This window comes from Tasmannia lanceolata, unplaced genomic scaffold (genome assembly GCF_043159265.1).
Source record: "Tasmannia lanceolata isolate RefF3 unplaced genomic scaffold, GAP_Taslan_0.1 ptg000006l, whole genome shotgun sequence".
Taxonomy (NCBI): domain Eukaryota; kingdom Viridiplantae; phylum Streptophyta; class Magnoliopsida; order Canellales; family Winteraceae; genus Tasmannia; species Tasmannia lanceolata.
The window spans coordinates 23,692,695-23,836,873 of NW_027518683.1; the positions used below are offsets into that span (position 1 = coordinate 23,692,695).

General features: G+C 39.0%; 4 protein-coding genes across 7 annotated transcripts; 3 read left to right on the top strand and 1 right to left on the bottom strand.

Annotated features, from left to right (window-relative positions):
* Positions 1-12,641: 12,641 nt before the first annotated feature.
* On the top strand, positions 12,642-39,745 carry LOC143878518 (elicitor-responsive protein 1-like). Its single transcript, XM_077380794.1, has 5 exons — positions 12,642-12,798; positions 13,190-13,255; positions 38,476-38,614; positions 38,733-38,868; positions 39,482-39,745. Exons 1-5 carry the CDS (start codon positions 12,732-12,734, stop codon positions 39,533-39,535), a joined length of 462 nt encoding a protein of 153 aa, XP_077236909.1. The 5' UTR covers positions 12,642-12,731; the 3' UTR covers positions 39,536-39,745.
* Positions 39,746-40,493: 748 nt separating this feature from the next.
* SCL30 (SC35-like splicing factor 30) lies at positions 40,494-49,704 on the top strand. Of its 3 annotated transcripts, XM_077382910.1 has the most exons (10): positions 40,651-40,684; positions 43,275-43,370; positions 44,422-44,574; positions 44,725-44,802; positions 46,032-46,196; positions 46,321-46,361; positions 48,052-48,136; positions 48,246-48,434; positions 49,206-49,328; positions 49,423-49,704. In XM_077382910.1, exons 3-9 carry the CDS (start codon positions 44,429-44,431, stop codon positions 49,321-49,323), a joined length of 822 nt encoding a protein of 273 aa, XP_077239025.1. In that variant the 5' UTR covers positions 40,651-40,684; positions 43,275-43,370; positions 44,422-44,428; the 3' UTR covers positions 49,324-49,328; positions 49,423-49,704. The 3 variants fall into 3 exon arrangements, with proteins under 3 accessions (XP_077239022.1, XP_077239024.1, XP_077239025.1); XM_077382907.1 differs by lacking the exons at positions 40,651-40,684; positions 43,275-43,370 and adding an exon at positions 40,494-40,648; XM_077382909.1 differs by lacking the exon at positions 43,275-43,370 and having other exon boundaries at positions 40,541-40,684.
* A 15,037-nt stretch (positions 49,705-64,741) lies between these two features.
* LOC143880137 (receptor-like cytoplasmic kinase 176) lies at positions 64,742-69,353 on the bottom strand. Of its 2 annotated transcripts, none has more exons than XM_077382906.1 (7): positions 69,059-69,353; positions 68,758-68,848; positions 67,538-67,863; positions 67,057-67,192; positions 66,741-66,883; positions 66,427-66,550; positions 64,742-65,752 (listed from the first exon to the last, which is right to left on the bottom strand). In XM_077382906.1, the coding sequence occupies exons 2-7, from the start codon at positions 68,819-68,821 to the stop codon at positions 65,223-65,225; spliced, it is 1,323 nt and encodes a 440-aa protein (XP_077239021.1). In that variant the 5' UTR covers positions 68,822-68,848; positions 69,059-69,353; the 3' UTR covers positions 64,742-65,222. The 2 variants fall into 2 exon arrangements, with proteins under 2 accessions (XP_077239021.1, XP_077239020.1); XM_077382905.1 differs by having other exon boundaries at positions 69,056-69,353.
* A 68,875-nt stretch (positions 69,354-138,228) lies between these two features.
* LOC143878853 (hyccin) lies at positions 138,229-139,143 on the top strand (the record flags this gene model as incomplete). The annotated part of the gene is made up of 1 exon (XM_077381071.1): positions 138,229-139,143. A coding segment is annotated over one exon (915 nt), but the record flags the coding sequence as incomplete, so codon positions are not given.
* Positions 139,144-144,179: the final 5,036 nt, after the last annotated feature.

Sequence of the window (144,179 nt, forward strand, 5' to 3'; positions counted from 1 at the left end):
GGACGGAGGCGTAAAACTCCTAGCTAGGACTCATTCCTAACTCTAACACAAACAAATAAAACACACAACAAACAAACAACGAACAAGGGAGCAACTCCTGACTCAAAAAACTCTCTAACTAGGACAACCTCCTAACTCTAGAGGAAGATCCTTTCGAAAAAATAATATTTTAAAAGATTTTTGTAATTTTGAAAGATTTAAAATGCTTATTTTTAAAGGTTTGGCTGGACTTGGGATGTGGATCCCAAGCTGCACTACGTACCCTGTTGAAAGAGATCAAGCCAATGTAGTTCGGAACAGATTTCCTAACTACTCCTAATGACTCAAGATTTTTGAGATTTTTGGTTTTTCAGACGTTTTTGTTGTTTTTAAGTGTTTTTGACTCAACGGGGACAAATCCTATCATCATAAGGGGAGGACAGACTCCTGATATCCCGCAAAGGTTGGACAGCATCCTATGCTTTGCGGGGGAAAAGAACAGAAACACAGCTCTGCAAGGGTTGGACAGCATCCTATACCTTGCAAGAGTGGATAGAAAAACACACGATTTGATGAAGGGTTGGATAGAATCCTAATCCCTATGATGATAGGACTGACTCCCGAAAGAAAGACAGACTCTCTAGCTAAGGACAGACTCCTAGGCTAAGGACTGACTCTGAAAATAGGATTCTAAGAAGGAGGTGCTAATGAGACAAAGCCTGTCTCCTAAAAGAAAATGAGATAAAGAAGGGTGCTAGTGAGACTATCAAGCTAAGATAAAGCTCACAAGTAACAAGGAAAAAGAGACCTTGCGCATATTTAGCAAAGGTAAAAACACCCAGCCGGGCCGGACAGCTACCTAGCCCTAGGGTGCAACAAATGTGCAACCCAATACCCATAAGGGTAAGGGGTATGTTGCCAAGCCGAGTAGGATGTTCTCCCAAAACCAAATGATGCACAAAGAGGAGGTTTAGCAAGAAAATGAGACTGGGTAAGTCTCTTAGACACAGAGGTAAGATAAAGAAAAATGCTAACAAAGAAAAAGAGACCTTGTGCGTATTTGGCAAAGGTAAAACACCCAGCCGGGCCGGACAGCTACCTAGCCCTAGGGTGCAACAAATGTGCAACCCAATACCCATAAGGGTCGGGGTATGATGCCAAGCCGAGTAAGGTGTTCTCCCAAAACCAAAAGACGCACAAAGAGGAGGTCTAGCAAGAAAATGAGACTGGATAAGTCTCTTTAGACATAGAGGTAGGATAAAGAAAAATGTTAGCAAGACTGGGCAAGTCTCATAAGCACAAGGATGGTCTCCAAGAGAGGTGCTGACGAGACATGGCATGTCTCCTAAAGGTGAACCCACTAATGAGACAAAGCTTGTCTCTAAAGGGTATAACTTTTCTTACATGAGACATAGCCTGTCTCTCTAAATTGAGGCTCTAAATGACAAAGTTTTAAGGGTATCTCAAAAGACTGGGCACGTCTTAAAAAAACAAACGAGGGGAGGGCTACTCGGACTAAGAGAGTCCCCTAAGGATGGGCTTAGGCTAGCGCCTTCATCGCCCTACAACGAGAGGGAATTCTAATATCTAAAGAATTTTAACAGAAATCCATAAGACTGTGTTAGTCTATCAAAAAGAGAAGAAAATGCTACCAGATAATCGTAAATTTTATTCTAAAAATAAATCAAGTGTTAAGCAAAGAAGAATATACAATTTAATAGCAATCATAAAATGATAAATAACATTAATTAGTCCAGACCAGCCGCTGGATAGCCTAATAAAGTAAAAACAATATCAAACACTTCAAAACCAACCACAAACCCCAATACGGGGACTCCAATGAAATCAGATGATGCCAAAGTAATCATCTGATATCAAATACACATGATAATATTTCTAATCCCGCCTTGAGATCAGACAGTACTCATGTCGATACTATCGAATAGAGTAGTCATCTGATCTCCTTCTTCCTATTAACAATTTATTTAAATAAAATAGGAATGAGTATAAGAAGCTTTGAGATAATCACACCTGAATAATCCATTTATCTTCAGAATCTAACTCAAAACTATAAGATGAAAGAGAAATATTAAATTTCCAACAGATTATAGAAACACATTAAATGATATTTACATCACCCTAAAAGATGGGCTTGGGATAACTCCTTCATCGCCCTTGCAATGAAAGGACAAATTCTAAAGGTTTCTAAAAACTATGCAAGTTTATAGAAAGAAAAGAAGAAAGAAGGGGAGACTATCACGATCGGGTAAATCCCTCTAAAGATGGGCTTGGGCTAGCGCCTTCATCGCCCTTGCAATGAACAGGGCTTGCTAATGTCTAAGAGATGTTATGGGGCTACACATATCAAAAAGGGTTGCCATTACCAAACGGAGGTGAGGGCTGCCATTATCAAAGGTGTAAAGGCTACTAGCACCAAGGGTATAGGGGCTACTGATATCAATGTGAAGGGGTGGTGATAATTGACTCATATTTGGTGGAAATAGGAAATCAGGTTGGAGTTTTATTAGAACAAGTGGAAGGTTAACTTGGGAATTCTATGCTATTTATACACAGTGAGATGCAATGTCCATGTTGCATATATTATGGTAATTAATTTCTTTTTAAACAAAAATGAACAGGAACACCTTCTCCATGACCGCTTGTATATTTAGACTAAGAACCGAGCCCCAATATACTTAAAGACAAAAATAATACATCTTATCCCTGGCCCAAAAATCACGCCAATTGGACAATCCTAATATGAAGTTATAAACAAAAAGGAGTAACAGAATCAAGCTTAAATATTAAGCTTTATACTCAAAAATTTTCAGAACTTCTATAATCTCAACTAAAATAAAGCCCTAGCTACAAATTTCACATCATTCCTTAATTTTTATACGAAATAATCAAGCATCCAAACCACTAACAAGATGCCTCTTATAGATAGAGATATATAACCAAAACTTTAACTACATGATATTTTTTTTTGAGCCACACAAAATCACAGACAGATCATGTTAAAAATTAAAGGTTCAATGCTAAAATCAAAGCATGTAGCTTGTCAAGAGCAAGATCAGGTGGCTAAAAAAAAAACAAATAATCATCACTTCTTTTCTTAAATCAAGCAAGCAAGATATAAAAATTTTAACAGTCTTTCCAAATAAAACCTGAGAAATCGAGCCACACAAAGTCATCCTACCACTCAATCCCACAAAAAAAAAAAATTAATCGAACAATTATTCATTTTCTTCTTATGATGTCAATGGAAATGACGAAACTTCAGCTTAATAGATCAATAAATTCACAAATAATAAACAGAATAAATTTGGATGAAAAGTAAACAAATTTCAAAAATTCAGTTCTTAGATCCAAAGCGATTTAGAGTGAAATTTTTTTTCTTTTAGATAATAATGAATCTAAAAAAAAATATGCTTAAAGAAAGCTTAACAAAAATCACAGATCTAATGAAAAACAAATGAAATTGAAACATCTACTTACCTCAGACAAGCCTTCGATCAAAACCTGTAAACTTTAAGCTCCCTTTCACTTCTCTTTTTTTTTTTACTTGTAACTTTTCACTTATTGAGACCTTTTCTTCAACCAGCTTCAAAACTTCTTCAAGTTCCGTCGGTAGGAAATGATCGAAATCGAATGAGGATCGAACCGAAGAAGGAGGAGTTAGCTAGGGTTTCAGCAAAATCCCTTTTCTCTCTCCCTCGATCCCTCTTTTTTCAATAAAAACTAGCCTCTCTCTCTCTCCCTAATCTCTTAGATCTCTCACAGATATCTCTCTTCTCTGCAAAAATCTGGAGTTTCAAGGTTCAGAACAGAAAGGATGTGAATCTAGGGTTTAGAAGACTAGATCTAAGGTTTATGACTTCGGATTTTAGAAAAATTTAGGGTTTCAAGCACGTGCTTGTGATTTGAGGTCAAAGAACAGAGAAAACAAGAAAAACAAAGTGTAGAAAAGCTTGCTGACTACAAAAATGGCAGAAATTTTGCCAGAATCTCACCAGCGATTGGTCGGAGAAGATAAGAAGAGGATTGATCTAAAAAAAATGGGGATAAAACTTATCAAGAAGAGAAACAACTGCTAATATCTTTGAATAGGAGACTCCGGCAAAGATTTCAACGAAGATCCCGACAATTTTCACCGGAGAAGACGATCGGAGAACGAGATCCAGTTTCTCACTCACCCTTTCTCACTCTTTCTCTCTCCAGCGAAAAAAAAATTTTTTTTTTTCTTTAAGAGAAACTTAAATTCGTATTTAAAGAAAATTTTGAGTGATGATATTGGCACTACCATTGATAAGCGCACAAATGTGCGACCCTGACCGGATGATTCACCCCCTACTGCTTGATAACTGCACTAACTCCGCTTGTCTTTTTCGAATTTTCTTAGTAGATTTTTCTGAAATTTTGCCGAGACAATTCTGAGATCCTAAGGCTTCTGAAAATGTATTCATGGGTATTTGGGGTCTTTGGATAACTTGATATTTTCCTAAAATACAAGGTTTTTAGGGTAAAATGAAAAACCTAGTGGGCCACCCCCTATTTACACTACACACACCCTCTCAGCCCGATTGCTGGGCAAACGAGTCCCGATCTCGATGAAATTCTGCAAGGGGTTAGAAGAGATCCTAATCCAACCTAGGGCGAAGTTTGGGACCCTAATGCTGAGATTTGGTTGGGTTATTCATTTTCACAGAGAGGTTTAGGGCCCGGTCAAAATGGGGTGTCTACAGCTGGTCAGTCAGAAGTACTATGGGGTGGGCCTGGAAGTAGGGGCGGAGTTTCAGGGCGGCGCTGACTACTGCGATGGCGAATTTCTCTATGTTTAAGTACCGGACCTCCGCACCATGGAGAGTCTTGCTCACATAGTACAACGGGTGTTCCTTCTTGTCGCTTTGTTTGGCCAATACCGCACTTACCGCCGTAGGGCTGATGGCCAGATACAAAAATAGTTCTTCCCCCGGCTCAGGTTTGGCGAGTACGGGCGGTATCTGAAGGTACTGTTTCAAGGCGTCGAAGGCTTCTTGGCAGACCGGGGTCCATTCGAATTCTCGTATGTTTTTTAGCTGTTTGAAGAAGGGCTGACATTTCTCCGCCGACTTGGGCATGAAACGGCCGAGGGCTGTGATACGTCCTGCGAGCCTCTGCACCTCTACCGCTGTTGTCGGGGGCTCCATGTCCAGGATGGCCTGGATTTTTTCGGGGTTGGCCTCGATGCCTCTCTGGCTGACCATGAACCCTAAGAACTTTCCGGAAGTCACCCCGAAGGCGCATTTTGCGAGGTTTAGCTTCATCCGGGCCCGTCGCAGGGTGTCAAAGGTTTCTTGAAGGTCGGAGATGTGTTTGGAGGCTTCCAAGCTTTTTACCAGCATGTCGTCAACATACACCTCCACGTTCCTTCCGATTTGCTCCCGAAATAGCTTGTTTACAGGTCTGCGATCGCGCGGTCGGTAGAGGGCCTCCGCGGGGTCTGCAATCACAAACAAAGGGGGTCAGGAGGTCTAGGGTGGGTCCCGGACGACCACTTCAACACCCAAGTCAGATCCTTCGACCAATCAATATAAAGGACAGCGAGAAGAGGAGGGGGTTCGATCAGGTTTACCAAGACCAAGGCACGGGTTCTTTTCTGGGTGTGCGGATGAGTGGGTTGAAGGGGACTAACAGGGAGAGTGGGATTAAGCTCCTAGTCTCCTCTGTTGTTGCCTCGCCTCTTTTTCCGGTTGTTATGCGGGAGCTGAGAGAAAATGATGTCTTTCAAAAAACGTGGATCCTCTCTTCTTCCCTTCCCTCCCTTTTAAAGGGAGGCGCGCGAACCTTTTCATCATTATGGAGAGAAAACCTTCCTTTTGCAGGATTGGGCCGTTCTCCTGCTCCGCCGGCGCGAGTGGCTTCGCCGGATATTTCCTTCCATAACTTGTGATGATGAGGCCTGGACGACTAGAGAGCGACACGCGTCGTGATTGTATGGTCTTGCCATTTCCCAACGCCTTTCTTTATGATGGTTAGGCTTTATTGGTGCATGGACGACACGTGGTGAGATCTGAGAGCAACGCCGTATTTATGTCCCATCAGGAAGATAATGAATTGATTACAATTACTAAAAAAAGGAGAAATTTTGTACTATGGAAAAGGAATGGTTTAAATGTCACCTTTATAATGTTTTGTTTTTTATTTCTAAATTGTAAATGCCATGTTGGAATTTAATTGGCACGTAGATCTGAGAGAGAAAGGGGGGTGCTGCCACCTTGCGACGTGCCACAACTCTAGAGACAAATATTTTAGGAAATGGAAGAGATATATGTTGAGAGGATTGAGAAATATTTAATGGGAAATCTTAAATGCTTTAAAATTGCCTTAAAAGTAGCGATGCAATATTTAATACCTCAAAAATAGGCGTTTAAACTCCTCAGAAAGCAACAACTTGCGATTTTAGAAACCTTTGTTACTTGCGATTTTGGAGAGGGGCTGACTCGTGGCACCACCACGGCTGAGAGGATTCCGCTTTATATATATATATATATATATATATATATATATATAGAGGAAAGTGAAGCTACACCGCCGGTGTAGCTAACTTAGCTACACCGCCGGTGTAGTTAACTTAGCTACACCGCCGGTGTAGCTAACTTAGCTACACCGCCGGCTTAAAATACAATGGGCCCACATTGTTTTGGTGATCCAAACCATTCATTTGATTGGCCCTCACATAGATAGGGTGTCCACCAAAAATCAGCTCCATAGGATCATCCCAACCCTACGATTTGTGGATGAGGAAAGTGAAGCTACACCGCCGGTGTAGCTAACTTAGCTACACCGACGGCTTAAAACACAATGGGCCCACATTGTTTTGGTGATCCAAACCATTCATTTGATTGGCCCTCACATAGATAGGGTGTCCACCAAAAATCAGCTCCATAGGATCATCCCAACCCTTCACACTGTGGAGGCAAAAATGGACAAATTTGTGAAGGTTTTTACATGTTCATTTTTGCCTCCACAAATCGTAGGGTTGGGATGATCCTATGGAGCTGATTTTTGGTGGACACCCTATCTATGTGAGGGCCAATCAAATGAATGGTTTGGATCATCAAAACAATGTGGGCCCATTGTATTTTAAGCCGGCGGTGTAGCTTCACTTTCCTCTCTCTCTCTCTCTCTCTCTCTCTCTCTCTATATATATATATATATATATATATATATATATAAAGGAAACTGTTGGTGTGCTTAAGCTCACAAAGCTTATGGTGCGCTTAAGCGCCTAATCACATGGGGGCCCACTTTGTTATGATGATCCAAAGCATTCATTTGAAAGGGCCTTACATAGATGGGGGGTGTACCAAAAATCAGCTCCATAGAATCATCCTAATCCATCCATTTGTGGAGGTCAAAATGAACAGACCATGTTTGTCCACAAATCTGCCCATTTTTGCCCTCCACAAATGGAGAGTTAGGATGATCCTATGGAGCTGATTTTTGGTACACCCTCTATCTACGATAGGGCCTTGCAAATGAATGGTTTGGATAACCACAGAAAATGTGGGACCCATGTGATTGGGCGCTTATAAGCTTGGTGAGCTTAAGCGCACCAACAGTTTCATCATATATATATATATATATATAGGATTTGATTAATGAACTTTTGCCCTTCGATTAGAGATGACTAAGGCTCATATTTCTCTAATAGGAAGATGATATTTTCACCCCCTCTGGAGTACGCATTCGCCTCCTTATAACGTGAATAGTGGGCAACTTTAACGCTTTTTGACGTCAAATCACGTTAAAAGGGGGGCGAATGCATGTTGCTATGGGGAGAGGAATATCATCGTCCATTTTGTTTTTTATCAAAATAAGGAGAATGACCATGATTTGTGCTCCCATTTTAGGGTTAGGGCTCGAGGGGAGACGATGGAAGACGTAATGGAGAGAGAGAGAGAGAGAGAGAGAGAGAGAGAGAGAGAGAGAGAGAGAGAGAGAGGTAAGCTGAGGTTAGGCGGACCCCTACCAGAATACCAGAATATTAATATAAGAAAGATGATACAGTGAAGAGACAAGACCATATCCCAATCCTTGAAACAATATTCCTCCCCTCTGATGGATAAAAATCCCCTCCCCCCAACGTTATTCGTTAGATCTTAAAGGCAAAGAAAAGCGTTAAAGGGGGTGAATTTATCTTCAAGCAGTGAACCACTCTCACAGAAACCGTTAAAGGGGGGGATTTTATCCGTTCAATTGGATGGTGTAAGTTTTTGCTTTCAGGCAATTACTGGGAGGAAATTGGTTCATTCATCAGTCTTGGCCTTAGATCATGGTAAATAGAAGGTTGTTCCATGAATTGATACTACCATACCTAGTCCTTTGAAGAAAGGAACCAAGAAGGTGGTAACTCGAGCGTTATGGGACTTGTATAATGTTTTTGTATGTACTCAACTCAACTCAGCTAAGCCTTTGTCCCACACTAGTTGGAGTCGGCTAATAAATGCTTTAGAAAATTTTCATGAAGAAGGTGAAAGATTCTACCCAGCTCCAATGACTAAGTCTAATACTGATACTAGTTGGGTTCATCTGCATGGATCATTTTTGTATGTCAAAGTCCATAATGATCATTATTTTTTTAGGGAAATGCTATGATTGGTGGACAAGGACACGGGTGTCGTGTGTCAACACGGACACAGCCAACTGCCGAAATTTAGAAATGGGGACACGGCCAAAATAGAAAGTATATATATATATATATATATATATATATATAGAGGAAAATGATTGTACGCTCGAGTGCCCCAATAACATGGGTCCCACATTTTTTGTGGTGATCCAAAGCATTCATTTGCAAGGCCCTATCATAGATAGGGTGTGTACCAAAAATCGGCTCCATTGAATCATCCTAACCCCTCCAAAAGTAGAGGGCAAAAATGAGCAGATTTGTGGTCTGTCCATTTTGCCCTCCACAAATGGATGGGTTAGGATGGTCCTATGGAGCTGAGTTTTAGTACACACCCTATCTATGATAGGGCCTTTCAAATGAATGCTTTGGATCATCCTAACAAAGTGGGCCTATATGTGATTGGACACTCGAGCGTACCATAAGCGGTACGCTGGAGCGTACAATACTTTTCTTCTTCTCTCTCTCTCTCTCTCTCTTTATATATATATAAAGAGAAAACGGTTTCTACACACAAGTGTAGATAAGTTATCTACACACTAGCTTAAAATACAGTGGAGGCCCACATTGTTTGAGTGATCCAAAACATTCATTTGATTGGCCCTCACATACACATAGATAAGGTGTCCACAAAAAATCATCTCCATAGGATCATCCTAACCCTTCGAACCATAGAGGCAAAAAATGGACAGATTTGTGAAGGTTTTATACACGTCCAATTTACCTCCACAAATCGTTGGGTTGGGATGATCCTATGGAGCTGATTTTTTATGGACACCCTATCTATGTGAGGGCTAATCAAATGAATGGTTTGGATCACCCAAAAAATATGCCCTCCACTGTATTTTAAGCTAGTGTGTAGATAACTTATCTACACTTGTGTGTAGGAACCGTTTTCCCATATATAAAATACAACAATAAATATTAGTCAAAGAAGAGCTAATTAAATGAGTTTATAATAAGAGAATAGTTAATAATACAAGGGGTAAACACAATATGCAATAATAAAACGGAATGCACACTTGACAAGGCACAAAAGTGTGTCCACACACCCACATTAAGTCTAACACTTGTAGCAGTACATCGAAAAATGTCCAAAGGAGTGTCGACACGGGTGGACACGCGTGTCAGCAATATATTCGAAGTATCCGCTAAATCATAGGAGAGATGTTATGAGCACTCCCGTATTTTGATGGTCGCACTCCTCACTTTATTAAAAAGTACGGTATGGCCGGCTCCATAGGATGATCCAAACTGTCCATTAGATGGGCCATAGCCTCAATAGGTTGTGCCCCAAAATCATTTCCATAGGTTATGATTTTTGGGGCACAACCTATTGAGGCTGTGGCCCATCTAATGGACAATTTGGGTCATCCTATGGTGCCGGCCATATCATACTTTTTAATAAAGTAAGGACTGCGACCATCAAAATAGGGAAGTGCTGATAACATTTCGCTTTTTTTTAGGCTTTTCTCATGTTTAGGTTTCTCAATAGACCATATGCTCTTGACAGTATTCTAAATTCGGGAATAATGCCATGAAGGTTGATTCTCTTGTTTAGCAGTGATTGAAACCCACGAGTGACGAGCCTTGTCACATCCCTTCCCGAGTTGGTTTGACATTGGTTGGGTAGAAACTCTGCCTTTGGCTAGTCTTTTGGGGGCTCTTTGGATATCAATATTTTTAAATCTTGGATTTCCACAAAACCCTGGATGGGAGACGAGAGAAGAAGGAGACCATCCCGTTGTTTTCTGATTTTTCGCCCCTCTTTTCGTCGAGCGAGAATAGGAGATCGTCCCGTGTTTCCAGGTTTTAGAAATCTTGGGATGGGCTAAGATTTCTAAAACTTGGATTTCTTATTTAAAGTCCAGGATATTGGATTTTAAAATCCAGAATTTTACACCGCTTTCAAACTAAAACCTGGATTCTAAAATCCACGTATCCAAACAGCCCCTTGAGCATGATTGCTAATCAAAATGGTTTTCTCAATGGTCAAGGCTTTGTTCTTGAACCTGGAGGTCGGAGGTTCAATCTAAGCTTACCTACCAAAAAAAAAGTTTTCAAATTAATGGTACATTTCTTGCCACCTCTTGTTTTCCTTTGCTAGTGTGGCTTTCTTCTAATTGCATTAATTTATGCTCTGATGAGATTCAAAATTAGGTTTAAATTGACTTAGCTTGATTGTTATTGCGGGCCTAATAAAGACTTCACCTTGTTATTGCGGGCCTAATAAAGACTTCACCTTGTGTTTGGCGTACCGTTTGAAATAGCGTTTAAAACGCCGTTTTCCAAAACAGCATTTTGGTTCAAAACGGCGTTTTAAACGGCAAACAGATGTATAGTGTGTTTGGTTGCAAATGCCCCAAAACGGAGTTTTAGTGGTCAAATGACCAAAAAGGGCATTATTTGGTGGCCTCAATGTAACTCAACTACTCTCTCATTAGGCCCAATATTCAAAGGTCATTAGGATCTCATTCAAACACTTTTAAAATTAAATATCATTGCCAAAAAAATAAATGGCTATACCTTTGGGGTTCTTCTCCTTCTTCTCAACAACCGGATTTGACGGACGAGTGGAGGTGCTGAGGCAGTGAGGGGTGAGAGGGTTTGCAATTTTGCAAAGTAGATGAAGAAAGTAAGAAACTAGGGTTTCTTTTAATTCTTTTGTCTTTAGAAAATCAAAATTAAGAGATCATATAATGATATTAGCAGCCCCTTGTTTTGAATTAAATATTAACAATTTAACAAATTTGTGTCCTCAAGAATGATATTAACACCCCCACTTTTTTGGTATTTGACGTAACGCATAAAATCGCGCGAATATACGTAAAAATGGGTTTTGGTGAGGGCAAACATGTAAAAACCGACAGCCCAAAAACTCCGTTCAAAACGGCGTTTTGCAAACGGACCCCCCCTCCGTTTGCAAAACACCGTTTTGAGGGTTCAAAACGGCGTTTCAAACGGTGGCTGCGCACCCAAACACTCCCAGACGGCCGTTTAGCTCCAAAACGGTATTTCAAACGCCAAACGGTGTTTTAAACGGTACACCAAACACGCACTTAATATATTAATCTTCGTTTAGGGATTCTCCATGAAAGTTAAACAACTAAGTTCTGAAGGCCTTTATTTTACAAATGGGATGTTTAGCATGTGATCAGGATCACACGGGTCACGTCACGATAGTCTACAAGATCAATGATCACAATTATACATGGATGACTTGAAATTTCTCAACTTAAAGTTGAAAAGCAGAATCCTAACCAATTGAGTTAGAGGGTCAACGTCAACCATATAGATAAGCCCAAAAAACCAAAAAAAAAGACCCATTTGGTATGATGTCACTTTTATCATCAACGCTCAAATCCAATTTTTGTTTCCTAAATCAATACCACTGATGTTTAGGGGTGCAACCTGGGTCGTGCTCAACCCGAACCGATGGGTTCAACCCGATTTTGGCTCGGTTTGGGTTGATTTTTTCTTGAGTTGGGTTGGGTTAGGGTTGGAAAAAGACAACCCGATTTAATTTCGGGTTATGTTAGTGTTGAGGACTTGCCAACCCGACCAAACCCAAACCTGACCTCCTTCCTCTAATTTTTTCATGATTTTCTTAGGTTTGCATTTTTTCCTTGTATTTTTCCTTAAGCCGAACCCAACCCGACACGATTTGGAGGTGGGGTTGGGTTAGGGTTGACCATCCTCAACCCGAGGCTCGGGTTGGGTTAGGGTTGGCCTCAACCCGACCCGAGTTGCACCCCTTGGTACATTTTATTTACAATTTGAAATCCCATGACTCAAGGGAATGAGAGTCAATCAAGTAGAAAATTGGGAACGGAAGGAACAAGATTTATGGTTGCCCTTTGGATCAACAGATTTGAACAGGCAGAAGTGGGGTCAAATAATGGTGTCTTCTAGAAGTAGCATACAAATAACCATTGTTTTTTTACCTACCAAAAAAAAGTAATGTCGACGGATACTATGTCACGAAATTTAGTCTCATAATATAAGTCTGAAGGTTTGATGAGTCTTGGAATTTCAGCTTCTTTGTTTTTAGAGAGAGAGAGAGAGAGAGAGAGAGAGAGAGATGCCGAGCGGAATCTTAGAGGTGCTTCTGGTTGATGCAAGAGGATTAAGAAGCACTGATTCCTGGAGTAATTTTTCCCTCCCTTTTCTTTTTCCTTTCCTCAGTTTCACCTTCTTTTCTTTCTCTTACAATTTTTTTTCTTCCTTTGGGTCTGATCTAAAGGGCTCTTTCCTTGATGTTCTTTCCTTAAAATAATTTTTGAGAAATTTATCTTGGGACAAATGATATTATTTGGTTAATTTAGAGGTGTATGATCATAAATTGAAGCTCTAAATTGAAATTGAATAGGGTTTGTGAAAAAAGGTAGGAAATTTTAGAAATGGTTTTCATTTTCAAACTTTTCCAAAAAATTATCACAGTGGCCATCTATGTTTTCTTTTAGATTTCTTCACCTACTATGCGTCCATGCTTGTTGATTTGTAACTCTCTTCATTTGATTTTCAAAAAAAATTGGGCAGATAAGATGGATCCGTACGTGTTGATTCAGTACAAAAGCCATGAGCGAAAGAGCAGCGTCGCCCGAGGTGAGTCTGTTACATTTAGGGTATTTTCGTCATTAAACGATATAAAAAATGGAATTGGACACTTGTACCCTTAGTTTTGGTAAACTGCACCCCTCTATTGTTTTCAACTCTTAAGACTCGGTCAAACTCATTGGCTGTCATTCGTAGAACCGACGTGCTTGACTTTGTACGGCATTTCTACGAAAGCTTGGGAACTTGGACCCCTATTAATTGCTCTGTTTGGTTGCCTATTTTGGGGGGATTGTTGGAGTTTCAAATGCTCGAGATCTTCCAAAGATCTCCCAAAAGCATGTTTGGTTGCCACTTAGAACTTTGACCACGAGACAATTTCTAGATATCATTATTACATTTTATCCTATGTGGCGCCTACGTGGCGGAGATGTTCCCCCCTAATTTTCTCCTCAAATTTCAGCATTTTGATGAAATTTGAGGAGAAGATCTCAAGAAGTTCTTGTCTTATTATCTTTTCTCTCTTTCCCTCTCTTCCCTTTCTCTCTCTTCCACCCTCCATTTTGGTAATGGCACCCCTATATCTCGCTAATCTTCTCATGGATTGCCGTGCAACCAAACAAACCCGATCAATCTTCCACTGTTCTTCTCCCAATCTAATCTTCTTGTCTTCTTCCTTCTCCTAATCCCCCACCCAACTTCCAGCAACCAAACAGAGCATAAGGACGATGATAAATTCACACCCCTTGCAGGATGATTCGCACCCTTTGTAACGTGAATTGTGGCAGACTTGAACGCTTTTGAATTTTGACGTGTAGTAGGGGTGTGAATTATCCTATAGAAGGTGCGAATTTACCAGCACCCCCATTTTTAACATGCTTTTAGAATAGTGCTCCCACAAGGCCACAACAAAGGAGCGTGGATATCATATTTTTTTATCCGGCCTTTGTGTATTAAATGTGATGAAAAGTCGAGAACATTGAATGCACTTTGAGGATTTAAACCCAATGGGCACCCTTTCATCCCTCTTTTACAAGGCCAGACTTCAGTTTAGAACACCTCTTAGAACAAGATTCATTGTGCCTCGTTCGGGTCCCACATGCTCATGCGTGTGAGCACATGGATCTAGCCCCCTGCCCAAAGGAATACAATTTTGTAAAACAGGGGCAATGTTTGGCAACCATGAATTTTTTTCCCATAGCATGTTAGTTTATCAGGGAAGATATTTGAGAGGACATGAATGGGGACTCCCCATTCATGTCCTCTCAAATAGGGGTGCAACTCGGGTCGGGTTCAACCCGAAAAAAGTGGGCTCGGGTTGGGTATCTTTTAGGCAGGGTTTTAAATTTCGACCGAAATCCGAAATTTCGGGTTTCGGTTGAGACAGATACAAAATTTCGATCGAAAGTTTGTTTTCCCCAAAATTTTAGGTCGAAATTTAAGGTATATCACCAAAAAATCTGTTTTTTATTCATTATTTAATGTTATCTAGATATTTCAGCCGAATTACCAAAATTTCACCAAAATTTTGTACGGAATTAAATATTCTGTTAATTGATTTGGATAGATTTCGTCCGAAATTTCGGTTTCAGTGAGGACCGAAACGCATTCCGAAACGGAAATTTAAAACCTTGCTTTTAGGTCGGGTTCGGGTTTTGGGTTGAGTTTTCCTACCTTGATTTGAGTTCAGGTCGGGTTAAGGTTGAGGGCTCGGGCAACCCGACCCGGGTGAAACTAGACATTTTTTTAGTTTTTAGTTTGCACATTTAAAACTTAAAAACCAGAGTTGGGTGGTTGGAACTCGGTTCGGTTCGGGTTCAATTTGAGTAAATGGTTCCTCAGGTTGGGTTCGGGTTGGCCTCATCCCGGCCAAACCCAACCCAAGTTGCACCCGGGGGAGGACAAACTGTGACAAAGACTTGGGAAAAAACAAATCATACTATCAGTGGAGTTATTTTCCCCTATTTTCAGCATTTTCTCGCCCCTCTACTTACACAGTCCCTCTTGGGTTTCTTCCTCAACCACCATTAGGTGAGCAAATATTCAATGGAATGGCCTAAATGACTACTAAAAACAATTGCCCTATGGAACTAGAAAAGGATTAACGTTGGGTTACTTTATAGTATCTACTATAGCCGAGTTGAAAAATCAACAAATAAGTAAAGGAGGGACTTCACATTTGGGGGTAGTAGAGAGGGAAGAAAGGAGATTGGACACATGGAAGAGAAATTTGGTTTCTCTATGGGGAGAATAACATTAATCAATGTGGTCCAAGCAAATATCCCCATATACCAGCTATCGGCGTTTAAATGCCTCAACAGAATTGAACAAATTCAAAGGAACTTTTTTATGGGGAGGGGCAGATGAAAAGGAGAAGATGCACCTAGTATCTCGGGAAGAGGTATGCAAACCAATTAAGGCTGGAGGGTTAGGTATAAGAAGAGTAAAAGACACAAATTTGGCACTATTAAAGAGTGGCTTTGGAGACGGGTGGAGACAAAGGGAAGTTACACTATGGAGGGACATTTTAACTAAGAAGAGTAAAAATTTAATGAAGGGATCAGATATAGAGTTTACTGAGGGGAGAGGATAAAGTTTTGGCATCACAAGTGGTGTGGAGGTGCTCCTTTGATGGAAACGTTTCCAGATTTGTTTGAGGTGGTGGAGAATCAAGACGCTTGGGTAAATGAGTGTTTTAAGCATAGTACACTAGGGTTAAGGTGGAGGATTTGTTTTAGAAGGAACATGTGTGGACCCCGATCCGGGACGGGCGTGGAGGACGGGCCCCCGCGCGAGTCTCTCTAGATCGTCCACGTGAAGGAGAGCCCCACCAAGGAACTCTCGAAAGAGTGCCCCTCACAGCATGAGCGGCGATGTAAAGTGAGATACCTCTCGATTCGGGGACTAGCTCAGATTCGAGGCGTACCTTAAACAAAGAAGAGTCGTCATCCAAGGAAGTGGGCCCTGGATCCCATGCTGTGCTCTGTTGCAACGGATAACCAGAGATATAAAATAGGGTTCGTGCCTGATGACGAATGGGGAAGGGATTAGGCGCCCCCAATTCGCCCAAGTGCTAGCACCTGGTCTCTTATGCCATTTATTATTAATTTTGAAGAGTTTTGGGCGAAAATCATGCGAAATGGGAACGGATATCTCCGAGATAACGTCTAGCTAATCATGCATGTCTCGGAGATGAATAAGAAGCACACACAAAAGAAATGAAAGATATGTCGCCTAAGAATAGCTAGGTTATGAGTGCCATGCCTAATTGGTGTCTAAGTTCTGGTGGACAAGCACATGCATGTTACAGCTAAAGGTATAAGATCTGTACATAAAAATAAGAAAACACAGCAAAACACACAACACAACACGACTCGACACACGACCCGACACGACAAACCCTAGACTCTAATGCAATACTTGACTCGGACCAGGATGGCCATCCATCCTAGCTGCACTACGTATCCCGGCCTCGGGAAGAATCAGAGCCAACGTAGTTCGGTGTCCTATGCTAAACTACGATGCCTAAAACTCTAGGACCGCTATCCTAGACTCGATCCACTAGACTCGACTGATGTTTAAAGCTTTTTGTGCGATTGCTTAAATTCAAGTGGATTGTAATTTTTAGGACTCTATATGCCCTAACTAATGCAAGTTGATTAGCCTTAAGCTAATGCAGGTGGGCCCTATATCCTATGTGTATCTAGGCTGTGCATTCTAAGGAAAACCATGGGTTGACTATATGCTTCCTAGTCTAGCCATCGGTTCGACTAAATGTCTAACCGATTGACTTGAGGCCTCCTAACTCTAGGGACACTCACACGACAGGACACACCATATCAATACAAATCAGGACCGACTCCTAACTCTAAAACACCCTAAATATCTAGGACAGACTCCTAACTCTAGGGGAAGATCTTTTTTGAAAAGGTTTTGAAGTTTTTTTGTATTCTTTTAGAATATTTGAAGTTATGAAAAATGGTGAAAGTTGTGAGAAATATTTACAAAAAATGGTGACTGAAAATGGTGAAAGGGTGTAAAAATGGTGTCTAAAAATGGTGACTGAACTCAGGGTGCCAGCAGCACGCCTGAGCTGCCTACGTACCCCTCAGCTAGGGATCAAGCCATCCGTAGTTCGGACCAGAATTCCTAACTACTCTGCACATGACTCAAGATTTTTTGAAATTTTGATTTTTAAAATGTTTTTGGATTTTGAATTGTTTTTTAGATGTTTTTGAATTTTCAAGTGTTTTTTGGAATGTTTTTGTTGTTTTCAAGTATTTTTGAAATGTTTTTATTGTTTTTTGACACCAGAGAATAAAATCCTATCATCATAAGGGTAGGGAGACTTCTGGAATCCCGCAAAGGTTGGACATCATCCTATACTTTGCGGGGGAACGAACAGGAAAATAACTCGGCAAGGGTTGGACAGCATCCTATACCTTGCAGGAGCGGGTAAAGATCACAACTTGATGGGAGGATGGACAGAATCCTAACCCCTATGATGACAGGAAAAATTCCTGGACTGACTGAAGGACTGACTCCTGTGCTGAAGACTGTTATAATTACTATTTATAATTACTATACAAGATTACTATTCAAAAATACTATTCATAATTACTATTTATAGGTACTATTCAAAACTACTATTCATAATTACTATTTATAAGTACTATTCAAAACTACTATTCATAATTACTATTTATAAGTACTATTCAAAACTACTATTCATAGTAGGACCCGCTGATGTGGGACCCGCTGTGGGACCCGCTGATGTGTGACCTGCTGTGGGACCCGCCGATGTGGGACCCATTGATGTGGGACCCGCTGTGGGACCCACTGATGTGGGACCCGCTGTGGGACCCGCTGTTGTGGGACCCGCTGTGGGACCTACTGATGTGGGACCCGCTGTGGGACCCGCTGTGGGACCCGCTGATGTGGGACCCGCTGTGGGACCCGCGGATGTGGGACCCGCAGATGTGGGACCCTCTGTGGGACCCGCTTTGGGACCCGCTGTGGGACCCGCGGATGTGGGACCCGCTGTGGGACCCGTGTAGTGCAAAGAATGAATAATTAAAAAATAAAAAAAAATGAACTTACGCCACAAGAGATCCAGGAAGGTGTTGACAGAGTCGTGCTTGTGTGGGGCCCGCTGATGTGGGACCCGCTGGAGGTGGGGCCCGCTGGAGGTGGGGTGGAGGAGATGTGGATGCCGGTGGAGCTCCGGTGGTTGGTTGGGAGGATGTCGGAGAAGGTGGCCGGAATCCGGTTGGGTTGCCGGAGGAGAAGAGGTGGTGGTCTGTGGTGGATGGAGGGTCGGATGATGGTGGTGGTGATCGGTGGATGGCCGGTCGGAAATGGGTTTGGCCTCGCCGGATTCCGGCTGGGTTGCCGGAGGAGAAGACTCTCTCTCTCTCTCTCTCTCCCTCTCTCTCTCTACAGATCTCTCCTCTCTCTCTCTCTCTCCCCTCTGCAGATCTCTCTCTCTCTCTCTCTCCTCTTTCTCTTTTTTTTTTTTTTTTTTCTCTGGTTTTCCTCTCCCTCTGGTTTTTTTCTTCTCTCCCTCTTTTTTTTTTTTTTCCCTGGTTTTCGGTTTCTCCTCGCGAGAGAGAAAACAATCATGAGTCATCATGAGTTTTTTTTTTTCTTTTTTTTTTTTTTTTTTTCGTCAAATGGGAGGTGTGGGGTCAAGAAAAGAGAAAAAGGGGGGACAATGATGATGGGTTTTTATTTTATATTATATATATATATATATATATATATAAAAGAAACCGACGATTCGCTTCTCTCTCTCTAAAAAACGGATTTTTTTTTTATTTTTTATTTTATTTTATAAAAACAGGGTGGTGATATTGGCACTACCAATATTGATGGGCGCACTATTGGCGGAAAAATTGATGGGCGCACCATCCAATCGTGTCTTATTCGAAATCTGCTCTGCACCGTTCCAGGATAATTCACCCCCCTTTTCTGGTTTACACTACGGTCCTTTCTCTGCTCGTTCGCTAGGCAAACGTACTCGGATTTTGACGAAATTTTGCGGGGACCTAGCTGGGGCCCAAAGCTAGCCTAGGGTTAAGTTTGGGACCCTAGATCATTGATCTGATGGGGTTTTGCACAAAATTGGAAGGTTTAGGGCACGGTCAAAATGGGGTGTCTACAGATGCCCCTCTTTGGCAGAGCGTGCTTGTCGCGCGAATGTCAAAGCTGAACAGACAACACATTTTGACTGGCCCAAAATCAGAGGTTTTTTTTTTTTTTTTTTTTTTGGACTTTTGAAAATGATACTAACAAAGATAACATGGTGAAATAGCCTTTCACCGGACTCTGACTCTACAAACGCTGGTGAGATAGCCTCTCTTGAACTCGTAACTCAATAATGGATGTATGGATGAGATAGCCTCTCTTGCAGAACCTTAAAAGATTGATTTGGCTGCGAGAGAGCCGGGAAAGATATTGGCATGGTTGCGATTGAACCAGAAGCCTAGAATTGACTTGATTGCGAATGAGTCGGAAGGTCAAAAATTTGCTTGGTTGCGAGCGAACCGAGAAGCGAAGGGTTGACTTGACTGCAAAGGAGCAAAAATCAGGGATACTGGCCGAGTTGCGAATGAACTATGAGACCGAATAATTGTCTTGGTTGCGAATGAACCAGAAAGTCAGGGATTGACTCGACTGCGAATGAGTCAGAGTTAGGGAGATTAGCTTGATTGCGAATGAGTCAAAGGAACGGGAACTGGCTTGGTTGCGAACGAACTGAAGCGAACGAACCGAAAAGCAAAGGGTTTGACTTGACTGCGAGGGAGCCAGAGTCAATGATACTGGCCTAGTTGCGAATGAACTAGAAAGTGAGGGGTCGACTCGACTGCGAATGAGTCAGAGTCAGGGAGATTAGCTTGATTGCGAATGAATCAAGAAATCAGCAAGAAACTTGGCAGCGAATGAGCCGAAAAGTCTAAGATTTTAGCTTGGTTGCGAATGAACCAAAAGGATGGAATTTGATTTGAGCTGTGAATGAGTTAAGAATTGAAAGATTGACTCGACTGCGAAGGAGTCGAAGTCAGGGAGATTATCTTGATTGCGAATGAATCAAGAAATCAGCGAGAACTTGGCAGCGAATGTGCCGAAGAGTCCGAGATTTTGACCCGGTTGCGAATGAACCAAAAGGCCGGAATGATGACTTGGTTGCGAACGAACTGAAGTCAAAGAGATTAATTTGACTGCGAACGAGTCAAGAGTTTAGAAAACAGGCCTGACTGCGAATGAGTCGGAAACCTAAGATTTTGACCCTGTTGCGAATGAACCAAAAGGTCGAGGATACGAGCTAGACTGCGAATGAGCCAAAACTCAAAGGATTGACCTGGTTGCGAATGAACCGAAAGGTCGAAGATATGCAAACCTGAATTGGGATCTGAGAAGATAGCATCTTGGCAGATGAACAGGGCGGAATGATTAGACAGTTATCATGATCAAACCTATGACCTGGTTGCGAATGAACCGAAAGGCCGAGGATATGAGCGAGACTGCGAATGAGTCAAAACTCAAGGATTGACCTGGTTGCGAATGAACCGAAAGGTCGAAGATATGCAAACCTGAATTTGGATCTGAGAAGATAGCATCTTGGCAGATGATCAGGGCGGAATGATTAGACAGTTATCATGATCAAACCTATGACCTGGTTGCGAATGAACCGAAAGGTCGAGGATATGAGCGAGACTGCGAATGAGTCAAAACTCAAGGATTGACCTGGTTGCGAATGAACCGAAAGGTCGAAGATATGCAAACCTGAATTTGGATCTGAGAAGATAGCATCTTGGCAGATGATCAGGGCGGAATGATTAGACAGCTATCATGATCAAACCTAAATTGGGATCTGGGAAGATAGCATCTTGACAGATCAACATGGTGGAATGATTAGACAGCTATCATGATCAAACCTAAATTGGGATCTGAGAAGATAGCATCTTGACAGATCAACATGGTGGAATGATTAGACAGCTATCATGATCAAACCTAAATTGGGATCTGGGAAGATAGCATCTTGACAGATCAACACGGCGGAATGATTAGACAGCTATCATGATCAAACCTAAATTGGGATCTGGGAAGATAGCATCTTGACAGATCAACATGGCGGAATGATTAGACATCTATCATGATCAAACCTAAATTGGGATCTGGGAAGATAGCATCTTGACAGATCAACATGGCGGAATGATTAGACAGCTATCATGATCAAACCACTCTAAGAATCAAGAACACGAAACTCAAGGAGGAACAATTTTGATTCAAGAAATCGAGATTTCGATCGATTCCATTACATGATTGATTGTCTCTTGCCGAGAACGTTAGGAGTGTGCGATCTCTGCTGAGAACCAGACACAGGTAACTTGCTGAGGTTTTGAGTATTGACCATTTTTCTAATTTTGCCAGGGATTGAAGGCTGCGCGAGCAAATTCTAGACTCTGCTTGGGAAACTGATTTTCTGGGGAAGTTGACCTTTCAGAGAGTGCACTCGTCTGAGAAGTTTGAAGTTTGGCTCGAGATATACTCGTACATCTCTTATCTCAACTTACTGAAAACATTGGCACTGATTGCCTTTTGTGCTTGATATCTTTTATGACGCAAGTCATAAAAGATGCCCCTAGTATATTGTGTTTCCATGACAGGAGTTTTAAGGAGGCAGGGCAATGATGGTTGAAGAAAATATGCTTCGTTTCATGAAGGCTCGAGGATGCAAAGTTCTTTTGTATGGAGAGAATAGGACAATAACCATGAAGGCTGAGTCTGGAAATCTCTTCTTTCGCATGGCTCACTTTTGGAGGCTTAAGGTCTCGGGTAGGTTTGAACAAGATGTCTCCCGCCCCTTCTGATACCTAAACCAGGATTTACTCTGAATTTTCTTCGCAATTTGGAGGACACGCTCCCATTCTTCTAGCACCCGACAGTTTGGACTTTGCAAGGAAAGGGAACACAAATATGAAGGAGGAATAGATTTCCAAGGACTCGGTCAAAGAAGATTCTTGTTGTTCGGAGGACTCGACTCGCTTTCGACTCACTCTTGGATCTGATGTGTTATTTTTCAAGGGTATGGCTTAGCCACTCTTAGAGTATTTCGAAGACCGTGTCAAGAGGCACTATTCTCCTTTTTCGGTGTTTATGTCATGATTATTATCCCTTTCGGATTGCTCGGTTTCAATGCCCCTAGTTTAGATGAATGTTAAAGTAAGCTTGCTGGCACTACTTGGACTCCAAGATTTTACCCTGGTTGAAGACTGTTTCTCCACCTCAATGATTCGCTTTTTCGTTGGAAGTCATTGCCATTGACCAGATTGCCTTGTCAGGTTTTCAATCTGGCGGACCGCTTGCCCTAACTTTTGCCTGGTTCGCCCTTTCGGGTTTTCAATCCAGCGGGCTCGATACCCTAACTTTTGCCTAAGCTGAATTTTCAGTTGTCAACTTAGCGGGTGAATGACCCTAAATTTTGCCTAGACCGCCCTCCTGGGTTTTCAGCCTAGCGGGTCTTCAGACTCCATCGTTTTTTTTTTCTTCTTCTTTTTTTACTTTGAACCTCTGCTTGTTCACCAGAAGGACTTTCTAGGCGGGCTTGGGTTCAAAAGGGTTAGATATCGGAAGTTCAAACGATTTGGATCGAATCTGGTCTGGCCAGACTACCTACGTACCCCAAAAATGGAAGATCAGATCCGCGTAGTTCGCTTTGGGTTTAACAAAGAATGGTTTAGCTTTTTAGCTTCAAAAGTTTGAAAAGGGGATGATTTAGCTTTTATCCCCAAGGATTTGACCGAACCTGAGTTGATCAGGTTGCCTACGTACCCCCGAAGAGTTGGGGATCAGGTCCGCGTAGTTCGGGTGCATAAAATGCCCCTGGTTTATAATGTGGTTGGAAGAAATATTTGGTTTTAAAACATTGGCTCAAAAGGCTCACAAAAGGATTTTTTTTTTTTTTTTAAACGTTGGGATTTTGGCTATAAAGGTTCAAACGTCCAATGATGGCCTCCTGGTGTTTTGACATGCAAGCTTTTTGAAGAATAAGGTTCGACGACTTTGAATGTTTTCATCGAGGAGTCTGGCGGTATTTGCAAGCAAGACTTCAACCACGGTGCCCCATTTGAACTTGTGCGATTCTCGAATATCGTGAATTTATGCTCCAGGTTATGCAGCTCTCGATAGTCTCCAAATGTTGGAGACAACTTTGATATTCAATCTATCTCATAGACTCCATCACTTGGGTCTTTGATTTTTCTAAGGAGTTGTCTTAGGGACACATTCCCTTCTCTTTTCCCAGGCTCTTGTTTCTTCTAGATGTACTCTTTCTTTTGGACATAAGAATTGTCCCAACTATATGAATATAATGACTTGAAATCCCACCAAGATGTACAACTCGAATGTTCTTCTTGTGGATCAAGTTCTATGAATACAACTTCGCATCTGAACCTTCTCTCAATGTTCTCATCAACTTCACTTGATGTCTGATGTTTCCTTCTTTTGAATTTTGCTTTACAACTGATATCTAAAGCCGATGGAGTCTGGCTTTGCACAGGGCGTTCGCCCGGTTTATCCTTATAGGATCAAACAAGACTACCTCAAACCCTTATAAACAGGTTTATCAAATCCTCGCTCTCCTCAGAAGATAAAATTTTGCCAATCCATCTTTCCCGAGTTTCGGATTTCAATACCACTATCAACGGCTTTGATTTCTTCTTTGAGTGACTATGCTCGACGCTCTTCCTCCTGTTTGACCATGTTTCAGATCTCGAGGGGAATTTCGTCTGCATTCTCACCCGAGAAGGGTGTCTTTAGTTATTTTAAACATTAGATCCAAGAGTGAATCATAAAACATTGAAGACATTGAAATCAAACTTTATTGAATTGAAAACTTTCAAGTACATCAATAGTTCTCAACACGCCTCAGTGGGCTCTTCATCAGACTTGACAAGAAAATAAAACACCGACTCTAAATGAAAAAGACTGACAAACAGGACACCCCCTTCTTTTCTTTTCTTTTTTTGACATTGACACTATGACTCACCAACTTTCAACACAAGAGTTGGTATACACTCGATAGAAGTTAAATCTTGAAACATGACATTTGGAACACCTTACTTGAAACATGACACTTGGACGCGGACAAGGACTAGGCACTGAAGTTCAGAAGTACACGTCTTCCTCCATGATGTTGTCGGCTAGTGGTTTCGGTCCTGGTATAGGAATCTCGGAAGAGGCGGTCCCATGCAGTTCTGTCGACCTGGCCCAAACTGCCCTTGAAAACCTGCTGGTGGCATCATGCTCTCTGCCCTGACATTCTTCGGAGGCTCACATTCTGACATTTTTTCTTTCCCTTTCGGTTCATCCCTCTGCTTTGATGCAGCATAAACAGAGGTGGTGGAACCTTTGAAGGGTTGAATAGGTCTAACCGGTGCATAATTCATGAAAGCACAGAGTTCAGGAAGAAGGGAAGAGTCTCCATCTATCTCGTCCTGAATTTTGTGTTTCAATGCCAGGCACTTTTCTGTTGTATGACCAATACCTCTATGGTACTCGCAATACTGATCTCTTCTCCAGTGCTTGGGGAGTGGGTTAGGAATAAGCTTCGGATCTAAAAGTGTCAAACGACCTTCGCTGACCCATTTCTTCATGATAACTTCCTGAGAACATGGTAGCTGAGCGCATTCTCTCCTCAGTCTCTGACCCATCCTCTCTTCCACTTCTATGATTGGCTTCTTAAAAGGTTGACGATAAGGTTCAACATTCTGAACTTCACTGGGAACAAATACAGGCTTCGTCCCACTATGCAAATCAACGTATCTGTCAAGAATTAAACTCTGAACTGATGTTTCTTCTGTCATAGTACCCATATCGGCAAACTGCTTAGGAGCTGAATCACATCCGGTAGACAGATATCGTATCTGAGTTTTCATCTCCCTCACTTCTTCAGTTAACATGGCCATCTGACCAAAGAGTTTAACCATCCAGTTTTCCATTCGGATAAGGGCCGACCTTTCAAAAGATTCCTCCATTAGTCGAAGGCTTGATGGAACAGGTGGCATTTCTGAGATAGGACGAATAAGGGATGCAGGATCCAATAATGGTTCATCTGTAGAGATAGCTCCTACCATCGGTAAAGGGCCAACTGATCTTTGCACTGGTTTTTTGGTAGCCCCGGGTTCTCCAACAACTACCTTACCATCCTTGATAAGTTTTAGGATCTTATGCTTCAAGGCTTGGCAACTGTTGGTTGAATGTCCATGAACTCGATGATACTCACAGAAGTCTTGTTCATAAAAGTTGCTAGGAAGAGGATTTGGAGGAGAAGAAGGTTCAGGAAGTTCAAGTTTACCCACTTCGACCAATCCTCTCAAAGCTTTTTCAAAATTCTTCGGCAATGGAGGAATCTCTTTACCTGGCTTCTGAATAGGCTTGTTTCTTTTCTGAGCCACCTTCTTGAAAGGTTGACGAGAGGTCTCCACATTACTGACTTCTTCAGCTGCCACCATAGTCCTCTTTCCGTCTCTAACATCAGTTGAGGTCCTTGTCTTTAGGCCTTTAGCCAGTGCATCCTCTACTTGGGTTCCCGTCTTGATGAGGTGATTGAAATCGAGAAAGTATTGGATAGCCATATGATGGTAATACGGTGGAGACAGATTTTTCACCACAATTTTAATTTGATCTTCATCGGGCAATCTGTGGGTCATCTGAGCAGCTTTTCTCCTCCATCTTCGGATGAAGGAAGTGAAAGTTTCATTATGCCCCTGTTTCAACATTTTCAGATCCCTTTTGGTTACCTCTATCCCTTCCTCCATGGAAAATTGATCCACAAACTTGTTAGCAATGTCTTCTAAGGTTCGGATCTCTTCAGACTTCAGACTCAAAAATCATTTCTTTGCAGTTCTGACTAGAGATCGAGGGAATACGAGGGCAATCTGCTCTGGAGAAAGTCCATGTTGCTGTAGAAGAGGAATGACAGATTTCAGATGACTGGTGGGGCATCCCGTCCCATCATACTTGTCAAGATCAGGTACTGTGAACTTAGGAGGAAGAACAACTCCCGGGACTATCATGAAGTCGGACATGCTCAACTTCTTAGGGCCTTGGAACTTCATGCTTTCCATTTCTCGGGTTAGCTTATCCAACCTATCTGTTATCGCTCTGCCCTCATTGGCTCTCTCCAGATGAGGGAGACAATTATCTTCTGCATACTGCTCATCCTCGACATCGTCTTCAACATTCAAAACAGCAAGCCTGGCCATTGCAGGAGGTGGGGGAGGTATAAGTGGAATTTGCCGGGGTACAAGTTCTTCAGAAGCAGAACCTCTATCACTTTTCAGACGGACTATCTCCTCACTCATACTATTCATCTGTTGGAGCATAGACTTCATCAACTCATTCATCTCGGCCAGAGTATTTCCAGATTCAGCCATAGGTTCTGGTGTGGGTTGAATAGAAATAGGTACTGCAAATGAGTGAGGTCAATAAGGTCAGACTCTCGCCATGGAATCGACAAACACTAGAGTTCAATATAGGGCAATCAAATGAAAATCCCATATACAAGCTGAGACAAAAGATGATACGAGTATATCCTCCCATGGATAAAATCCGGCAGCATAACATCTATGCAAGGAAATGTGGTAAGATAAGCACATAGAGTTTGTGAGCAAGTCTAAAGGATAATGACCAAACCCAAGGTATCTGAAAGAAAATCGGCAGCATGACAGCTATACTAGGAGGGTCTCAGCAACTAAACATGAAGAGTATGCCGTCATGGTCAAGATAAAGCAGGGCTCTCAGCAAGAACACACACTCCGGTAATGATGATGGCAAGATAGACTCATAATCGACATGCGGAGTGATCTGATGAGGATCGATCAAATGATCAGGCTTACGGAAAACAGATCATGACTAAAAGAGCCAAGAATCTGATGATAATCCACAGAATGGATAGATGGGGAAAAATTGATTAGATTAGAAGGAAACCTAACTAAGAAGCAAGCCCTAATCAAATAATAAATATATACATATATATACATCCTAACCAGGGGCACCAACCCTAGTCTAATCTAGCGCAGCCAAGAAAATCTTGACCCAGAAGTGTCTGTGAGTGTACTAGATAACGCGGCGGGTAACCACGGTGTGACTTACCCTTCTACACTACATGGGTAGGCTGACTTCTATCCTAGGCTTACATATGCTGGTCGCACATGTTCGTCTTATATGAGTACATATATATAGTGTCCTAGCAAGGGTTCCCTAATTTTGGTTCTAAAGGGAGAAACTAATATATATACATAATATAATGAAATAAAAGTAGGGCCCGGGCATTTCTGCAGGGTACTATGCTTATGACCATACCCTTGATGTATAACGCCAGCACACCCAGCATTATACAAAGTATGTTCATTGCTCATCGGCTGCTGTAGAACACCAGCACACCCAGTGTCTACGGCTGCAGCTCCGGCGCATAGCTCGGAAATAGATACAACGGTTCCCATCTGGTACGCGTCATATCTATTCCCTGAGGCCAATAATGAAAATGATGAAAGAAATAAAGAATATGACAATGTATGATGTGCGATGTGTGAATCCCTTGTTTTATTTACGCGCCTACTTGGTGCCCCTGGATTTCTAACGATAAAGTTCCCATTTAACTCGATTTTGGCCCAAATTTCCTCAAAATTAGTAACAATGGCATTTTTACAGAGTTAGGCAATGTTTCAAGAATTCCCCAGCAGAGTCGCCAAATCTGTGGACCCCGATCCGGGACGGGCGTGGAGGACGGGCCCCCGCGCGAGTCTCTCTAGATCGTCCACGTGAAGGAGAGCCCCACCAAGGAACTCTCGAAAGAGTGCCCCTCACAGCATGAGCGGCGATGTAAAGTGAGATACCTCTCGATTCGGGGACTAGCTCAGATTCGAGGCGTACCTTAAACAAAGAAGAGTCGCCATCCAAGGAAGTGGGCCCTGGATCCCATGCTGTGCTCTGTTGCAACGGATAACCAGAGATATAAAATAGGGTTCGTGCCTGATGACGAATGGGGAAGGGATTAGGCGCCCCCAATTCGCCCAAGTGCTAGCACCTGGTCTCTTATGCCATTTATTATTAATTTTGAAGAGTTTTGGGCGAAAATCATGCGAAATGGGAACGGATATCTCCGAGATAACGTCTAGCTAATCATGCATGTCTCGGAGATGAATAAGAAGCACACACAAAAGAAATGAAAGATATGTCGCCTAAGAATAGCTAGGTTATGAGTGCCATGCCTAATTGGTGTCTAAGTTCTGGTGGACAAGCACATGCATGTTACAGCTAAAGGTATAAGATCTGTACATAAAAATAAGAAAACACAGCAAAACACACAACACAACACGACTCGACACACGACCCGACACGACAAACCCTAGACTCTAATGCAATACTTGACTCGGACCAGGATGGCCATCCATCCTAGCTGCACTACGTATCCCGGCCTCGGGAAGAATCAGAGCCAACGTAGTTCGGTGTCCTATGCTAAACTACGATGCCTAAAACTCTAGGACCGCTATCCTAGACTCGATCCACTAGACTCGACTGATGTTTAAAGCTTTTTGTGCGATTGCTTAAATTCAAGTGGATTGTAATTTTTAGGACTCTATATGCCCTAACTAATGCAAGTTGATTAGCCTTAAGCTAATGCAGGTGGGCCCTATATCCTATGTGTATCTAGGCTGTGCATTCTAAGGAAAACCATGGGTTGACTATATGCTTCCTAGTCTAGCCATCGGTTCGACTAAATGTCTAACCGATTGACTTGAGGCCTCCTAACTCTAGGGACACTCACACGACAGGACACACCATATCAATACAAATCAGGACCGACTCCTAACTCTAAAACACCCTAAATATCTAGGACAGACTCCTAACTCTAGGGGAAGATCTTTTTTGAAAAGGTTTTGAAGTTTTTTTGTATTCTTTTAGAATATTTGAAGTTATGAAAAATGGTGAAAGTTGTGAGAAATATTTACAAAAAATGGTGACTGAAAATGGTGAAAGGGTGTAAAAATGGTGTCTAAAAATGGTGACTGAACTCAGGGTGCCAGCAGCACGCCTGAGCTGCCTACGTACCCCTCAGCTAGGGATCAAGCCATCCGTAGTTCGGACCAGAATTCCTAACTACTCTGCACATGACTCAAGATTTTTTGAAATTTTGATTTTTAAAATGTTTTTGGATTTTGAATTGTTTTTTAGATGTTTTTGAATTTTCAAGTGTTTTTTGGAATGTTTTTGTTGTTTTCAAGTATTTTTGAAATGTTTTTATTGTTTTTTGACACCAGAGAATAAAATCCTATCATCATAAGGGTAGGGAGACTTCTGGAATCCCGCAAAGGTTGGACATCATCCTATACTTTGCGGGGGAACGAACAGGAAAATAACTCGGCAAGGGTTGGACAGCATCCTATACCTTGCAGGAGCGGGTAAAGATCACAACTTGATGGGAGGATGGACAGAATCCTAACCCCTATGATGACAGGAAAAATTCCTGGACTGACTGAAGGACTGACTCCTGTGCTGAAGACTGTTATAATTACTATTTATAATTACTATACAAGATTACTATTCAAAAATACTATTCATAATTACTATTTATAGGTACTATTCAAAACTACTATTCATAATTACTATTTATAAGTACTATTCAAAACTACTATTCATAATTACTATTTATAAGTACTATTCAAAACTACTATTCATAGTAGGACCCGCTGATGTGGGACCCGCTGTGGGACCCGCTGATGTGTGACCTGCTGTGGGACCCGCCGATGTGGGACCCATTGATGTGGGACCCGCTGTGGGACCCACTGATGTGGGACCCGCTGTGGGACCCGCTGTTGTGGGACCCGCTGTTGTGGGACCTACTGATGTGGGACCCGCTGTGGGACCCGCTGTGGGACCCGCTGATGTGGGACCCGCTGTGGGACCCGCGGATGTGGGACCCGCAGATGTGGGACCCTCTGTGGGACCCGCTTTGGGACCCGCTGTGGGACCCGCGGATGTGGGACCCGCTGTGGGACCCGTGTAGTGCAAAGAATGAATAATTAAAAAATAAAAAAAAATGAACTTACGCCACAAGAGATCCAGGAAGGTGTTGACAGAGTCGTGCTTGTGTGGGGCCGCTGATGTGGGACCCGCTGGAGGTGGGGCCCGCTGGAGGTGGGGTGGAGGAGATGTGGATGCCGGTGGAGCTCCGGTGGTTGGTTGGGAGGATGTCGGAGAAGGTGGCCGGAATCCGGTTGGGTTGCCGGAGGAGAAGAGGTGGTGGTCTGTGGTGGATGGAGGGTCGGATGATGGTGGTGGTGATCGGTGGATGGCCGGTCGGAAATGGGTTTGGCCTCGCCGGATTCCGGCTGGGTTGCCGGAGGAGAAGACTCTCTCTCTCTCTCTCTCCCTCTCTCTCTCTCTCTACAGATCTCTCCTCTCTCTCTCTCTCTCCCCTCTGCAGATCTCTCTCTCTCTCTCTCCTCTTTCTCTTTTTTTTTTTTTTTTTTCTCTGGTTTTCCTCTCCCTCTGGTTTTTTTCTTCTCTCCCTCTTTTTTTTTTTTTTCCCTGGTTTTCGGTTTCTCCTCGCGAGAGAGAAAACAATCATGAGTCATCATGAGTTTTTTTTTTTCTTCTTTTTTTTTTTTTTTCGTCAAATGGGAGGTGTGGGGTCAAGAAAAGAGAAAAAGGGGGGACAATGATGATGGGTTTTTATTTTATATTATATATATATATATATATATATATATATATAAAAGAAACCGACGATTCGCTTCTCTCTCTCTAAAAAACGGATTTTTTTTTTATTTTTTATTTTATTTTATAAAAACAGGGTGGTGATATTGGCACTACCAATATTGATGGGCGCACTATTGGCGGAAAAATTGATGGGCGCACCATCCAATCGTGTCTTATTCGAAATCTGCTCTGCACCGTTCCAGGATAATTCACCCCCCTTTTCTGGTTTACACTACGGTCCTTTCTCTGCTCGTTCGCTAGGCAAACGTACTCGGATTTTGACGAAATTTTGCGGGGACCTAGCTGGGGCCCAAAGCTAGCCTAGGGTTAAGTTTGGGACCCTAGATCATTGATCTGATGGGGTTTTGCACAAAATTGGAAGGTTTAGGGCACGGTCAAAATGGGGTGTCTACAACATGTTTGGTAGGGAAATGGGTAGGGTGGCTAGTCTCATCTAGGAGCTAACGTCATGTTTTATAAAGAGATCAGCGAAGATAAAAGGGTTTGGATTTAGTGTTCATCAGGAATATTCAGTGTCAAATCTTTCTATAATTTACTTGCATCCAATCCCCCAGCTTCGCCAGTGGGTAAAGCATGGAAGATTCCAACACCTAATAGAGCTGAAGCCTTTGCATAGACACGGTTTAAGAAAAAATTCTCACCATTATAAAACGGTAAGGTATGCATGGAGCAAAGTTCCTTGTAGATTCAGAATATTTTGGGTTATCCCTTCTAACCTTTTGGAGCTTTTAGAAGAATGAACTTTGGGACCATGGCGGGGTAAAGGGAAGATTCTATGGAATATGATACTGCTAGCTATAATTAGGGTACTTTGGAAAGAGAGAAGTGCACAGGTGTTTAGTGGACTGGTGAAATCCCCACACTTTCTTTTCGTAAAGGTAAATTGCTCTCACAATCGCTTGGGCTAGAACCTTGTCGAGCTATCGATTTGTTTTAGCTCATGTCCTATTGATGTAGAACACTTTCAAGTTTATGTAAATTTCTTAGTAAGTTTGAATTTCTAATTTTAGATAAGTTAGATTCCTTATGTGATTATAATTCGTAGTATTTTAGTTGAGAGAAATTAGGAAACAAAATGCTCTATAAATATGGATGTATGTGTATATTGAAATCATATCTTGGATGGAATAAAATTTCAGGTTTATCTCTTCCTTGTGGATTTAAGGATTTCTTCTTTTTTCTCTTGTGGATTCGAGAGTTTCTATCAAGGAAGACAGTGTTCTTCTTCTATCGGGTTGAAGACGGTGTTTTTCTTCTACTAGGTTGGTATCAGAGCGAGGCTTTTCCTCAGATAGGACCCACTGGTGTCACCATAAAAGATCAGTTTTCCTGATCTTTATCCCTACCAACCATTCCTTGTTGCTGCCTTACTGTTGCACCACGAAAACTGCCAACCACCTTCATCAACCACCCACAGAAGGCAGGACTAGAAAGCTGTTTTTTTTTGTTTTCGATATTCCTAAAGAAGCTGCAAGACAATTCTAAAAAATTATCCTTTTCCCTCTCTTTTCCTTCTCTTTTCATGGATTTACAATTCATCCCGTCTTTCTATGGATATGGTAATTTCGAGCGCTAATATTTGAAATGGATCTATGCCATTAAAGATTGTTACGAGAAATACGGTCTGAGCAATGCTAAGATGATTAAGTGTGACAGAGCAACCGTAGGACTTCATGCCAAATCCTTCTTGATAAAGATGAAACGAGATGATATATATTGTAAAAATCACCTTTTAGTTATTGGTATGAAATTCGTGATCTCTTTATCAGAGGATTTGCACCGATTACTCATTAGGAGTCCTTAAAGATCCAAGCTTGATTGAAATGAGAGAAAGCCCGAAAGGCCAAGGACCGTGCCAAGAAGAAAGTTGCCTATCTTCTAATTCAAAAGGTATGGCAAATGTACATGGCCATATGAAAATTTAGGAGGTATCTCAGTTCCACAATCAAGAATCAGAGTTGGTGACGTCAAAAGATAGCTCGACTTAATTACTTGTGCACCAAGTATGCTCCCAAAGTCATTCAACGTGCCTGGAGAGCTCAATCACTCGACGGAGTGCCATGATGAAATTCTGAAGCTCACGAGCCAGAGATGTCAGATAGATATTTGCCCCACCTACGTAACTCCGTTGTTCATACCGAGCAAAGTGAATGATATGTTCTACCTCAGCTACACAGGATCAAAGAGTTTATTGAGTGCTTGATTTTAGTCGAATCAAGTTTCTTCTCCTGCCCACTCATGCTAGAGATTCGCACAAATCAATTTCACAACGGGTCTAAAGTTTAGCTTGTTCTCTCCATTTTTGTCCAAACTCGAGGTTTAGTTTTCTTTTAGGTGTAGTGGATTTGATGTAGGAAACTTTCAAATTTATGTAAATTTCTTATTAAGTTTGAATTTCTAATTTTAGATAAGCTAGAATCGTTATGGGATTAGTATAAGCGGTATTTTAGTTGTGAGAAACTAAGAAACAAAAAGCTCTCTAAATATAGATGTATGTGTATATTGAAATCATATCTTGGATGGAATAAAATTTCAGGTTTATCTCTTCCTTGTGGATTCAAGGATTTCTTCTTTTTATTCAACCGTTTCTATCAAAGAAGATGGTGTTCTTCTTCTACCGGGTTAATGACGGTGTTCTTCGCCTTTTCCACATGCTTCTGCCACGTCACCTATGGCAAGGTTGGTCAATTGTTTGTATTCTAGGGAGGAAAGGCCGGTTATTTCTTAGGTATGGGAGCCACCTAGTAGTGGAATGTTAAAGTTGAACTTTGACGGATCAAGTTTGAGTAACCCAGGACCATCATGGTAGGAGGTCTTCTAAGAGATAGGATGACAGCACTATTTGGGCATTTTCAGGCCCTATTGTGGTCACAGACTCCAATGAGGCCGAGATGAGGGCGGTGCACCAAGGGATAATGATGTTGGAGCAAGATTCTTTAGATAACGTTACAGTGGAGGGAGACTATTTAGTTGTGATTAAATGGTTAGAGGGTAGATCATCTTCTCCTTTGCGATTTGCTAGATAGATTGATGAAATATCTGATCAGGTGACGGGTTCCTCTATCACATATCATCATGTAAGGAGGTCGGCAAATACTAAGGCCGATGGATTAACAACATATGGTTTCTCTAGGGCGGATCTAGAAATCTTTAATTTTCTTCCCCCCTTGAGGTGTATCTTCCTTGCTTTGTTTTGGGTTCTTATGTAGCCTAAGATCATCTCGATTGTTGGGGTCTCCCCGTTTTCTTCTTTTATCATTAATATAACTCTTTGCCATTCAGAAAAAAAATTAAAAGACGGACTTTTTCATTGATTTCTAATAAAGCGACAACATGTATGTTTCATACAAAAGTAAATACTGTAGAGAGTCATCGTTGACTCTACACATGGCGTCGGAGGGACCAGGCCGATGCGGGCAAGTGTAGACAAGACATGGGCCGGTGCAGTGTAGTCCCACACATGGATTAATTTGGAAGTTTCTAAGTTTGTTTATGATTGTTAATTTAGTAGTTAGTTTAGTTTCTAAGTTTGGTAGTTCTAATTAGAAATAGGAAAGTATATAGTTTTTGTTTTCTTTTGGAAAGTGGTTATTAGAACATGTAAGTTAGCGGAGTTGGAGTAATATTAGGATTGTTTTTATAAAAGAGGCAAGGCATGAAAAGTGAATAGCTCCTTTGGGGTTCTTTATAAAAAGGCAATGCAAAAACGTTATGTAGTAGTGTTGAGAGCATGCAAGAGAAGAGAAGAAGGGTGGTGTACGGTTTAAACTTTTGATTATTATATTCAAGAGAATCTCTCTCTCTCTATCTCCTTTGTTATTTGCGTTTTGTGGGTTTTTGCTTCTTGCTTTGATCTTGATTTTCTATAAGCGGTATCAAAGACACCGGTCATGGACTGGCCTACGTAGCCGATCGAAGGTTGATCAATCTTCTCGGGATGAGATTCAACACGGGCTCAGGGATCAGACGTAGAAATTGTAGATCCAGGATTTGACTTCAAGTTTGCCACTTGTCCGATGCTCGATCAAGGAGATGGATTTCGCCAATTCTGTCAGTGGGTATGCGAAGCTGAACAACACAAATTATATTGGAAATCTTGCATAGAATCGTATCTTCGAGGGCAAGAATTGTAGGAGATAGTGAATGGTTCCAAACCAATTCTCTTAACGGAGGTGCCGAAACAACAGAGGTTTTGAGGAAGTGGAAGATCAAAACAGTAAAGCCATATTCATGTTGAAGGCTCTCATTCAAAAGAATTTTCTCAATTATATTTTGGAGACTAAGACTTCGAAAGAAGCATGGGATGTCTTTGCCACTATATTTTAAGAAACAAACGATGCAAGACTACATATGCTTGAAAACGAGATAGGTTCCATATCTCAAGGGAATATGATGGTTCAAGAATATTTCATGTAGGTGAAGAAGATTTTTTTAAAATATCGCAACTCGATGAAGAATCCAAGATTTTTGAGACCCAGATGCGGAGGATTATAATCTGATGATTGAAACCCGAGTATAATGGTTTCATTACGATAATCCATGGATGGTCGACTCAACCAACGTTAATTGAATTGGAGAGTCTCTTGTCAAATCAAGAGAGTTTAGGCAAGCATATGACTGGATTCAAATAAAGGAGAATGAGTTCTCTTGCTGGCTGAGAGATGAAGTTTCAGAATTCTAAGAATCAGAAAGGTAAGGCGAAGGCCAGATCAGATCAAAAACAAGAAAGTTCTGATCAAGGGAAAGCCTCAAGTGATCAGGTTTTGAGAAACAAACTCTGAACAAAGATGGACATGCTACAATTGTGATAAGATGGGCTACTTTGCTAGAGATTGTCGTGCACTAAAGAAGTAGAATGAGGAAGGTAACTCTGCAACATCTAAAGATCCCAAAAAGGATGAGAGCAATGAGTAGTTGAGTTCTCTTCTCTCCATTGCAGAAGAGCAAGCCAATGTGTGTGATGTTACTCTTATGGCTACAGAGTTGTAGATGTCGCTAGTTCAAAGGACACAAACAATGGTGATCGAACAGTTTATCCGGGATGTTTGAATCACGTGATAGATGTTTTGTTTTCAATGACTTTAGTGGAGGTGATGTAGAATCAACAAAACCTCAGGTGATGCCCAAACAAGAAAGCTCAAAAAGTCCAAAGCCTACTAATGTGACGTATGGAGAAACATCAAATGGTGAAGCCGGTATTACAGACCGACGACTTTGAAGAAGTTTGCAAAGGAGTTTGGCACTTTGGTGTGACCTGTAGAGAGTCAGCAATGGGGGGTGTTGAGAGTCATTGCCAACTCTACACACGGCGTCGAAGGGACCATGCCGATGCCGATGGGCGCGGAAGCGACGAGGGCCGGTGCTGGCCCACGAATGGATTAATTTAGAAGTTTCTAAGTTTTTTTAGGTTTGTTGATTTAGTAGTTAGTTTAGTTTCTAAGTTGGGTAGTTCTAATTAGAAATAGGAAAGCATATAGTCTTTGTTTTCTTTTAGAAAGTGGTTATTAGAATAGGTAAGTTAGTGAAGTTGGAGTAATATTAGGATTGTTTTTATAACGAGGCAAGGTGTGAAACATGAATAGCTCTTTTGGGTTTCTTTATAAAAAGGCAGTGCAGAACCGTTATGTAATATTGTTGAGATCATGGAAGAGAAGAGAAGGGTGGTGTGAATCTCACTCTCTCTCTCTCCCCTTTATGATTTGTGTTTTGTGGGTTTTTGCTTCTTGCTTTGATCTTGATTTTCTACAAATAAATGGGATAAAAACAAAACTTTTTTTAATATTTCCCTAGAATACACAGACCCCTCTTCAAAGCTTCAATTGAAATTCCATCTGGAGGGAAGGTCTATTTATAGACCAATATGAAAAGATTGGAGAGCAACCTTGAAAATTTAAAGTGTTATCCCCCAATTGCCCCAAACCAAGGTCTAAATAGAAACTTTAGCCATGATTCAAAATCTGATTAATGGCTGAAATTCAACCCTACAGTCAATTTTGCTTGCATCAGTGGATGGAAACATTGGCCTCTTCAATATCAATGCATGCAAATTTTGTCAAACTTTGAAAATTTATGTATGCCTTCATGGGATGGGCTAATCCCAAGGGCAAAAGCATTTCACACTTAAAATCTGCATCCGTTTATTAAAGGTTGGAGAATGGCAGTGATTTTTTATTGCTAATCAGGGTTAATGTCAGCTGATATCACCCAAATTCATCCCTTTTTACAAGTCTCATCCATGTAAAGTTACGTTAGAAATGGAATTAATTTCATTTATCTTCATCTTATTGGCCATTCTTGAGTGCAAAATTGTATTTTTCTTAGTTTTAAATGGGGGCCATTGGATCAGATATGATCAATTTTCTATATTTATGAGACAAGATGAGACTTAAAGCTTAAAAAAAGGTTTTCGTATTTTTTAATTTAAAGAAATTTCCACTTTTTATAAGATTCATTTATTTCTATTAGAAACCACTTAGGTCATTTTTGGCAACCATGAAAACTTATTCCATGAACTACTCATGGGCCCAAATCTGCGAGAGGCCGAGAAGAAGGGGGGGTGATGCTGGAGCATCACCTGGGGAAGTCTACATCAGCACTCTAGGTTCGCAGTGATGCAAAAGCTTTCCTTTCATGTGTATTAGCCACGTAGGCATTTCCATTATAGTCATTTAGATGTCTTTTATGTCCATTTTAGGCGTTTCCACTAGATAGGGGCAATTAGGTCATTTCGTGTTTGTAATTGGCTATAAAAAGGGGAGTGATAAATTGACTCCCCATGTGTCTTTCTCTCTCCTCTTGGTTAGAGAGAGAAAGAGGAGAGAGATAGACACATGGGGAGTCGATTTATCACTGCCCTATAAAAATTATCTTGAATTTCATTTTCAGCTTAGACTTTAGTTTTTGCACATTGAAATTTTGTAGAGATTCTCCTTGGGAGAAATTTGAGACAGAGCTTGGCTCTTTTCTTTATGTTTCATCTTTTCTCTTAGGATTATGGGATTTGTATCCTAATCTTTATTCCATATCTTCCATTTCTCAATTTCTTGTTGAATGCAAGAATGCCATCACATCAATTTTGCGCTTGATCCGACTGCGTCAATTGGGATCAAGAGCTTCCTCCTCAACCTTGCTCTACATCAGGGAGGGAGAGAATTGAGTGGGTTAGTGTAGAGCGCATAAAATATTTTTAAAACTAGTGATACAAGTTGCCTGTTTGAAATTGGTTTTTTGTTTTTCTGGTTTGCCAGGAGCTTCATATGCTCTCCTCACTCCCCACCTTCTCAAGCCTCTCCCTCTTCCACTCATCTCTCACAACTAACCCTACAAATAATCCATGGTATATTTTTTCATGCTTGTCAAGCATGGCCTTAGTTTAAATCTAAAACCATATATATGTATAAGCAGTGAACCATGTCTACCTAGTTGATTTGGGCAATTTTGTCCTCTAAACATAAAAAAATGATATAGGGCGCATGTTGATTCAGGGCAAGGTGTCAATCCCGTATGGAACGAGAGATTCAATTTCAGAGTGGAGTTCCCTGGAGCAGATGATCAATATAAGCTCACCCTCAAAATCATGGACAAGGACACCTTCTCCGCCGATGACTTTGTAGGCGAAGCCACGTAAGAACACAAATCGTTTATTACTTGGTAATAATATTCAAAATTGTTGTGTTTGTAATTGTTAATGATGATGATTATGATAATGTGGTTATTTCCATTTTAAAATGTGCATGAGCAGGATTTATGTGAAAGATGTTTTGGCATTGGGTGTGGAAAATGGAATGTCGGAGCTAAAACCTAGCAAGTACAGGATCATCCTTGCTGACCAAACTTACTGTGGAGAGATTCGAGTCGGCATCACTTTCACCCCAAAGGTATGCAAAATAGAGATTTTAGTAACAATAGAAGAATGACAAAGGTTGTTCAAACCATTATTTCAAAAAAAATCCCCATCGCTTGAGTTGACTTCCTTTTACCTTGGCCGAGTTCTTGCCTGAGCTCAGCATTGACACAGGTCGTTCAAACCATAATTTCAGAACTTCGTCACTTCATCGTTGACTCACTTGAGTTGATTTCCTTTTACTTTAGCCGAGTTCTTTCCTAAGTGCGCTCATTTTGCCCAAAAAGTCGATCACGACCCATATAACTTCCGAGTTATTAAAGTGTCAATCAAATACTCAGAAGCATTAATGAAGTATTCAATTGTGCCATGCAGAGTCGACTAGCATTTGCTTTGGTCACGTTTTGCCCCATATCGGCATTTTAAAATACTGGTTCAGGCTATTCATCTATTCATTTGATGGCCCTCACCAATTATGGTCCAATATAATTTTAGAACCTTTCCACAAGGGGCCACCAAATGAAAATTCTAGTTCACCAACTGAAAATTCTGTAGTAACGATAACTAGTAAATTTGACATCGTTTGCTAATACTATTATGACTGATTAAGTTCTCGGTTATTTTCTGCTCTTTGCCGGAATACCCAGGTAGAAGAGGGAGATGATCAAGACTATGGAGGTTGGCAACACAGCTCTTACTAAGAGCCCTGAATTTTGAAACCATTATTTGTATACATGGATAATGCTTGTATGTCACTTGTAATGTGTGAATCCAATGAGGTCTTTTCATTATGGAGATATTAGCCACATTGTATTTCGGTATGCGATAAAGGCAGCAGAAACAAAATGATGAATACAAGAGAATAAGATGTCTCTAATTTAATCAAATGGGTAGTTTTGATTTTACCTTTACCTTAAGGACAAGGTAAGGACAAGGTAAGAGCGTAGTAGATGGAGCTGATAACACATAGAAATATCACATGCGTTGTACAAATAGAAGCCACAGTTGGCCGGATGCCTGCCTCCATTGGCAAAACTTTTCTTTATTGGAGGTGGACAGAATGGCAATAAGCTCTATGCAGAAGAAACCATTTGTGTGTGTGTTTGAGAGAGAGAGAGAGAGAGAGAGAGAGAGAGAGAGAGAGAGAGAGAGAGAGAGAGTGAGTGAGGGTCATCTCATGTGGGTTTACTTCCTTTTACCAACGTTGGCACATTGCTTGAATTAGATTTGACAATATTTAATAATGAATTACAGATAGGGGACTGATATTTCCTCCCCCCCTTCTTATGGATAAAAATCCTCCCCCCCTTAACATTATCCGTTAAGTTTTAAAGGCAAGGAAAAACGTTACAGAGGGTGAATTTATCCTCTAGCAGCAGCGAACCATTCTCACAAAAACCGTTAAGGGGCGCCCTGGGGAGGGGGAAGGGGGGGGGGGGATGATAAATGAGCCCCTTTTTATCACTTTGGTCCGGGTTCACAAAATTGTTCACAAAATTGTGACCCGTAAAATTCTGGGTGACCCGGCCAGTACCCGGACCCATACGGGTTGGGTGAAACCTTCACCCACCTACCTGTTTGCCAGTTCTATTTGATGTTCTAGTTTTTGAACTAAAAGTTAGAATTGGGTAGAATTGGAATCAGATACTGATTCCAGCCCCTCATTCCGGCAATCCAAAAGCACTTGTTTTCTTCGAGGTGTGCAATCTATAAATAGAAAAACACATCTCTGTAGGGTTTTAAAGTGAGAAGGCAAAAAAAATAAAAAAATTCTCGCTCAATCTTATTCTCTTCTTCGTTATTTCTCTTGTACGGTAAGTTCGGAACCCTTTCGTTCTCTTCCACCCAAGGTTTGATCTTTCTCCTCTTTTTTACTTTTATGTTCTTTTCTTTCTATTTCTGTTACCAAACTCGAATTCCCTCAGAAACCCTAATCTGTTTTCCCTTCTATTAATGGTTTAGGGTTAGGGTTTATCCTTTTCTTTTCTTCTTCATGTGTCTAATTTCTTCCTCTTGGTTGCATCTCTGCATTTATTTAGGTTTCTTGAAGCCCTTTTTTTTTCAGATAAAGCCCTAGTTTGTATGTTATTGAAGCATTTATTGTTGCTTTTCTGAACAATCTTTTCCAATTACTTTCCATCACTCTCTCCACTGGATAAACCAAGAATTTCGGTTTCTTTTTCTTATTATTCTCGTCTTCTTTGATTTTAGAATGAAATGCTTGAAAAAAGGGTTCAATACTTCAATCACCTTAAGGGGTCGTTTGGATTCGCAGATTGTAGAATCTTGGATTACCTCCCTCTAAAATCCTGGATGGGGGTGGGGGGGGGGGGGGAACCGTCCGTAGTTTTCTGATTTCTCACCCTTCTTTCCGTCAAGTGAGAGAGCAGGAGATCGTCCCGTGTTTACAAGTTTTAGAAATCTCAAGATGGGGGAGAGATTTCTAAAACCTGGATTTCTTACTTAAAATCCAGGATAATGGATTGTAAAATCCAGAATTTTACACCGCTTTCAAACTAAAACCTGGATTGCCCCTAAGTGTGTTGAAAGATGTTTTTAACTTGGCCCTTTTCGTTTGAGATTGTGACAACCGATTGGGAGTCCTGAACCAATCGTTGGACTCAAAATTAAACATAATTTGAGTCCAATAATCACTTTAAGGTTTTCAATCGGTTGTCACAACCTCAAACCAACGGGGCCTTAGTTGCAATAAGTAGAATTAGACAGAACCAACAACTGATCAAGTGGTTGAGATTAAGGTGGGACCAGTTAAGTGTTAGAGAAGAGTGAGATTCTTGGAGTTTCAACACCTGGTTTGCTATTTCTTTGTTTCTCTGTTATGGTTTAGGGTTAGGGTTTATCCTTTTCTTTTGTTCTTCATGTTTCTTGTTTCTAATTTCTTCCTCTTGGTTGCATCTCTGCATTTATTTAGGTTTCTTGAAGCCTTTTTTTTTTTTTTTTTTTCAGTTGAAGCCCTAGTTTGTATGTTATTCAAGCATTTATTGTTGCTTTCTGAAAAATCTTTTTCAATTACTTTCCATCACTCTTTTCATTGGAAGAACCGAGAAATTCGGTTTCTTTTTCTTATTATTCTCGTCTTCTTTGATTTTTGAATGAAATGCTTGAAAAAAGGGCTCAATCACCTTAAGTGTGTTGAAAGATGCTTTTTCTTAGGCCCTGTTAGTTTTCTTGTGCCAGTTGCCAACTGATTGTGAGAACTAAACCAGTTATTAGACTCAAAATTAAACATAATTTTGAGTCCAATAATCACTTTAGGGCTTACAATCAGTTGTCACAATCTCAAACGAACCGGGCCTTAGGTGCATTATGTAGAATTAGACAGAACCAACAAATGATCAGGTGGGACCAGTTAAGTGTTAGAGAAGAGTGAGATTCTCGGAGTTTCAACACCTGGTTTGCTATTTCTTTTGCTTTCCTATGATGTTAAAAGCAAGGTTAAGCAAGGGTTGTGCCTCTTGCTCAATTGGTTGAGGCTTTGTTCTGCAAACTTGACGTCTGAGGTTCAATCCCGGCTTGCATACCAAAAAAAACAGGGTCAGGCAAATGTTGACCTCACAGATAAAATTATACATCACATGAAAGTATTCAACAGTCCATGAAGAATTAATGTCATTTCTTGCCCTAGAAAGATGATTTAGTAAATCATATTCATTGTTAGAAAAGATGTTTGCATTTGCTTTGTTGCAATGGTATTGGCAATAGCAAGTATTGGTCTACCGTATGCTAAAATATTTCGACTCTCGATAGATTTTATGCCTTCAGTCAATTCTGATGCTGTGGATTGCATCACAAGTCCCAAAGGAAGAGTCTGTTTTCCAAGAATTTTCTTGGTAGTCCTGTAACAATGGATGGTTTGTTGAATTAGTAGAATTTTGCAGGATTTGTATGAGTTTACCCTGATGCTAAAATAAACCAGGGAACTGATTCCTCAATATGAAACTTCTACGCCTTGATATCTGACGTGGGTGGACTTGCGGAAGTGCTGATAAAACGTTGTAGGATTTTTCAAGTGACTGGTTCAAGGAAATTCACTAAGCAAGAGGCTCAATTATATCTCAATTATCTTAGCCTTCAATGTGAATTGCAAGTGAAATGTGGTGCATGTACTATGAATAAATATCTATATACATTACATGTGAAATTTCAAATTTGGGATGTATTAAATTATCAGACATGTGTGATTGTGCTTGCCACTGGGTGTTCTTTTTTTATACCAAACCAAATTTAAAACCTTGCGTACAAGTGTTCTAGCCTTTTCATTTGGAGGTTTGTGAACTGGTACCATATTAATTGTGCAAATTATTTCATCTCAATGTAGTTGAACAGGAGCCATTAAAAAAATTATAGTTGAAGGGGATTCCATTGGCTCACATAATTATAATAATCTTATAGCCTACTTCTCTCTTCTTTGTTTTGAAGCACTTGGCAAGAGGTCCTTTGTAACATGATGCGTAAGTGGGAATAGAACTAATAGAAACTTAGCACCATATTTTCAAGCCTTTCACTTCTTTAAAGGTGCCACTCTCTGCAAACTCTCAAGCTGTCACACTTTTACTCATTTTGAAAATCAAGTTCGTCATTGTCCAAATGATATATACTTATTCCTGTCTATTTTTAAATTTTGCCTATTTATAATAAAGCAATCATTTTCATCACTGTCCACATGATATATTCATATTCCTGTCTATTTTTAAATTTTGTCCATTTTTAATAAAGCAAAGAAGAGAATAAATATTGTAAAACTTGTTATATACTTTTAAGAGTGATCTTATATTTAGAAGGACTAGCATTCAATATTTCAAACCACAGTAACACCCTGAGATGGTGATATACTGATTGTAAGCAATTAGAACACATAATGCATTACAACCAAGGGAATTACTTAAATATTCTTAAAGGAAATTTAGTGAATGCACTGGATCATTCCCCTCAATGAAATAACAAAACCTAAATATGAATCCTGTCAGAATGGCACAGATAGATCCCATGAAATTGTCCTCTCCATCCTATTTCTCTCTCTCCAGGCTTCCTCTTTACTGCCCGACTTCCAACCAGATACCAACTGCTTTATCTTTTCTATATCTTGATACTATCTTCTTGGAACTTGTTTGAAATTGCCAATAACCTTCTCTCTCCCCCTCTACTGATTGAGAAAGGAGTTACTTTCCCAAGACATAAGGCACCTTTCTATTGTTTTACAATTGGGACCCCCTTATGAGCTTATCCAATCTGTTCTTAAATATGGATGTTATATGGTTATTGCAAAGTCAGCGTATTGAGCACAGAACCCTGTTGTCCATTTTTGAAATCTTTCTCACTACATCGGGAGGTTGGTTATTTTAACAGAACTAATCAAAACCTGTGATTTTTGCACCGAAGCTCTTTTCGTCATGCCTCCCGCTAACTAATAGACATGGCATGTATATGATTTCAATGCCTATCTTCCATGCCTTTTATTCCTGTTTGGACTATTGTTTTTCATTGCTGTGCTCTTTGTTTGCTATTCTTTCCTCTAATCCATTTTATTTGAAAATCGCACATAACTTAAATGTCTGTATGCTTATAGTCCTATCATGAGGAGGTACAGTCCGCCCTACTATAGTCCTCCAAGGAGGGGATATGGTGGTAGAGGAAGAAGCCCCCCAAGAAGGGGATACGGTGGGCGCAGGGAGCCGAATAACGGGAGTCTTTTGGTTCGGAACATTCCCCTCAATTGCAGGTAACCGTGTGTAGAAAGTTGTGATAGCTAGGCTTCTTGCATACATTTTGGGGCAAAATATGCTTGTTTGGGTATGGAGTTTGCTCTAAGTTTCGTGCATCGTGTTCAGCATCTCCATGACTTTTACTGTTTCTTTCATCATAAATGCAGACCAGAGGATCTTCGAGTTCCCTTTGAAAGATTCGGACCAGTGAGAGATGTGTATCTACCAAAAGACTACCATTCAGGGTTAGTTTTCCTCGACTGTTCTAGTCACAGGGATTTGATGGATGCTCCAGCTTGTTTGAACTTTATACTGTACCATTTCATTCTACTTTTCTTATCCAGTATTCAATTTTCACTTTACCAATTTGCAGGTCTCTTTCTAAGTACAATTAATTGCTATATAACTTCTAGACGAAGTCTTAATTGCTATATAACTTCTAAAGAAAGTGTAGATAGTATTTCATCGATGGTTCAAACCTTATATATGCTTATTTCCAACATGGTGGTTAATGTGGCATCCTCCTTTTGTAAAACTGTTTCCTGCTTTCTCCTCAGGTACTTTGATCAGATGGGTAAATAGGAAAAGTTTTTTCTTGGAAAGGAATTGTTTCTTTCTAAGTACAATTATTTGCAATATAACTTCTAAAGAAAGTAATAATTGCTATATAACTTCTAATGAAAGTCTGGATAGTATTTAAGCAATAGTTCAAACCCTACATATATGTTATTTCCAACATGGAGGTTAATATGGCATCTTCCTTTTGTAAAACTGTCGCCTTCTGTTTCCTGCTTTCTCCTCAGGTTCTTTGATCAGATAGGTAAATAGGAAAAAAATTTCTAGGAAAGGAATTCTGCTTTTGCTATCACATCCATTGTTTTGATTTTATAGTGGGTTGATCTTTGAACTGGTTCTCAGGGGGTGTGTTGGTTTGAAGTTACAACAAGCCCCGCATTTGACGAAGGCCACTGTTAAGCATTGCCTAATTTATTGGTTCTTTCGATGGTATAGAGTCATGTTCAAGTGAAGAATATGAAGAGGAATTATGTAATTTATCTCTATAGAAGTTTATTGAGGAGAAGATAGTTGACCAATTGAAGTGGATTGCATTAGAAGATAAGTTTGGAGCAACGTTGAATTCAAGTGCTTCATATATTTACAAGCATGTGAAGAATTTGAAGTTTCATGCATTTTTTGAAGTCGCCGTACATAAGGGTTTTAGAAGAAAGGTCAGCCACTAATGCTTGGACTGCTAACTCCTTTTACATTAACCACACAATTTGTGGAAGTGCTTTAAAGCTGGTATGTAGGTCACATCAGGAGTTTAGGGAGGCATACTAAGTGATAATGATGCGATTAGTATGCCACTGTGGTTTGTGCCTGGCTCACGTTGCTTGACTTAAAATCATAATCAGTGCTATTGCTCTTCGATTGTACTTATCAATATAAGACTTTGATAATTTGTTCAATGCAGGGAACCTCGAGGATTTGCATTTGTGCAGTTTGTTGATCCTTATGATGCCTCAGAGGCCCAGTATCACATGAATGGGCAACTTTTTGGTGGGCGGGAGATAACTGTGGTTCTTGCTGCGGAGACCAGAAAAAGGCCCGAGGAGATGCGTACTAGAGCCAGAGTTAGGTGTGTTTACTATTTGTATTTCTCACCTCATTTCATTATGCTTGATGCTTTGAACTGACTTAAGGATGCCTTTTATATTTATTCCTCCAAATTTTACATTTTTATGATTATAATTTCTGTACAGAGGTCCTTCAGACTATGGACGACGACGTTCCTCTCAATATGGTAAATTCTCACTGAATTGTTTAGTGATTACATTTTTTCTGACTGTTACTTTGTAGCATTCTGGTTTCATCTGTTGTCACATGTTCTTTTCTTTTGTTTGATTTTTACTTGAGCATTTTGGTCAATCTTTTTAACATTTCCGTTCAAAAAAAAATATTAGTGTGAACATCTGATTTCATCAACGTCCTGGCATCCATTTAAAAAAAAAAAACTGTTTTCATCTTAAAAATAGATGTAAAAATTGATCTTTTTTCTTTCAACTTTTTTAGGACTAGTAAAAATGGACGTGCAGCCTCTCTCTCTCTCTCTCTCTCTCTATATATATATATATATATATATATATATATATATGAGAGAACGGTTCCTACACACATGTGTAGATAAGTTATCTACACACTAGCTTAAAATACAGTGGGGGCCACATTATTTGGGTGATCCAAACCATTCATTTTTAAGGCCCTCTCATAGATAGGGTGTCCACAAAAAATCAGATCCATAGGATCATCCTCACAATTCGAACTGTGGAGGCAAAAACTGGACTAATTTGTGAAGGTTTAAAGACATCCATTTTACCTCCACAAATCGTAGGGTTGGGTTGATCCTATGGATCTGATTTTTTGTAGACACCCTATCTATGTGAGGGCCATTAAAATGGATGGCTTGGATCACCCAAACAATGTGGGCCCCCATTGTATTTTAAGCTAGTGTGTAGAGAACTATCTACACATATGTGTAGGAACCGTTTTCTCATATGAGAGAACGGTTCCTACACACATGGTTTTCTCTCTCTCTCTCTCTATATATATAAAGTTTTATATCCACATAAAGGATGGATTGCAACTGTGAATGCTTGTAAAAATGTCTTTCCATGGTTTTCTTCCAAAGATGATAGCAAGCCATTTGCCTTAAATAATGATAAGTTAGTTATATTGAGGAGATTGACAACGGTTCTCATTTGCTTAATATGATCATATATATAACAGAGAGGGATTTCAAATGATAACAGGGTGTTTTAACCGTAGTATTTGTCTTAAATTTTAAATTTTAGTGGGGAAAGATCATCTTTATTCTTCCCTTCACTTCCCAAAAGTAACTCTCAAAGTTTTTAAGTCTCATATTTTATATTATTCTAAAAGTGAATGTTAACCACTCTTCGCTGCAAATGTATTCGATAAGATAGAAATGTACGTGGCATTTTTTTTATTAGAGAAATTAGACCTCAGCAGATCGGAGGGGCAGGAGCAGCTTATGGAGAAGATTTTCAAGGCACAGCCTATTTACTCCAGGGCCCAACAAATGAACTGTTTAGATCACCCAAACAATGCTGGGGGCACTGTTTTTGTTGGGCTGCATGTGAATGCACGGCTGGGCACCATATAAATTCTCTTTTATAAAGTCATTTGACATATTATAAATATGAAGTGTTCTTTATACCATTCTTTATACCATGTTTTCATAATGGGCTGTGATAAATTCACCCCCTTCTAGGATGAATTCACCCCGTATTTTTAAAAACAGACTGTACAGCCCACACCATAGGATGATCCAAACCTACTTGATCATTACTGTTTGGATCATCTACTAGAGTGAACCTGGCTTACTAATTTTGTGATCTGCTTTATCTGTGTATGTGAATGAAATGATTTGTACGGACTTTGCTTTGCAACATTCTAATTTTTGCTATATTTAGGACGCTCTCGCTCTCGTTCAGTATCTCGTTCACGCTCTCCTCGTTACCCTTCAAGTTCTAGAATTCGGCACCGGTCGAGGTCGAGGTAAGCTGTCAAGGCGCCTAAACTCCTGTTATTAAGTTATTTATATAGTTCAAAAAAATTAATAGGGAGAACCAGTGAAAAGAGGTGCCTTAACTTGATGATTTATCAGATCCTACTCTCCTGCTCCAAGACGGCGAGCTGACTACTCTGTTTCCCCTGGGAGAAAGGAAGCAGACCATCAGAGATCCTCAAGGGAACGTTCACAAGAACGAGATGATGGTCATAATCGCAGAAGATCATACTCTCCAGCAGGTTACAGTGACCCAAACCGGAATGAAGCTGGCAACGGGTATCGCGAGTAAGTTAAATATCCATTTCACGAGCACCTTGATCTTTCAATTTTAGCAATTCCTCTTTCTTCCCGAAAATACATATTCCTTGAAGAATGTGTGCTTTCCTGTGGTGATTGATATCATGTGATCATTGCTTTTGCCTACTCCCATTTGTTATTTGCCTCAGGGTTTGGTATTTTACAAGTGCTTGTATGCATGTGGAATCATCATAAACTAGAAAAGCAAAGGGACTGATTTGTGTCTAACAGTGAAGATGCATTTGAAGGAAGATAATTTCTCTTCTGCCGGAACTATTAGTCATTTTCTGTTTTTATATCCATTTCATTAGCTCTTTGATCTTTCATCCTTATCATCTCTGATATTATAGAAAATTAGATTTTTTTTCTTAAACCTTGTTTGCATGCTTATGGCAATTTAATTCTATATGTTCATGCTTTCGCATATTTCTGCTTGTTATTTTCCTTGTGGCTGGGTAGTAGCAAGTCCGTCTATGCATATTTCTGCTTGTTATTGTCTTGTGTCTGATATTGAGAAAAGGTTTTGAAGGATGAGATGCTACATTGTGTGTCCATATTTTGTTTTTAATGTGCCTAGCTCGCTCGGCCAGTCAACTCAGGCGACATTTCGTGTTTAAGATAGATCCATCCCCACTGTAAATTTAGATTTTTTCTATTCATCCTTTTGAGGGTAGGATGGAAACCTAAAAATTGACATGACGACCCGAGTTCCCATTTCTTTGGATACATGTACCATATTTACCTATGGTGTGATTGCAGAAGGGATACATTCGATGCTGAGGAACGCAGCAGTTGGAGATCGCCTGTTCGTGGCTCGAGATCACCATCTGGATCACGTTCGAGGTCTGTTGAATTGTCTCTCAGTCGTAGCAGATAACCGAGGCAAGATAATTCAACCATAGCCTTCATTTATTTATTTATTACTATCTAAAATTGTGTTTTTTCTGCCTTAACGCCGTCGTTTTGTATCTCGCAGCTGGGGAATATGTTTGCTGTGTGCTTTTGTGGTAAATGTAGAAGTAGGGAAGAACTTTGGTCAATTAGGTTATCTCAACCCTCACAAACATGTGGTCATTCACAGCTGCTTCTCTCCTGCTTGCAAGGACTACTTGAATACTGTTAGAAAATGGAGTAGACTTTTTTTCTGATTGAATACACTGTGTAGTTTACTATTATAATCATTTTCTCTCCCAAACTGATTAGCAAAATATCCTACCTACATGCGTGCCTAGATTAATAATATGTTTGTTGTCCAAAACTTTATCATGCTATTTACTTGAACCTTGTGATTTGTTGAAATTAGATTAGAGCTGAAAATGGGGTAAAACTAGATATATCCATTAAATGATTAGGAAGGATTGTGCTTTTTCAGACATAAATCCCCAACTCTTGCACACAAAATGGTGTGGGCTCATGATTAGAGTGATTTTTATAACACTGTTATATCATTATCCTTAGCGTTTTCAGAAGTCAAAGGGCTAGTCCATTCCTTGTTTACCCAACCTGAGATTTGTGTAAATATCTGGAGGGTTCGAATGCAATGCATTTTGTTGTTTGGATTTACAAGCTCAAAAGTCACCTCCCAAAGAAGAAAGTTTCCCTTCTGTCACTTACAAAAAGATTTAGTTACTTTCGTGGAGAAAGTCAATAATTAAAAACTATAGTTTCCTGCTTGTATACTGTGGATAAGCTCAACTTCTCATCACAGTTAACTTCTAAGGAGAATTGATCCCATCCCCCCTCTTTTCCTGGCCATTGAATTGCAACTGATTTCATATAATAAGCAATTGGTTGCAACGAATTCATCCCATCAACTCTCGAGGTGCAGATTTTCTAATAAAAACATATTATTGCGTTGATTCAAGTTTCTCTGAAGCAGAGGATTATAAAGGTAGGGAGGCTTTTTTAAGGTTTTTGAAGGTGGCATCGATATATTGTTTGGTCACATTTCTAGCCATTTCCGGGCGAGAAATAGAACCAGCATGAAGAACTGTTGTCCCTCTAGGGATAGGACTCGAGGAGGAAGAAAGCGCGACAGTGGTGGTTCCAGGCCAAGAGGTGGCAGATTTGTCGAAGTCATGTGGTTCAGGGAACTGACCTTGGGGGTCCGAACAGGAGGGTGACTTGGCTTTGGTTCATAATTGTGGTTTGCAGAGTTTTCAGAAGGTTGTGGAAGGCAAAAGCATAACCGTAGTCACAGGATTTGAAATAGATCCAGATTCATTAATTTTAGGAGGATAGCATGTTGGAAGTGCGTAAAATACTGGAGTTCGGCTGATGTAGAGGTCGAGAAGAGAGGTTGGGCTGTTCTTGCTGGTGTTCTGAAAAGGGGGAAAATTCTCTTTCGAGGCCTTTTGGTGTTTTGCTAAAGGTATTGGGCTGCTCGTTGATTAATCTTGTTAGTTGGAATAGCGTCTATGGCATTAAGATGCACCTTAGGTGGTGGGAGGTTCTTGGGCTTCCATCGGACGCCTGGTCTGGCGAGACCTTCGAAATAATCAGAGGTCATCTTGGGAGGGCAATGTCATCTGATCATTCGTCGATGGTTTTAAATTTCAGCCGAAATATTTCGTTTCGACTGAAATATTTCGGTTTCGGCTGCGACCAAAATGAAATTTACATGTAGTAGTTTCTTTACAAGATTTCTGCGGCGAAATTAATTTCACCGAAATTTCAGTTGGAATTTCGTTTTTAGCTTTTTTTACAAAATTTCCACCAAAATTGTAAATAGATCCATCGAAATTTAAGAAAAGTCCACCAAAATGTTATAATTCCCTCCGAAATTTATGAAATATTCACCGAAATAGCCAAAATTTCCACTGAAATCACCGAAATTTTAGACTTTTCAGCCGAAATTAAAAAGAAAAAAACGAAATCATAATCATATTTTTACATGATTTCGGCCGAAATTTAAGCCCAAAACCGAAACGTGGTGACCGAAACCGAAATTTAAAACCTTGCATTCGTCCCATATGGGACATGGTAAAGTTGCCACTTGTCTATGTGTGTGGATGACACAATTTTGTCCCGATAAAGTAATTATCGATCTGGAGCTTTTGACGGAATCACAGTCTGGATCGAGGCTAGAGCTGAGGCCCTTTCTGGAGTCCGCATCGAAGGCTGTTCGTCCAGCCGATGCTCAGTTGAGGAGGGCAACCCGTTAGGGTGCTTTCACCGTAGTCCTCCTGCAGCGATTGTCTCTGCTGGTGATGTGGTGGTTCCGGACCTTCCTGTCCGCCATTGGGACGTGCTACCCGGGGAGTTTCCAGTTGGTGTTTGAGCGACTGGAAGTACTGGTTGCAGGTAGGGAGGTGGAGTTCTGGGAGCAGGGCCTCTGGTTGCTCGCAGTCGACGATAGATGGTGATGTGTCATGATCAGACAACAGATGTGTTCGAGCCTGAGGTTTGTACCTGCAAGCCTAGGTGTTTCTCTTTCGATCCTGATGGCTTGGATTGGGATATAGTTTTGCTGGGGTTCTAATTACCTTTGAAAAAGCCATTAAAGGCAGTAGAGGTTAGGTCGCTGTCATTGACGGAGCATCGCCTGCAGCTGTGGGGGTTTCCTTGCTGATGATGAAACCTACATGTGTCGAGAGGCATTATCTGAATAGGGTCTACAGCTGGCCAATTAGAATTCACGATCAACAAGCTAGAGGTGGGCCTTGTTTTCTAAAAGCTCCCTTAGTTTTGAATTTTCAAATTGACAACTGGCGACCCAGCTCTCACACGAGTTGGAGAACCAGGCACCCCTCCCCCGAGTATGAGACATGTAGGTTGCTTGAAGCGGAAGACACTAGATGGACACCTGTTTTAGCCCGTAATGTGGCGCCAGCATTGGTATCATCAAAAAGCATCATTGTCATCTAGTGTCGCAGAAATTTCTCCTCTGACTCAGGTTTGAATAGTGCTAACTCTAGTGATTTGAGTAAATTACTGTAGATTTCTTTTGTCGCATGCAGGTGAGACACTGCAACTGGTGCTGACAGACAATGTGAACGAGGGGGCTTCGGTGACTCTTGTTATGATTCAAGCAAGGGACACAACTTTGGCTTCCCTGGTGTTAGGTCTAGTTATTTAACCTGATTCATTAGTTGTGAGACTACCAATGAGTTGGCAGCGACAGTCTTGGGCTAGATGAGCTGGCTATCGCACTGATAGTGAACGGATTGGTTAGGCCGCTCAATTTGGATTTAAATGGAGGTCGCCCTCTTGGATTTTAGTGGGATGGAAGAGAAAAATCCATCTCGGATCTGGTGGATAACCACATTATGGTGATGAGCAGCATTTTAGGGTTGTCTTTCGTCTCCCTGAAGAGGAGGCCATAATGTTTTTTTACAAAGCTGAGCTTAAAAACAAGAATGTGAAAGATCAGCTAGATTCGGCATGAAATGATAAGATCCAGGGGAACGCTTAGGGGGTTGGTTAAACTCCAATCAAATGTAAACTGCAAGTTCGCTTTTTGAAGAAACAGAAGCTGTAGGGCCCGATCAGGAGGCAACAATTGTTTGGGGGACTTGGTTCTCAACAAGAGGAATTCCAATGAAAACCCTTCGTTGGAATGTGAGGGGCTTGGGATCCGCATAAACGATTGCCCAAGTTAAGGAAAAGTTGAGAATTAATGGCACTCTGATCTTCTAGTCTCCAGGAAACTACAATAGCTGGTTGCAGCTATTCCCTGTTAGAGATTTGGTGTGCAATTCAAGGCTCTGCTTCTCTAGTTTGGATTCTAGTGATGCTGCTGGTGGCATTCTTGTTGCCTGGGATGGAGCCTAGGTAGAAGTTACAACTACAAGAGAGGCTGTCTGTTCTTTCACTGTGTTGGTGCGATTCAAGCTAAAAATGAAGGATCATTGTGGGTGTTTTCTAGTGTGTACTGCCCGTTCACTACTGGGGATCATAATATCTTTTGGGATGAGCTAGATGCTATCAGAGGTAGATGGCCTATGCTGTGGTGCATTAGGGGGATTTTAATGTTACCATATTCATAAAAAACTGATTACATTGCATCGGGAAGCGGAAGCGGGAAGTTGGGGTCAACTTGGGTTGGGTTGGGTTGAGCTTTTTCTAAAAAAGATATTTGAATCAACCCAAACCTGACCCGGCTTTTTGGTAAAAGCTCAATCTGAATTCCAAAAAATCGACCCGAGTTGCACCCCAGCGAGAAGTGAGGGCTCTTCGAAACGGAGAAAGTGGGAATCATGATTGGTCAGGGAAGCGACGGGAAAGCGTGAAGGGAAGCGCCAGGGAAATGAACAAGAAGCAAAAAAATAGTGAAAAATTATCGAAAATGTAAAAATAAAATAATTGTAAAAATTTAGTGACAAATAAAAATAAATTTTTTTGGAGAAACAATTAGAAATAAAATTTAATAATCTATTTTCCAATATTTGTAAGATTTAAACACATGTAAATTCAAGTTTTCAAGTAAAATAGCCAATCAAATATAACCACTGTAAACAAATCAAAGTTCTAACAAACGTTAACCATTAAACAAAATATCATAATAAAAGTTAGTGCAAAATTTTCTCAACTCTAAAATGGGCAATTAACTTATTAATCACTTAAATAATTAAATAATTAATCACTTAAATGAAGAAACTGACGTCGCTTTTCGTTTTAATTGAATATAACGATACATATGCATGAAAATGAAGTGTGATAAATGGATATGTTTTTTATTGAAATGTACAATTAATAATTTAAATAAAGTAACTAACTTATCTCATATATGAATTATGGAGAATAGCTTATGAACATATAATCTATAAATGTTATTTTTCATAAAAACACCTACACACTAAAATGAACATTAAAGTATTGAAGTGTTAAAATATTAATTTAGTATTTTAATTTAATTAATTACCGTCACAACTGAAATCAACTTCTTATTTTTCTTGTTTTTCTGATTCGTTTCTTCCACTCTTATTTTAATCAATCAATTAAGAGCAATTTAATCAATATTTAAAAAATAAAAAATTAAAGAAAATAGAGAATATGCGAAATAAATAGCTATGATTTAATACAAACTTAAAATTGAAAAAAACAAGATAGGATGAAATGAATAAAAAAAGGAAAAAACAGAAACAAATTCAGAAAAAAAATTAAAAAAATATAGAAAATACGCTTCCCAAAATTGAGAAGCGTGCTTCCCCAGTTTTTGGGAAGCATCACATTTACCGCTTTCTAAACACGATTCTCAGAAGCTCGCTTCCCACTTTCGTGGGGCAATTCCTGTAAGCTTGGGTTGCACCGGAATCTCCTCTAGCATGCTAGCCTTTTCTGAGTATGCTAACAGGTGTGCTCTGATTGTCAGCCTCTGTCAAGGGCAAATTTTATGTTGTCAAGAAGTTAAGTCGTAGTAGGCTTGATTGATTCCTGGTTTGCTAGTCTTGGTTGGATCGATTCCCAAACTTGTGCCAGATTGTTTTGCCTAATCCTATCTTTTTTTTTGGTTGGTAAACTTAATCCTATCTTTGATCAATGTCTGACTCTTCTAGATCTGAAGATTAGCATTTGAGGTCCTATTCCTTTTAGGTTTGAGCTTGCTTGCTTGGTTCTAGGAACCTAATATGACAGAGAAGCTGGCTAAGTGATGGTCTGAAGCTAAAACTTTCGGCCCAGCATATGGCAGAATAGGGGCAGAAATTGCAATACGTTGAGGCTGAACCCAGAAGGTGGTGTTGTGAAGAGGAGACGAATAGATTTTAAAAAAGTTGATTTGCTGAGTAAGGATTAAGGAGCTTGAAAATAACATAGACCATGGTGCTTCCTCTTAGCAAGAGGAGATCTAGATTGAGGCTCTAAAAGAAGTTTCAGGAAGACTTAATGTGGAGACAATGATCTATAGTGAGGTGGATTTAGTAGGGGGAAAAAACACTACATACTTCCATGGCATTGCTAGTGCGAGAAAGGGTAACAAGTTCCATTCTTTCTGACAAGTGAAGAAATAAGCGAGGATTAGAAGACAATTATTGAAGGAATTGTGTACTTTTATCGATCCTTGTACTCATCCGATGATTCAATCCTTTTCCAACTAGAGGGTCTTGCTTTCAGCATAGAAGACCCAGAGAGCAGCCGCTAGCTTGAAGAAAGGTTCAGTGAGGAAGAAATTAGTAGAAGTTTGTTCTCCATGAGCGGAGATAGTGCTTCGGGACTATATGGTTTTTGTTTGTCCTTTTTTTTTCCTGGAATATTGAGACTCAGCTGAATTTGATCTGATGGCCTTGTTCGACAAGTTCCATTGTAGCCCGCCTCTGGACGATAGTACAAATGGTACATTCATAGCCCTTATTTGAAAGAGAGACGATGCAGAAAGAGTGTTGGATTTTAAACACATCAGTTTGGACGTGATCATATGTAATAAACAAAGTGCTTGCGAATAGAGTAAAGAAGGCTATGGACGTGATCATATGTGATAAACAAAGTGCTTTCATTCAATGTAGGCGGATCATAGATGGATATCTTATTTCCAGTGAGTTAGTGGATCATTATTCCCAAAGAGGAAAGGGGTCCTATGCTTGGATATGGAGAAGACATGATAGAATTGAGAGGGGCTGTTTGGACTTCATTCTGGAGTGGATGGTTTCGGTGCCAAGGGGTGACCCTGATTATAAATTGTATCTCTTCACCATAGTTTTCTATTCTAGTCAATGGATCTTCGCATGACCTCTTTTAGAGCTCACCTGCAATCTCAGGATGATATTGTCAAGATTTCTCTTCTTCAGTTCGCAGATGATACTCTATTGTTTAGTAGTGCAGATGAAGAGAAGATAAAGAACCTCAAAGATGTCATTTGCTACTATGAAGTGACTACTGTCTACTTCAAGAAGTCCTTGATCATGGGGATTCACTTGAGTGAGGAAAAAGGGCAGGGTTTTGCCACTATCATTGCTTGTAGTGAGGACCAACCCAGTACTTGGGCCTCCCAATTATTGGTAGAACCTCCCATAAAGCTGTCTGGGATCCAGTTGTAAAAAAAATTGAGGGGAAAAGAGCACTCTGTCTTTGCAAGGTAGAATCACTCGTATCAAGTAGCGCTCACCAATTTGCCTCTGTATTTTATGTCATATGCAAGTGCCTTATGAGTATGGTTGATATGATAGAGCAATTGCAGCGTAACTTTCTTTGAGATGACTCGGTGGTGCAGGCCGAATATTGGGGAGGAGAGAAGGGGGTTCTTGAATTCCTGACGAGTTTCTTGAAAATGTTTAAAAATATAGAAGGCTATAGATTTGATAAAGAAGGGTTAAAGATTGATTCTCAGGGAAGAGATTGACAAATATTGTTTCTTAAATGATTGGGTGGCTAGGTAAAGGTGTTGGTGGAGAGAAGGATGTGAAAAAAGGGAAGGAAAAGAAAATAAACAAAGAAAACAAGAAATAAATTACCTGAAATCACTCTAGATTACCTTAAGGCATCTCACACCATTGGATTTTGGCATAACACCACGATCTAAGGCATCGCACCATTGGGTTGTGGCATCACAGCATGATCTAGGCGTTGCACCTTGATATAATCAAGAATCACTCAAATAAAATCCCTAAATAATACCCAAACAATTTCATGAAGTAGCCCCCTTACATTTTGACAGCCACAAGGTAACACCTTATTTTTTAAAATTTAGCCAACCCAAATTCTTAAATCCAATGTCATGAGTTCTTCGTGCCTATTCAATGGGCAGTACATTTGGGATCTACAAGGTTGAAAACAGTTGTGGCACCACCGAGAGATTTTTATATCATGGATGGACCTTAGCATGGGAAGGCTCGACCTTGTAACCAGATTCCTTTCATTTCCTTCCAAATTGTAGAAAGAAAAGATTTTCCCCAAAAGAAATTCCATTAAAAATGTTTTTCTTGCAATCCAAACCGGGCCTAAGGATTTCAGGGAATTTTTTTAGCAGAAATTCTTTTCTCGGTGTCTTTTTTCGTTTCCATGATTTAGAGGGAAATGATTTGGTTATGGGCTTATTTAGAGATTCTCATTATACATTGAAGGTCAATATACTAAACCTCATCAAGGTAGGAAATCAAAGACTTTCAACTCCACTCTAGAGGTGCCCTCCCAAGCTAGTCTGTCACTCGAGAAGATTAAAACAAAACAAGCAACAATAAAAAACAATAGCACTACTATACTAAACTTCATCAAGGAGGTAGGAAATCAAAGACTTTCAACTCCACTCTAGAGGTGCCCTCCCAAGCTAGTCTGTCACTATTAGCCGACAATTTCCTCCACTTTATCCAATGTCTCGTCAAATCTATCTTGAAAATCTAAAGGATGGGTTGTGTTTCCCTTCAACCCCTATAACGTCCAGAAAATCTTAGTATACCATCCCTATTCCTTGATATACCTCTCAACTCTCTATTTCATTAGTGTCTGTGATCCCTGTAAGGCGAGAGAATGCCCAAATTGTGGGTCCACTCTTATTTCTTGAAAGACCGCCTATTCCTGCTGGCCCGGGATTTTCCAAGCTTGAACCATCAAAGTTTAATTTGAAGAATCCGCTGCACGGAGGCTCTCAATCATGCATAATGAGCTGATACATTCGAAATGTTTTTCTGTTCCAAATTTTTTCATAAAATTTCTTGCAATCCAAAGAGGGCCTAAAGAAAATATTCTCTGATCAAATGCTTATGAATGTTCAATTGGACTTACGTGGCCTCAGGTCTTAGAGGTGGAGAGTGAGTGGCAAACATGCAAGAGCTGCATGTTTAAGGAATTACACATAGTTAGGTCATGCTTGGCAACCTTATATTTTTTTTTTTCATTGAATGTTTGATCACCATGTGGTGTGAGAGGCGTAGGGAGAGAAATTGAGGGGGCACGAGTGAGGAGAGGGTGCCAAGTGGCTGAAAATTAAGGAAAGAGCCAAGTCACTGAAAAAGAAGGGAAAAAAAATAAAAATAAAACTTTTCCGTTGTTATTTTCCTTATTTTTAGGTTGCTTCTCACCCTCTTCTTAATCCTGCCCCCTATGTTCTCTCCCCTCTCATCATCCTTGTCCCTCAATCCTGCCCCCTATGTTCTCTCCCCTCTCATCATCCTTGTCCCTCTCCCGTAACCTGATAAGCTTATATTCCTCGGAAAATATTTTAATGGCAGCCAAACATGACCCTAATGAACAAATGTCCTCGGAAATGATATATGTATTCCCATGCTAATATTGACTCTCTTTCTGCATGAGAAAAGTGTTTCTAAGCACGTGCTTAGGGAGCTCCCTAAGCCCTAAGCACAAGTGGCTTAAAAAGCCACTGATTGGTTTGTATGGTGGGTTCACCTCTGCAGGGTCCAAAAAAGCGACCAATCGGTGGCTTTTTAAGCCACTTGTGCTTAGGGAGCTCCCTACCCACGTGCTTAGAAACACTTTTCTCTTCTATAATACACTTTTTTAATTGGCTGTTAAATGTAGCAAAAAATGATAAGGGAAATGATTTCAGCACTACAATGTTTCAATATTTCCGCGGAAGCTTCTCGTCGTTTAGTATTTAAAGGGCTTGTGAGATCTGATATCATTTCCCAATTATAAATGACCAATAGTGTTGAAGAAAGGCTACTCACCTTGTTTTACACTTCTTTCATCGGTGGCAGAGTCTTCTGGGAATTGTAATTGCTTTTGACGGCTAGTTAAAACATGTAAAACAGGGCAAGTTTGTCCCATTGTCAAAACATGGTCGTGCCTAAATCACTCCCCATAGTAAATTGAAGGGTGTCATGATTGAAACAATGGAGTGTGGATATCTACCCTTTTCCACTCCCTGTAGAAATTATACCTCAAGGACTATTGATGCAAGGGGTTGATAACTATATTACAACCACAAATTCATGACTAATCTCAGGATTAAATAAATTGTTTTGCAAAAAGTTTCAAATTTTTTTTTTTTTCAGTTAAAAAATACATTAGAAAAAGTTCATCATTATTAGGAATCAATAATTTAGGTTTTTTTATGTGGATATCAATTTAATAACTTAGCACCTAATTTATTGCATGGTTTTAAATTTCGACCGAAATGGTGGAGACCGACACCGAAATGGTAATTTATTTCGGCCAAAATTTCGGTTTTTCCGAAATTTGACCTAAAAATCTGTTTTTTTTTTTTAATTAATTTAATATTTCACAGAAATTTCGACCGAAATTTAATAATGAATAAAATATTTGTTTCGAAACCGGTACCGAAACCGAAATTTTAAACCTTGATTTATTGTGCATAAATTTGAAGAGTTCTCTAAAATTAGGGCATACTCAAGAAATAACATATCTCTAAATAAAGCAAGTAAAACTATTGCTTGTAAGGCAAATACTGCAAGAAATGACAACCCTCTAAACATGAATTATATACAAAAAGGTCATAACATTGTTAGCTGTGAAAGAACACTATTTACCAAATAGCAAGTTCAAAATAATGCATTCAATGGAAGATCTCAGTCCCCCAAATAACTATAAATCTTAATTAAGATAATAAAAAATCAACAACAAACTTTCAGGTCTAGAAGGAAACAAACCTCAGATATTTTGAAGCCCTCCACACAAAGAAGAAAACTAGTAGTACAAAAAATAACCGCTTTAACCGCTTTGGCGCCGGCACATTTCCATGGCTGCTTACGTCTTAACCTTAGCTATATTATTTATCACGATGGTTACTATTCCGTCAAGAAATTCGTCGCTAAATAGTTATGGTGGGAAAAGAAAGCATGACGGTTATTCAATAACCATCTCTGTAAAAAGGTTATGTATTGGCGGTAACAATAAACCGGCGCCAATAAATATTAGTAATATTAAATGTATTTTTTGTATCTTCCGTGACGGTTGCTCAATAATTGTCCCCGTTAAAATTTACTTAGCGATGGTTAAAAATAAATTGTCGCTAAATAGAAACATATAGCGACGGTAAATTTAACTGTCGCAATTATTCTCTTATAGGCTGGTAATATTGCCACAGGAATATTACCACAGCCATAACTAGTTTTTCTTGTAGTGAAACATGAACTAGAGAAGAAAAATTTAACAAAAATTGATATTCTAGGTTTTGAAAATGGTGTTCCTTCATGGGAAATAAGATGCTCCGAAAAAGCCTCCTAGGCTATCTTGTAGCTGAAACATAGAAATTTTTAAAAAAAATTCAAAAATATTCTTCACTTAAGGTTATAAGTGTTGTTACTTAGCTTTGAGCACACACATTTGCAACTCATCATCTAGCACCATTTTATTGACAACAATTGCTTCACTATACTTTGAACCTCATTCAAATGCTTTGCAACGGAATCACCTTTAAACTTCAGGTTCAGAAGTCTTTTAATTAGAAAAGCTTTGTTGTCGGCTTTCTCTAATAAAGAGACTCTAGCTTCTTCTGAAGAGAGCAGGTGATTTATTAGACACATGGTGGAATACCCTCCCATCTAACCATTGCCTAATATGTCCATAGCCTTTCTATTTAAGTTATTCCAACATCTGTCGGACATGTCAAATGGCTTGTCCTCATTATCTTTGACAAGTTTATAAAAATCCTTACAATAAAGAATATCCTCCATTTTTTGTTTCCAAATCATCCAATTTGACCCATTAAACTTGATCATGGTTCCCGTAGAACCCGTATTTCAATCCACACAAGGCAATTACGATCCCAAACAACCAAAGCTCTTGCTCGTACGACTTTTGTCGAGAAAAACCAATGAAATTTCTGGAGCAAGTCTACGCGTGAATTAATGGTCCAGCTACCAAAGTTTATCAAAGGATGCAATCACCAAGTGCTAGGATTTAACCAAGAGAGAGATCACATATGAGATCACCAATGATTTACGTGGAAAACCCTCAAATAAGGAAGGAATAACACTGGGCAAATCTAATGAAAATCTGATACAGTCCTTGATAGGGATTGCTCGTCAGAAGAACAAGGTGAAGAGAAAACAGATGGAAAAAGAAAACAGAGTATGAAACTGAGAGAAAGAAAGAGGAAGAAAGAACTTTTTTATTCAACATCATGCCTCGTACAGTGTAGTTCTGCTCTATTTAAAGACTTTTGTTACCTGATGGTTACAACTACTTCTTGATCCTAACTAACTAATATTCCTTTTCAGTTGATCCTAACTAACTAATACTTGCTTATTACAATTAAGGACTGATGTAATCCTGCAGCCAACGAGGTCTTTGTTTCAATCTGATTCCTCTGCGTTTGTCCCCTGATTCGACATAAACTTCTGAGTCTGAGTCTTCTTCCTCGTCCTTAGCATTCTGACTGACTTCTGGCTCTGCTTCTGTCTGATTGCTATCATTGCCCTCCCCCCCCCCATGAAAATTTACCTTGTCCTCAAGGTGCAAATATGGATAATCTGATTGTAATGTAGACACATTTTCCCAGGAAGTGTCTTCAGGTAAGAGCCCTGTCCACTGAACTAGAACTTGTTGTACTGGTTTAGCATGTTGGAACACCACCCTGCTGTCTAGAATCGCTAATGGGGAAATGATAGGCTGATTGTTAAAATTCTGCGCAGGCAAGGAACAAATGGATGGTGGAGTAGGTCCATAAAAAGGCTTGAGTTGTGAAATGTGAAAAACAGGATGGATTCGGCTATCATCAGGTAGCTTTAATCTATAAGCAACTTTCCCAACTTCAGCTAAAATCTCATAAGGACCATAAAATTTCTTGAAATAATTTCTGAGAGGTTCTATTAGCAACCGATTGTTGACGGTATGGTTGAAGTTTGAGCAAAACCCAATCGCCGATGTCAAAATGTTTGTCTACTCTTTTATGATCTGCCATACATTTCATTCGGGCTTTTGCCTGACTCAAATTAGTTTTAAGAAGAGATAAAAGAACATCCTGTTGCCGTAACTCAGTGTCAACTGCTTCAATAGAAGAAGTACCAGCAATGTAAGTTGGTATTGCTGGGGGAGGAAGCCCATATAACTGCTTCAAAAGGTGTCATTTGAATAGCACTGTGAAAAGAAGTGTTGTAAGAATATTCTACCCACAACAAATACACCTGCCAATGCTTCGGATTCTCTTGTGAAAAAGCTCATAAATATTGTTCAATACACCGATTTAATACCTCGGATTGGCCATTAGTTTGTGGATGATACGCAGAAGAACGATGGATTTGGGTAGACCATGCAGTTTAATCACCATTTCCGTAAATAGTTTGGCGACCTTGACTGCATTAAAATTAGATGGTACGGCTCCCAAATGAGCATATTTGGACAATCTGTCGATTACCACCAGTATAGTAGTAAAACCATTCGAATTCGGCAACCCCGTAATGAAATCCATCGTCACATCTTCCCAAATTAAATTCGGTACAGGCAAAGGTTGTAATAACCCTGATGGAGGAGCCGTAGAATATTTTGTTTGTTGACAAATCAAATAATTTTTGACAAATTCTTTAACATCAGTTTTTAATTTGAACCAAAAAAAACTGGCAGAGACTTTTTTTAATGGTTCATAACACACCAAGATGTCCAGCTTGAGGTGTACTATGAAATTCATAAAGAATGTTGAATCGTAGAGAAGAATCAGAGGCGATGAATATCCTACGAGTGTAAAAAAGAAGACCATTTCTTATAACAAACTCTGGTGCAGCCAACCCCTTACTAACTTGATTATGCTTCTCTAATAATTCAAGGTTAGTGGCATTTTCCAGTTGAAGCTGAGCTGGGATGTCAAATACTGGGCACGATTTTTGCCATCTGAAACAACTCAGGATGAACTGAGTCTGAAATCGGAAACACTTCTTCTACTCTGGATAACGCATCAGCAGCTTGATTATCTTTACCAGCTTTATACTCGATAGAAAAGTTGTACCGAAGTAACTCGTACAAATATTGTTGTTGCTCTGGTGTCTGGACAACCTGGGCCATCAGATTTTTCAAACTACGGTGGTCCGTATAAATGGTGAAACTCCTTCCAAGTAAATATTGCTGCCATTTTTTTACAGCTTCCTTAATAGCAAACAGTTCTTTGACATAAGCCAAAGCGAGCGACATAGTGTGAGACATTTTCTTACTGAAATAGGCGATTGGATGCTTGTTTTGCATTTTAACAGCACCAATAGCAATACTTGAAGCATCTGTTTCCAGAATAAAAGGCTGAGAGAAATCTGGTACTGCCAACACTGGTAATGTCGAACAAACCGACGATAATACCCTGTAAGCCCAAGAAATCCTCTCAATTGCTTCAAATTTGTAGGTGCTGGCCAGTCTTGGACTGCTTGGATTTTAGTCGGATCTGGTTGCACACCCTCACATGATACTAAATGACCCAAATATTCAATTTTGGATTGGCAAAAATGTCATTTACTCAATTTAGCAAACAGATGGTTAGTAGACAGACTTTGCAAAACAGAACTTAAATGTACAGCATGTTCTTCTATGGAATGACTGTAAACCAGTATATCATAAAAAAAAAAAAAACACAACGACAAATCATCTTAGATGAGGCTTGAAGATCATGTTCATGGTGCTTTGGAACGTAGAGGGTGCATTTGTTTAGACCAAATGGCATAACTAAAAACTCGTAATGTCTCTCATGAGTCCCAAATGCAGTCTTAGCACAATCCTCTGTTTTCATTCGTATTTGATGGTACCCTGACCTGAGATCCACTTTAGAAAATACTATGGCGCCATGTAACTCATTCATGAGTTCATCTATAGTCGGAATTGGAAACCTGTCTTTCACCGTTATTGAATTAAAGCCCTGTAATCCACACAGAATCGCCACGTACTATCTTTCTTCTTGACTAACAGAACAGGGGATGAATAGAACAAGGGTTACAACATCACTGAACCTTTTTAAGAACAACAAACTCTAATTTTTCATTACAAATGTACATTCCGATCTTCAAAATAGAGAAACCAGATCCATGTGGATGAAGAGAATTCAAACGGTAGTGAAAAATATCACTAAAAAATGCTTAAAAAATCATACACAAACCTTGTTCTAATCGTTCTAGATTATCTTCTTCTTTTTTTTCTCAAATTTGAAACTTTTTTTTTTTCAGTTTTAATACCCACTAGAAGTGGTTGTGACATGGCCACTTAAACCATCTCCCACTTCTAAGTGTGAAACCTCACAAGGGGTGGACCGTCCAACAACACTGTCTTGTCTCCTCTACGGTTCCCACCATAGAGAAAACAACTCGTGTAAACGTGCTTCATTTTCCAGGTATCATGACATCCCACCTTTCGTACTTTTTATCTTGAATCCTGAATTTAGTCAAGGAAATGGAGCCCAATTGTCTAAAATTAGAAGAATGGAGGTCGAATTGTCAATGGAGTCAAAGCACTTTGGGAAAATGGCAAAAAGAAGAGATGCAAACACCATCACATAAACCAAGTGGAATATATGATAATATTACACTGCATTGACATATTGTTAGAACCTCAACAACTCAATCCCTTAGTAAGATAACATTACTGGAAACTGATACAGAGGGAAGACAGAATTCCAGGAAGAATAGAAAGATTGATACCAAATAGAAAGCTCTTCAAAAAAACATCCAAATAGAAAAGAAAGCTCTTCAAAAACACCCACATCCAACATCTTTTCTAAATATCTTGATTCCCCTGTTCTTTATCTTCCTTTGGATCTTTGATTTCATGTGCTTGAATTTCCGGTTGCATTTACTGAGAGAAAAGTTGACAGACAATTTGATTCACAGTCAAAGCGACTACTCGTGAGAACGAAGAAAACTGTACAGTAATCAAAAGATAATGGGATTATCCATGTGCAAGCTCAGACCATCTCAAAGTTGAAGAGAGAATAAAATACAACTTCTGGTAATGGCTCCTTTAAGCATAAAGGGGTGAGGCAGATGGCCTAGGGTACGCAATCTTTACATTGCCATTCTCGTCTAAAGTAGTTCTCCTAGGCTTGTGGCCATTATCCTCTAAACTAGCTCTCCGAGACCTGTGGCCGTTCTCGTCTACACTAGTTCTCCGAGACTTGTGGCCATCACTTCCATGGCTTTGAATTTTCCTGTTTGGTTCGGCTTGTGGGTTTCTCGCCATGTCTTTGGCATCCTGAAGCTCCTCCAACACTCGTAGAACTTCGTTCATGTTAGGCCTAAACTTGGGTTCTGCTGATAGACATTGGAGTGCAAGAGTAGCTGCTTTCTGAGCTCCTCCCAATGAATACTGCCCTTCTAGGCGGCCATCCAAAACACGGAAGAGTTTCCGTTTGTGGTTCAGGTGTGGCCTTGCCCATTCCACAAGATTGTGTTCCCCAGAAGGTCGGTTCTTGTCTACTGCTCGCCGACCAGACAGCATTTCTAAAAGAACAACTCCAAAGCTATATACATCGCTCCTGGTTGTTAGATGACCTTTACAATGAACATATGAGTGTTTATTAGAATGAAGAAAGTTCCTTCTAAATAAAGGCCGATAATGTTCAGAAAAAAAAACATATGCAAAGGCTGATATGAAATTGCATAAACCCAATGACATGACTGAGCAAAGTTATGGTCTAATTCAAACAACATGACAGCTAACACAGTGGAATATGGGTTGTGCAGATGTTTATATTCTATGATGATAGTATAATGAATTTAACGCATCTGATGTCAAACATGCATCAAAGAGTGCTCTTGCATTTATCAAGTCCTCCAATATTGTTTCAAATTGCATTGTGAAACCATACATAAGCCATAATTCAGAGGGCCTACATCAATGACAATGCACTCTGGTTTTTTTTTCAAGGCAACAACTCAACAAGCACAAGAGGTAGTTAGGTGAGATTTGGTAAGTTGATTATATTAGGATGATTTGATTCTATCTTTATCTTTATCTTTCCAAGCTTATCCCCAAAGAGCTTTACATAAGCACTATTTTAGGGTCAACTACAATCATAAAAAAAAAGATTAGTGAAGATGTCCATTATTTTATCAGCCCATAGATAAGATGCATGGAAGCCAGATGGATCGGCAATAACTTGAGTCTGAAAGAAAATGGCCATGCAAGTGCAGGTGTGAAGTAATAGTTACATTAGAAACAATACCTGTAGCAAGATACTCAGGAGCTGCATATCCATAGGTTCCCATGACCCGAGTAGAGACATGGCTTTTATCACCTGTGGGACCATCCTTTGCCAACCCAAAATCAGAAAGCTTAGCATTGTAGCTCTGTGAAATCATTAAAAAAAGATGAGTTAAACAGCTAGGAAAAAGCCACATGAAATCTTTCAATTGTTAGAGAACATCAAATGTAAGAATAATTGAATAAGATAGCAAAATCATCAATTCAAAAATAATATACAAGCAGGAAGACAGATGATATATGAGACAGATGGTAGATGCGGTGCAAGTCACATACAGAATCCAAGAGCACATTTGAGGTCTTAAAATCTCGATATATGACTTTTGTTTCAGCACTATGGAGAAAGGCAAGCCCCTTGGCAGCACCAAAGGCAACCTTCATCCGGAGGTTCCAAGAAAGTGGCTGGAAGTAAGAGCCCCCTGCATACAGGGAAAATAATTGAACCATTTAAGTTAAAACCGTTATAGAGAACAGGAAAGTCCCATAGAAAATTTAACAAGATTATATTGCATTGAACCAAATGTCGGGCACCATCATAAATAAGAAAAAATAAAAATAAAATGCCAATCAGAAAAGAATACAAAGATCTTACTCCTGAAGAGATGATTTTCCAAACTTCCCCTAGGCATGAACTCATAGACCAGTAGTCGGTGTTCATCCTCCAAGCAGTAGCCAATCAGTTTCACAAGATTAGGATGGTATAACTGCCCGAGATAATTTACTTCTGCCTGTTAATTGACAGATAACATAAAAGTTATGCAATTATAAAAACTGAAAACTCCTTAAATTGACGGTAATTGTAAACCCCTATACGCAATGGAGTTTGCCAGCCTCACCCTAGCAGACAATTTGTAGACAACTACAAACACTATGCATATATACTATGCGATTATGCGTATTTGCTAAATAAATTATAAGAAAGGTGAACACAGTCATCTCCTACATAAGTGCAAAGATGCTGCGGAAGAAGATATACAGATATGGAATGCATAAATGCAAAAAGTTTTGATCCTACAAAAGTTACCCAAATCTCCAAGACAAAATTCTATAATGAAAAATTAACAGATACTCACCAACCATTCTTTATGGCCCTGGAAACCTTCCTGGTTGAGCTTCTTCACAGCAATAACCATGCCAATGCCAGGCTTGGTTGCTGTAAATGCATGCTCATCGATCCACCCCTTAAACACTGAACCAAAGCCACCTTCTCCCAACACGCTGTCAGGGCGGAAATTCCTAGTGGCATTTCTCAGTTCAGCAAAGGTAAAGCTCTTTAAGTTGGAAGACTGCAATATCTCACCCTCACTCCGAGGGGTCTGAGGCACAGATGTTGCAGAGACCCTGCTGCTTTCACTACTCAGATCGGTTCCATCTTTGCTAACATTTTTCGAGTTCACCCCTATAATAGCAAACAAGCCATACTCTAATAAATACACCATTAACATAATCACTTCTTCAGCATAAGGCCCTGTTTGTTTTGGATTTTGAGAACTGATTGCGAGTCCAAAACTGATTATTTGGCTCAAATTACATTTAATTTTGAGTCAAGTAATAAGTTTTTGACTCACAATCTGTTCTCAAAATCCAAAACAAAAGGCCTAAATAAATTAGAAAATGAACACTTTTAGTTAATAATCTCACAGGAACATTAGCAAAGTCCACGACTCTGAATACATCAAACACAAGGGTTCCACAAAGCAAATCTTCATGACAACATTATCATATTACAATAACATTAAATCATGCAGTAAACATACCAAAAAATTCCGAAAAAAATCTAACAAGGAAGTTAAGGTAAATTCAACACACACCATAACAAAAATAGACCCATTAGCAGCAATTCTCACACACAAATATTTTTATTTTATTTTTAATGGAATTCTCACACACAAGTTATTACAGAACAAAGTCGAAAAAATATCCAGTTGAGCTTGGAGAGAACAATCAGCAGTCCACAAAACCTGCTTAGAAAAACCCTAACTTATAGAAATTGGTAAAATAAACAAAATTTAACACCAATTTACAACACATTAATTTTATTTTTATTTTTATTTTTATGTTGAAAATTGAACTAAATTACAGTAAATCACCCAAACATTGCAAAAATCCAACCAAGACTGCCACAAAATCTAGAACCTATAGAAGCTAAACTCAAATTGTGACAAAATCTACAAGAATAAAAGAAGATTAAAGGAAAATCCAAATCCAACCGTTTCACAAAAATATTCACAAATCTAGCTATTCAAATTCACACACAAAAAACCCTAAAATTTGAGATTTTTAGGGCATATACCTGAAGCAGAAACGCTATTAAAGGGGCTCTCGGCCTTAATTCGAGTGCCCCAACAATTCCCCATAGAAAAGCCTCACCACAAATCGTCCACCTAAATAAGAACATGAAATCTAAAGGTATAAGATACAGAGAATTGGTAAAAAAATAGAGGACAAGATCCGTGATTGAAAGGGTAAAAGCTCAGATCTGATAAGAAAAAAATCCACTTTTTTCTGTAAAGTAGGGTTTCACAGACCTAAAAAAAAAACTAAATGCTTTGACCAGACACAAAACTACTAAAAAAAGAAGAAAAAATCACCACGTTTTGCAGATCTCCAGCTGAGGAAGTTGCGAATCAGCTTCTGATTCAACGAATCTATCCAATTATCGAAGCTTCCATTTTTCAATCGATTTAGAGAGACTAAAAAGCTAGATTTTTTTTTCTAGGGTTTCTTAGGGTTTCTGCGTGAAATGATTTAGAAAGTTGACTCTCTCTCTCTCTGAGTCTCTCTCTCTCTCTCTCTCTCTCTCTCTCTTCTTTTTTTTCTGCAACTTGAAATGGAGAAAGAAAGGGTTTGGGATTGCATTAATGGCGGGCGATGTTTGTTTCTTCTCTCAGGTCTCACCTTATCGATTTATACTTCGGTGGCATTTCGGTTTTGCTAGGAACAATCGTAGAACGTATTTCTCGTTTTGGTATTGCATTATAGAGCCGAAACGTATTTCTTGGTCCGAGATGTATTTTTGGCGATGGTCTTTAGTAAATCTCTATTTTATTACTTTTTCTTTTCACTTTTAGCCACTTCAACACGCTTTCTTTAAACTTTGTAAGAGAGAGAAAGTGGAGTTTATCAACCGTTGGATCTTTGTCGAATCGACGGGTGGGATTGTGTGCAGAATTCGGGTTGGTTTTTTTTGGCTCGGCTTGGGTTGGAGTTGACTGGGCATTTGTCTAACTGTCTTTTGTCTTTTAAATCTGACGTAGGATGATGAATGAGTCGACTCAAAATAAAGAGGCGTGTCGAGAACTAAATCGGGAGGGTGCGAGACCGTACTCCCTTGTTTTGATACGGGAAACCCTCTTTTTATTATAGGCTTCTCTCAGTGGCTGTTATATTTGTCGACAAGGAGCCATCAACACTGCATACTATCAAGAGCTAAATATGAAAATAATTTCGGGCGATTATAAATTCACCCCCTTCTAGGATGAAGTTGCCCTGTATTTTTCAAAATGGACAGTATAGCCCACACCATAGGGTGATCCAAACCGTCCATTTGATGGGCCACAATGTAAATAGGCAGTGCCCCAAAAGTCATTTCTATAGGATGATCCCAACTGTCCGATTTATATATAGAAGTTTCCATAATGTGAGTCCCTCTTTAGATCAGAGGGTTAGAATCACCCTACGGAAATGATTTTTGGGGCACAACCTATTTACGTTGTGGCCCATCAATTGGGCGGTTTTGATCATTATATGATTTGGGATGTACAGTCTATTTTGAAAGGGAAGTGATATATCCGCCCCTTTTTATCACCAGGAACACCCCTTGTCAGTGTTTGTGGCAATAAGGGGCACTGAATTCTTCTGACATAAGTACAACATCCCCTCTTTGGTCATTGATACACTGACAAGTGTGTTCCTGGTGATAAAAGGGGCGGATATATCCTTTTCCTTTTGAAAAATATGGGGTGAATTTATCACTGCCCAATATTTTTTGCAGTTATTAGAAATTTCATCCAATTCTATGAGAATGGTACAATTAAGTGGTCGCCTATTCGACTAATGAATTGGATGTTCTCCCTTTCATAGAGGATGGTCTTTACCTATTAATATTCTTTAAAAATGACAACATAAAAAACTACCTTCACAAATGAGATGGTTAGAGTGATTTTGCGGCACTGATTATCTACGGTGGAGACCAACAAATGAATGGTTCAGATTTGTTTTTGAAGAAGTATTTTAAAAGGCCACAAATTATGATCAAATCATATATATATATGAGAGAACGGTTCCTACACATATGTGTAGATAAGTTCTCTACACACTAGCTTTAAATACAGTGGGGGCCATATTATTTGGGTGATCCAAACCATTCATTTTTAAGGCTCTCACATAGATAGGGTGTCCACAAAATATCAGATCCATAGGATCATCCTAACCATTCAAACTGTGGAGGCAAAAATTGGACTAATTTGTGAAGGTTTAAAGACATCCATTTTACCTCCACAAATCGTAGGGTTGGGATGATCCTATGAATCTGATTTTTTGTAGACACCCTATCTATGTGAGGGCCTTTAAAATGGATGGCTTGGATCACCCAAACAATGTGGGCCCCCACTGTATTTTAAGCTAGTGTGTAGAGAACTCTCTACACATATGTGTAGGAACCGTTTTCTCTCTCTCTCTCTCTCTCTATATATATATATATATATATATATATATATATATATATATATATATATATATATGAGAAAACGGTTTCTACACACATGTGTAGATAAGTTATCTACACACTAGCTTAAAATACAGTGGAGGCCCACATTGTTCGGGTGATCCAAACCATTCATTTGATTGGCCCTCACATAGATAGGGTGTCAACAAAAAATCAGCTCCATAGGATCATCCTAACCCTTCAAACCGTGGAGACAAAAAATGGACAGATTTGTGAAGGTTTATACACGTCCATTTTACCTCCACAAATCGTAGGGTTAGGATGACCCTATGGAGCTGATTTTTTATGGACACCCTATCTATGTGTTCTCTCTCTCTCTCTATATATATATATATATATATATAGAGAGAGAGAGAGAGAGAGAACATTTCCTATATATATATATATATATATAGAGAGAGAGAGAGAGAGAGAGAGAGAGAACATTTCCTACACACTTGTGTAGGTAAGTTACCTACACACTACTTAAAATACAGTGGGGGCCCACATTGTTTGGGTGATCCAAACAATTCATTTGAATGGTCCTCACATAGATAGGGTGTCCACAAAAAATCAGATCCATAAGATCATCCTAACCATTCAAACTATGGAGGCAAAAAATGGACTAATTTGTGAATGTTTATACACGTCCATTTTACCTTCACAAATCGTAGGGTTGGGATGATCCAAATAATGTGGCCCCCACTGTATTTTAAGCTAGTGTGTAGATAACTTACCTACACAAGTGTGTAGGAACCGTTTTCTCATATATATATATATATGAGAAAACGGTTCCTACACATATGTGTAGAGAGTTCTCTACACACTAGCTTAAAATACAGTGGGGGCCCACATTGTTTGGGTGATCCAAGCCATCCATTTTAAAGGCTCTCACATAGATAGGGTGTCTACAAAAAATCAGCTCCATAGGATCATCCCAACCCTACGATTTGTGGAGGTAAAATGGATGTCTTTAAACCTTCACAAATTAGTCCATTTTTTGCCTCCACAGTTCGAATGGTTAGGATGATCCTATGGATCTGATTTTTTGTGGACGCCCTATCTATGTGAGGGCCTTAAAAATGAATGGTTTGGATCACCCAAATAATGTGGCCCCAACTGTATTTTAAGCTAGTGTGTAGGTAACTTATCTACACATATGTGTATGAACCGTTTTCTCATATATATATATATATATATATATATAGAGAGAGAGAGAGAGAGAGGAAAGTGTTTCTACTCGGTCCCCTAGATAAGCTTATCTACTCCTCACTTTAAAAAAATACAGTGGGCCCACGCTGTTTGGATGATCCAAAGCATTCATTTGATAGGTCTTAACATAGATAGGGTGTGCCCAAAAAATCAGCACCAAAGGGTCATCCTAGCCCTTCGTTTTGTAGTGCCTTGTGGTGCCCAGAATGGACACATATAAACGTCCACGTTTATATGCGTCCATTTTGGACACGGTGTGCCCAACAAAACGAAGGGCTAGGATGACCCTTTGGTGCTGATTTTTTGGGCACACCCTATCTATGTTAAGACCTATCAAATGAATGCTTTGGATCATCCAAACAGCGTGGGCCCACTGTATTTTTTTAAAGGGAGGAGTAGATAAGCTTATCTAGGGGACCGAGTAGAAACACTTTCCTCATATATATATATATATATATATATATATATATATATATATATATATATATATATATATATATATATGAGAGAACATTTCCTACACACTTGTGTAGGTAAGTTACCTACACACTACCTTAAAATACAGTGGGGGCCCACATTGTTTGGGTGATCCAAACAATTCATTTGAATGATCCTCACATAGATAGGGTGTCAACAAAAAATCAGATCCATAGGATCATCCCAACCCTACGATTTGTGGAGGTAAAATGGACGTGTATAAACCTTCACAAATTAGTCCATTTTTTGCCTCCATAGTTTGAATGGTTAGGATGATCCTATGGATCTGATTTTTTGTGGACACCCTATCTATGTGAGGACCATTCAAATGAATGGTTTGGATCACCCAAACAATGTGGGCCCCCATTGTATTTTAAGGTAGTGTGTAGGTAACTTACCTACACAAGTGTGTAGAAAATGTTCTCTCTCTCTCTCTCTCTCTATATATATATATATATAGGAAACTGTTGGTGAGCTTAAGCTCACCAAACTTATGGTGAGCTAGCTTGCCCAATCACATGGGGGCCCACTTTGTTAGGATGATCCAAACCATTCATTTGAAAGTCCCTTACATAGATGGGGGGTGTACCAAAAATCAGCTCCATAGGATCATCCTAACCCCTCCATTTCTGGAGGACAAAAATGGACAGACACAAATCTGCCCCATTTTTGTCCTCCACAAATGGAGGGGTTAGGATGATCCTATGGAGTTGATTTTTGGTACACCCCCTATCTATGATAAGGCCTTGCAAATGAATGGTTTGGATCACTCTCCAAAATGTGGGACCCATGTGATTGGGCAAGCTAGCTCATCATAAGTTTGGTGAGCTTAAGCTCACCAACAGTTTCCTCATATATATATATATAGCTAGAACGGGAAGCGAGTGCGAAAAGCAAAAATCATATTAGCTAAACGGGAAGCAAGTGCGAAAAGCGAACGAAGAACGTAAAAGTCCTAAAGAAAGTAAAGAGAAAATATGTGAAAAGCATCACTAAAAGTCAACATGAAGCATGTAATATACCTCATTAGAAGTAAAAAAAAAAATACGTAAAAAGTGTAGGACTGTAGTAGGTTAGGGAGGAAGGTTTACTATATATAAGACTTATAAGTCAACATGAAGCATATAATAAGCCTCACTAAATCGAACAAGAGTTACAGAGAAAAAGTAGGATTACATATAGGTTATGAAGGGTTAAAATATGTAAGAATTACAAGTAGAACAAGACAAGACTCCGCGACTAATTAGAATTGCAAATTTTAATTTAGTTTATGGTTTCATGTGTTTTATTCATGTATATTTAATGTTAAATTTTTGAAAAAAGATCTAAATAATTTTCCTTATGTTTTACCATTCAAAAAAATGTACTCTTTTTATTTTTATTTTTTAAATATACTCTTTTAGCATTATCAAAAGAAGAAAATATGCATAATGAGCTACATAGGAAGTGACTCCTAATTAAGAGGAAATGGTAGAAAGTGTGTGGGAAGCACGCTTTCCCTAAAATGGGACCGAGGAGAACTTAGCTTCCGAAGAGAGTTTCCGAGAAAGTCAAATTCCCATCCAACTAGAAAGTTTCCGATAACTCGAGGATAAACACTGTATAGGTAAGAACAACTCTCCCCTATTTTACAAAATATGTCAGATAACCCAAAGGTTTTGGCCAATCAGTGATTTTATTACTGGACAAAATCCCAAGCCATCTCTCTTTCAATCATCCCTTTTTTGTTGGCAAATTTGATCTCTGGAATTCCCTTCAGGTGTTCAACCTATATACACAACACATGTAATATTGATAAATAGGCCGATTTATCAAGAAGAATTCAAAATATTTATAATATATTTTCAAATATTCCCAAGTATATGAAGACTGAAAGGATGCCTCTTATCATTATTAAAAACCATGACCAGATGTACATCACATGGGCGATGTCGTTGGCCTATTGCTGGCAGATGACATCACCTTGTATTGGGTTGATGAACTCACTCTTAAATACAAATCCCTAACCTCTTGGACAACAAAAGTTTGTAGTCCACCACACAATATCCAATGACTTCCAAGCAAATCTAGAAGAGTTCCATATGGGGATTTTATATGGTGGCTTTGCTGTGTTGGATGTAGAAGTGCAAAAAAAAAAATTGTACAGTGGGACACAACTATTTGGATGATTTAAACCATTCATTTTTGTTAAAGTTAGGCCAAAATTTTTCTTCATAGGTAATGATGTGCACATGGTACAATAGCAAGGGTACAAGTACAAGCAAAGATGGATTTTTCAATCATCCAACCCATTAATTTAATTACCCCTTTTCAATGTAGATTTTGAGATTTGATTTTTTTTTCCGTTGATTATTGGATTCAAAATTAAACACAATTTTGAGTCTAATAATCAGTTTTGAACTCAAAATTAATTTTCAAATCCAAAACGAGCCTGATATGGATGGGTCATGGGCCAAAATTCTCTGTTATTGGAAGATTCTAAGCCTCTAATTTATGGTGTCTTTAAATGACCTAGTAAAAAAAAAAACAACAACAATTGTTTACACTCAGGAAATCCTACACAAATCAAAGTAGGGCTGCAACAAGGTCGGGTTGGGTCGGGTTTTTCAAAACCCTAGCCCAACCTTGGATCCCATTTTCTCAGCCTTGACCCTGAGTCAGGGCCGAAAAACCTCAACCCATTGCCCGCCCTATAGGACTCTGTGCGGCCTTGACCCGCCCTGATTGGGCAGGGAGGGAACAAAATAAGAAAATATGAATTCAACAACACGATGGGCAGCAGAGACAATTAATAATAATAATCTAAAAAAACATCAATACAAGATAATAGAAAACATTAGCAAAAAAAACATAGGGTCAGGCCGGATCAGGGTGATCCAAGGCATTAACCCAGAAGCTGACCCGACCTGTCAGGGCTGACAAAGGTTTACATTCATTAAGAAAGCACCGACAAATCAAAGGTGGTAGGTGTTCATTACTCCGACATTGACTTTTGCTGCTATCCACCATAGAAAATGTGAATAGTTAATGCAGTTTGAGTCCAATAGTCAGACTCACCATAGGTTGTCATAATCTTAAACGAACAGGGCCTAAGCGTGTGTCAATATTAATAATGTCATCACAGCAAGACATTAGTTGAAACCCATTAAAGTACTGAAATAATAATTTATCCTCTGCTTAATGCTTTGTTGTCTAATTATGGAACATAGAAGTCAGCCCACATTGTTACAGCTTTTCTACGAGTTCTAAGTTCTTTTCAGACTTGTGCGACAAATGTCTAGGCAAAAAAAAGAAGGGGTGGGGGGTGGGTGAATTTTGTCTATACATCGTTAATTTGCGAAGTATTTTTCAATTAGTCATTGAAAATTATGAAATGAGCAGAGAAATATAAATTAATTTCTATAAAATATTTCTAAAAGGTCCCTCAATACTGCACCAAAGTTGTATCTACTATTTGTTTTTGGATTTTGAGAATTGATTGTGAGTCCAAAACTGATTATTGTAATCGAAATTTGAGTTTAATCGGTTTTGAACGAACAATTGGTTCTCAAAATCCAAAACAAACAAGGACTAAAAGTTTTGCTATTAGATTTTGTTTGGATTGCAGGAAAAACATTTCTGATGGAATTTTTTTCTTGATTTTTTTTTCTTTTCACAATTTAGCGGGAAAAAAATATGCTTGTGATATTTTTCATTTTTAAACTTTTCCAAAAATATTAGTGTTTTTCATATAAAAAACAATTGAAGTTCAAAGGTTAACTTTCAGGTTAACTTTCTTGTTTTTCAAAAAGCGTTTAGAGTGTTAGGTTGAGTTGGGTTTGGCTTTAATTTTTGGTTAATAACGACACTAACCTAACCTGAATATAATTGGGTTAGGCTGCTAAGGTCTGGGTTGGACCCGACCCAAGTTGAACTCTTATCTGCATGGAATTAAAATTAAAGAAATGGTATTTTGTGAAAGTTAACACCAATTGAAATGTCATATTTGAGAAGATTTCGGTACATGGCCCATCTATGCGGGCCCAACATTTCATGAAGTGGTCCTGTTGTCTGCTTAATGCTGTGTTCTCATGTTTTCTTTCCCTTCACTTTTCTGCGGAAAACCCCCTTTTTTTCCACGGAAAACAGGATTTTGGGTGTTTCGTTGTTTTCCGAGTAAACTTTTTTAAGCACTGTATTGACGTGGAAAACCCAAAAACCATTACGTGGAAAAAAAGTTTCCGTGACTTTTGCGAGAATAGTTTCCGACCTTTTGCATCGGAAAGGGGTTGTTTTCCCTGACTTTTTTCACTCTCTCGACTATTCTCTGCCCTAGCTCTTCCACCCAAAAGGCCAAAACTCTCCTCATCTTCGAGAAGTCTCCCCGCGGCTCGCCGGCACGACCACCTACACTCGTCCGGTAAGTCCCTTCCCCTCTTCTTCTTCTTGTGTCTTTTTTTTTCTTCTTCTTTAACCATTTATTTTCTTCTTCTTTTTTTCACTTTTTTGCCCTAACTAGACCTCCATTTTTATTTTTCTTCTTCTTTCTCCTCCTCTCTTTTGCCCTTCTTCTTCAAAATCAGAAATCTGAGGGTTTAGGGTTTCAGATTTTGAGGGTTTCAACAGTCCCCTTACTGGGTTAGGAACAGGGACGGAGCAAGGAATTTGCTCTTGGGGGGGGGGGGGGGGGGAAGTCGCAAAGAAGGTTGTTATAGCATGTTGAGGCCCACCATTCTACACTTCATGTTTGATAGGTAGGGCCCACCATCTCCCCCTAACCTATGCATAAGGTGGAGCCCACATTTTACACCTCAAATTTTGATGTAGTAGGGCCCACTATCCATTGCCCAAGAATATTGGTGATTTAATCAATTCCAAGACCCCCCAAGAGGATCACTTTCTACTTTGAAAATCCCAATAATATTCGAGATTTTATATTTTGCGTTCACATAAAGTGAAGCATTTTTCAAAAAATACTATGGGGCCCACTTCATACGTGATCCAAACCGTTCATTTATTGGGCCACAACATAAATAGGTTGCATCACGTAAATCATCACCATAGGATGATCCTAACCATTCAATCTATAGAGATTTCTATAGCTAGCAATCCCATTATAGATCGGAGGGTTAGGATCATCCTATGGAGATGATTTACGGGGTGCAGGTGTGCAACCTACTTATATCGTGCGCAACAAATGAACAGTTTGGATCATCTTATGAAATGGGCCCTACTTTTTAAAAAATACTTGACTTTACATTCATACAACATATAAAATCTCATAATTAACTAGCTAGTAGAGAGTTTTCACATGTATAGTCCGGTATTTTTCAAAAAGTATTGTATAGGCCATGCCATAGGATGATCCAGACCGTCCATTTGATGGGCCACACCCAAAAATTCATTTAAATGGGATGATCCTAGCCCTCTAATATATAAAGGTGTACATCATATTATGTTCCCACATAAATGAATTTTTGGGCACGACCTATTTTCGTCTTGGCCCATCAAATGGACGGTTTAGATCATCCTGTGGTGCAGCCCGTACAATACAATTTTTCTTATATGGGCTTATGCCATGTAAAATCTTGTGACTCTAATCAAATGGAAAGTTTTGATTGTCTTGTGGTGTACCATTTTTCAAATACGGGCCTACATCATATACAATCATGCAGATAATGTGCCATTCCCCTCAGCAAATCAGTTGAAATGAGAGGGCATTGATTAATATTGAGAGAGAGAGAGAGAGAGAGAGAGAGAGAGAGAGAGAGAGAGATGGTTAATCTAGGTAGAAAAAGGGCATTAATAGGTGGAAGATTCTGGATAGAGTTAATCTAGGTGGAAAAATGCATTAATTTAGTTGGCAAAAGCCTATAAGATAGGGAAGATTCATGATTTTCATAGAAGAGGGGTTAACTTTATGAAAAACTCTTAATCTATAGAGTTTGAAAATTTTCCAGATTTCAGGGGGGGGGGGGGGGAATTCCCCCCCCCCGGACCCCCCTTGGCTCTGTCCCTAATTAGGGTTTCGGATTTTGTTTTCCTCCTATGTAGATCCACATATCTTTGTTTCAAAAAAGCTCTATATGAGCTTTAGATCTTTGCAGGAATACATTTGTTGTTCCAAACGGATTTTGCAGGACTACATTTGTTGTTCCAAAAAAGGAATACATCTTTGCAGGAATACATCTTTTCATGTTCCAAAAAAGCTCTACACATTTATTTTTTGGTTACTTTTGTGCCCTTCATTTTGAAAGTAATTTTCGCTGATTTTTAAAATGAAAGTTCGAAACGGATATCTCCATGATTTTTTGATACTTGATTAAGTTCATTTGATACTCATTTGGTTTTTACAATTTGAACACTTGATCTATTTGATTTTGGGTAGATTTAGGATTCCACAAATATGATTTTTTCTTGTTATTAATGTTTTTTTTCTTCTTCTGCAGGTAATGACCCTACTGAAGTGATGGGTATTTTGACAGGGCGATATGATTTGTTCGAAGAATCCCTGGTTGTTTTTGGGGATGATTATGCAACTGGGCAGTGGGTCCGTTTAATAGGATCTATTGGCATGCATATGTAGTTTTTATGTCAAGTCAATGTTGGTTGACTGATTTCTATCTTGGCAATTCTATCTTCGCAACTCTATATTTATGACAATTTGATTGGCATTGTTATTGTTCAGCTTCTGTTTGTCATAGTTTTCTTATTTGGATTGACTTCAGAGGGTTGGACCCACTTATTTTAGACTATGTTCTATGTTGGCATCATTTTGCATGTTAGTTTGTCACAGTTTCTGTTTAAACGCATATTTCTGTAGTTTCTATTGAGTTTTCCTGCAATGAAACGCATATTTCTATAGTTTCTGCTACTTTCTGTGAGGTTTCTATGCAACGAAACGCTCATCTGACAGATTTTCTGTCAGGTTTATTTTCCTTCACTTTCCTTTCTGCCACATCAGTTTACTTTCCTTTCTGCCACATCAGTTTCCTTTCCATCACTTCCCTTTCCTTTCCTTTCCCGATAAGAGAACTGAGCATAAGGGATCTCCCTAGGAGTGGCCACACAAGGCAAGATCTAGAACCTGTTTGATTGCAGGATAATATAATTTTTTGGGGCAAAACTTATTCGAGAACAAGGGTTTATTCAAATTAATTTTGTTGAACAACTATCTTGGACTGAAACAATCTTAACTTGTGACTTTAACTTAGAAAATGAGTGCAACTGAAATTTTGGATAAAAGAAGGAATTTCACTAGCCCAGGGCAAATAAATGAAAACAAAAAAGTGAATATTAAAAATTCCTAAAAAGGAAAAAAAAACCTAAAACACCCATATTTCATGACCAAAATACCCTATCTCAAATAAAATGACCCAAATTCCCCATGTCATAAAAAGAACACTCTTATTTTATCGGAAAATTTACGAAATTGCATTTTATATCTAAAATGACAGGTTGGTCGCACCATTATATGATTTCACATTCATCTACCAGTGTAGAGTCCATAAGACCAAAATGCCCTCTTCTTCTTCTTTAATCTTTTTTTGTTTTTTACATCTCCACCATCATCAATCATCATTGTTATTCAAAAGAGGAAGATGAAGAAGAGAAAAATGCGGAAGAGGCAGAAAAACATGAAGAAGAGCAAGATGAAGAAGAAAAGAGATTTTTGATTGGTCTGCTAGAGATTATCTGGATAATGTGGTGGTAGAAGGGGATTAAGTTGGTAGCTAGAGATAGTCTGGATAATATGGTGGTAGAAGGGGACTCCTTGAATGTTTTCCATTGGCTCAAGGGATACCAAAAACCCCTTGGAGGTTTCATAGGTTCTATGATGAGATTTTTGACTGGTCTATCTCTTTTCCTATGGTGTTTCATCATGTACGCTACTCTGGAAATAAGGAGGTAGATAGTCTAGCTAGAGAAGAAGTCTCAAAGGAAACTCTGATGCTGTTTGACTCTCTGCCGTCTTATCATTTTTTGTCATTTTGTTATTTGTTTTAGCCTTTTTTTTTCATTTTATTTTCCTTGTATTAACCATCTCAGACTTTTCCTTTGCAATATAATTTGGCTACCATTCAAAAAAAAAAAGATGTAGAAGAAAAGAGGAGGAAGAGTAGGGAAAAAGAAGAATGGATGCCGGAAAAAGGGACACCGCTAGAAGTTGAATGTATTCAAATTTTAAACCGGACTACTAATAATAGAACACGTGTGCTTTAAATAAACATTTTCCTTTCAAAATATTCTTCATACTTGCCCATGACCAAACTATATTTGATCAGGATTTCGTCTCATGATTTCAGTAATGAATTATGTCAAACTCCTGAATCGAAGCCTAAATGGTAACGGCAAGACTTGATGTTGGATGTGCCATAAAGTTTCCTTTTTAATATTTTTGAATTTTTGGGTGTAAACACATCCATATTTGTATTTTAATTGAAAAATAATATAAACTTGGTTTTCTCTGACTTTTCTCCTAATTAGAGTTTTACCACTTAGTTCAAAAAGTTTTGGTTTCTCTCTTTTTCGTCTAAGAGTTTAGTCTCACAATAGAAATTGAAAATGGAGACCTCATTCTAATCCAATAATCTTATTTCCCTTACAAGAGTTTTGATATATGTGGTGTCCCAAGGTGAGGTCCAGTGTAGGAGGTACGACAAAAGTACAGCCCTTGATATTTGATCCAACAGCAGCCTCTTAAAAAGTCTTAAAAGTACAGCCCTTCCACTGTTCTTCTTGGGCTTTCTCTACTTATATAAGCGATTATTTATCTTTTCATCGTTCCGCAACTACAATGTCAAATAGCATGTGTATTTTTCATTTGGAAACATCACATCCTAACAGCCGGTTTTGAAATCCAATGGATGTTTTCTAAATATCAATTTTCCCAGCCGTGTTTTCGCTAAAAATTAGACTTCCTATCTATTTTTTATTCCGAAAAATTATATGTACATTACTTTCTTTCAATTTTCTTTCTTTTGTGTCTGAGCAATCAAAATTATTCCATATGCATGATTCAAATCTCTTAGATCGTGTACATTGTGTAGTGATGAATGTTGCGTCGGGATAGTTGTATCTTGTAGGTGATTGTAGTGAGATCTTATGTGCTAGAATTTTCTTCCCGCAGAGGCTCAAATTCACCTTGAAAAAAAACAACAAAATCGGTGTCTAGTCTTGCCGCGTCGTATGTTTTTCATAAAAAAATTATTTATTTTTGTCTGTTGGAAGAAATTATGTCCAAAATTTTTCGCCGCGTCATATGATTTTCATAAAAAAAAAATTATTTATTTTTGTCCTTCAGCGGCAATTATGTCCAAAATTAATTTATAATTTGTAAATTATCACCAACAATCCATTTTTTGGTCATGTGGCATAAGTCACATCCAAACTGCTCGAATGATCCTCAACTAAATGTAAGCGAAATTAATGGAGCAAAGAGACAAATGGTAACTTTTTAATCTTCTTTCATCCATTTTAATTGAAACTCAGGTGTCAGTAATACACACCTCATCTACCTTCTAGATTGGAGACAAGAGAGTTAAGTAAAGTCATTTGTGTGGACCCTAACATTTGATAATGACACTCACTTTTTTAGCCAAATTTTTTATTGCTTTGGCATACCTTACCGGATAGATAGATTAGGAGTTTTTTATATGGTGTTAGCCTGTTAATGCACGTATTGTTTTTGAAAAATATGCAGTGGGACCCACGTTTGTTAGTCCCCAAGTTAAATAAGCCAAGCCTAACATTCCAATTTGTCTGGGAATAGAAACCTCTTATGATTAGAAAGTGTGAGGATGATCCTATGAATATGATTTTGGGAACACAGCATGTCTAAGAGCAAGTGTCCAATTAATGAACGGTTAGGATCATCCAATCATGAGAGAGATTATGCACCGAGATTAAGTTGTAATGTCATACAACCTAACTTAAAAATGCACTGCCACCCTTATTAAATGATGATGATGGTTTCGTTAGAAAAGTAGCGGCGCGCGATGAAAGAGCCGTTGTGTATGTGGCTGAGGCGCCGAGCAGCGCGAAGAGCTGAGCCGGCTATACTGGGCATGGGTGTGGAAAGAATCCACGTGATCAACGTCCGCTCGAAAGTCGTGTCGTCTAGAGTTGTTGATAATTCCGACCAAACTTACATTCTAATTAAATAATATATTACAACAGAGTGCCCCACAAGGGCACCTCAAAATATGGCCCTTCCCAATGTAAATAAAAGAGAGTCATCCATCTTGGTGGGCCCCTGCCCCTCGTTTCCACTAATCGATACATCTATGTAGTGGGATTTGCCAGGGAGTACCAAGGTTTTAAATTTCAGTTTCGGAATGCGATTCGGTCCTCACCGAAACCGAAATTTCAGGAGGAAAATTCCAAAATTTTGTTCGAAATCCTTCGAAATAGGAAAAAGTAATTTTTTATCGAGCATAAATTTTGGTAATTTCGGATGAAATTTCATATGGGATAATATTAAATAACGAATAAAATTCAGATTTTTTAGGGAAATTCCTTAAATCTCGGCTCGGTGATGACGAAATTTCAATCCAAAATTTGAAATTTTGGTCGAAATTTTGTAACATTTCGACTTAACCCAATTTCGGTTTCAGTCCCGACCGAAACCTTCGGTCGAAATTTAAAACTTTGCTAGGGACCATCGAAGGAAGGCATTTCACAGTTGGCTGATGTATTTGAGAGGAGCCAACTCACATGAATTGAATGAATAAGACAAAAACTGCTGAAAAGTGAGCTTGTATTGTTGCATTCTCATGCAACGGCAAGCCATTTGCCTTTATGCAAAAGTCCCTAGCAAATCCCCTTTGTGTATAGATAGTATAAGTGAAGCCTTTTAGTAGACAGGGCGAATGAAAAATGGAGGAGAACACGTCCAAAATGGGACTCCGTGCACCGAAAAAAAGGCGAGGTACAATTGACCTTAGCTTTGGTCATTTCACCATGATTTTTGAAAGTGCAACCGTATGAAGTTTCACTATTATTAAATAAATGAGTATCAGATGCATATGCATTGGTGTGAAATGTGTGAAATGGTGGCCCCATCCTATGCAGGGCTTGGGTGGAGATCGTGGTGACGTAGTTCATCAAAACATGAGGTAAAATGGTGGGGCCCACCAGAAGCATTGGTTTTGACTTTTGAGTGGAGTTGGTTGGACCCACCCTATCAAAACATGGTGTAAAATGGTGAGTCCTGTCTTATGCAAGGATTTGGATAGAGATGGTGTGCCGACTCATGGGTGTAATATGGTACGCCTGACCTTATGCATGAGTTTGCGTAAAGATGGTGGATTGGTGGGCATAATTTATCGAGTTCATAATTTAAGAAGGAAGCTACTTATTCACATCACAAACTTATTCACCTCAGTGAAAACAATTATACAAATATATTTGAAAATAATTTGGCGTGTTATTTAAAAGATACTCAAGAAAATCACATCACACCTACAAACTTAATACATCTATAAGAGTCGGGTCAGGTTTTGGGTTTCAATTTTTTTTTCTTTAAACCAAACCTGACCTGAGATTGGGCTGAGTTTTAAACTCGAAACAAGGCCTAACCTAAGACCCATGATTTATAAACCTGAAACATTTCATTTTTGGGTTGGGTTGATGCAGGTCCCGACTCAAGTTGCGATCTTATAACACAAGAAGGAATGCTCTTGAGACTTGAACCCGCGACCTTTAATATAGATAATAAAAATACGCACCGATATACCCAGATGACCTTATATGTAAGTTCAAGCAATAATATTAATTTTAAAATAATTTTTTGAAAACACCCTAACAATAGATAGATGAGAATTATTCTTTGGTAAAAGTTTAGGGGGTCGATTTAAGATATTTGGCGGGGGATCGATTCATCCCTGCCCAAGTTTTATCACAAGTATGAATCATTTGAGGTATCTAATGAATGTTTTAGTTTTCGGTCTTTCACATGTGTACTTAGTCTGCCATAATGACCAACAAAGTCAACTATCTGATCACCAGAGTAATGTGCCAAATTTAAGGCAGGGATTTAGAATATAACTTGACGTTCGTCTCATTATGTCTCTCTCTCTAGATCTACATCGAGCTATCGAAGTGTCAAGTTCACGAGATTTACACTAGAATGTATGTGTAGCACCATAGTATATGATGCATAAGCCTGTTTGTCTCATTTCCATCATCTGTAGGCTAAAAAGTGAGCAAAGATGAGATTTATTTAGGCCACTCAAGCCATTTTTAAATTGGTTAGTTGGGCCGAGAATGAGAATCCTTGCCGAACACGCCCTTATATAGAGGATGCTTTTCAACCAAGAGTTGGGACTAATAATAATTGGTAAAATGATTATTTTAATTAGTTTAAGTTAAATAATAAGGTTTTCTAGAAGGCTTGAGTCCAATGTGTGAGGTCAAAATCTGCAAGAAAAATAAAAAATAAAAGAATTCGTTTATCTCCCTTTGGATTTAATGCCCTCACTCTAAATAAAGAACTCGAAAGAAGTGATTTAAAAATGCAAATCGATTTGTACATTATACTTAAGACACTCCAATTATCCACTTTGACCACTAACTAAACTCTATTCCCTTAAATTGTCTCAATCAGTCAATTGTCTATCTTTCTCTAAATATTGATTAGCAAGTTTTTGATTGAATTGAGATTGTCTCATCAGTCTGATTTTGACTTGGTTAATCCAGCATGGTGGGGAAATCTTATGGATGATTTAAATCAATCAAAATATTGGTCATGTGAAGAGAAGAATAGCGAGATAGTCCTTTTTATTTTTTAACTTTCTAGGGATTTTTGCCTAATGGAAGAAAATGATCCATGTAGACGAACCCAACTAGTGTCACGATTAGACTTTGTCCATTTGAGCCTGGCAGATCCTTTCACCTTCTTCATGAAAATTTTCTAAAGGATCCTCAACTAGTTTGGGACAAAGGCTTAGTTGAGTTGGCTTGAGTTAGTGCTGAAATTATTTTTCCTTGATATCATGCTTACTAGTATACTAATATAAATTCTTGACTAAAAATGAAGCAATTGTTGGATATGTTGTCTTCCTACCTTTTACACTTTGTTTAAGAGTAAAACTAAGCTAAAAACTAGAGTAGTTTGGCGGGAGTGAGGAGGGGGGTCCAAATAGAAGAAAATCAATTCTTACACATATATACTTAATATTAAAATATACTGTGAGAGGAAACCAAACGTAAAAAATGCATCTAGAATTCTAGATAAGATTTTATGTAGAAGTTTAAATTTAAATTTAGTCTGAAAACTAAAAAAATAGAGCACATACAAGGCAAAATCGTTTAAAAGTAATCCAAATGATATAAAATCAATTCCTACACGTACATAATAATAATAAAAAAGTTATGGGAAGAAATCAGACATAAAAATTGAGTCCATATAAGATTTTTATGCACTTTAGGATTTTGATAGTTAAACTTAGATGTTAGAAAATAAAAAAGTGATGGGCTAAAATCGTATAATCATCCAAATAGAAGGAAATCAATTTCTGCACATACTAAGTATTAAAACAAAGTTGTGGGAAGAAGCTAAAAAAACTAGGTTTAGATTAGATTTTATGCATATTAGAGGCTTAAAAGTTATAGTATAAAAATCTAAATAAAAAAACTATATTTAAATGTTAGAAAATAGAACACTTACATGGCAAAATCATACAAAAATTATCCAAATTATTTGAAAATGAATCATACACATCCTTAGTATTGAAACAAAGTTGAGAGAAGAATCAAACAAGGAAACTTCGTCATACATAATAAGATTTTATGCACTTTTGAAGTATAACCATTATATTTAGTTTAAAAGTTTGAAAATATAACACTTTAATTTTTGGAATGCATTGAACTTTGTTTCATGTTGTGGACCATGGTTACTAGTTATGTTTGTGTTTGCTTACATATTATTTATGTGTCATTTTCTTTCTATCATACAGGGTCCATAGATTTGTGAAATCCCAATAGGCAACACAAAGAGGGGGGTGAATTGGGTTATTAAAATTTTTGCCCTAATTAAGTATAATGTTAAAACCAATTTTAACAATTAGTAATTATAAGTTCAATTAGGATTTTCAAATCAACACAAGCTTAAAATCTAACCCTTGTTCAAATATTATAAACATAAAGAAAGATTATAAATTACCAAAACACTCAAAGGAGGAAAAGCAAGGAGACCACACAATGATTTATAGTGGTTCGGTCACAAACGGACCTACTCCACTACCCAAGTACTTGGTCTTTCCTTGGGATTTTCTCCACTAAAAAAAATGAGATTCCACTATGGCTGAATCTCCAAGGCGTACAGCGAACACCGCCTCTAAGGGAACAAACCTTCTTTGCACAATCGCCTCCAAGAAGCCAACCCTAATCGCCCACCGCCTCAAAGGGTACAACTTCTCTTCGCGAATACACCGAATTCACCTTTCTCTATGGGCCGAATCGTAGACCCTCTTACAATGAAGAACAAATGAAAAACTCTCAAAGCCTCTTGATAGGAGGATTATATAATAATAGAAGCTCACAATCTGTCCAAAAGATTAAGCAAAAAAAAGACTATGGAGATCCTCTTAATAAATGTGATTTGCAAAATCAAAGCATAGAAGAGGATAAACTAAAAACCTTGAATGTGAAAGTTTAAGCTCAAATAGATGGGAAATAATCTTTCAAAATATTGTTTAGTTAGGTTTTGATAGGGTATAAATAGCCCATGAAGAAATATGACTGTTTGGGGGTAAAACGGTAAAAAACTGGCCAAAAGAAAACTAGCCGTTTGAGCCCCAACGACTACATTTCGATACAGGCGCGGTCGACCGAGGTATCGCAGTCGCTCGCCCTATCGGGTGCTTTCTTTTTTATTTTAAATTTCTTATCGTCGCGGTCGACCGAGCTTGTCGCGGTCGCCTGCCGAGAGCAACCTGGACATTTTTATTTTTGTCCAGATCCCTATCCGCGGTCGCCCGGCCCTGTGGCGGTCGACTGGCCCGACCATGATGGATTGTTTCTAGATTTCCAGAAACACATCCGCAGTGCTGGACTTCCAGCCACCTTACCGCGGTCGCCTGGGGAACCCCGGTCGACCTACCCTGCTTTGAAATTTAGTTTTACATATAAAAATTTCAAGGACTTGAGCCATGGCCTTTGGGCTTTTGTCCAAGGTTTTCAAACACCTTTTGGGGAGCGTAGATGGTTTTCAAGGATGTCAGATTTGTTTTAAGAAAACCATTTTGAAAACTTTTTGAAAGTGCAAAAGCATTTTACAAGAGGACTCCAAATACAATCTAAAAATGGTATAACCTTGAGTCTTCTTGGATTGGTTGGCTCCTCCGCACTTTCTTGGACAACTTGAACTTGCGAGTGAACTCTTCGACTTGCTCTTGGTCATGTGACTTCCTCCATTCTTTGAACAACTTCAATGGTCCATGAGGTGTCACCAATGCCAGTTCATCTCCAAGCTTCTACTGGCACTTGCTAGGCATGCTTGTGGGATCTTCATCTTAAGCTCTTGACTTGAACATCTTCCAAGGACGATGTCTTCAATGTATGTGCAAGCTCCTTGGTGCATTTGCATCTTGATCCGCGAGCCATGTGTTGAGTTGAGTGAGTTGTGTAATGGCGATTGACATGTGAAATTCCTGTCTAAGGCACAACAATACAAACCAACACATTAGTCCATAAAGACTAATCAATTTGGGTTTGCTAACATCAAAATAAGAAGGTAAAGGTGAATGATTGAACTCATGTGAACCCTTGGGCTTACAATTTGTCATACAAATGATATGGTTCCCGTCTGAATGTTTTGGCGATCAACGATGATAGATTTGTTTATTTGATATTATATTTTAAGAATAATTATATATATTTGAATATTTGAAAGTGTAATTTTAATTAAGTCCTTCATTTTCATGTATTTGAAATTTAGTGGCAAATAACTTATATACTAATATTAGAGCTATTAAGGAGAAAAATGGTAGAGCTAATAAGTACCCCCACATAGGACAAAACAAATATTACAATATTCTAAAATTAGTGATGAATTTTTTCAGTCACTGCATATAGATGTCGTGAAGGACTTGTCCTTCACTAAAAAATTGAAAAACCAAATAATATAAGAAAAGTAGGTTTAGCGATGGACAAATTCATCACGATATCTTTTCTTAGCGACGGGTTTTCTATTTCGATAATTTATTTTTTGCCGCTGAAAATAAATATATTTATTTTTACTTACAAAATATGAGATCTGTTATGAAATAAGAAATCAGAGAAGAAGAAAATGTATTGTATTCATTGTATCTTTTGTGTGTACATGACATATACATTTATAGATATTGCAGAGATCTGTAATCCCTTGATTACGGGATTTCATAAAGGAGAATGGAAACCTATACATGTAATCTTCTATACAAGGTATGTGTGAAGAGGCAATAACCTATACAAGGCATATGTGGAATGGCAATAAGCTATACAGGGTATGTAAGAAAGCAACATGCTATACAAGACATGTGTGACCTGCACTTGCTGTTAACACCTCCCCCCCCCCCAAAACTCAAGATGCTTTTGAATGCATTTGAAGTTTGGAAACAAGAAAACGCAAATGGGGGGGATGAATGAGATTTGGTAAATAAATCAGCAATCTGATGTTCTAATGGTATAAATGGCAACGAAATCGTCTTCCATAACACATGATCGTGAATAAAATGACAGTCAACTTCAATATGTTTGGTGCGTTCATGGAAGACATCATTGTGAGCGATCTGAATAGCACTTTTGTTATCACAGAAGAGAGGAGTAAGATCAGAAATAGAAACACCCATGTCATGGGGAAGTCACCATAGCCAAATAACTTCTATAGTAGAATGTACAAGAGCAGGATATTCAGCTTCAGCACTGGAGCGAGTAACGAATCTTCAAGAAAGACACAAAATCCAGTTGTGGAATGTCGATCAGTAACATCACCGGCATAATCAGCGTCAGAGTATGCGCGAAGAGTAAGTGGTGACTTGGAAGAGTAAATGATCCATTGAAACATCGTGCCCTTGAGGTATCGTAAAATTTTGAGAACGTGTAGATACCCCATTTTGACCAGGCCCTAAACCCTCAATGTTTGAGTAAGACCCAACCAAATCAATCAACTAGGGTCCCAAATTTCACCCCAAGCTAGCTTAGGATCTCAACAAAATCCCTGCAAAATTTCGTCGAAATCCAAGCGCATTTGCATAGCGAACGATTCAAGCGAGGTCGTAGTGATGCGTCTAAGGGGGGTGAATTATCCTGGAACGGTACAGAGCCGATTTGGAATGGGACACGACTCAATCGCGCGCTTATCAGTCTTTTCGCACAAACCGCGCGCTCTATCAAAGTGTAGTGCTAATATCACCATCCCATTTTTTACTTATAAATAGCCATTAATTAGAGATTAATGAGGCTTTTCATTTTTTCTAAAAAATCAAAAATCGCAGAGGAGAAATCCCCCAAATTACGAAACCCTAGTCCACCGATTCTCATCTTCGATCATCTTCTCCGATCGTCTCTCTGGCAAATCCGGCCAATTTCCAGTCATTTTTCGGTCATTCCATGTAGATTTAATCTTTTGTACCTGTCTTCTTCATTTTTGTTTCCTTTTTGAGCTTTAAAACCATATTTTAGCTTTCTAACTCTTGATTCCAACCCAAACCCATATTTTCCGATCAAAGCTTCTCTTTCCCGATCTTCTTCTCCGATCTAGAACCCAAAGCCTAACCCATCGATCATCTTCTTCGGCGAATATCCATAGATTCTAGCTATAGATCCTTCACTTTCTTAAATTCCAGTGAGATTTGCTCATTTCTAGGCAAGATGCGATCATCTTCTCCGGCGACGATCACTTTTTCCGGCCATTTCTTATATAGATCCAAGTAGAGAGATCTCATTTTTTTCAGAGAGAGTGTGTGAGACCTTAGAGAGAGAAAGTAGATCTCGACCCTAACCCTCCGGCCTCCGATCATCTTCTCCGACCAAGTCCTTGCCGGATTCTGGTTAAATTCTGATCAATCTCTATTCACAACAAGCTTTTCTCCTTCTTCCTCTGCTAGATCTGTGTTCTTTTGATTTTAAAAAAAATATTCCTTCAAAATCCTAAATCCTCTGCAATTATTCTTCTCCGGTGAATCCACCGGCGAATTCAAGCTCCAGCTGACCTCCGATCAAGCTTTCCTTATAAAGATCTTGCTGTTTTAATTTTTTAATTTGTTTTTTTTTTAGCCCTAGAATCTCTAATCTCCTTTGGAAACCTTCATTTTCTCTGACCTAATCTCATCATTCGAATTCTTTTGCGATTACTGGCGAGATCTATTCCGATCTGTATATTTAGGAAGGAAATTAACTGAGAAGGAGGAAGGAGAAGCAGGAGAGATTAGTTCATTAAAATGAGTTGAGAAGAACATAGAAAGGTGTCTGTGAGAAAGACAAAGCAATGAGAAGAGAATTTTCATCTTCCCCGGTCACTTTTGCCGGAAATCGGAGAGAGGTGAGGAAAAGAAAAGAATTCAAAAAGAGCAACAATCATTTGATCATCCTCAATTTCAGTCATCTCTGCAATTTATAAGCAAATCCAATTTCTCTGTGAGTATTCTTAATCTAAGCAGTTTTATATATTATTTTCCTTTGATAAGTTGATATCAATTCTACCTAATTTGGTTAAGGGCATAAAAATCTTTTGTTTTGTATTTGGTCATAGCATTAGCTCTACTGGTCCAATTCGTCTTGGCTTTGATTAAATTCAACATGCATTTTATGGTGATAGTAGTCTGCTGGTATTGTTTCAACTTTGATAATCGTTATGATCCAATTTTGTTGACATCACTAAATTTGTTTGTATTCACTTTGTTTGACAAGTGAAAGCAACTCAACTCTTGCAAATGGTAAAGAATTGTTTTTTTATTCAATTTGTGAATGGCTGATATAATGAGTGTATAAGTTCAGGTTCTCCCTATTAAGGTTATTAGGAAATACTGCCCATTTCTTGTTGATTTTATTAAAAGTTTGGAGATTTATAATTGAGTTGAAATGGTTTGCTTGGGGATATATGTGATTATATAAGTAGTTGATTTTGATAAGGCTTTGAAAAAAAGAAAAAAAAACAGAGAGAGAAAAAAATGGATTTCTATTAAGGAGTGGTATTTGACATTCTTCTGGTTTTATTGTGAAGTCTTACAAAATGTTCTTGACATGCTATCAGACTTTTACATTGTGGTCATGCCTTTTCTTAAACCCCTGTATACTGATAACCCTTTGAATATTATCTGTTTCTGATGGGACCAAGCTCCTTTAGCAATTTGGATAAAAAATAATAATAAAAAGAGGTAGGTTTACAAATTTGTTATTGGGTGTAAAGAAAGGAGGTGTGTTTCAGTATTTGTCAGGCTTGTACTCATGGACTGAAGGGACTATGGTACAAAGTATTTGTTCAGTTTATTCTTTGGTCTTGTTCTCTTAGCTTGGTATTTTATTTTCTTTATGATGGTCATTCATTTAATAGGTTTGTAGAACCAAGTCTCAATTATTATTTGACCTTTGTGGAATATTTGCTTTGATCTAACTGTGAGATAAATGGGGAGGGTCCAGCTTGCTTTTGCTCTGGGGTTAGTTCTTCCATAAATCGTAGTTCCAGTTTCTTTTTTGAGTTTTCTGACTTTCTCAGTTTGTAATATGCAGGTATAGTTTGATCTTTGGTTCGGTTTTGGTTTTATTTTAAGGTCTTTGATGTGTACATCTAAGCAACACAAAAGCATTAGAGCCCATCCTTAGGGGGACTCACCATATCATGGTAATACCCTCTTTCTTCTTCTTCTTCCCTCTTTAGGTAGAGAATTGCTTAGACATTTAAACACTAGTAGCCCTTTCTTTGCAAAGGGCGATGAAGGCGCTAGCCCAAGCCCATCCTTAGGGGACTTGCTCAGTCCAAGTAGCACTCCCCTCTTTCATTTAAAAGACTTGCCCAGTCTTTTAGATGTACATTCCTTAAATCTTAGGTCCCCATTCATTGCAAGGGCAATGAAAGAGAGATCTAGAGCCCCTGTTTAGGGAGACAGGCTATGTCTCGTGCAGAGAAAATTATACCTTTTGAAGACAAGCTTTGTCTCATTAGCGAGTCATACATAGGAGACTATCCAAGTCTCAAATAGAACACCTCCTTTAGGTTAAAGACCGACTTGGTCTGTTAAAAACCATACCCTTCTTATCATTGCAAGGGCAATGGAGCTCATCTCTGTGTTTAGGAGACTTGCCTAGTCTCACTAGCACCCTTCTTATCTCCTCTTCTTTTAGGAGACTAGCCTAGTCTCGTTGGCACTCCCCTCTTAGGGTTGTGCACTAGGAGTCAGTCCTTTCGTATAGGAGTCAGTCCTTTAGCATATGATGTCTGTCCTTAGCTAGAAAGTCAATATTTCAGGAGTCTGTCCTATCATCATAGGGCTTCGGATTCTGTCCAACCTCTCATCAAATCATGTGATTTTTTTAATCCACTCTTGCAAGGTATAGGATGCTGTCCAACCCTTGCAGAGTCGTGATTCTGTCCAATTCCCCTGCAAAGCATAGGATGCTGTCCAACCTTTGCAGGATATCAGGAGTCTGTCCTACCCTTATAATGATAGGATTCCGTCCTCTTGTGTCAAAAATTCCAAAAACATAAAAAATCTGAAATTTCCAAAAAATCTCAAAAATCTTGAGTCAGCAAGAGTAGTTAGGAAGTCTGTTCCGAACTACGTTGGCTTGATCCCTTTCCACAGGGTACGTAGTGCAGCTTGAGATCTTTATCCCAGGTCCAGCCAAACCTTTACAAATAAACATTTCAAACCTTTCAAAAATATAAAACTTCTTCAAAATCTTTTCATAAAGATCTTCCCCTAGAGTTAGGAGTCTGTCCTAGATATTTGGGGTGTTTTAGAGTTAGGAGGTTGTCCTGTTTGTGTTGATATAGTGTGTCTTGTCGTGTGAGTGTCTCTAGAGTTAGGAGACCTCGAGTCATGGTCGGTTAGACATTTAGTCGAACCGATGGCTAAACTAGGAATCATATAGTCAGCCCATGGTTTTCCTTAGGATGCACAACTTAGTTACACATAGGATGTAGGGTCCACTTGAGCTTAAGGCTAATCAACTTGCATTAGTTAGGGCATATAGAGAGTCATAAAAATTACAATTCACTTGAATTTAAGCAATCATATAAAAAGCTTTAAAAATCAATCGAGTCTAGTGGATCGAGTCTAGGATAGCAGTTCTAGATGGTTAGGCATTGTAGTTTAGAATAGGTCATCGAACTACGTTGACTCCGATTCTTCCCGAGGCCGGGATACGTAGAGCAGCTGGGATGGACGGCCATCTTGGTCCGAGTCAAGTCTTGCATTAGAGTTTTAGGATTCATCTTGTCCAGTCATGTATCGAATTGAATTGTATTGTATGTTTTGCTGTGTTTTCTTACTTTCATGTACAGACCCTATACCTTTATCTGTAGCATGCATATGTTTGCACACCAGAACTTAGACACCAATTAGGTATGACACTCATAACCTAGTTATTCTCAGGTGACACTTCTTTCATTTCTTTTATGTCTGTTTATTAATCATCTCCGAGACATGCATGAGACGTCTTCTCAGAGATATTCGTTCCCATTTCCTATGACTTTCGCCCAAAACTCTTCAAAATCAATAAGTAAATGGCATACGAGACAAGGTGCTTGCACTTGGGCGGACGAGGTGCTCTTCGGACCTTTCAAATTCGTAATCAGGCACGAACCTTTCTTTTATAATCTCTAGTTATCCGTTGCAACAGAGCATAGTATGGGATCCAGGGCCCACTTACTTGGATGGCGACTCTTCTTTGTTTAAGGTACGCCTCGAATCTGGGCTAGTCCTCGAATCGAGAGGTATCTCACCTTACATCGCCACTCATGCTGTGAGAGGCACATTCTTTCGAGAGTTCCTTGGTAGAGCTTTCCATTCACGTGGATGATTCCAGAGAGACTATTCGTGAGGGCTCGTTCCCCGCCTCTCTCGGATCGGGGTCCACAGAACGGTAGCAAAATGAACAGAGCGAGGTGCGGCCATAAACTGACTAACAATTTGAACGGCATGACTGATATCAGGTCGGGTAATGGTGAGATAGTTGAGACTCCTGACCAACTGGCGATACATAGTAGGATTAGGAAGAAGGTTCCCATCAGAAGGTTGAAGCTTCACATTTAATTCAAGAGGAGTGTCTACTACCTTAGCATCAGTATTACCGGCTCGACTAATAATGTCAGATGCATACTTTTCTTGTGAAAGAAACTATCCAGTGGGCATGTAATCAACTTCTATCCCAAGAAAGTAACGAAGAGTACCGAGATCTTTCATCTCAAAGCATTTGTGCAAATGATTCTTAATGTCATTAATGCCGCCTAGATCATCACCAGTAATAACCATATCATCAACATATAAAAGTAGAATGGCGAGTCCACAAGTTGATCTTTGGATGAACATAGCAGAATCATATGCACTTTGAGAAAAACCATGGTGGAGAATGACAGTACGAAATTTCTCAAACCAGGAGCGAGGGGCTTTTTTGAGACCGTACAAGGCACGATGAAGTTTGCAAACTTGTCGAGACTTGTGTGAAAGACCAGGAGGAGGCTGCATGTATACTTCTTCATGAAGATCACCATTTATGAATGCATTCTTAACATCCATTTGATGCAGAGACCAGTGTCGAGCAGAGGCAACGGTAATAAGTGATCGTACAGTCGTCATACGAGCAATAGGGGCAAATGTCTCCTCGTAGTCGATTCCGTACTCTTGGGTGAACCCTTTAGCGACAAGGCGAGCTTTGTACCTTTCAATAAATCCATCTGATTTGGTTTTGATCTTATAAACCCATTTACACCCTACAACAAACTTTCCAGGAGGAAGATCTACAAGGTCCCAAGTATTAGTATTTTGTAAGGCTGTAAGCTCTTCTATCATAGCTTGCTGCCACTTTGGGTCAGAGGCTGCCTCTCAGTAAGATTGAGGCTCATGGAGAGACAAAATAGTAGATAAAGAATAATGATAATCCTTAAGTTCTGGAGGATGGTGTTCACGTTGCGGGTAGTGATGCGTATGAACAACATGTGATGGATCACTTGTAGAGGCAGCATCGTTGGTATTCGGCATAAACTGGTCAATGGCAGAATTAGGACCTATAGGATGATTCAGGAGAGTAAGGGAACTGTTAGGAGACTCACAAGAGGTGTCTGAAGGAACATCAGGAAAGGGGTCTACAGGTGGAAGAGATTCAGAGGATGGATTTGAGGAGAGGGAATAAAATGGTATTTTTTCCCAAAAGACAATATGCCGAGAAATTCTTAATTTCTTTGCTTCAGGATCATAACAACGATATTCTTTTTGTTGAATGACGTAGCCTAAAAACACATAAATGGCACTTCTTTTACTCAACTTATGTTGCTCTCGTTTAGGAAGAAGTACAAAACATGTGGATCCAAACACTCGAAGTTCAGAGTAGTCGGGAAGAGAGTGATAAAGACGTTCAAAAGGGGACACTCTAACAGTGATGGATGAGGGAATCCGATTAATGACATAGACTGAAGTTTGAGCATGTAAGCCCAATGGTTCCCACCTTGGCATTCCCATCTTCTTTTGATGATTCCAATACACAAGTGATTTTATATCACTAATGTGTTTGAATGTCTAAGTTGTAGATTAAAAATGCGCTAAGACAAGATTGCTTGGATTGAGGCCAAGAAACTCTCATTGGACCACATTAGGAAGGGCAAAGACATCGAAGATCCAAGACGCATGAAGACTTGAAGCATCGCAATTGAAGATCGAAGTCATTTTAGAATGTAACAATGCAATCCTAGGTTAGGTGTTTAGAGGCATAAATTAAGTTAATCTCACAAACCCTAAATGTTTAAGAGATTGTCCTTGTGGTGTTCCAACACTTTGGAACCCTCACAACAATCCCAACTTGGTATAGAGTTGGAAGCCCAAAAACAGAATTGAAAATCTGCTGCATATAGGCTTCTCTAAACTCCGAGAGAATTCTCGGAGCTCCGAGGAATTTTCTCGGAACTCTGAGAATTCTCTCGGAACTCCGAGACCATTATAACGAGAAGAAAAATATAGCCGTTGGGACATTGCTAGAATTACGACTATGCCCCTCAAACGGTCGGTCATATTTGGTTTTTATATATATATGGGCTTTCTAATCTTCCCAATCAATCAATCCTAACACTCTAAAATCCTATTGGAATATCCTAAGAGTGAATCAAGCTTGTTTATGCCTCTCATCCTCTAGATTTAGGATTTGGATCATAGGCTCAAAGTTGTACATCTTATTCAAAGTTTGTAAACCCTTGTGAGAGATATTTTGTTCTTTCTTTCTTTATCAAGAACATTGTATTCGGACGAGTGTTTGGAGAAGCGGAGCCCACTCTCCGTGGTGAAGATCACCACCAAGGTTAAAGGCGGTTGGAATTGTAATCGGCATCGATCGTTTTGAGGACCGAACCACTTTAAATCTCGGGTGTACTCTCTCTTGTCTCATGCTCTAAATTTGCATTACACTTAGGATTTAACTTGTGTGCTTAATTTTCATTCTTGATCTCTTAATCTTCAAAATTGGGTTAGAATGTTTCAAAAGGTTAAAACTTGTTAGGAACCTAATTTTACCTCCTCATAAGTTGCCGTTAGAGTAAGTACTCGGGACCACCCTTGGAATTTCACTTGGTATCAGAGCCTTGGCTCTTAAAAGATTTTCTTTTCTTAAAATCTTTGGTAAATTTTTTTTTAAATTTTAACAAGGGAAAGATCATAAGATCTTTGGCAACTTTCTAATTGTGAAATGGCAAACAAAAATGGAACCGGACTTCCGGAAGGCCATTCCACTACTAGACCTCCCTTCTTTAATGGGTCCAACTATGGACATTGGAAGACAAGGATGCGCATCTATCTTCTTTCGATAAATGTGGAGCTTTGGCATATTGTTGAAAATGGATACATTTTGCCTTCCAAGCCTTTGAATAATGGAATGCGGTAGAGAAAAGACATGCAAATTTAAATGGGGAGCATACCCATGATTTTAAGCCAAAGAACCACACCCGTACGGGTTGTGAGGCTATTAGAGTTGGTATTATTTAATCATTCTGCTGATAGTCTGTTGCATCTGACTGCAGCCACCTCGTGAATGAAGACAAAATGTGCTGAAAAGTGAGCCTCTGTGGCTGCTGTCAGATGAAACAGACCATCTGCGAAATGCCTTCTGGGATGGACGCTAGCAAATCCCACCAAAAAGAGGTTGTTTGAAACCTCAGATGCGAAAACTTCTCTAGATATCATACATAACAAACAATTAAACTAAAGGATCCATAATTCCATATATTGTAAACAATATAATAATGTGGTTTAAATGCATGCAAATAAAAAAAGAAAAAAAATGTAAATCTGGCTCTATGCATGCCCATATTCATTGATATGATGTGGAACCACAAATCTAACCAGTTGCAGAGGGTCCCACAATTATATATGGTCCTGGAATCTTGATCAATTAGGTTGTCTTTTGTGCCTACCAGGAAAAGCTAAACGTTGACCTTTGAGGTTCACCCACACAAATGTCAAATGGGGTGTATGTGTAACATTGGTCCAAGACTCCATCAACTCATGGAGACTACCCACATGCTATGTGGGACCACCCACAAAAACAATAGTCACAAAAGCATATTTTTGGGGGAATTGATATTTCCACCCCCCTTGCTTCCACAGTAGTGCTCTAGGAGTTCAGCCTCTTTCTGAATTCGTTAAAGGCTTTGCTCTTCAACTTGAGGTTTGAGGTTCAATCTCAGCTTACCAAGTAAAAAATAAATAGTACTCTATACACTATAAATTGTTTGTTTACTCTTTCTCTCCCTCTCTCTCTCTCAAGAAAATGATAATGAGAAAGAAAGTCAATAACCAGCTTTTTTTCCCAAACCAAAAAGATGAAGGTCAGATTATTCCTAAGTTGTTTGCTAGTCTTCAAATGCCACCGGATATTGAGGTAGACAAAATGGGCAAAGCTACTCGTTTTGTAATTAAATAATGAAGAATGATCAAGTTCCAGTAAAGATAATGAACAGAAGATGGCTAATTGGGGCCAACAATATCCTCCATGTTTGCTTTGATGGGCCCTTAGCTCTCTAGCCTGAGCTGGGATCATTTCATCTTAAAGTAAAATCCACCACATTATGTGTTATACAATACCACACACCTTTCATAATGTCAACATCCTTTAAAACGACTCAATAATGTCAACCTTCCATTATCATTGAGGTTGTAATTTTTATTCAGGTGGAGGTCTGCCTTAACCCCATCTTGCCTGCCAAATACAAGGAGAATAGACTTTTGTAAACTGATATACCCTGACCCATGTTTTTATAATGGCACTCATCTCTCTAATTTTCAATTTTGCCCATCTGTAGTTACATGTTATAGGATTTACAGTTCCCAAAACTATCATCAGTAGATCAGAAAAGTGCTGCAAAAAAAAGTCAAATTGTCACACCTGTGAATACAATAAACAACACTTCAATTGCTTGACCCATCACTCATTAATTGCTAGACCAATATCAACTGAAAATTCGGAAGCAATACATTTCCTTTGAAATTGGGACACATTCTTTAATGCTCTGTTTGGTTGCCGGGTTTTTTTTTGTTCCCGGGAGTTATGTGGGAGAAAAAAATACCCTGGGAGATAGGTGGGAAAAAAAAAGTCCTGGAAGTATCCTGGTAAAATAAAAATCCCATGTTTGGTTATGTGGGAGAAAAAAATACCCTGGGAGATATGGTGGGAGAAAAAAAAACCTTTGTTTGGTTGCTTGAACTGTTGGGTAGAAAAAAAATTCTTCTCAAGCTTATTTTTGGTTCCTGAGTTTATTTTTGTTCCTGGGGTTATCTTGGGATGGGATGAAAAGGCAATCATTACAAAAGTGGGATTAAAAAATTCACCCCACAAGTAATCATTACAAGAGTGGGATTAAAATAAACCTAGTGCTAAAAGGCAACCAAACATGGGATGGGACCAAAATTTAACTTACTCTCCCACAAAACTCCCAGGCACAAAAAATACCCAGCAACCAAACAGAGCATAAAGGTAACGTCCCAAAAAATCAAGTGGTAGCCAGGTGGAAACCCCATTCTAGAAATGCCATCAAACTCAATCTTGACTGTAACTCTCTTGATCACACAGAAAAGATAGGTATCAGAGGCATTTTTATGAACTGGTTGGGTGACATCATCTGCTCTTTTGCTGGCCCCTAGGCATAACTGATTATAAAGAAGCATGTGTTTGCACTATCCACTGTGGTTTGACTATATTCACTAGTCAGATGAAGGGAAGGTTGAAACTAGAAATAGTGTTTCGTGGGTTAAAGGGATGAGTCATAGTCCATTAAGAATAAGCAATCTCATTGTTGAGATCAAATGTCTATATTTGTATGGTAATTATTTTCTATAATGTTAGATTTGGATTTCCAAAATCTTATTTTTTTGTCAAAAGAAAGTGTTTGGAAAATATTTTCTAAGTGTGTTTTGGAAAAGGAAAATTTTTTCTTTGGAAAGATTTGCTTTTTGCAAGAGAAAGAGAATAGTGCAAAAGTAGTGAGAAAAAAATAGTCCCGTACCAACTCATAAGAAAAGAAAAATTGGGCTTATAAATCTTTACTATTTTCTCTTCTTTATTATGGTGCAAAACGGGTCTTGGCCTTAGGTTGAACCGCGGGACGGTGCAACGCACCGTTCGCACTAGCGCATGCGCGCGCGGGTAATGGTCTATAGGGCGCATAGTGGCGCTTTTTTAGGCGCACTTTGCATTTCACACGAATGGGCAATCTAGCGGTTCGGAGTTGGAAAGGTTTTTACACAAGCCAACGGTCACTCCAGGATTAATCTGATCCGTAGAGTCCCGATTAGACACGATCTAATGATCAGAACTCAAACCCGCTGAAAGGATGTCCAGAAAGAGCTCTATAAAATCAGTAGAAAAATCTTATTCTAAACAGAATTCGGATTTCTACTTTGGCATACCCACTAAACCCATTCCCCTTTCTCAGAAGAACTTATGAATGAAGTCCTGCGCCCACTCGAAGAGGAAGGTTATCTAATCTCTAATCTGAATCTCGATCGGTCAGAAGGTGTAGCCCTCAATGGAAGGGAGAAAACTATGCTGCGGATAAGTTATCAGCTGCAGCGGCTAGCTTATCAGTTGGGGGAGGCGCATTTACATTAAAAATAAAAAGCCTTAAATAAAAGCTTTTTGTAAAAAGCATTGTATTCGTCGTCCTTTGACCGCACCATATTCACCTCAACAACTCGACATGAAAAGTCAGAGGGACTGAAAGACTCATAAGGTTATAGTGCGGGATCAGTTCAATTTGAATAGTGAAATAATCTAATCTACTTCAAATAAAGACAAAAGGGAATCCACGGTGACAGAGAAAGATGAAGGAAAGAAAGCAAATAGCGTGGCACCCCGTAACAATGGAATTGAGCTTGGCCCTGTCTCAGCCTTAATAAGCAGTTGAATCCTCTGCATGGGCCCTGCCCTCACTGAGATGGGGGTGGGGGTGGGGGTGGGGAATATCCTTGAATGGTTCTTCGGACTCAATCACTAGCTTCTTCGACTGACTCGTAACCCTTGTTGTTGATGTAGCTCCACCTCTTGGTCTTCTAGTCGAAGCTTCGCCCACCTATTTAGAGTTCATCATTGTTGGGCGTTCAGGGGGTCAATTAGTTGACGGGTTATAGGTAGACCGATACTCCTCGGTGGATTTTTGGAGAATCACTTTGGGTGTACGTTCCACTTGAGGTCTTTCTTCTTCACTGTTTTAGAAGTTCTTTTCAAGTATTCTATTTTCTGCAGAAACAGAACACTTGGGTCTCAATTACTCGAAAAATTCAAAGGTGATTCAGGCTTCATTCCGTTCGGTGCAGAACGTCGTCAAGCAATCGGTTTGGAACCGGGCTTCATTGTATCTTGGAGGCGAGTTCGTGGTCCCCTATGCACACTACTGGTGGGGGCGAATATCATCTTAAGGAGAGCGTTTACACGCCTTGAAACATCTTCTTATCTTCTTCTCAACCAGTACAAAAGTTATTCTCCAACATATAATTCCTAGAAGTGCCGACAATTTGATTAGCCGTCTAACCAATTTGCGAGCTTCTAGAGAATCCCTTTATATGAGGCAATCTTTACCTCCGAAGTGCATTTTAGTAGTTGATTCTAGGTAAGTTTAGAATGAGAATCATAGTAGATTTAGGAAGCTGAGCTTTAGGGCCGGGTTTAATCATAGCCACCATATTAGATCAAAGGCTTATGTAAAGTCTTATTTTATTCTTGAAATCAAAGAAAATTTCCTTGTTTCTTCTTTAGAAAAAGTGCCGGTTTTAACATTTCTCCATGGATTCGAAGGTCTATTTGATCGGAGGTCGACAGTGACAGTGACTGACCCCGACTCGTTCTTCACGCTTCTGGCTATGCTACGTAAGCTTCTTTTGTTCATTTCAATTTACTACTTTAGTTTTGCTTTAAGATATCTCATTTTATTTAGAGAAACCATTCTGATCCCCCTCAAATTTCTAAATATATGATGTGAAAAGTTCCCAAGTTTAGATAACAGGGTTCAGAAAGCAAGAATCAAAAGATGGTATGTTGGAAAATCATTCCAAAATATACTTTACAGTTTGGTCAGCTCGAGATCAGTAGCTATTATCGTGAAAATTTACCCCTGCAGTAGGATTATTTTTATCATTTTGTTGAAAGCTCTCCGACCACCGTCGTGCACTTTCACATCATCCTGCACACATGGCGCAAGTTCAAGCCCATGTCATTTTAACTAGTAAAATGACATAAGCTAAAGTAAAAGCAGTGGTTTTTCTTTAAGCCTAGTAAAATTCCGAATAACCCCTAATTACCCAAGGTGGGACATAAGGGCATATAACCTTGCCTTTAACCCATCGTAGTACAAGAAAATATAACAATAAACACCCCTATGCCCTACTTATATAAGGAATGCACAATTGATTGATTGTATCTGGTAGATCTTCTAGACTCCTTTGGGAGGCTAACCCATTCCCAAAAGACTATTAGCAATGGTGTCAGCAAGTATGATTTGCCAAGTTGTCTGCAACTAGATTACCTTCCCTGCAAATATGAGTGACGGAAAATTTCATAGAAGATTATATTTTTCCTATTTCTTTTAATATATATTGAATGAGCCATCACATTTCATTTATATAAATAAACCACTGTTTGCGGCAAACCGGTATATTAAACCGCTTTTTAAAAGCCCACACAATTCATCAAGTTTTCTTAAAAATAGCCCGTTCGGGTTAGACCAGGTTGGACCGGCCGGTTTGGCCTGGTTTTTTCAACATTGGTTTGTTTCATATGCTAAAAACGAAAAAAATAAAAAATAAAAAATCAGATAAGACAAAATCGTACTGCATTCCTAGATTTATGGGTGTCAATACCAATTCTAATTCCTAAAATAAAATTAGATCAGAAAAGCCTTCAAGGGGTGGACAAAGAGCAGGAATATCACATTCATTGGCAGTTTTATAGTAAAAACCTGCTGGTTCAATTCAGCTTTCCACACATCATACAAGAAAATCAGTGTACTAAAAGTATAAAAAGCTAAAGAAAGTGGATACTCCCAAAACTTCAACATCTTGTACCTGATTCCAGACTCTAAGCAGTCTTCTTCACTGTAGCAGACTTGATAATTTCCACAAATTCTGCCTGATGATGGGAGAGGAGAAACTCAGCCAAAAAAAAAGAAGATAATAAACACAAGTTAAATAAGATGATAATAATACTGATTACCTTGAGAGAAGCTCCGCCGACAAGAAACCTGTCAACATCGGGCTGTGTTGCCAGTTCTTTACAGTTTCCTCCATTTACAGAACCTGAAATAGTTGTGTTAGCAGTGTTGGCAAAGCATTACATGAATAGAAAGAGTGGGGAGATTTTCTTCTAGTTTAGTTAGGTTTCCTCCAAGGATTGATAGCATTGGAACTGTAAGAAAGCAAAGCATTTTCTATAGAAATAAAGGTTACAAGTAACGGCCTCTTTGGATAACCTTAAAAATTATTTGCATAACCAATGTTTTAAAAACTGGACCAGCAATCAAACTGGAAAAGGACCCAATTCAGTCCAAATTGATCCGACCGGGGTTCAACCGTGATGCCTAGTATGTAAAGAAGAAAAGGTGAACCTGTGAAAGATAAGGTAAAGCCATGAAACTGTGTGTGAACCCGTGAAAGATAAGGTAAAGCCATGCAACTGCGTGCGTGCGTGTGGTGGGGGCTCCAAACTCCAATGGAAAGTGGGAAACATAGACCTAGACCTGCTACCTTATCTTCTCTCATGGTCGTCTAATTTCCGTTTAAAATGTTTTACTTATAGACTTGTAAGTCTAATGAAATTTTCATTACTGTTATTATAATCTTAACTACGTCTCTAATATAGCAAGTTGAAAGAAAATGAATCTAACTTTGCAAATGTTAGCATTGATTTGTAAGTAGTAATCTTTTTGGCTTCAAAATTATCTGTAGTTAACTTTAATTTTTTGTACATAAATGAACCCGGTTCACAAGGTTTTCACTTCATGTAAAAAAAACAGGGCGGATTGATTTGTTTTCTCTAAACTAAGGCAGCTTGATCAAACCGAATCGAAAAAGTTGCCAGTTCTGGTTGAACCAGGTTTAACAGGCTGGTTCAGTCCAATTTTTAAAACACTGCAAATAATTTATATAAAAATGTTTTTCAACTTAAATATTACTTTGTAATTATAAATAAAGATTGTAGTGGTTTTAGAAATGATATAATTAATGGCTTCCGAAGAGGTCTTACTTGTCCGTATGCAAATAAGATTAAATTGAAACACTAATTTCCGTCAAATTATCTTTTCACTTTCTACAAAGTCTCATCCAAGGTTGGCAGGGCGGGATTCGAAATCGGGATTCGATTCGGGAATTGAAAGCGGGATTCGAAGGTTCCGGGGATGGTTGGCAGCGGGATTCGATTTTTCGCCGGGGATTCGCCGGGGAGTCGCCGGAGAGTCGTCGGGGATTCGCCGGGGAGTCGTCGGAGAGCAATAAAAAATTAATAAAAGATAAAATTTAAGGAAAAATACCTGAAAATCATAATCTAAGCATTCAACTGTACACCATTAAACATAAGCATGATTCTCCAAATACTGAAATTATAACAGTTTTTCATTCAGGAGCCAGGAGGCTCAGGACTCCACCATTAAACAAAAAATTCAGTTTCCAAAAAGCGAAATATCAAAATTATTACAGAATTTCTCCAGTATTTTCAAATAAAAAGAAATAAAGTTAGGCTTTTCTCTTTCCCTTCGAATAAACATGATCAGCTCGTCCTCTTCCTTCTACATTTTCTGTAAAGGAAAAGTTTAAATAAATGAATTAATATTTATAAGACAAATATCTTCACTGGGAAATTGCAAGTGTTAAAGATTTTGTACCTCCTTTTGTACGTTCTCCACGCCCTAGGAAACTAGTAATACGACCTTGAGTATTGGATGGTCGTTCAATTTCAAGTTCCGAGCTACTGACCACTCTTGGAGTCTCAGATCCTGCAGCTTCGTTATTGTCATCTAAGTCATGAATAGTGAGTGAAGGACTTGAAGGTAATGACTGAGATGACGCACGAAATATAGAAGGTCTAAGGAAATCATCATCGAGATCCTGCCATCGCATATCCTCCATTCTGATAGAGGAGTCATCCATAAGTGGGAGCTCTGGGTTGATGTCCCATTTTCTATTTGGTCCTTCTTTGTATGCAGCCGCATTAAATCTAAATAATAGATTCGAAATTAAATAAATAATCTGACATAAATAATAAAAAACAATTATTGCATGCAAAAACGAAACAAACTTAAACCTGGATAGGAGTCGAAGATTTGAGTGGATGTACACAAGGGTATCAGCACGATGTGAATTTAGGCGATTATGCTTTACATTGTGAATGAAGCTATACGTGCTCCATACTCTCTCTGCAGAAGATGTGCTGATAGGCTGTGAGAGAATTTTGATGGCCACTGACTGTAACTCTGGTACATGACTTCCATGAAAGTTCCACCATTTGGTCACACACACATTGGGATCTTTCGCATCCTCCCTGGCAAATTTACTGAAAAACCTTTCAACCCTTCCTATGAAATCATATAACTGACGTCTAATTGTACCACTCATCTCATCATTAGGGGAGAGATCCGTAATGGCTTCATATACAGCATCCATGATTTCAGGGTCTTTATCTGAAAATAAAATTGAATAATCGATCAGTCGATAACATAAATGAAGATAAATACAATTACATTATGAAAATTCACAATATGAGAAACAATTACATACCTGGGGTGCTTCGTTACCACCGCGTGGTGCTGGAATATTGAGATATGCAGGGTCATAATATTTTGGAGTGAGTACATGAGCCAAGGCATGCATTCGAACATTCATCTTCACCCATCGTCCCACCACAATACCATGAATATGATTGTACATGTCAGGCACATCTTTCAAGTTATCTTTTATTTGTCCTAACATATTGTCCATGCCTTCATACACTTCTGATATTAGACAGCCTTCCTGGTCAGTGAACTTAATCATTTTATAGTCGGGCTTTGTAATTAATAATGCCAATTTTATGTTCGTCCAAAATTCATCAGAGACTACACAAGTAGTTGTCATCTCGCCCCTCTCTATCATCACTTTGTCGGTGCAAGCTTTCAACCAATCTTTCCAAGCATCTGTTAATACTGTTATCCGCAACGCCTCCCTTACATCAAGAAGTCTCTTAAGTGTAGTATAATGAGTTGCAAATCTAGTCTTCGCAACTTTCAGCAACTCAAACTTCGAATTGCTTCTAAATATAGCAAGAGCCTGCGAATGATTGGTAATATATTTGACGACATCCTTGCAGGAACGGTAAGTCTCTCCAATCCAACCTAGGTGTTTATGCTTGGTCAAGTCTTTGAATATCAGATTTAATGTGTGAACCATACAAGGAGACCAAAATATGTGGGGATAAACTTTATTAACCTTTGTCCCAGGAAGCTTGCAATTGGCTGCATTATCTGTCAGCACTTGCACAACATTAAAAGGCCCTACTTCTTCAATGGCATCCAACAAAAACTTTGCAATGTTTTTCCCTGATTTCTCCACGGCAGAGAAGTCGTGTGCATAGAGAAACATTGAACCGAACATATTCGATGCCAGTACATTAATCAGGGCTTTGTTCTTCACGTTTGTCCATCCATCAGAGACAATAGAAAGCCCATGTTCAGGCCATTTTTCTCTCAGAACACCTAGATCTTTTATTACATTCTCTTTCTCATGGTCCAATAAAGTTGTTCTTGCTTTCTCATAAGAAGGCAACTTGTATCCAGGCACAAAATTGGCGGCAGTTATCATCTCTTGAAAATATGGAGATCGGATGACGTTAAAGGGAATCCCATTGGCGGCCAAAAATCGCAGCACTTTATGATCAACATCGTCTCTATCCTTTGCTCTAAAAGACTTGCCAATTGGTGATTCACCAACCTTACTTGAAGAAGTCGCGTCGGAGCTGGAAGACTTGCCAAGCATGTCTAACCGTGATTTCTTCAGTGGCAGTCTCCCAGGTAAATTCTCTGCTCTTTGGACTTGGCTTCTGATGTGCTCTTGTAATTGTTTGTCTTTTGCAACTGCACTGCAATATGCTATTCCTTGACCTTGACCTCTTGGTGCTTTCACAAGGTGTGCGTGAACCCTTGTATAAGTTCCAGTGTAAAACTTCTTACAGTGCTTACATTTCCACTTTTTGGTTCCCCCATGTCCTTCGCCAGCTTTCTTTCCTTTGACTACGTGTGACCATAAAACTGTCGCTGACCTTACGTTCGGACCCAACACTATGTCCTCATCATAATCTTCTTCCACATATTCTTCATCACGGTTGTATTCTAGGTCCCCTTCAAAAACTATGTCATCATCACCTACACCTTGGCCTTGAAATTCTTGGTTGACAGTCTCGTCCACCATCTTTCCTCAATTGCCTCTGACAAAATCAAATTGTAAAATATGTGAATAAGTATGATAGATATTTTCTACTGTGAGTGTCTTACATGCATGCATGCAAGGGTATGCAGGGGTTGGGTTTCCGTGGGAATTCCTGAGGGTATTCACTTTTTTGCAGGGGTAGGGTCAGAGTTGGGTTTCCCGTGGCGCAGTGTCGAATCCATTGGATTTATATCCAACAGACCGTCTTACGTGGGAATTCCCGAGGGTATTCACTATTTTGCAGGCGTAGGTCAGGGTTGGGTTTCCCGTGGCGCAGTGTCGAATCCATTGGATTTATATCCACCAAACCGTCTTACGTGGGAATTCCCGAGGGTATTCACTATTTTGCAAGGGTAGGGTCAGGGTTGGGTTTCCCGTGGCGCAGTGTCGAATCCATTGGATTTATATCCAACAGACCGTCTTACGTGGGAATTCCCGAGGGTATTCACTATTTTGCAGGGGTAGGTCATGGTTGGGTTTCCCATGGCGCAGTGTCGAATCCATTTGAGAATACAAAATAGTAATCAACTAATTAACTATTACATAGATCTGATACCCGTTCAGCAAAATACATCATCAAAATACAAATAAATCACCCCCTTGCACCGCTCCTAGAAGTACCACTTGCCTCACCACTTGCCTCACCAGTCCCATACCATTCCCAAAAATAGTTGTTCACCTCTCCAGGGGTGGGGTTGTTCTGAACGACAACGATGGTTCGCCTATTCCAGTCTCTATCAATCGCATTTACCGTCCTCATCTTCAACGATTGAGGGCGAATGGAGTCCGGTACCGAAACATCCATCATCGCTATGTGATGTTGGGCTCCAAAGTATTGTCGGAGGATCCGCAGAGGCAAGTAAAAAGAAGTGCTCTGGAAACCCATTATCCGAACGCAGTTCTGACCAGAAGTCTCGAGGACTGCAGAGGAAATGGGAGCCTATGGGAGAGTCCACTCAATGTCCTTACTTTCACGACCCTGAAGCCATATAGCCCAACTATCGCGATCATCGAATGAAACCAACACCTCCTGAATATTAAAACTCCTCGTCCAGGCTCGTCTTGGCAAAGGTTGTGGACCCAAAATTCGTAATCTCTCCACTAGCCAAACCTAAATAAAAAAAAGTTACAAATACTAATCATCCATAACCAAGTACATTATTCAAGCATTTTTAATAAACCATCCAATACTTACATAAAGAATGACGGAACTTCCCGAGAAGTCAGATCCAGTAGATCGGCGAGCACTATCTAGGCTATCAAAAAGTTCCGCTAAGACAGTAGGAGCTAGATTTGCACCTTGGCGAACTTGATCAACCAAGTCTACAAAATATAATGGAATCAAGTCTGATGACTCTGATCGGCCCGGAAAGAGAAACATTGGATAAGCACATAATGCTAATGCAATTTCACGGCAACGACGATACTCCATATCCAGTTCTCTACTTGGTGAAAAAACTTGTACTAGCTTATGCACGAAGATACTACTTGCCTGACGATAGTGACCTAGGGACTTCTGTGGCACACCAATCAGACTGCTCAATGCCTTATCATAGCCTTCCTTAAAGGAAGGCTTGAACATGGGACCATCAGGAGAAATGTGGAGCATCATGCAAATATCTTCATGAGTCGGACAAAGCTCTTGCATTCCAAAATGAAACACATGCAAATCTGGATTCCAACAACTGATTGCGGCACGAATCAAACCCCAATCAACATAGACAGTGGCAATATTGCGTAAGCTGCATAGGCCCACCGTGCCAAGATTAACTCCTTCCACTTGATGCAACCCATTGATCCATGCCAGTAAACCATTGTTGGAGACTTCAGCAATTCCGCTCGCCATCACTCGTAAAGGCCCCACGTAGGCTCGTATGTCCTATGTAGTCTCGTTACTCGTACTATTATCGAATGACAAATGATAAACAATATCTTATTAGCTCAAAAGACAAGCTAGGATAGCATTGAATATCAAAATATGGCTGGGCTAAAATCATTTCCCCTAGGGAAATGATATTATCACTGCAATCTTTTTTATCTCATTAAGTCAGAGACAATTTGAGTTTGTACTTTGTACTCTGATGCTCTCCTAGCTTGTCTTCTCATAATGGGCTTGTGAGAGGTTATTGGAAGTTGGAACCTTTTCAGTCGCAGCCCATTAAATACTAAAAAGTAAACAAATACTTATCATTCCCAGATTATTACTGTTTATACTTTATTTGCACAATCACAATCATAAAAATATTATTTTTGATAAAAAATCAGCACATTCATAAACAATATTTCATAAAAATATATTTGCACAACAATTAGCACATTCAATCTAATAATATTCAATGAACTCAAAGTCTCAAACTCAATTCTCAAATTCTAAAATTAATTGGGCCTAAATGCAATTTTGAATCAGTAAACACTTTGGGAATCAAAATTTACATCTCATGTGGTGTGTGTCACAACTGTCAAGTATAGTTTTTTTCAAAAAGGACAGTGGGGCTAACTTCTTAGGATGATCCAAATTCCAAAGTTCCAAACCATTTGTTGGGCAACTGAATGTGTACCCATTGATCAAATCAGTTTCATAGGATGATCCTACCATTTGTTTTTCAAAAAAGTTTATAGATCAGAGGGATAGGTCATCCTATCGAGAGATCGGGGTACAACCGTACAACACATTATGGCCCGACAAATGAATGGTTTGGATCATCCTATCAATTGGGGCTCCACTGTACTTTTGAAAAATGCTGGATTAAATTCCAGAAAATTAGTAATTCCCAAAAAACAAAAGCTACTGATGTTGGATTGGAGCTAACATGTTTTGATAATTGCACTAACTCATCTTGGCTTTTAACGACATTAGAAAAGAGTCAAAAGACAACTTAAATGGAGAAAAATTGTGCAATAATTAAAACATGGTCGTGCTAACCGTTTCACTGCCAAACCCTTTCACACAACCCACAACCCAAACCCAAAAGCCACTGCCAAACCCCACACAAATCGTTTAAGGGAAGGGGAGTTCATTTTCACAGAAATTGTGTGAGAGAATGGCGTGTGAGATGGTTTCTGAGAGAAACCATCAGAAACCATCCACAGAAACCGTGTGAGGGGGCGGGGGGATAAAGCTTTTTTAGTTTTTTCAAAAAAAATGAAAAAAAAAAATACTTGCAAAGTTCTTCACTTCTCTTCTTCTTCTTCTCCTTTCCGACGGATAGTCGGACGGCGGGGACTGAGAGGGGCGGCGGAAAGAAAGAGGGAGACTTTCGGTTTTTTAGGGTTTGAGTCGAAACCCTCGTTTTATAAGGATTTTTAGGTTAAAAATGAAAATTACAAAAAAGCCCCCACTAAAAAATACCCCCCTCTTTAAAAAAAATGGTCAAAACAGTATTTTAATGTCAAAAAGTTGGGATTCGCTAATCCCATCACTTAAAGAACGGATTTTAAGTGATGGGAATCGCGGTTTTCATTTTTGTGATCCCCGAATCCAAATTAATAAAATCGCGAATTTTATTATAATAAAACGCGTATCCCAAATTTAAGAATCGCGATTCCAAAATTACAATTCGCGATTCCGATGAAATCGATTCATGATTCCCCGATTCTGGGGATTCGAATCGAATCACGGTTCGGATTCGCGAATCCCCAACTCCAGGTACGAATCCTGCTTCTCTGGTCTCATCATTCGACACCCAGAAATCCTTTCTCGACAAATCCCAACTCACCAAAGAATTCTTAAAGGTATTGTTCTTAAAGGTCTGGTAATTTATTTCCTTTCATATTGCTCATCCAGCAGCAAAAGGAGCTGCGGTCTAGAGAACTTAGTCTATCGCTAAGATGCTGACACTGCCACCTCGCTAGAAGATCACCAAGAGACTTGGCGAAAACCCACATGATCCCAAACCATTTGAGCACAAAGTAGATGAAAATGTCATTGATTGATTCCTCTCCTCTACATTGCATGCACTAGTGGTCAACCTAAAGTTCTTCCTTTAACCATGTCCATGGGTGTTGAAGCTTGGGGGGATTGAAGCTTTCCAAATCCTTGCCCAACCCCCCTTAAGCTCATTCTTCTGACAGGAGAACTCGGAGAAATATGACCAAAGTCAACTTGAGCTTCAAGCACCCAAATACTACAATCTTTTTCCGAGCACTCTTACTCCCCAACCAACCCACACACATCCATAACCATCAAAGACACCAACCCTCTGTCACAGGCAAGCCTGAAGAGATTGCGAAAAACTTGGTATAATGGGGCACAACCTAATAATAAATTTCTCAAATCTAATACCCCTCAATACACATGGTAGAAATGCATCTATCATTTGAAAAAGCATGACTGACAAGCCCTAGAGCCTTTCCTGCTACCTAAGTCTCTAATGTCAACTGACCTACCCTACTCCATATTTTCCCACAATTCCTCCCCTCCATGATGCTTCCTTCTCTTCTCCTTACCTCCACAATTAATAATAAAGCTTTATTTCTTAAAGCCAAAGTCACCAAGACATCAACCCCCTTCATATTTACATTTTCAAACCTCCGGTTTTACAAGATGGTGCGGCCTATTTAGTCCCTCCTTCAAACACCACCACCCACCCCTCCCTACGCCCATTTTCCTCCTTCCCATAGGAAATTTCTTTCAAATTGTCAGACCCCTTGGCCATCTCAGTGGAAATCATGAATGAAGGCATAAAATAATTGGTAAGGCTGGGTAGTGATGCCTCTATCAATGTAATCTAATCCTATCCCCGATAGAGAGGCAGACAGCGATGCCTTCATCAATGCAACCTTACCCCCAAAAGGGAAGCATCCTTGCTTCCATCCTAAAAAACTTCATCGCCAATATCTGAATAACCAGATCATGTAACACCGTAGCGAAAGTCAAGGGGAGGCCCAAGTAACAGTAATATCTTTGCTTTACTGCCAAAAACACCTTCCAAATCACTCGCCGAGCTCTCATAAATACACAACCCTACTAGTGCGCATTTGCTCACATTCACCCTCAGCCCTGATACAGCTTCAAATCATCTAAAGAGTACAGTTCAAGTTTTAATCAATACTCAGAATCAACATAAAAAACAAGGCTGTCATCTGCAAATTGGAGAGGTGCAATAGGAGCCACACTCCTACCATCTTCAATCATTACCCTCTCAACAAGGGTAACAACTACAAATAGGGCATAGGCAATAGGAGCTACACTCTTATCATTTCCAATCATTACCCTCTCAAACCACTTTGCTTTAGAGCCAATAACGAAGCTACACTCTTATCATTTCCAATCATCACCCTCTCAATAACCACTTTTCTTTAGAGCCAATAACCACTGCCAACTAACTCACCAAGCTCTCGGAGAAATTTGAGCATTTGCACACTTATACCCTCAGCCCTCTATTCAAATCACCTAAATAGATATCCATTGTACCTTAGAATCGACAAAATAAACAAGGGATTCGTCCTAAAATAAAAGATGTGCAATAGGACCCACACCCATACGATCTCTAATCACCACCATCTAAACAAAACCCACCCACCTGGGCCACCCACCCCAACTCTCTCTCTCTCTCTCTCTCTCAACATAAAATAAAAATTGATACTGAAATCTACATCATGACCGTTACTGTTCTTGTTCGCGGAATTTCGTCTTCGGAGGTCGAAAATCTCCTTTCAGACATTGACCATTTTGGATTGTTAGAGGTTGTCTTTCTGGAAAATACCATTTTATAACAGTAAGAAAAAATGATTTATCAAACCAACAGTGGGTTTCAATGTGGTTTTTCAAAGAACTTTTCAAATTCTTCCAGACTTCTGTCTTTGGAAGTAATTCATTCTCATTTTGGTCGAACAGACAATGGCAATGCCAAACCAAGTCTGCCAGGATTTTCCGAGTCACCAAAGTATCAAAATGGGGCGGAATATGCGCTAACTAAAGGAGGTGACAGCTCGTTCTTTCATCCACCACAAGTCCTCATCACGATGACGCTGGAAATGGCGTGCATTCACGGTTGCATGGCTGCAGTTTTGTCCGTCCTCAAGCACGCTTCCTTCCTGAAGACCGTTTTCTTCCATTTCTTCACGATGAACCCTGTTGTGGTCAAAAACAGTGATTGTGATGTGGCAGTTCAGGAGAAGCAAACCTGATCGGATTCTGATCCGAGGTGGGAATGAATATTGATCTGAGGTAGCCTGTGCTTAGATAAGTCCTACACAAGATAGCACCCAGTCAGAAGACCAACCCGGAGTCGTGACTCCGGATGGGCCCTTCGACACTCAAGTCAGCATATGACATCCTCTATAGGCCGTACAGAATAAACTAGTAATGAACAGTGATTTCTTGGGTTTCGGACCTTTAATTACCCTCAGTTAGGAAAGGTAATTAGGGGAATTTGCTTTGGGATAGTTGTCGTGCTACGGTTGGACCGTCGATTTTGGGCCCCATCAGTTGCCCCCTAGTTCCTTAGGTCGTGTTTACGGCCTGGGGAAGTTGAAAGGTGAAGTCAGCTGGAGGTTACGCTCAGCAGGGGGTTCTGATTGGTTTTGGACGATTGCGATCCTGCGTGTTACGATTGCTATCAGACGGTCTCAACTTGTTGTCCTGCTTTTACGGGATTGTTGTATGTTGAGATCGGCATCGGATGATCCAAATCCTATTTTTTAGATATGTCATATATTGCGCTATATTGGGATCGGCATTAGCCGATCCAAATTGTTTGTCAATGATGGTGTAGTGCCTTATTTAGATCTGTTTTAGACGATCTCAAATTTCAACTTTTTAGGCGCACAAAAGTTTGGTCATAGCTCCAACTTTTTTAGGCGCACAAATCATATTAAGATCGGCTTCACAAGATCTCAATAATTTTGTCTTTTGCGGCATGATGCCATATTGGGATCGGCTCTGCCGGATCCAAATCCCACTTTTTTAGGCGCAAAATATTTGGGTATGATTCCCAACTTTTTAGGCGCACAAAAGTCTGGTCATAACTCCAACTTTTTTAGGCGTACAAATCATATTCAGATTGGCTTCATAAGATCTCTATAATTTTGTCTTTTGCGGCATGATGCCATATTGGGATCGGCTTTGTCCGATCCAAATCCCTCTTTTTTAGGCTCATAATATTTGGGTATGATTCCCAACTTTTTAGGCGCACAAAAGTTTCGTCGTAGCTCCAACCTTTTGAGGCGCACACATCATATTAAGATCGGCTTCATACGATCTCAATAATTTTGTCTTTTGCGGCATGATGCCATATTGGGATCGGCTTTGCCCAATCCAAATCCCACTCTTTTAGGCGCATAATATTTGGGTATGATTCCCAACTTTTCAGGTGCACAAAAGTTTCGTCGTAGCTCCAACTCTTTTAGGCGCACAAATCATATTAAGATCGCCTTCATACGATCTCAATAATTTTGTCTTTTGCGGCATGATGCCGTATTGGGATCGGCTTTGCCCGATCGAAATCCCACTTTTTTAGGCGCATAATATTTGGGTATGATTCCCAACTTTTTAGGCGCACAAAAGTTTCATCGTAGCTCCAACTTTTTTAGGCGCACAAATCATATTAAGATCGGCTTCATATGATCTCAATAATTTTGTCTTTCGTGGCATGACGCCATATTGGGATCGGCTTTGCTCGATCCAAATCCCACTTTTTTAGGGCATTCGTGGGACATTAAGATCGGTTTTAAACGATCCTACTAATTCGCCTTTTATGGCATGGTGCCGTACTAATTCGTCTCTTGGCAAATCGTAGTTAGGATTGGATTTGGACGGCCCAAATTTTAATTTTTGACATCGTAATGCCATATTAGGATTGGATCTGGACGATCAAACCCCAATTTTTTACGGCCTTGTGCGATAGTGGGATCGGTTGAAGACGATCCTAATCTTGTTTTTACGACGTTGATCCATATTGGTATCGGCTGAGAACGTCTATGGCCTATCCGAGCCACGTTTTGGAAGGCATCCGCGATTTATTTGGAAACTTCCCTTCTCTTCTTGAGTTTCGATAAAGAAGGTGAGAGTTGCTTTTTGCAGCGGATTCCCACTCTTCAACTTTGAGCCGGTTTACCCGTCTTACGAATCTGAATAGGATTCTGACCAATAGATTCGGTACGTCTCGCCCATGTACGAGGAGGATTCTTATTTATCTTGTTAGGGTCGTATTTGGATCGGCTTTGGACGATCAAAAACTTTTTGGCTATGTGTCATATCCGGATCGGCCCTAGACGATCGTAGATTTTGTTTTTTCTGGCTTTGCACCATATCCAGATCGGCCCAAGACGATCTTGGATTTTGTCTTTTCTGGCTTTGCACCATATCCAGATCGGCCCTGGACGATCCTACATTTTGTTTTTTCTGGCTTTGCGCCATATTCAGATCGGCCCAAGACGATCTTGGATTTTGTCTTTTCTGGCTTTACACCATATCCGGATCGGCCCAAGACGATCTTGGATTTTGTCTTTTCTGGCTTTGCACCATATCCAGATCAGCTCTTGACGATCTTGGATTTTGTCTTTTCTAAGATTTCTGAAGTGGGGGGTGGCGGCGATAAGACGCGACTCTTCGTTAACTGTGCCAGCCATTAATGGCCTCTGGCGTGGTGAGACACGTGCCACTGTGGTATTCGGGGATATGAAGGGTGGTCAATGTTGTTTTTGGCTATAAAAGGAGACGATCCTTAGCCTCACTTTTCGGAGATTACTTGTTTACGGATTCACAACAGTAAAGGGGTGGATGAGGAATTTTCAGGGGTGAGTTTATCAGCTTCCCCCATAATTTTATTTTTTAACCACTCTTAGTTCTAAAAATTTAAATCTTTCTCCCTATTTCTCCACCATCCAACCACCTTGAAATTTGAAGCCTACAAACACATGTTCTCAAAACAAAAGGGGGTTGTCTTCGAGCTAAAAGGACCATATGCAATTCTTGAGTAGTGTGTTAGGGTAGTTTAGTCATTACACGTATTGTAGAGGGCATTATAGTCATTGTATCATATTGCCATATTTAGGGCCTATATATACATCATATGCATGAGAGAGCTCCTTAGTGGAGACTCTCCATCATCTCTACTCTTCTTCTTCCCCTCTTACCTAATTCTAACAAGATATCAGAGCAAAGATCCTAGGGAAAGAAGGAAAGAACAGAGTCCCTCCACATCCCACCTTTCATTTCTCTCTCGCTGCCCTAGGTTTACGCAAAACCCAAGCGCAAATCCTTTTTTTCCTCTTTTGATGTTGCCAAATCCCTAAAATCTCTCCCAGATTTCCTATCTCTCTCGTTATCACTACACTCCCCCTTTCCCCTTTGTGCAAAACCCCCCACGCAGCCGAAAATCAAAAAGAAAAAAAACGAAAATTTCTCTCCCAAGAATCTCTCTCGCTGCTCACACCGTCTCTCGCACATTACGACAACACCTTGGGTTGCCGTAAATCACTTTGTGACTGCCCCCTCTCTCCCGTCCCTCAAATCTCTCTCATATCTCCCTCTCTTGAAAATCACTCTCTCTGTCCCCTCTCACAAAACCCATTCTGCGCAACAGAAACCCTCCACTCTTTTTCCTTCCTTTGACATAAACCTCTCTCTCCCATCTCTTTGCCATAAAAGCAAAAAAAAAAAAAAAAAATCTCAGATTCTCTCTTGTTGCCATGAACCCTCATACCCATTTTTTTTGGGTTATCCTCCACCAGCTATTCTTCAATATTACCCAAATCTCACCTCAAAACCCGTTTCCATCCCCAAAACTCCTCCCTAAACCTTTATTTTCTCTTTTCTATTTTTTTGGCTTCTTTGGCCTTCCATCCAAAACCCCAAATCTCATTTCCAAATCCCTTAGGGCCCATTTGGATGCCGAGAAGATTTTGATTTGGATTTCTCACATTTGCAGCCCTTTTTGCATTGTAATTTGGATCGGATCAAATTCTTGGATTTCTAATTCAACGGCTGACAGTGGAAAAAATCAGCTTTCTAAATATGCTGTGGAAATAAGAAATTGGAAATCCACAGATCCGGCAGTTTCCTTCACCCTCTTTGCTCCTCAGCCTCTCCCCTCTACTAGGAAGTACCCCCTTCCCTCTCTGTCTCCCTCTACATGAGCTGCCGGATCTACTCATTTTGTATTCAAAACTCAATTCCAAATCCAAATACAAAATGGGAGGTATCCAGACGGGCCCTTATTTTCTTTTTTCTATATTTTTTTTGGCTTCTATGGCCTTTGTCTTTGTTTAAATCTACTCCCCAAAATCCTTTTCCATTCCCAAAAATCCACCCCAAATCCTTATTTTCTTTTTTCTATACTTTTTTTGGCCTTCTATGGCCTGTCTTTGTTTAGATCTACTCCCCAAAATCTACCCCAAATCCTTTATTTTCTCTTTTCTCTTTTTTTTTTTGGCTTCCATGGCCTTTTGTCTAGATCTCCAAGGTGCACCCCAAGTGTTTGATGAAATGTCTAAGAGGGATTTGGTGCCTTGAAAGTCTTCTTTTCTTTGCAAGTTGAAGGCCTTCGGCCTCTACTTGAGGGGGAGTATTGTCATGTAGTTCTTGGTGTTGTCTTTTCCTTGGTGTTGTCTCATTGGTTGTCTTTTCTTGTCTTGTTGTCTTTGGGCTCATCTAGTCTCGCCCGGGGAGAGTGTTGTTGGTGGTTCCCTTTCCTTGTCTAGTTGATGTATTTCACAATTTGTCGTGGTTCCTTTATGTTCTTCATCCTTCGTATTGTTGGTTGGTTGATTGATACTAACTTGTCTATCGTGTTGTACTCTCTAGTTGATGTAGTTCATCATTCTAGTTGTTTGGTTGCTTCTTTGCATTGTCAGTTCTTCGCATTGTCTGCTTTCACGTGTGTAGTTCTCTTGTGTAGTTTTACGCATTCATCGTGGTTTGCGTTGCAATCCACTTCTCATTGTCCAGCTATATTATGCCCAGTCGTTAGCGTGGCTATCGGCCTTATCTCTTCAGGCGACACGTTGCCGTCAACCTTGTCTCCAGACGATGGTGTCCCCCATCGTTGGTTGGTTATCCCCAGGAGACTGTGTCCCCCGTTGACCTTGTCTCTCCGGACGATGGTGCCCCCCGTCGTTGGTCGGTTATCTCTCTTCAGGCGACATGTTGCCGTCGACCTTGTCTCCAGATGATGGTGTCCCCTATCGTTGGTTGGTTATCTCCAGGCAGCAGTGTCCCCTGTCGATCTCCCATCGTTGGTTGGTTATCTCTTCAAGCAACGTGTTGCCGTCAAACTTGTCTCCAGACGATGATTTTCCCCGCCATTGGTTGGTTATCTCCAAGAGACGGTATCCCCCGTCGACCTTGTCTCTCCAAATGACGGTGTCCTCCATCATTGGCCGTTTATCTCTCTTCAAGTGACAGTGTCCCCCGTCGACCTTGTCTCTCCGGGCGATGTGTTGTCCGCCGTCGTTGGTCGGTTGTCTCTCCAGGCGATGGTGTCCCCAATCGTTGGTTGTTTCCTTACCATGTTAGTTTTATAACTTTTGTTGAAGGTCTGTTTTTATCTGAGAAATTAGAGGGAGTTGAATTTCGGGGACGGAATTCCTTTTAAGGGGGGTAGAATGTAATGCCCAACCCCACCAAGGGTCGACATTACCTATTTTTTATTATTAATTTAGACAGTAGATCACCAGATCAACGATCTTGATCGAAAAGATCCCTTGTTCTGTAAACATCTGAACAGATTTATGATTTAGAGCCTTTCGGACCGTTAGATCAACCACTGGATTCCTCCAATCGTCGATTTAGCTCAAGTGGATAACTAATCACACCACTTGAGCATCTAAATCCTTTGGTCAGCAAGAGATCAAGGTATTAGGCGAAATCAATGGCTCATTTTGTATTTTCATCACTTTTCTTATAGCTGACTTTTGGGACATCAAATATTGTCAGTTCGATATGATTTTGGCTTTGTTAGATGGGTTTTTCGATTATCTATCCAACGGACACAAGATCACGTGATTTGGCAAAGTTATGGGCCTTTTCTATTAAGGTGGGGCTTTATGACGGGATTTGTCCTATTAGTAAAAGTTTAATGTTAGTATTTTATTTTTCATTAGTTGTGGACCCACATCGTTTATTGCAAAAACTTAAATTTCAAAATTTAATTATATATCATTTTAAGTGATCTTTTATGAGTGGCCCTTTAGAAACTTGCTACATATGAAAGAGGGAATCATGGGAATAACCAACTTTGAATTGGCACCCAAGTTATGGCTCATCTTCTTCCCATAAGAAACCCTTAGGTTTTGTACATCCAAAACAAGAGAAGGAGAGAGGAAAAGAAAGAGAAAAAGAAAAAAGAAAGAGAGGAGGAGAAAAAGAAAAGAAGAGAAGGAACTTGATCTTTTTGTGTTCTTTAGACCCTCTACAACCAAGTGCACTACATGTATCTCTTTCTTAAAAATCAGTTCTTAAACTTTAAGATCTATTCATGTATGATCGTTATTATACAAAATAGGTTAGCATATTCAAAGATTAAGGTAGTATGTTTATTATTCTTTGTAAAACAGCCCTTAAATTTTAAGCTTTGTAATTTTAGGGTACGTTTTCTTTAAAAACAGACCCTAAATATAATATAATATGGATGTATGGTTATATTTATTTTAAAACAACCTCTAACAATGATGTATTACGAACATATGGTTATCTTTCTATCAAAAACAGTCCTTAAACTTCAATATCCATGCACGTATATTCTTTTTGTACAAAATAGGTTATGATATACAAAAAAGTTATGTTGTATCTTTATTATTCATTTCAAAACTGCTCTTAAAGATATTGTTTTGAAAATAGAGGGTTGTTTTTCATCCAAAACAGCCTTTAATGATTAAAGATATATATAGTATAATTTTTATTTAATACAAATGTTAGCCCAAGGTTCCCCATGGGTTCAACTAATCACATTTTCCTTGTTGTTTTGATGCTAGCAAACCTAAATTGATTAGTCATTATGGACTAATGTGTTGCTTTGTAGTGTTGTGCCTTAGACAGGAACTTTACATGTCATATCACCGTTACACAATACATCACAGCACATGGCTTGAGGATCAACATGCACGAAGGAACCAAGTGAGCTTGCACATATTGGAGGCATCATCCTTGGAAGATGTCTAAGCATAGAGCTCAAGTTGAGGATCCCACAAGCAAGCCTAGCATATGCCAAGAGGAGCTTGAAGTTGAACAACTGTTGGTGACTATCTCAAGCATTCAAAGTGAAGAATCCATTCAAGAGAGAGAGTCACATGGACCAACCATTCTCTAGTGTTCACTTACAAGCCAAGAGCCCAAGGAAAGCCTTTGAAGCCAATACGATTAAGGTGCTAAGTAGTTTATCTTTCTAGATTGTATTGGAGATCTTTTTCAAGTGCTTTTACATTTAAAAGTGTTTTTCAAACCATTCTCAAAATCACCTTGGAACGTATTTGTATTACATGAAAAATTACTTTCAAATGTCCTAAATATTAGTACAACAAAAGTCCATAGCCCAACAACCAAAGCCCAAGCGCTAACCAAAGTTTACAAATGGAAAGACATAACATTGGCACTTGAATTATGAGTCAAGTACCTTAAAGCTGATTTAACTGGTCCAAAATATTTTCAAATATTTTTGAAAATATTTTTAACAGATAAATCTCATCATTTTCATTCAAATCGAGTATAAGAGTGTCAAAATCCGATAAGAAACGAGTGAGATATGCATTTTACAAACGGGCTGAAAAACCAGTTTTTACAACCGCGGACTTCCGGACTTCGTCCGTCTGAAATTGATTTCGAAAAGAAAAATAACCGAGCCGACGCCGGACATTTGGGATACAGGCGGACATTCGTGACAGACCGATGCATGATTTTGAAATTCAAACGGTCATATTTGCCGGACGTCCGGACTTCGTCCGCGACACCCGTGAAGACCAAAAGTTAGGGTTTCTCTCAAACTACAATTATATATACATCTTTAAAAATCCTAAAACAAACTCCTTGAATTTTTGTAAAGATTGAAAAAGCATTGTTGAGCCTTAACTTTCAAATCTACAAGTTTTTCTTGGAATTCTTAAAAGAGCTTTACACTTGCACATCTATTTAAAGAGGATCTCTTTAGGGCTTCATTGTATTAATCTTTTGGAGAGTTTGTAAGCCATCATCTTTGTAATAGCCTACAAAAGAGACAAAAGAGTACTTCATCTTCCTTTTCCACTCATTGTAAAGAAGGGTTGCGACCCATGGGGAGTTTAAAGACTCGAAGAGAAGGGATTTAATCTCGGCCGTTAAGGGGAGATTGTTGGCAAGTGTGGAGGACGCGGAGCCATCCTCTTGTATCAAAGTTGACTTGTAAGGAGCTTTAATTTCGGTCGTTAAAGAGAGATTGTTGGCGAGTGTGGAGGACGTGGAGCCATCATCTTGTATCAAAGTTGACTTGTAAGGAGCTTTAATCTTGGCCGTTAAGGAGAGATTGTTGGCGAGTATGGAGGACGCGGAGCCATCCTCTTGTATCAAAGTTGACTTGTAAGGAGCCTTGAAGCCGGGCTTTGTGTGGCCTTCGAATAGTGGATACCTTTGAAGGCTGAACCACTATAAATCTTGGATACCTTTGAACGCTGAACCACCAAATTAAAGCTTCTTCTTGAACCACTCTAAGTTTCATGTGTGTATGTTCTCTCTCTCACTCACTTTATCTTGTTGTGGTGTTTGTTTTTTATTTTATTATACTTGCATGAATCATCCACAAAGTGTTTATCAAAAGAACTAAAGAGAGTAAATTAACTAGGGTTTTACCAAGTGTTTGATAAAAGGCCTAAAAGAAACCACTCATCTTATTCTTTTATCTTGTTGTGGGATTTGCACTTTATTTGTAATCTTCAATTATAAACCAAGTATTTTGATAAAAAGATTAAAAAGGAAATAATCAAATAGGGTTTTCAAAAGTCATCTAACAAGTGTTTGTCAAAAGGTCTAAGAGAGAATATTCTTTTAAACTTTTGAAAACTAACCTTGTAAAAGTTTTTTTAAAGGATAATTTTTTATAGGACAACCAATTCACCCCCCCCCCCCTCTTGGTTGCCCAACTGGTATTTCATTTCTTATCAGAGCAAGGGCCCTTACTATAAGCTTTTGTCTTTCAAAAACTTAAAAGAGTAAAAGATCTATTTTGGCAACCTAATGGCTTCTAGACTTCCAAGTTTTGATGGAACCGACTATGGATCTTGATCGATCCGTATGAGGTCTTATGTAAAGAGTCTAGATAGTGAATTATTAAAAGTAATTGAAAATGGCTTTGTATTAAATTCTAAATCTAGAAAAATTAGTGAATATGACAAGAGACAATTTTGTTTAAACTCTAAAGCCATGAATGTTATATGTTGTGCTTTGTCCCCTTGCATGTTTGATAAAGTTTCATCTTGTAAAAATGCTAGGAAAATTTGGACAACACTTGAAAATAAATATAAAGATAACATGTGTCTAATGGCATTAGAAAAATGTAATGAAGAAGATGATGAAAATGAAACCATGTCATATGAAGAACTATATGATACTTATGAAAAACTTCATGATGCCTTAATGGAACAAGTATCCAAAAATAGTGCTTTAATAAAAGATATAGACAGATTGAAAAATGAATTTGATACACTCTTACTTAAGGAAGCAAATCTAAGTAAAATAAATAAGAAACTTGAAGAAGAAAACTTGAATCTAATTGAAAATCTTAACACTATAAGAAAGGAAGAAAAAAAATTAGTTCATCTCTTGAAGTGGTTAACGTAAAATATCATATTAAAGAGATGAAGATTCAAAATGATAAACTTTTGTTGGAAAATCATAAGCTACAAGAAGAAAAAGCTAATCATGTTTGTTCTCATAACCATTCTTGTAGTTCATCTTGTTCATCATCTACTAGCTCCTATTCTTGTGATCTTTGTGGTAGATTTGGACATTACAAATCTATATGTAAACTTAGATTTGTAAAAAGTAACAAGTTTGTATGAATTAGAAAAGATTCATTGTATAGGACAAACTTGGTTAGAACCAAGTTGGTTTGGATTCCAAAACCCCCTACTTGATCTACTTCATAATTCTAATCTATATTAGATTTAGGTGTTGTGCTTAAATGTTTATATCATTTGAAATTTGTTTGCTAGATATCATGTGCTTAATGATTAAATATCATATATCTAGTCAAAGGTTATTAGATACAACATATTAAATGAATTTGGCATTCTTGTATCTAGTCATGTTGTGCCTCAATGATATATCTTAGAATATTTGGATACTAGTCACTTTGTACTAAGTATTGATTGTGGGTCTAGTAGCAAATCATATTTGTCAAGATACCTTGCACTCAATTTTGATATATAATGTTACATCTTTTGAAAAATGAATACTAGATACCTTGTACTCAAAATTGATACAAAATCTTATATCTAGTTGACTGTGTTTAATGCTCATATCTTTAAAGTAATTAAAGACTACATAGATATCATATTCTTGAATGTGATTGAATTTCTTATGTCTATGTTTTCCCAAGGTAAATTGTATCCATTTGATACGTGCATGCTAGATATGTTATGCTAAATCTTAATTGAAGGTTATATATCTAGTTATTCGGGCTCAAATGATCTCATTGAAAGTGTATGCATTTGGTTGAGAATCATTCATTGAAAATTTCACTCTAAGTGTGCATTCCTCTACTTGAACTCAAATAATCAAAATTATATACACTTAGTAGTTTTACAAAAACCCATTCATACTTATGAATATTATAATTTCAAATTAAAAGATGGGTTAAAAGAAACAAAGGGAAGGGTACTTGTGCTTCATTGAATATGACTTGATTTTTTCATTTGAAAAATATGTTGGAAAGATATCTTGTGCTCAACATGTATTATTTCTCAAGTATCTACATATTTGTGCATAAGTGAATTATTCTTTTGAATTAATAGGGTTGGGCTTCATCTTGATCATATCCTTGAAAACAATAAAAATAAGACAAATTGTACTTGCTTGTGATTAGTTGTGAAAAATGCAAATGAAATAAGTTTTTACTTGATTTCCAAATATTAACACATAAGCGATAAACTATATTGAGAATTGAAATTGGAAACCTATAAGAAGTAGATGAAAAATTGTGTCTAAAAAAATGGAATTTAAATCATTAACATCATTCTTAGAAAATCTAGATGAACAATTTTTATGAAAATCTCTTTACATCTAGAAATCATTCATGCCCATCCATAGGAAGTCACTGTTAAGAACTCTAAAACTTGAATGAACTACGATGGGTCAAAACACAGAACTTAGTGAATTTCCAAAACTATTGTTATTATCATGACGAATTCATAAGTTGATTCATTAGCCCAAGTTGTTTATCATTTATGGGAAACTCTTGAATATCCTTGGCTTTTGAGATTATCCATTTGAACTCAAAATCTTAGAACATTTAAGGGAAATTGAAACTTGGTTCAATGTGTGAAAAGCTTGATTATCCTTTCATTAAACTAGTAATGTTTGTGAACTTTATATGATTATCCATATTTAACATGAAAATTATGTCACAATCATTTGTTTTGAAATAATCTAAGATGGACATAAATCAGTCAAACAAGTGAGATTTGATTGAAGAATGTGAAGTGCTATGAAACTTTGATTATCTTAAAACCTTCATATTGAACATAGGTGCACTAGAAAAAGAAAAGATTGTGTCAATTTGTATATGTATATACATAGTCATTATGGAGTGTCCTACATGACCATATCTATGACAAGTTCACAAGTAATAAATAAACTTGAAAAATCTAGATATCTGTGAACTTCAAATTAAAGAGGAAACATCAATTGTAATATTCATTGAACTATTTAATTAAAGGCATTTGATTTGATTTGATATATATTTTGCCTATTATGTAGATGTGATCTATGTGCATTAGCATTAATACACTCTCAAGCTTTATCACTATATATCATGTAAGTTTGAGCTACTTGAAAGCATTCCTTAATATACTCTAACTTGTATTTCATGAGATTATGGTCATATAGCCTAACTTGTGCCTAAAAGTGAAATATATAACTTAGAAACATGTGCTTTAGGCTAAAATTGATGTGGGATGAGAACTAGTTGATTTCTATAGGAAAATCAAATTGAACTAGTTATGTTCATGTCTTCACACTAAGATAGACTTGCTTATCCTATGATAGTCTCAGAATACTTGTTATCATTAGCTATCCTTGGTATCTTCTTAACTATATTATTATGTAGCACTCTATATGTACATTATATCACCCCTTGATCGATATTAAGTGCATGGTAAAGATGTTAAACCTTAAAATTAAAAACCTATTCAATAGGCGATCATACCTTCTTTTGAAGGAACGGTATCATCACTTTAATTAAGACATCTAATTCTTTTGGCTTCTAACCATCATCTAAACAATGATCAGTCTTATATGTCTTGCCTTACTATATATATATATATATATATATATATATATATATATATATATATATATATATATATATATATATATATATATATTCAGGGGGAGCATGTTTTTGATAGGGTAAACCCATGATTTCATTTAGTATTTTGATCCGTAGCAAACATGCAATTGTTAGTCAAGGGTTCACCTTCAACTATTCACATGAAGACCCTTGGAGACTATATTTAGGACATCCATTTGGATTCACATAATGTATGAGTCAATAACAAAGGGAAAGCTTTAAAGTTATATATGTCTTATCTTGGACTTATCATATGTTTCCTCAAGTATATTTCTCTTCACATATGATAAGTAGTCACATTTGAAACTACATAGCTTCATTTGTGTTGTTGGGCTTGTCTTGTGTCCTTATTCTGAGAACGTCTCTCATTTTTAGTATTGACAAAAGCCCTTAACTTGTGATTTAATGACATATCTTTCTTAGGTTTTAGACTTATCTTTGTTGGCCTCATATTGTCTATCACATTTGTCATTGATAAGTACCTTATTTCTGAGCCCTATCCCGCAAATCTTTGAAATTTTATTCATAGGATCCATCAATCCTATAACCTATGAATCTTCATGCTTATCATGTGATTTTGAAGCTATATTCACCCATTCTCCATGATAAGTATCTCTGGCCAAGCCCTCATTGTCATATCCTTAGCCATTTTGTATTGTCATGCCTTGCCTCATAGGTTTTACCCAAGGCCAATGACAAATACTTAGGGGGAGATCCAAAGTGTCTCATCTTTATGTTTATATGGATCATAGTGATATGCTCACAATGTCCATTGCCCCATTAGTTGTACTTAAATTGCAAATCCTCTAGATTAAAAAAAAAATTGCTTATCATGAACTTTGTTTGAATTTTCTTGTTGAATCTCTTATGATAAGCATTAAGAGCGCTTAAATTGACATATCATTCACGTTCTCATGGGCTATAGAGTTAGTTTGTAGTATTTCTATATCCGTTGCATGTGCCCATCTTACATAGCTCCACAGAGGACCAAATATAGAACTGTCATGCAAATGCAAATCATATCTCTATGTGTTGCTTGTCCCTATTCCTATCATGTGTATTTCAACATTGATTATCCTATATTGATGATAGTTTCATAATAGAACCATAAATGTTATATCATCTCAATCATTTTGCTTGTTATGCCATATTTTCTAGTGATCTATTGTGTATGCATAACAAAAATTTAGGGGGAGTGGTTAACTGTAAAATCTTATATATTTATAAGCTTCACAGGGTTTGTGTTTAGAATATACATGCTACTAAACACCCTTTGATTGTGCATAAACTGTATATCTCTACTTGCCTTAACCGAAGAAAAAAAAACAGGGTGACTACCTAGTTTTTTATGTTATTTTACTCATCATGAATTTTTCAATTTGACCATCTCATAATCATGATAAGTAGGGGGAGTGCTCATTGCACATCTTGGCATTATATCTTGAGCTTTCACTGTTGAAACCTCCCTTTTTGCTGCTGCAAAAGGGGGGGAACTTTGGAATTGATTAGGTAGTCCATACTCTATATGCATCACTTGATTTATATTGATGATTTACACTCGTGCATATAGTGAGATGGAGTATTACACCTCATTTTATATCTTTTGATATTATTTGTCTATCTATTTTGGTTTCTCCTTCCTCCTAATCAATTTAGTTTGCCATCATAAAAAAGGAGGAGATTGTTAGCCCAAGGTTCCCCATATGTACAACTAATCACATTTTCCTTGTTGTTTTGATGCTAGCAAACCTAAATTGATTGGTCTTTATGGACTAATGAGTTGCTTTGTAGTGTAGTGCCTTAGACAGGAACTTTACATGTCATATCGCCATTACACAATACAATATAGCACATGGCTTGAGGATCAACATGCACGAAGGAACCAAGTAAGCTTGCGCATATTGGAGGCATCATCCTTGGAAGATGTCCAAGCATAGAGCTCAAGCTGAGGATCCAACAAGCAAGCCTAGCATATGCCAAGAAGAGCTTGAAGTTGAACAACTATTGGTGACCATCTCAAGCATTCAAAGTGAAGAATTCATTCAAGAGAGAGAGTCACATGAACCAAGCATTCTCAAGTGTTCACTTACAAGCGAAGAGCCCAAGGAAGACCTTTGAAGCCAATACGATCAAGGTGCTAAGTAGTTTATCTTTCTAGATTGTATTGGAGATCTTTTTCAAGTGCTTTTGCATTTAAAAGTGTTTTTCAAACCATTCTCAAAACCACCTTGAAACTTATTTGTATTACATGGAAAATTACTTTCAAAGGTCCTAAATATTAGTAAAACAAAAGTCTATAGCCCAACAACCAAAGCCCAAGCGCTAACCAAAGTTTACAAATGGAAAGACATAACATTGGCACTAGAATTATGAGTCCAGCACCTTAAAGCAGATTTAACTGGTCCAAAAAAATTTCAAATATTTTTGAAAATATTTTTAACAGATAAATCTCATCATTTCCATTCAAATCGAGTATAAGAGCGTCAAAATCCGATAAGAAACGAGTGAGATATGAATTTTACAAAACGGGCTGAAAAATCAGTTTTTACAACCGCGGACTTCTGGACTTCGTCCGTCTATATTCGTCCATCTGAAACTGATTTCGAAAATAAAAAAAACCGAGCCGACGGTGGACGTCCTTGACGGACCGAGGTGCGATTTTGAAATTCAAACGGTCATATTTGCCAGACGTCCGGACTTCGTCCGCGACGCCCGTGAAGACCAAAAGTTAGGGTTTCTCTCAAACTACAATTATATATACATCTCTAAAAACCCTAAAACATAACTCCCTGAATTTTTCGAAAGATTGAAAAACCATTGTTGAGCCTTAACTTTCAAATCTACAAGTTTTTCTTAGAATTCTTAAAAGAGCTTTACACTTGCACATCTATTTGAAGAGGATCTCTTTAGAGCTTCATTGTATTAATCTTTTGGAGAGTTTGTGAGCCATCATCTTTGTAATAGCCTACAAAAGAGGCAAATAGTACTTCATCTTCCTTTTCCACTCATTGTAAAGAAGGGTTGCGACCCATGGGGAGTTTAAAGACTCGAAAAGAAGGGCTTTAATCTCGCCGTTAAGGAGAGATTGTTGGCGAGTGTGGAGGACGCGGAGCCATCCTCTTGTATCAAAGTTGACTTGTAAGAAGCTTTAATCTCGGCCGTAAAGGAGAGATTGTTGGCGAGTGTGGAGGACGCGGAGCCATCATCTTGTATCAAAGTTGACTTGTAAGGAGCTTTAATCTCGGCCGTTAAGGAGAGATTGTTGGCGAGTGTGGAGGACGCGGAGCCATCTTCTTGTATCAAAGTTGACTTGTAAGGAGCCTTGAAGCCGGGCGTTGTGTGGCCTTCGAATAGTGGATACCCTTGAGTGCGACCTCAAGAAGAGTGGACGTAGGCCTTGGATTTGAAGGCCAAACCACTATAAATCTTGCATGCAATCTTCTCCTTCTTGAACCACTCTACGTTTCATGTGTGTATGTTCTCTCTCTCACTCACTTTATCTTGTTGTGGTGTTTGTTCTTTATTTTATTATACTTGCATGAATCATCCACAAAGTGTTTATCAAAAGAACTAAAGAGAGTAAATTAACTAGGGTTTTACCAAGTGTTTGATAAAAGGCCTAAAAGAAACCACTCATCTTATTCTTTTATCTTGTTATGGGATTTACACTTTATTTGTAATCTTCAATCATAAACCAAGTATTTTGATAAAAAGATTAAAAAAGAAATGATCAAATAGGGTTTTCAAAAGTCACCTAACAAGTGTTTGTCAAAAGGTATAAGAGAGAATATTCATTTAAACTTTTGAAAACTAATCTCGCAAAAGTTTTTTTAAAGGATAATTTTTTATAGGACAACCAATTCACCCCCCTCTTGGTTGCCTAACTGGGATTTCAACAAAACAGCCCTAAAGACGATGTATTATAATTTTATAGGACAACCAATTCACCCCCCTCTTGGTTGCCTAACTGGGATTTCAACAAAACAGCCCTAAAGACGATGTATTATAATTTTACTGTTATGTTTCTTGCAAATCAGCCCCTAAACATGATATATTATGATTGTCTTTTTATTTATTTTTTTTGAATGGTGAATATCATTAATATAAAAAGAAGAGACCGAGAAGGTCATAACAATATATATAGAGCAAAAATAATACAAAGTACACAAAAACTATTACGGCGGTAAAAAATCAAATTGCTCCACGCTTATCCGGAGAACCCCATCTTGGGCTAGTTTATCCGCTACGCCATTTGCGGACCTCTTTTCGTAATAGGCTATTATAGTAGCTTCTCCAACTTGGTCTTGAATTTCATCAAAAAGCGCCGCAAACCTCCATGTATTGAGTGATTGCCATTGAGCTATTTTATCACATTCATTGAGTCTCCTTCAATTTCCACCTTTTCCATGTCTACATTCATAAGAAGCTTGATACCATGGTGAATGGACCTTACTTCAGCCTCATTGGCATCCGCTACCCCAATCGGACCCAAGAAGGCCCATATGACATTTCCTTGGTCATCTCTTAAAACTCCCCCAATTCCAGATGGGCTAGGATTTCCCATACTAGAACCATCGAAGTTGAGTTTCAAGAGCCCTTGATCGGGTGGCTCCCAAGATTGGGTTACTCTAGGTTCATTCCTTAAATCCTCGCATATCACTCTCCATCCATACCACATATCATAAGAAGACACAAATGCAAAACTTGGAATGGTTCTAACCCAAGATATTTTGAGTGCTATGATTTTGTTAAATAGGAAGAGAGTTCTTTTTAAGACTCCTTTAAACACCCTAGCATTTCTTTTTTCCAAAGAATCCATATCATTGCAAGGAATGATACATCCCATAATATTTTCCCTTTTCCCTTCCAAGGAGACATTTGCCAATTATCAAACAACTGAGTTAGTTTACCCAGTAGAACCCATGCAACTCCGAACCTCGACAATAGTTTGCACCACAACTCTCTTGCCACCTTGCATATATTATGGTTGTACGATTATTGTTCTTTCAAAAATAGCCCTAAATATGATGTATCATAATTACATAGAGGTCTTTCTTTCAAAACAGCCCCTAAAGATGAAGTATTACGATTTTATAGCTATGTTTCCTACAAAACAGCCCTTAAAAATGATTAGTTATAATTGTGTAGTTATATTTCTTATAAAACAGTCCCTAAACATGAGTCCCTCAAAGGATTTTCCCATATACTTAGTTTTTACGGAATAATGACCATTAGTTCGTAGATATCCTTGTTTGGATCCAAATCGTTAGGGAACAAATTTAAGACATTGAAACTAATGATAAATGACACCACGAACCTCTTTAGGATAAAGTAGTACTCTTATGAGTAAACTGAATATGATTGTATGCATGGTTTTAAATTCCGGTTTCGTTTCGGCCGTGACCGAAACGAAATTTACATGAAGCCGTCTCTTTACAAGATCTCGGCGAAATTTCGCCGAAATGTCACCGAAATTTAGGCTGAAATTTCTTTTTTAACCATTTTTACAAAATTTCCACCGAAATTTTAAAAAAGTCCACCGAAATGTATGAAATATTCACTGAAATAGCCAAAATTTTCACTGAAATTGTCGAAATTTACACCGAAATTTTAGACATTTTGGTCGAAATTAAAAAAAAAAAATGAAATCATAATTATTTTTTTCCATGATTTCGGTAGAAATTTCGGCCCGAAACCGACACCGAAACCGAAATTTAAAACCTTGATTGTATGAATGGCCTCGCTTACAGGTGGACCACTCCCTTCTTTTTCTTAAAAGCATTTCGAAGCCTTTCACTACTCGGAGTTTCTAAGGCAAGTGACAGCTAGACTCTTTTATGTATGGTATTCAATAAAGATTGGGTTAATGTGGCTTTATTTCCATGTTATGCCAATATATTGCGCTATTGTTCTCACAGGCAGGTTGTGATGTTATATCTATTTCATTAACTATGAAGTTAAGTAGGAATGAATCCTGATTAAGGCCTTTCACTCTCCATCATCTCTACTCCTCTTCTTCCCCTCTTACCCTAATTCTAACAACAATATTATAGGTGCATGGTCCGACCCAGATGAGGAAGAGATCCATTGATTAATTCCTAACAAAATGTTCCCCCTAGTCTCAAGATGTCAGAAATTTATCCAACCAAGCCATAACAGGAGCCATTTTGATTATTAATTCGTGTATACCTCTCCCTAAAATGGCATGTCTTTCATTTCTGTTAATGAATTCATTTCCATACTACCCGTTACCCTCGTACATACTTTCTTCTCATGTGCAAATCAGTTTGGATTGAAATCGCCCTATACACTAAGAGAGATAGCCCACCCAGACATCTCCACAAGCTTATACCAAAGGCCTCACCTTCTTCTAGCATAGGATAAACCATATACAGACATTAAGATCGACTGAAATGAGCTAGAGGCAAGCCCTTTAGTTCATTCCTGTGAATAACTTTTCTCCATACTAGTCATCACCCCCTACAACCTTTCTTCTCATGTGCAAATATGGTTTCATTGAATAACCCTAGCTACCAAGGGAAATAGCGCCACCCTTGCATCTCCTCAAGCTCCTGGCAAAGACTTCACCTTCTTTGAGGATTGGACAAACCATATATAACTGTTACGATCCACTGGAACCTATCCCCCATCAAATTAAACTTAAATACTTAACAAACCACATTTAACATCTGTTTTCCTAATTGTTTCCGCATCCTAAAACCCTATGACATCTCGTGTCGATCTCGTTGCTCGTAAAAAATCCCAATCACAACCTCTACTACCATAAAAATGAACAAACCATTGCTTTAGACCATAGTCACAAATATCTCAAATATTTTTGAAAATAGCACAATATTTTGGCGCAGAAGAGTGGTGGGGAAGAGAAGATGAAGGTGACGGAAAAATCTAAGGCGCCAGAAAGAAATGGAAAAGAAGAGGAAGAAGAAGGAAAAAAAACAATCGACGTCGGGAAAAAAAAGTCTCCGAAAAAAATGGAAGTCGTTGGAAAAAATGGGAGATGCTAGAAAAATGGAAAAGAAAAGGAAGAAGGAAAAAAAAGAACTATTGACACTGAAAAAAACGAAAGGTGCCTTAAAAAATAGAAAAGAAAAAGAAATCGAGGTTATCTCATTTAGACTCGTGGTTATCATGTCTGACTCGGGTTATCTTGGTCAGACTCGGGGTTATCTCGGTCTGACTAAGGGTTATCGCGTCGTAACTCAGGACTAGGGGTTATCACGGTCTACTTCGGGGTTATCTCGATCTGACCAGGGGTTATCGCGTTGTAACTCAGGATAACCTCGAGTCGGATAGGGATAACCACGGGTCGGACAGGGATACCCCCGAGTCTGAATGAGATAACCCTAGTTTCTTCTTATCTTCGATTTTTTCCTGTGCTCTTCATGTTTTTTTCGACGTCAATACTTCTTTTTCCCTTTCTCTTCCTCTTCTTTTCCATGTTTTCCGGCATCTCCCATTTTCTCCAACGACTTCCATTTTTCCGGCGACTTATTTTCCAGCGCCGATTCTTTTTTCCTTCTTCCTTTTCTTTTCCTTTATTCTGGCGCCTTCCATTTTTTCCATCGCCTTGATCTTCTCTTCTTCCTCTTCTTCTTCCTCTTTTTTTTCTTCTTCTTCATTTTCCTCCTCTTCCTCCTCTTCTCTGAGTTGCAAAGATGAAAAACAGTGAAAAAGAGAGAAGAAGACGAGTTACTGTGTTTATTGAGTAGAGAGCAAAATTGTCTTTTGGTTCTGACAAAAAGTATAACACCCCTTTTTTAGTTACCTTCTTTTGGTTTTCCTATATGGAAATTTGAAATATTTTGCGCCTCCCAATGATCTTTAATTCAAAAAATTAACGCGCACTAATCACCCTTCAACAATTTACATAACAGTAGCTAACATTTCCAATTGGAGCACAAAAATAAGTTTCTATTGCATTTTGTATGAGCATCAAAAAACAAAAAATGTCGTCAAAACTAATAATGGCAACCCATGACACGCAACAACAAAAGCCTATAATCAAGAAAGAAGAATATGAAGAATTTATAATTTGTTAACAAAAGTTTAGAGAGAAAAATGAATGAGTTAGGGTTAATCTCCCCCTGACTCATATCTTTATACTAAAACATAAAGGAATGTACAAAGTCCTAAATGCCCTTAGGCAAGTTACATATTACAACACTCCTCCTCAAGCTGGAATGTAGATATCATACATTCCTAGCTTGTTACATATATCACTCAATTTTGACTTATTTAAGGACTTTGTAAACATATCAGCTAATTGGTCCCCTGACCGAGTAAACACAGTGCAAATCTCTCTTTTCTGGATTCTTTGACAGATAAAATGACAATCCACTTCAACATGTTTGGTGCACTCGTGGAAGACTGGATTGTTGGCAATGTATATTGCAGCTTTGTTGTCACAATAAAGCTGCAAAGGAGAAGATGAAATGAAGCCAATTTCATAATGAAGTGAACGTAGCCAAATAAGTTTCGTGCTTGTCTGTGTCATTGCCCTGTATTCAGCCTTTGCACTGGACTTAGCTTTAACATCCTGCTTCTTACTTTTCCATGAAATAAGATTGTCACCTACAAATGTACAATACCTAGTGGTGGACCGTCTATCTGCTGGAGATCCAGCCCAGTTTGCATCAGAGAAACCTTCAACTTTCATATGGCCATGTCTTTTGAACATCAATCCCTTCCCTGGAGCCCCTTTCAAATACTTGAGAATCTGTATCACCGCAGCCCAATGAGAAGTACATGGAGAGCTCATATACTAACTGACAACTCCAACAGCATATGAAATATCTGGCCGAGTAACCGTGAGATATATAAGTTTACCGACAAGCCTGCGATACCTGCCAGGATCCTCCAACAACTCTCCTTCTTCTGGAACAAGTTTCACATTAGGATCCATGGGTGCAGAAGCTGGTTTAACTTCAAGATTGCTTGTTTCTTTTAGCAAGTCCAAGACATACTTTCTCTGTGATAGGAACAAGCCTCTAGAAGAACGAGCAACCTCTATCCCCAAGAAATACCTGGGCTGACCCAAATCCTTAGTAAAGAATTCTTTTTGCAAGAAGGTTTTCAAACGTTGTATACCTTGTGAATTGCTCCCTGTGATGATTATGTCATCCACATAAACTATCAACAAAATACACCCAGCTGAAGAGTGATAACAGAAGACTGAGTGATCCACTGCGCATTGTTTCATGCCAAAGCGCATGACTGCCTCACTGAATCTCCCAAACCATGCACGCGGAGATTGTTTGAGGCCATAGAGTGACTTGCGTAGGGAAAGAGAAGATGGTGGCGGAGGAGATGAAGGGCGGGGGAACGACTCCTTCTCAAGAAGAAAAAGACAGCATACCATTTTGCCTCAGATGAAAGTTTGGCCAGGGTTAGGGTTTCGCGACTAGAGAGAAGGGGGTTTCGGCTATGTGAGGGTAGCGAAGAAGGTGAAGGCTGATAGAGAACCCTAGGGATCAGAAAACCTAAGGCTTTGATACCATGTTAACAAAAAGTTTAGAGAGAAAAATGAATGAGTTAGGGTTAATCTCCCCATGACTCATATCTTTATACTAAAACATAAAGGAATGTACAAAGTCCTAAATGCCCTTAGGCAAGTTACATATTCCAACATAGTTGCTAAATATAAATAGTCCAGCAATTGGTTAAGATGAAGTGAACTTCTAAAGTATGTTTTCAGTTATCTCAACAAATAGGCATTGTCCTTCATTATAGTTACTAAATGACAGCAAGATGAAATGGCAACAAAGGCCACAATAGAACGCAGAAATGCCTGAAAGCAAATAAATTAGGAGAATAAAAATCATATTCCACTATGCCATGCCAGCTTAAGTCATATTCCACTATGCCATGCCAGCTTAACTATCACAATGGCATTCATCTTTTAATCACATTGGAAACTTTGAGCAAACGAATTAGATGACAAAATGGAAAAGCATGTCACCTCCACATTGGAGTCGCCCACCCCGCAGCGTAATCATCCAATGATTTTGATGTCACCAAAGCGACTGCAATGAATAGCATCATACATTCAGTGAATGATAGGCAACCAAAAAAAACATTCCGAAAAAAATAACCTTGGAAACGATTTTTCTTAGATTTATAATACAATTTTATTTTAGGTAAAACTTTCAAAAGTTTTACCCGAAATAATTTTTACCTAAAGGGGGGGGGTCGGGGTCGGGCGTAGCAAACCTTGAAAAATAATTTACCAAGGAAATGAAAATTTAATGAAATGAATTTCATTGTTGCCAAACATGCCCTTGGATAACTGGATATAAAACCATCTCTTATGCACATTGGCCTCCCCCCTTTGAGACCTTCTTCTAAGGTTTGGACTCCCCTAACCCGGGCATGCATTGAAATTTCGGTGGCAATTTCGGTTTCGGTGGAAATTTCGGCTGAAATTTTTAAATTTCGGTTTCGGTTTTAAATTTCGGTCCCGGCCGAAATCCGAAATTTCGGTATTTCGGCCAAAATTTAAAACAATGACCGAGGGCTGGATTGAGCTGAATTTCGATTGCAGTAGTAAAATCCTTCGAAAGACTAATTCTACTGGGGAGAGGTGCACAATTATTCTATCTTTTGCATGCCCTTGCAGAGATTGTGTGATGCAGCAGAGGCGGACATTCATTCTTTCTAGAATGGCGTTAAGCTGCACTAAGATCGAGGTGGAAGGCAACTCTTAACACGATCCATTGGCTCAACGTATAGTCCTCCTCTCCCTGCAGATTACGATGCTGCTTTAAGAAAATTATGGACACTTTAAAAGGCACCAAGTGTGCCCGAGTCTTCGGATGGTCTGGTATTCATCCAAAGAAGCCTACGTATCCCCGCCTCCACGAGAATCAAGGCAACGCAGTTCTTCGCGCCTATTCTAAGTTATGATGCCTAAGACACCTAGACCTCTATCCTAGACTCGATCTAAAAGACCGGACTAGTTATTAAAGTTTCTTGTACGATTATTTAAATTCCAGTGAATGGTGGATTTTAGGACACCCTATATGCCCTAACTAAATACAGATTAACCCTAAGATAATGCAGGTGGTTCCTACAACCTATGTGTAACTAGGCTGTGTTTCCTAAGGAAAACAAAGGGTGGACTAACGTATCCTACTCTAGTCATCACTCGGCGATGTGGATCGCCGACTGACCGGACGGAGGCGCTCCTATAACTCCATGACAGACCCCTAACTCTAAAACAAACACACAACAAACAAACAAACAAACAACCTATCAAAAGAAACTCCTAACTCTAAAACTCTCTATCTAGGAGAAACTCCTAACTCTAGAGGAAGATCTTTTGAAAACAAGGTTTTAAAGGTTGCTTATTCAAAAAGATTTAAAATGCTATTTACAAAAGTTTGGCTGGACTTGGGATATAAATCCCAAGCTGCACTACTTACCCCGTGGAAGAGGATCAAGCCAACGTAGTTCGAAACGAACTCTCCTAATTACTACTTCTAAACACTCAACACTTTGGACTTTTTTAAGGTTTTTCAAATGTTTTTGATGTTTTAAATTTCAAATATTTTTGAGTTTTAAAATATTGAATGTTTTTTGGATTTTTAAAACTTTTTCCAATATTTTTGAAATTTAAAGAGTTTTCACCCTTTTGATCAAAGACCTAAGAGAATACACAAATCAACACCCTAGGGCTCAACCCTAGGGTGAATAGGGGAAACCCCTAAACCCAGTAAACTAATACCACTGAAAACCCCGCTCACTGTCTCCTCCACGACCCCAACCTCACCGAAATAATCTCCTCCCGCCTCCGACAACCCAACTCTGGCACCGGCGATGACAACCTTTGTCGTTGGCTCTACGACACCTTCCAATCCACCGACCATGACCTTCAACTCGCCGTCCTCTGTTTCCTCCCCACTCTCGTCGGCGTCTACCTCTCACGTGCCATCTCTCGCAAACCTCTCGCAGGCTTCGAGGCCATGCTCTTAGCACTCTACTCGCACGAGACAACATCACGCACGGGCCAACCACTAATCGTTACCATTCTTGATATCTCACGACCAAGCATCTATCACGAACCTAGTGGAACCGCTGCTAAGAATAACACCTCGAGCGATCTTAATGTAGCGATCTTATCTCCAACTTTGGAGCCACATGGAACCGTTCGATTGACCAAGCGGGCCCGCATTGATGGGGTGGCCTTGGAGTTGTATTACACCAAAAAATCACTAATGCCTATAAGTTCTAAGATGGATTTTTGTGAGTTTTGTGTGATTTGGGCAGGCCAGAATGGGGATATATTTAGGGATGGTGAAGTTAGTAGCATTGAAGATGGTGTCTCCCATTCCAATAATAGTGTTGATGATGATGTGGGTGAGTGTAGTTCTAGTAAAGTAGTGAAAGAGGAAAGTGACAAGGAGGAATGCGGGGGGATTGAGGGGAGATTTCCTCTTCCTTGGGAGCTTTTGCAGCCTAGTGTGAGGATTTTGGGGCATTGCTTGTTGGGTCCTACGAATTTGAAGGAATTGAAGGAGGCGGCTAGCGCTGCTGCTCGGAGCCTGCACGCGAGGGCTCTGCACATAAATCCACAAGGGATTCTGGCGACTGGGAGTCTTCTCAGGCTCGGGAAAATGGCGATGGGCTCAGTTGAGGACTCTTTAGATTCCATCAATTTTCAAGAGAGTGGGACTATAGTGATCACCACTTGATCTTTACTTAAATAATTTGTAGTTGAACCTCTGAGACATGACACATATATTCAGATTTGAATCAATGGAGCTATTTGTTTTGCATATATTGTACTAGGCATGGTTTTGGTTGAGTCCGAAAGCATTTATTGCTTGTTGATCCTCTTGACCTTTTGTTGATGAGGGATGTGTTATAACTTTCTCTGTTTTAGAAAGTAGTTCCATTAAGAATAATAAACTCGGGGCATGTTTGGATGTGCATTAGTGCTGAAAAATATTTATTTCTGATAAAAATTATGATTTTTTCTTTTGAATTTTTTCCGACTTTATGTTCACATCCTTTAGTCTTTTTGGAATTTTAAATTCTGCAGGCGGGGAGTGGGCCCAAGAGTTGAGAGAGGGATCAGAGGGCGGATTGGGCTTTAGATATGGAGTCGAACCAAGTGGTGGTTTTTGGTGTGGTTGGGGAGGTGGACATACTGAGAGGGGGAGAGAGAGAGGGATGGGTTTTGTTGGGGCTTGGGAGGGATGGTTTTGGAGGTGAAACAGATTGATTGTGTGGGAGAGTTTGGAGTGAGAATAGGGAACAATATTGAGCGTTTCTCGTGGTACAATTCTTTTACTATGATGGTGATTGGACTTTGGATTTTGACTCAGTTTTTGGGTCATCATTTGTGCTTCCAATTATGTCGTCATCATGATGTGAATATGACAATATCATGCTTGGTTTAGATCGTTTACCGAATGTCTGGCCCCATTAAAGATGTGCATGCCATACCCTCAAATCTTGCACTCATCCGATGATCCTGACCGTCTGTGCTGATTAATTGCTCGATTGTACACTAAGACCATCCATTTCGGACCCGGTTTGGAGGCGCCTAGATGATAGAAGGACTCGAACCATTAAGCTGGTGGACTGCACACAATGGGTCCCGGCAAACAAATGGTTTAGATCATTCCAAGGTCACGCTGGTGGGTCCAACCATGACTAGTCTTCTGTAGGTGCATTATATGGTATCGTTATTTTAAGTGAAATACCAAATGAGTAATGCTAGGGAAACCGAGAGTAGGACCTAAAAGGGGACCGAACAAATTGATTCTTGCCACAACATGCCAAGTGACGTGAGAAATCCCTTAGATTTAGGAAAATCAAGAATAAGTAAATTTTTTGTACACACGGCATTTTCTCATTGCAGGTCCCATGCTCGGTGGTACACTCGGTCTCCATATCATTTTCCATATCAAATAGCTAGGAAATCTCTCTGCATGGTTTTTTTTTTTTTTTTTTTTTGTTTTCCGTTCTTGGGTAAATGTCCTTTTGTAAGCCCAAGGGTCTACTCTCCTATCTTGTTTTGATGATTCTAAACATAATTGATTGTGTTCTTGAATACTAATCAATTTGCTTTGAAGTGTTGTGTTTAAGATAGGATTGATCGTTGAAGAAACCAACACTCAACTAGGTCATGCTTAAAGGTGTACCAAACAAGAGCCAAAGGAGCTAAGTGTAGCTCACATCATCACTCAAGCAAGCATCCAAAGATGGAAGATCATTTGAAGACCAAAGCTAAAGAGGGATCGAAGATTGCATAGGTATCATTGTACATCATTTCTCTTTAGATTTTCAAGTCAAGGCAAAACGTTTTCAAAGTGTTTTCAAATTGTTTTTCAAAGAACACTTAAGAACTTAAAATGGATTAGTGAATGGTTATGTGGTGGACCAACATGTTGGGACCTTCATAAACATTCCAAAATAATCATAGGAGTTGAGTTCCAAAAGCTAAAAATCAAACAAGCAATAAAAATCAAAAACTGCAGATTTTTAGGCTTCTCGAAACTCCGAGATTTTTCTCGGAGCTCCGAGCTCGGAACTCCGAGAGTTCCCTCGGAACTCCGAGAGTTCCCTCGGAACTCCGAGAGTTCCCTCGGAACTCCGAGAGTTCCCTCGGAACTCCGAGAGTTCCCTCGGAACTCCGAGAAAAGGTCCAGTAGCGTCTGGACATTTTCTCGGAACTCCGAGAAAATTTCTCGGAACTCTGAGAAATGGTCCAGTAGAAATTTTATTTCTTCTGGCCGTTGTCTCGGAACTCCGAGAATTCTCGGAACTCCGAGAATGATTCTCGGAACTCCGAGAACCCTGCGACAGCTCAGAATATAGCCGTTGGGATTTGAATTAATTCTTGCATTTTGATATTTCCACCCCCAAACGGTCATATTCTTTGGAGAGGCTATAAATACAATATGTAGAGAAGTTTTTCTCACTCTCTTGATCATTGGAAAACATCTTTGAGTATCAAAGAAAACTTGCAACCTATTATTGCTTGAGATTTTGTTTTTCCCCAAACTTGCCTTGCAACTTGCAAATCTATTTGAGTTGGGATTTTAGAGCTTTCACTTGCAACCATCATTGAAGAGCAATCAAGGATCTACAAAGAGCATCAAGCTTTCAAGAAGAAGCCAAGCTATTCAATCTTCATATTTTGTATAGGTGGCTAGGGCATTCCGTTTTTAATTCCCTAGAGAGCAACCGCTTAGAACTCGGCGGAGAAGGAGAGTCTTTGTAAAGGTGTAAGGGCATCCTTGTTTAATATCCCTTGGAATTGTAACCGCCTCGGAGCCGGGCATCGTGGAGGTCTCCAATAGTGGAATCCCTCAAGTGCGACCTTGAGTAGAGTGGAGTAGGCCGTTGGCCGAACCACTATATATCGGTGTGTCATTTCTCACTCTTGCATTTCCATTATTGTTTGGCTTGGCATTTCACTTTGTTCTTTCAATTATATTTGCACTAACCAAATATTTAATTAAGTGAAGAAAAATTCCAATTAGGGTTCATAGGTAATTTTCAAAAGGCCTAATATTGAGTTAAATTCAATTCACCCCCCCTCTTGAGTATTTCAATTGGTATCAGAGCCTCGTCTCTAATTTTTAGAAAACCCTAACCGGTCTAGAGTAAAGATTCTAAAATGGCAAACTACCCTCAACACCATGAAGGTTATTCAAACACTAGGCCACCCTATTTTGATGGAACAAACTATGGTTTTTGGAAAACCAAAATGAAAATCTTTTTAACCCAAGACTATCAAATGTGGAGAGCAATTAATAATGAATACATCTTACCCACAAGAAATTTAAATGATTGGACCGAAGCCGAACAACAAGCTTCGAATTATAATGCCAAAGCCATGAATTCTCTTATTTGTGCTCTATCTCCCGGAGAATTCAATAGAGTATCAAATTTAAATTCGGCTAAGGAAATTTGGGACACTTTAGAAGTCACCCATGAGGGAACCAATCAAGTAAAAGAATCTAAAATGAACCATCTTTTCGGCAATACGAACTCTTTCAAATGACACCCGATGAAACAATTGCCGACATGTACACTAGATTCACCAATCTTGTAAATGGATTAAGGGGTCTTGGAAAACAATTTTCCAAAAGAGATTTAGTGACTAAAATCCTTAGGTCCCTACCTTTGTCTTGGGAATCCAAAACCTCCGCAATCACCGAAGCCAAGGACATGAACACTTTGAACCTAGATGAACTAATAGGGTCCTTGATCACCCATGAAATAATTTTCAAAACAAAAGCACCCGAAATCGAAACTAAAATCGAAAAAGGAAAAGGAATTGCTTTTGCTTGTAATGTAGGTGAAAATGAAGATGCAAAGGAAGACATGGAAGATGAAGTTGCCCTCCTAACAAGAAGGATCAAATTCTTGCAAAGGAACATGGGAGGCATGAGAAATAGAAGGACAAATCTCCCATTCAAGAAGAAAGAAGAACTTGGTGATGTGTCTTCTCAACCCCGATGCTACGGTTGCAAGAAGCTTGGACACATTCGCCCGGATTGTCCACTCAACAATGAACCCACTTCAAACAACCGCTTCAAGAGAAGAGAAGGCAAGAAAGGAATGACCGCCACATGGGATGAGGAAATTGATAGCGAAGGCGAACAAAATGATGGCGAAGATTGCTTGATAGCAAGGAACGTATGCTTCATGGCCTCAACAAACGACAACAATGAGGTAAACACTTTAAATGATGTTATTGTTTTAAAAGAAGTTCTTGATTCCCTACAAAATGCAAATGATGAACTTGAAATTCAATTTGATAAAATTGCATCACTTGAAAATTCTCTTGCTAACATGACAAAAGAATTTGGTTGGTTAAAAAAGGATCATGAATTTTTAGATGATAAGAATGAAAAATACAAAGTAGAAATTCATGAGTTAAATGCTTCTATCAAAATCTTAAATAAAAACCGACAAGAACTCTCAAATGAAAACAACAATCTAAAGCATGAAAATGGTAGATTATCTTTTGAGTATGATGAACTAAAGAAACTTTTTGAAAAATTTGAAAATAGTTCATTAAAATTGGATAGGCTTGTAAATCTTCAAAGAATGTCAAGTGACAAAAGTGGACTTGGACATAAATGGAACACCACAATATCCAACTATAAAACTAAACTTGAAAAGGTTTCTTCTAGCGGTACCAAAATTTGCTTTTATTGTGGTCTAGAAGGTCATTACAAGGTTGCTTGCTTACATGCTAAACAAGATAAGATTAAGTTGAACTCTAATGTGAAAACAAATGAACATAGCAAGATTAGGAAGATTTGGGTACCTAAGGGATCTCACTTGCCTATTCATATGTAGGTATGCCTTAAAAGCCATAACAAGAAGAACACATGGTACCTTGATAGTGGATGCTCTAGACATATGACCGGAGACCTTACTCAATTCGCATCCCTATCGCTCAAGGATGGTGGAGACGTTACCTTTGGAGATGATAAGAAAGGAAAAGTCAAAGGTGAAGGCACCATAGGTAACTCTACCTCTCCCATACATGATGTACTATTTGTTGATGGCTTGTCCCATAATCTTATTAGCATTAGTCAATTATGTGATAATGGTTTTGAAGTTGTCTTCAATCCCGATAAATGCATTGTTAAAAATAAGATAAATGGAGAAGTAAAATTCATAGGGTCTAGAGACAATAACATTTATACAATTGGACTAGATGATCTTAGACTCCAAAATGTGACTTGTCTAAATGCCA

Coding starts and splice junctions, on each gene's coding strand:
- LOC143880137 (XM_077382906.1), bottom strand. CDS start 68,821: ATGGGGAATTGTTGGGGCACTCGAATTAAGGCCGAGAGCCCCTTTAAT. Junction 67,864..68,757: donor TAATAGCGTTTCTGCTTCAG/GTATATGCCCTA, acceptor TTGCTATTATAG/GGGTGAACTCGAAAAATGTT. Junction 66,551..66,740: donor CAAATGTGCTCTTGGATTCT/GTATGTGACTTG, acceptor ATGATTTCACAG/AGCTACAATGCTAAGCTTTC.
- LOC143878518 (XM_077380794.1), top strand. CDS start 12,732: ATGCCGAGCGGAATCTTAGAGGTGCTTCTGGTTGATGCAAGAGGATTA. Junction 13,256..38,475: donor AAAGAGCAGCGTCGCCCGAG/GTGAGTCTGTTA, acceptor ATGTTGATTCAG/GGCAAGGTGTCAATCCCGTA. Junction 38,615..38,732: donor GACTTTGTAGGCGAAGCCAC/GTAAGAACACAA, acceptor GTGCATGAGCAG/GATTTATGTGAAAGATGTTT.
- SCL30 (XM_077382907.1), top strand. CDS start 44,429: ATGAGGAGGTACAGTCCGCCCTACTATAGTCCTCCAAGGAGGGGATAT. Junction 44,575..44,724: donor AACATTCCCCTCAATTGCAG/GTAACCGTGTGT, acceptor TCATAAATGCAG/ACCAGAGGATCTTCGAGTTC. Junction 46,197..46,320: donor CGTACTAGAGCCAGAGTTAG/GTGTGTTTACTA, acceptor ATTTCTGTACAG/AGGTCCTTCAGACTATGGAC.